At 35.1% G+C, this 121,896-nt stretch overlaps 2 protein-coding genes across 10 annotated transcripts; one reads left to right on the top strand and one right to left on the bottom strand.

The window, feature by feature from the left end:
- Positions 1-284: 284 nt before the first annotated feature.
- Ndc80 (NDC80 kinetochore complex component) lies at positions 285-39,451 on the bottom strand. The gene is made up of 17 exons (XM_005337121.4): positions 38,992-39,451; positions 37,655-37,764; positions 35,859-35,936; positions 34,267-34,390; positions 33,994-34,166; positions 32,725-32,827; positions 26,992-27,081; positions 25,155-25,248; positions 23,708-23,814; positions 22,816-22,960; positions 19,727-19,932; positions 15,333-15,485; positions 12,958-13,047; positions 5,956-6,048; positions 4,554-4,684; positions 2,573-2,675; positions 285-570 (listed from the first exon to the last, which is right to left on the bottom strand). The coding sequence occupies exons 2-17, from the start codon at positions 37,753-37,755 to the stop codon at positions 433-435; spliced, it is 1,929 nt and encodes a 642-aa protein (XP_005337178.1). The 5' UTR covers positions 37,756-37,764; positions 38,992-39,451; the 3' UTR covers positions 285-432.
- Positions 39,181-68,275, top strand: Mettl4 (methyltransferase 4, N6-adenosine). 9 transcript variants are annotated; one of them, XR_013429665.1, is made up of 11 exons: positions 39,183-39,287; positions 39,429-39,640; positions 40,682-41,477; positions 43,184-43,246; positions 44,242-44,611; positions 47,305-47,374; positions 50,634-50,808; positions 62,263-62,369; positions 62,862-62,953; positions 65,589-65,726; positions 68,097-68,275. XR_013429665.1 is itself a non-coding variant. In XM_078030320.1 (10 exons), exons 3-10 carry the CDS (start codon positions 41,082-41,084, stop codon positions 68,240-68,242), a joined length of 1,419 nt encoding a protein of 472 aa, XP_077886446.1. In that variant the 5' UTR covers positions 39,183-39,287; positions 39,429-39,542; positions 40,682-41,081; the 3' UTR covers positions 68,243-68,275. The 9 variants fall into 9 exon arrangements, 8 of the variants coding, with proteins under 8 accessions (XP_021590125.1, XP_077886446.1, XP_077886444.1 ...); XM_078030320.1 differs by lacking the exon at positions 65,589-65,726 and having other exon boundaries at positions 39,429-39,542; XM_078030318.1 differs by lacking the exon at positions 65,589-65,726.
- The last annotated feature ends 53,621 nt before the right edge of the window (positions 68,276-121,896 follow it).

Genomic DNA, 121,896 nt, shown 5'->3' with positions numbered 1-121,896 from the left:
CAAGTTTCAAAATTAGGCAATACTAACCATGTATATTTTATAAAAGTGGTCAGTAATCTTTTCCTATAAGGGACTTTAGAGTCAACATTTCTGGCTTTGGAGGTCACAAGGTCTCTGTTGTATATATACTCAACTCTGCCATTATAGTGGGAAAACAGTCAGACAACATGTAAATGAATGGCTGTGTCTGATGTGGTTCACACAGTACTTGGCTAATTTCTGATTTAGACCACACTACCTATCTTCTCACCAATTGAAGTTAGGCAAAGAAATGTGAGAAAAAACACTGTACAAATGTAGTTTTATTAACTATAGGTACATATAAAACTCAGCTATTTCATCTAAAAATGATCAACAAATTATCATAATTTCAGGTTTTACATATTTTCAGTTAACAAACTATTTTTATAAAAGATAATCAGCACTTGATCTTCATTCACCAGAAGCCTTAAGTACAGCAGCATTCTTCTTATATTTTTCTGTAATCTCTCTAATATTTTTCAAGAGATCTTCAGACATGCATTCTTCATATTCTCTATCGACTTTAGTAATCTGCTCCTCAAGATGTTTCTAGTAGAAACAATTAGAAATTGTTAATGTAGAAACATTAATTTGTTCAAAGTGTGAAATTTACAAACAAGAGTGAAATAGTTGTTAACAATAGAAATAAAAGGAATATTCTTGTATCTACCATGTTGGCCCTGTGTTCTTTCTTAATGAGATCCCCTCTTTTCTTCCCCAGAGATACTACTTGCCTGAATGTTTTGATTTTCTTTATACTTTTACCACATAGGGAGTTATATATGTATCTCTAATAGGTTGTTATGTACCACATAATGTTTTGGACAATGATGTAGTATACACATAATGGTGGTTCCATAAGATTATAAATTTCCTAATTACATCTTAGTTTGTGTAGGGATTTATATGATGTGCAGAAAAGAACAAAATTGCCTAAAAACATTTCTATGAATGTGTTTCTGTCATTATACAATGCATGACTATCTTGGTTTAGTGGGTGCTGGTTTCAACCTTTGTGCTTATTGAAAATTATTAATTATAATATTCTATGACATGTTTTTCACTCAGTATTTTAAGATCACTTATGTTAGTGCACAGATGTACTAGCTATAGATTATTCATATAGTGCTGCATAGCATTTAAATATGACTGTATCAATATTTTCTTATCTTTCTTTCTATTAGTGAATTTACTATTAGTGAATTTTTGTTCATTTCCAGATATAGCAGGCTGAAAACAATGATCTCCCCAGAGCTGATCATGCCTTAATTCCAGGAACCTGTGGCTATGCTATTGTGTATGGTAAAGGAACTTTACAGATTCAATTAAAATTTTTTAATTTTCTTTCTTAAAGCTAAGAATCTCAAGAAAAGGTGATTATTCTGCATTATCTGGGTAGGCCCAATGTAACCACAAGGTCTTTATAAGAGGGAATTAGTTGTATCAGAGTCAGAAAGAGAAGAAAACAGAAGAGGGTAGAGAGGAGAAATCTACCCTGCTGCTGGCTTTGAAGATAGAAGAAGGAACTACAAGCCAAGGACTGTAAGGGACTCTAGAAGTTGGAAAAGGGAAAGAAATGGATTCTACCCTAAAGCCCTTGAAGGGCTACAGCTCTGTGAACCCACATTAGACTTCTAACCTCCCTAACTATAAGGTAATGAACATGTATTATTTTAAGCTATTAATTAAGTTGGTGATAATTAGTTACAACAAACATAAGAGAGTAGCATACCATGTTATTTGTTTTTTTTTTTTTTGCTATTATGAATGATACCATAAAAAAAAAAATCACCACAAACTAGGTGGCTTAAAATAACAGACATTTATTCTCTCATAAGTCTGAGATCAAGATGTAAGCAGGATGGTGCTCTCTGAAGGATACAGGGGAGAATCCTTTGTTGCTGCTTCTGTTTCTGGCAGTTCCAGGAAATTCTTGGTGCTCTTTAGCTTACAGCTGCATCACTCACTCTAATCTCTACCTCTGTTTCACATGGATTTCATATAAGGATATCAGATAGTGGATTTAAGGCCTGTGCTAATCCAATATGATTTCAACCAATTACCTGTGCAAAGACCCTACTTCCTAATAATGTTATATTCTGAAATCCTGGTAAGACAAGAATTCTGGGAGGCACTATTCAACTCAATACAGTGCCCTAGAGGTAGAGTGCTCACCTATCACATAGGAGGTACTGGGTTCAACCATCAGCACACATACAAAAATAAATAAATAAAATAAAGTTATTAAAAAAAAATAAAACCAGGGTGCATAGTTATGTTCTAATATGTTTTTGTTAAGTTGAACATGGCCCGGTGCAATACCATTATAGATTGTTGATATAAAAATATTATTGTATGTCATTTAAGTGAACAAAACAGATTACTTTATAAAGTGCAGAAACATTCTCTTATATCCCCTGGTCACACATTAGACAGATTTTTTCTGACAAATTTTTACTAAGATATTTTCCATATAAATGAAATTAACTATATTAATTCCTATAAAGACAGAGCAGAAATACATTAAAGTTTTAAAGAATTTCACACTTACCTCAATAGACCCTACATGTGTAGCAATCATTTCTAAAAGACGCTGCAAGTTATTTCTGACTTTTCGTCTTTCTTCAGTTGTAGTCTGCACAACTAGTTGGTACCTGAAGAATAAAAACATTTTTTAAAGTTGTCTAGAAAATAACTAATATATCAGGTCTAGTTGGCTCACCTCCTATTTTCATAGTCAATAAAACCAAGCTGTGATTAGTCTGTAATGCTTACTATACATGTAATTCATTTAGTTCTAGCTATCAACCATTAAAACAGAAGTAATATTTTTCAAAGATGCTTTGTAAGCTAACAAAACCAAAAAGCACCAAAACTGCATGCTTTATCAAAGAAAGCTGTGGAGTAAGAGGTGGTTATTATTATCTTGTGGCTTTGGGGATGGAATGCAGGGAATTGTGCATGTTAGGCAAGTGCTCTACCACTGAGCTTCATCCCCAGCCCTAAATGAGCTTACCTAAGTCTCCAAAGGGATTATAACACAATACTTTTAAGACAGAAAATTGCAAAGAAGGGAGTAGAAATCTTACCTTTAGGAATTCAAATTCAAAACAAAATAGAGATCAAATAAACCTCTGCTGTGTATTTTATCCCTAGACTACAAATAAAGAAATGAAGATGTGTCACTTTCTCAAGTATTGTCCTTACAACCTCAATGTGAGATGTCTTTTAGTTATTTGAGGGCCATATAAGACTTGAAAAATGTATATATTCATACCAATGTACACAGAATATTATGGATTAATTATTTAGTATGTTGATTTTTATATAGGTTGTACAATATAATCACAAAAAAGCAGAATATTCTTCAAAGAAAGAATGCAACATTTTTATAGTTAATACATAGTTTGGCTAAAATTCTTCCTATGTAACTTTCAATTAATTTCAAAAATCTGGTAGTGATATGAGAATAATGCAAATTTGTGCTGGCTAATGCCAATTTTCTCCTTGAGAAACATTGGTTGAATGTAGAAAACTGCACCCAGCTGTATCCAGACATGAAGGTACACACAAAATATACACAAGCACATACCTCAGATGTGTACTCTCTCAGTTCAAATGTGATCATGACATGCATCCACAACCAGTGTTATAAAATTTTCCATTCCATATCAGATAAATCTCCTTCTACCTCCTCATAACAACTCAAGAGGCTACAACCCTCTGAATGCCCATTTCTCAAAGCAAATTGCATGTCTTTTTAAGGTGAAAGATCCCATGTTTATTGTGCATTTGCATATTTCTTGAGTATTTAACATGTGTATAGTTATGCTAAAAGTTTTTATTAGATCGCCATTATTTGCTCATCTGATGTAGTTTTTGAGTCTTGTGCCTAATACCAATTTTCCTAAAGGTCCTATAATTTTTACTGCATTATTTTGCACAGCATGGCAATTATTAGCAAAGTATAAGTTGTATTACAACACAATGACTCTGTAATTTATAATATAATCACATTTTACTATATAATCCATATAATTTCTAGGAAATTTAAAAAAAGAAGTTTAGTGGGGCTTATTAAAATTCACTATCAAGTAGTCAAATTTATTTGAATTGATTTAAAATGTTATTTTGTGGAGGTGGGATTGGGCTCAGTGGTAGAGCACTTGCCTAGCATGTGTAGGGGACCTAGGTTCGATCCTCAGCACCACATAAAAATAAATGAATGCAATAAAAGTATTGTGTCTAACTACAACTAAAAAAAAAATAAATATTTTAAAAAAATGTTATTTTGTTTTCAGGGATTAAAATTCACTAATCAATTAAATTTAAAATGAATCATTTCTTTCAGGCAATAACTATAACAGTAGAAGAATGTATCTAACGTTTTAAGTTGTTCTGCTTAAGTTCTATTCACCACTCTCTCCACCACAAATAACTTTATAATAGGAATTAAAGGAAAAAATTAGATATAGATTTATAGAAATTACAAGCAACTAATAAACAAATAAATCTTGGCGAGATGAACGTACTCCCGCTGAACAGCATCTAACTCATTCATAGCTTCACTGAGGCCCTCATTAACAGCACTTTCCAGCTGGTGCTTGTGTTTCTCCAAGGACTCAAGCTCATTGGCCAATTTTTCATCCTCTTCCTCAGCTTCCTATTAGGATAAAGTCATGGTTACATGTTTTTGATATTCATATTCCATATATTCAAGGTAGATTTAAAAAAGTACACAAAGCATTTTAAAACAATCCAGATTGCATCATTTATATTCTCAGGATGCTTACCACTTTCATTCCCATTGGGAATTTTGTATTATAAATATAACACAGATGTGACTTTTTCAAGAGGTCTATATAGCTTTAATTCGGAATTTTCAAGTCTGACTATTTTATTTTGACACTTTTTTTCTACAAACCTGAATTTTTTAGGTCATTATTTCACAATGGCATTAACTGTGCACAAAGAAGCCCAAATACAATTTCTAGGTTTTTGAAGATAAAGTATGTATCCTAAAGTCTTTCATTTAAGTGCTTCAGAGAATAAACTTAAGCACTGTCATGGAGAATACATGATAAAACAAAACTTATTATTAAATATCTCACATATAGATCATATTTTGTGGTAAATTTTCTAAAATTTTGATACTACTTAAAAAAAACCCCAAAACAACAACAATAAAAAACAAACAAACAAACAAAACGCATGGGTTCCAAATATACAGAATAAGAAAAAAGTTTTCAATTCCTGATACTTGGCTAGCATTAGTAATGGTATAGATCAAAATTTCACGTAAATTGTCTAAGTGGTAATGAACAGGGTCATTTGAATACTTCTCTAAGTAAAATGCTGGTCAGGGGGTGACATATAAAGTAATTAAGAATTAATCTTAATATTTTATCTGCCTTCTAGATTTCATGAAAATAGTTTTCATCCTCAATCCTTTTTATTTTGAAACAGGGTCGGGTTAAGTTGCTGAGGCTGGCTTTAAAGTTGCCATTCTTCAACCTTAGCTTCTGAAGCAGTTGGGATTATGGGCATGCAATGACTAGTTTTTGTTTTCTAATCCCACCCAGCAACACAATGACTCTTGATAGGCAATTATACATACAATAAGACTTTACTGGTGCTCAAGTTTACGAGTATATAACACTGAATCTCTATAAAGAGGTAGAAGACATATGTTTAAAATATGTTTTTGTCTTGTAAGAATACTGAATCACATATGCAAGTATAAAATACCAGATACGTTCTATGCTGAAATAACCTGAATCCAGAAAAAAGTCCTTTAAAGGACAGAATAAATGATTTACAACAAATTTTAAGAAGACAATCAAACATAAAGATTTCAGTTTTAATGTTAGACTATATGGTAAGTCAATCATGACACAGTTTTGGCTAACTTGAACAAATCGGCCAAGTTCTTACCTTAACTTTTTGTTGGTAAAGATCATCCAGCTTTTGAACTTCCTCTTTCAGAGTTCTCACACTTCTCTTGCTTTCTGTTATCATTGTATTCAACTTGGGGAATAAAACTTTGGTTGAGAATCATAACTATACATCAAAGAAACTTAACAAATCATATAATTTTATATTCTCTTTCTGTTATCATTTGTTTAGGCTGGGGATTGAATCCAGGGCCCTACAGGCAAGAATTCTACTACTGAGCAACACTCACTGCCCTTTTTTCATTTTTTGAGACAAGTTGCCTAGGCTGGCCTTGAACTTGTGATCTTCCTACCTCAGGCTCCTGAGGAGGTGATATTACAAGCATGAGCCACTTCGTCTGGCTAACTTTTATATTCTCAATCAACTAACTATACCAATGTTATTTCTTCTAGTCTTTTTGACCTCCAATTTATTGTTTGTCCAAACATTTTATTATTCTCCAAAGAGGAACTGATTCCAAAGAAACTTTAAAATAAGATTACTAGGGCTGGTAATGTAGCTCAGTAGTAGAGTGCTTACCTAGCACGTATGAGGCCCTGGGTTTGATACCTAGCAACTCAAACAAAACACAAAAACAAAAAGCAAAATATAAAAACAACAACCAAAAAAAACCAAACCAAAACCAAATAAAAACAAAAACCCAAAGTACTAATATGTATTTCTATTGGTAGCTGTGGGAGTGCTTTATAAATACTCACATATATTATATAAATATTATACACATCACATTATTACATATTATTAATATTGTTATACCAACATATTCATAAGTATAAATTATTTTTGCTGTCTAGATTTTTTATATTTTATATACTTTATATTTATATACTTCATATATATGTAGCTTCCCATTTGTGTGTTCACTTTCTGAGATGTCAAAAGAGAATTTTTTAATATTAATTTTATTGCATAATACTTGTTACTTGGTTATAGTTATACATTCTTTTGAAAGAGTAATAAGGTAATCATATTTAATCTTTTTGAAGCTTGACCTTGGAAATAAGTTGAAACCCAAACTGAAGAACTCTGTCTAAAGTTCATTTCCTGTTGATAACTGCTGATACCAGTTGATGGCTGTGATTAAAAGTTTTCTTCAGGCAGATCAAGAAAATATTTCCCACAGGAAACAGAAAAAAGAAAAATGTATAAAGAGCTGACAGTTTTTTTTTTTTGACATGATGACTCTACACATACAAGAATGAAATTTTAAAAAATATGTTTTTTGGAAAAGCTTAGTTTATTTGGCAAAAGATAAGGTAATGAAATAATTATACTTATTAAAGACAATCCCATCTACAGAATGTTCTTATTTTACATGAGAGGAGTGGATTGGAAAGAATGCTTTTTGCTTGGATTCACACAGTTAGCATAGGGTCAGAAATCAAAACCAGACATTCAAACTCAAAAGATGTTTTCTAAATGTACACATTATTTTCGAAGGGACTAACAAGTTAATAAGTGGTTTCCTTAAATTTACCTGCAATAAGACGAAAGGACATCCTAATAGTTTCTCATGGCTGGTCAAAACCATGTTTACCAGTTTCTACTTTCCATATCAACTCTACCAAAGATATGTAAATTAAGCATTTTTCCCCTGATTATAAAAATAAATATATTCATTGAGGCAAAAAGAGAAAAAATTAAAGAAAAAAATATTTGGCATACTTTTTTAGTATTTTCCTTATTCATTTAATAAAGAGCTCAAGTTGTTGATAATCCAAGATACCATAATTACTTCAATTAGATGAGCTTCTCTTTTTAATCACTAACAGAAACCACCAATGTGGAATTCCATTACTTCCTGCCTCTAATCAACATAATTGTGTGAGAGTTTTCCTTCTTTAAAAAATTTTTTTAATATTTTGGTACTGGTGATTGAACCCAGGAGTGCTTTACCACTGAGCTACATCCACAGACCTTTTTATGTTTTATTTTGAGACTGAGTTTTGCTAAGTTGCTTAGGGCCTTGCTAAATTGCTGAGGCTGGCCTCAAACTTACAATCTTCCTGCTTCAGCCTGCCAAGTCATTGAAATAACAGGTGTACACTGTTACACCCAGCTTTTCTATCTTTCTTTGAATACTTTAAATGGGCATTCTTTTATTCCTAATACTTAAACTTTATTCTCATTCCCTTCAACTCCCTCTCACATCATTAAAACCAAACAATTCCCTTATCTGGCAAAACCAAACAAAACCACAAAAACCAAAAACCTTTTCTACACATCTCTTTTCTTACTACTGTTCCAAATCCTTTGTTCAGATTCAAATATTGGTAGTATTGTAATGTAGAGTAATCCACAAAGGCAAATCTATTCATAATACTATATCTCCTTTTCTACTATCCACACCTCAACTCATAGTAATATGGTTTTTGGCTTGTTGGCTGCATGAAGCCATTTCTGCAAATGTCACTAGTAACTTCTTTCCTCCCCTCAACCCCTTCAATCCCGGCTGGTGGGTTGGTTGGGGATCAAACCCAGGTCCTGAAATGCTAAGCATGTCCTCTATTACTAAGCACACCCCTGGCTCTTCAGTAACATCTTAAATTCTAAAGCCAATGGATACCTTTCAGATATTTAATGCTATTTGTCATTTTAGTACTAATTGTGGTTACTAATAGCTTCTTTTTAAAAAGCCCTTCCTTGGTTTCTAAGACCATGGAATCTCCTGATTTCATCTCTGTCTTGGAAGGTCCCTCTTCACATTCCTTTATGTTTCTTTTTCTATTCATAATTTGGATATAGATATTCTTCTAGGATTCTGATCCTGGCTGTAGTGTCACTTGCTCACTTGGGAGAGTGCTCTCTCACATCACATCTGGGAGATCTTTTGACAACCTGCCTGTTAAAATATACATATATACACATACTGATTTTATACTTTGATGTCCCAGAGACCTGAAACTCAGCATATCCCAGACTGCAACTCTGTTCTGTACCTCTCTCTCATTAAATATCAAGGTAAAGAACAACATCACATGCCCATTTGCCAGATACAATGTACCTAGACATTCTTTATTTCACTTTTCTAGCCTTCACATCCAACTGTTCACTTCAGTACTGAATTCTGTTGTCTCCGCCTTCCAATTTCTTTTCTCCATCCTCACTGTAGTAACCTTGGTATGGGTCCTTACCATTTATTGCACAGGATATAGTTTAGTCTCCTAAGTCTATGTTTCTGGCTCATGCACCTCATCTATTTTTTCAAAATGCCAAATGCATAGGTGATTAGTACTCTTACTTAAAAATCTTCAATGGCCCCCATTGCCTATAGAATAAAAATCCTACCAGTAAGTAAGAACAAGTTAATAATAATTAGATTATTGTTTCCCCAGGCTTTTCTTTTATCACACTTAACACTCTTGTAATTTGTTAACAAGCTGTGTACTTTGGTTTCTGGGCCTTTAGTTAGGGCACACATGTAAATTTCTGTGTATCCACTGGTGAAGTCCTAGCTTAATTCAGTTACTGCATCTTTCAGAAAGACTCCTGTAATATTAGAATACACAGCTTATTTACATTTCAAAAATGTTATGATAGAAGAAATTGTTTTCATGCCTGTCTTTTCAATCAAAAAGGCAAGAGCTGTATTATAATAGTACTTACTACCAACACTAATTATAGTACCAGCCACAGAGACACTCAAGAAAATATTTGCTAATTAAATTTCAGTGGCAAATATTTAAGTTTACCTGTACATTTATATTTGTAAGAATATAGGGGCTGGGGATGTGGCTCAAGCAGTAGCGTGCTCGCCTGGCATGCGTGCAGCCAGGGTTCGATCCTCAGCACCACATACCAACAAAGATGTTGTGTCCGCCGAGAACTAAAAAATAAATATTAAAAAAATTCTAAAAAAAAAAAAAAAAAAAAAAAAGAATATAAAACATAAAGAGAATCTTTTCCTTTTCTGATCCCTTAAATATCGTTGTTGCTTAGTATTCAATCTTCTGCTATTTAATTTATACATTCTAAGAAATATCACCTACATCCATGGCTTGTAAGTGTGATTGGTTTGACTTTCTTTTGTGATGTTTTTGTTGTGGTATACACTAGCCTTTAAGAATGAATTAGGTCTCTTTGTGCTTTTTAACAATTTACATGTCATGAAATCATCTGACCTTCAATAATTGAAAACAATGAACTTTTGTAAAAATCACCTGTTATTGAAATTTTTTGGAGAGTTAATTCTTTCTGTACTTTTGTTTCTGGTTACTTAACTATTTTGACGTTTTATTTTGAGTCAATTTTGAGATTTGTATTATTCACGCTGTAATTCAATTTGATAAAAAACAATTTTAAAGATAAGATTTTTATAGAATCCTTTTTATTTTATTTTATTTTGCAATGCTGGGGATACAACCTAGGGCCTTGTGCATGCTAGGCAAGTGCTCTACCACTAAGCCACATCCTCAGCCCTTCCAGTAAGATTTTTGTTTACATGAATTACTCTGTAATTCAAATGAATTCCCACCATCTCTCTATAAACTGTCTACTTCTTACTTCACATTTTCCTTCTTTTACCTGAATAGTTTTGGCAATTATATGTAAATACTTTTCAGATTGATTAGCTTCATTATTCCAATTTATTAATTTCTGTATGATCTTTACTATTTCCAATTGCTATTTTATCCTATGCCATCTTATCTTGATTAGACTATTGTCAAACTGAAAAAAGGTTTAAATCTTTAGTCTCATTAGCATCAGGTATTACTGATTACTTCCTTCTTAAAGTCTCCCATATTTTGGCTTCTACTACATATTCTCTTCTTCAAAATAACTCTCTAGCTATTTTGTCCACTTTTTCTAAGTATTTTTTTCCAGAATCTTTTGTTTTCTTTCTCGATCCCTTAAATGTCATTGTTTCTCAGGATTCAATGTTCTGCTATTTTATTTTTACATTCCAAGAAATATCACCCACATCCATGGATTCAGCTATCATATGTGTGCTAAAGACTATCAAAACTACACTATAGTCCATTCAGTTGCCCATACCAGAAATCTGGAAGTCATTATAGAACTTCTTTTTCTCCAAGCGTGGTCATGAAATCCTTGGAATTTATTTACCTTAACACTTCCTAAACATGTCTCCTTCCCTCTGTTTCTACTATGAATAGTTTGGTTTAATCTCTTAACATTTTCAGTTGCATCCTTTCTAAGCCACATTTTCCCATAACTTAAAGGGTTTTGCAAAAATGCAAATCTGATTAGCATAACTGCAGAAATGTCAGGCTTTTTCTCCAAGTGGGAGCCCTTGAAGGGTAGGTTTATTTTTAGAACACTAACATGAGGCCTAGCCTATAGTAGGCATTTTATACTTTTCCCCCCCAAGATTTCCTGCTCAAAGTCTTTCAAGTTTCAAGTCATTCTGAAAGCTGTTTTAGTCATGAGTCCCCTATTGCTTGGAATTCATCTTTTGGAGGTTCTTCAGATTTAATGTCCATTCCAACAAAAAAAAAATCAAACTGAAGCAGATCAAAGAAAGACCTTGTCTCAAATAATCAGCACACCTTATATATAGTCTAAACCTTCTTCCCATAGTCTAATATTTCATAAATCCCAAATTACTCAATAATGTTTCAAACCTGTTTTATTGAGGAGTTTCAATCTTGCTTTAACTTTCTAATACAAAGTAATTATTTTTATTTTTTGGGTACCAGGCATTGAACTCAGGGCACTCAACCACTGAGCCACATTCCCAGTCCTATTTTTTTTTTTTAATTTAATACTTATTTTTTTAGTTGTAATTGGACACAATACCTTGATTTTATTTATTTATTTTTATGTGGTGCTGAGGATTGAACCCAGAGCTCTGCCTGTGCTAGGCAAGTGCTCTACCATTGAACCACAACCCCAGTCCCCACAGTCCTATTTTTTGTATTTTATTTAGAGACAGGGTCTCACTGAGTTGTTTGACGCCTCGCTTTTTTGCTGAGTCTGGCTTTGAATTCCTCCTGTCTCGGTCTCCTGAGTCAATGGGATTACAGGCGTGTGCCACTTGCGCTCAGCCAAAGTGAGTTGTTACAGAATTTTTTAACATTAAAAAATGACTTTCTGTGGCTTATTAGAATAATTACTTGTGAACTATAATAAGTTTTGTTTCTTAGTGAGAAAAAAAAAACATATTTCTATTTAGAGAAAAGATAAGACTTCATTCTTATCCAGGAATCCTAGTCAGGACACAATAGTTCTTTTCTTTTTTGTGGTGCTGGGAATTGAACCCAGGGCATTGTGAATGCAAGGCAAGCAAGCACTCTTAACAACTGAGCTATATCCCCAGCCCACACAATAGTTCTTGAAGAGTTGAATTAATAACTAGGGGCTTCCTTTAATTGTTTGGTGTCATCAAAACACACTCTAGTGTGTTTGGGAAGTAACTTCTTAACTTTTCTCAATCAACTACTACAGCAATGTTTACTTTAAAGGTTACTGAATATAATAGCAGGTCTTTTTCAGGGATATAGGTGGTTGGCTTGGAATTGTTTCATAATTGTTTCAAGGATCTCAGAAGCAGGAACTTTCTGAAAACTAAATGGGCTTCTATTAGCATTTAAGTTCTCCTGAACTTCCATGATCTAGAAAGAAATACTTGGCAAAAAGAAACCTCTAAATCCATCACAGTTGGTTAGCCTCATCATGAATGACTCATACATACTTTAAACATAGACACCTCAAATCCCATTTTAGTTTTAAAAAAGAATATTATTTCAAGTAAAGAGGGAATTCTGTAGTTCTCTACATTCCCAAAGGGAATGAAATCTAGTTTCATATCACTATATCATAGTGATATAAGAAGCCTAGGATATTTAAATTGCTTGATAAGTTACTTCAAATATTTCAGTCAAGTTTGTACCAACTTTCATTTTATAGAATTTTTAAATAAAAATTAATTCCTTGGCAACCAGAAACCACAAATCACATTTAATTTTAGGCTTTAAAAAAAACCCTTATTTTTGCTTTAATCTAAGTTTCATTACTTACTTGTTCTAAAGTATCCTCCAAACCCATTTTTTTATTCAGAGCTTTATTAATTTCTTCTTCATTTTCATTCAGGAGTTCCTTGAGGGGTACCTATACAAAACATGAGAATGTGAGTGAAAGGTAATTACAAAATTTATTTTATGTGGAATATGTAAATTGTGATACAGGGATTGATTTCTATCATGGGGATTGAACCCAGGGCCTTGTGCATGCTGGGCAAACACTCTGCCACTGAACTACATCCTTTAAAAAATAATTTTGTAGACAGTGGCTTGGTAAGTTGTCCAGGATGGTTTGGAACTTGCCATCCTCCTGCCTTGGCCTCTGACTAGCTAGATTATAAAGGTGTGTGCTTGGCAAGCTGTAATATTTTAAATTTAATACAACATTACTAAGAAAATAAAACTAATTTTTAGTGTAATTTCTATACCTGTAGAATATAACCCACTTTTGGTTTTTAATACTTGCAAAGTTCAAGAATTGTTCATCTACTCTGGAAATTCACTTCTATACAATTTGTAGGTACACTAGGTTTACTGTAGTAATCTTTCTTATTTTTTTTGGTACTGGAGATTGAAACCAGGAATGCTTTACCATTTAGCTACATCCTTAGCCCTTTTTATTTTTTGCGACAGTGTCTTGCTAAGTTGCTTAGGGACTCTGTAAATTGCTGAGGTTGGCCTCATACTTATGATTCTCCTGTCTCAGCCTCCTGAGCAGGTAGGATTACTGTGTGCTACATCAGACCCACCTTACTGCAATAATTTTTTGAAAACAAATTATATGTAGGTTGTATTTTTATGCTATGTTCTCCAGATAGATCAATTTCTCTTACTCCTCTTTAGTTTTATCATTCTCAACTTGTTTTTTCTATGTTTATCTTCTGTCCTACAGATTTAATTTCAATACTACTTTGTTGCTTCTCATTGTGTTTTTCTTTTATTGAGGTGAAATTCACATTTTAAGATGGTTAAACTGAAATAGGTTAAATTTAAGTGGGCAATTCAGTGGCATTTAGAAATTCTCAATGCTATGCAAATATATCCCTAGTTCTAAACATTTCATCATTCCAAAAGAAAAACTCATAGGCCATTATGGTGGTTTTTAAAAATTTGGGGTAAATTTTTAAATAGCGGTGCTCTACCACTGAGCTATATTCCCAGGCATGTCAATTTTTTATTTTGAGGAAGGAGCTCACTAAATTGCTGAGGCTGATCTTGAAACTGCCATCTTCCGATCTCAGTCTCTTGAGTAAAAGGAATAATAGGCATGTACTACTATATCTGGCTAAGTCTAACTTAACCCATTTCAGTCCACTAATAAACTAATCTCCAGGAAAGTAAAGATTTTATCTACGTATTTTTACCTCTAGCGTGTAGCTGGTCTGCAACATAATACATATTCAATTAATATTTGTTGAATAATTCTCAAGGGAAAAAGTGCATAGCTTTTGAATTTGACAATCTATTCAAAAAACTAAGTATCAGCAGGGTACAATGGCACACTCATATAATCCCAGCAGCTCAGGAGGCTGGGGCAGGAGGATCACGAATTCAAAGCCAGCCTCAGCAAAAGTGAGGCGCTAAGCAACTCAGTGAGACCCTGTCTCTAAATAAAATATAACACAGGGCTGGGGATATGGCTTAGTGGTTGAGTGCTCCTGAGTTCAATCCCCAATAACTCCCACACCCACAAAACAAAACAAAACAAAACAAAAAAACCCCCAAAATAAAAAAAAGTATCATGAAAGAGGGCATTTTAAGGGGCCAATAAAATATTAAAATTTATGAATATGTAAGATGTTGTGATAGAGCAAACTAAAAATTTTCTTCCCCAAATTATTTCCTTGGTCATATTGCAAAATTAGGCATAGATTTCTCATTGTTGACTGCTGGTATTCCTTAATGCATTATTACATCTTATGCTTTCACGTGTGTCCTTGTGCCTTTCACACACCATCCCATGAATATTTCAGTTTTCAAGATTTCATTCCATGGTCACCATCTCTGTGGAGTTTTATTGCTACCTGGGAAGAACCAATCTTGTTACATCTTGTAAAGACTTCTAATAGAGCACATATTTGTCATTCATTCATTTATATCTTTCTCCCATGAGGGGACTAGGAGCAAAGGTTGTCATGCTTGTCTGTATAGTCTTGGTATTTGTCTTGTATATAAATGAATTACTTACTGGATAGTTAAATAAAGTAGCTAGAGAAGAAGAAAAGGTTTTATACTTTGAAGAGTTAGCTGTAACAAAGACAAGATTTCTACCACCAAGAAGAAAGAAGACCAAGAAGTTCTGTCTCTTTAGTCCTGGGATATGGACATATTTAAGTTCAAATTCTTATAATAACAATCTCATAATTTACTTACATAAACTTGAGCCCTGTATTTGATGAGGCAGTTGGCACCAGCTTCAGGATTAAATTTAATTTCAAAGTCATAACCTTGGGAATTCTCAGCACTTTTAGGAATAAGTTTTAATTTTCTAGCCAGTTTGTGATATTCTGCTAATTGTGTTTCAATCTAAGGAAAGAACACAAAAAGAAATGTGAAAAATAAAGTAGCCCTATTTCATATGGTTTTCAACTGGCATTTCTGTAATTTTATACAAAATGTTGACTATTTTTAGTAGTTTAGTGATTTAGTAACTTTTAGTAATAAGGGTGGCAACTTAAAAATACGTAAAGGATGAAAGGTTTTATTCATACTAAATCTATAAAATAATTTTAAGCCTATAATTGATTGGTAAGTAGTGTATTACTATTCTTCCATTTACCTGATAAACAGTTTAGAATAAGTGTCCATGTTCAGGTTTTAACTAACATTTACTTTTTCAAATGCTAGACAGAGAAATTATGAAACATAAATAAAAACCTTAGTTTTGTCAATGTACAAATTAAAACATTTCATTTATTCAAAATAAGTGAAGTTTAATTATTTAAGGTTCAAAATGCTATCTTAACTATATTGATAAAAATATTTTAGTAACGTATGTCACATTTCCTGTCCTCCCTCTTTCCATTGGGGCTTTGTTTAAATTACGTTATCAGAAAGGTTTCCCTTCTAATGTAGCCCCCGTGGTTTTTCTCAAATCTCACTTTTCTTTTTTTCTATAGCAATCAAACTGACAAAATAAATCGCTCACTTTCACTGCTGGAATGTAATCACCATGAAAACAGCTGTATCTCCTGTATCTACAACAATGCCTGGCATACAGTAGATGCTTACTATTTGATTGAATAAATAAATTTGCAGATTCCAAGCAACTTATTTTTATAGTGCTTTCTCCATTTAATATGTACTTAGTTTCTAATAACTATTATATATTCATAAAGTTTGAGTAAACAAATGCAATGGCAAAGCATTTTTAATGTCAAAAAAAGCATTAGATCTCAAAGCAATACTACTTGTATATTAAGATTTTTCTAATAATCAATTAGGAAATCATTTCTATTACTTTACTAAAATATAGTAGCTCTCTTGGAATCATTAAAGTATGTAGTTCTATTTGTCCTTATGCTAAATAATGCTGGGAATAGTTTCTTCTGTTCTTTTCTTTTAAATCTAATGAAATTAGCTTCCAAAAGCTTATATGCTTTATTGTACCTAACTGCAAGGAGAGCAAATATGTGGCACATGTGTCTCTAGTTTCTCTTTCCCATATCAATTCACACAGCAAAAATTTATCACACTCTTTCCTGATGAATATAGATTTAGTACAATGTTCATCTCCACAAAGAACTCCAGAAGCCTAATACCAGAGCTGAGATGTGGAACAAAAATTAGTCCCGGGGTAGGATGATAAATGAATGAAATGTTTATACTGATCTTTTGTGTGTACTGCCACCATCCTTTAATATCCCTCTTAACTAATTCTGAGGGACCCACTGCTCTAAGTTTTGTTTGCACTGTCCATGGCCTTGCTCTGGCTCATCCCCAGTCCACTGCTTTCCCACTTCCTCAATTTTTTTTCTCCATTCAGCTTGGTCATCCAACTACTAATTATAGTTTATTAAACTTAGATTTCACCTAGTTCAGAAATTCATAACTTCCCTTTATTGTACAGTGCTGGTGAGATAAGGTATAGCGAAGTAATTAATTTCAGATACACTGATTAAGTCTAACCATGTTTAATTTCCTGAAGAAGCAAATGGAGACTATGGGAGGTTAGATGACATGATGGGGTCACATAGGTGGGTAGTGGCAAATCCAGGGCTAAACCCGAGGTTTATGAAATTCTAGGCTAGGTTTGAAGCCTTTGTCTGACCACCAGAGGCCATCTCCCTTTCCTTCCCTTGGTTGGGATTGAACCCACGGCCTCACATATGGTAAGCATTCTACCACTGAGCTACAACTCCAACCCCTATTTCTTATAAATTTCTCTTTTTCTCCTTGATACACAAGCGGAGAGTTTACCTAGCAATGTCAGGAAGATGAAGAAAAACAGATGGCTAAGGAAAGAGCAGAATTATGTAAAACAGGGTAAAGAAAGGAGGTAAAGCTTTGTTAATATTGAACTGTCCATTTCATATTGAGATTCATATATGTTGGTGTGTAAAATTCATACTTTCAACAAATCAGTTAAAATCTGAATGTTCAAGAAATTATCTGCAGGCTGGGGATGTAGCTCAGTGATAAAGCCCTTGAGAGGCACTGGGTTTGAACCTCACCACTGCAAACAATAAAACAAAACAAAACCAAAACCAAAACAAAACCCAAATCTCTTTGATTATGTCTATAATGCAGTTTATAAATGTGATCAGGAATAGAAACTAGTGTTGCCCACTTAGTGAAAACTAAGCTGCTCTGCTTTAACAATTTTTTTTCATGTGATAAATGTGTAATAAATACTGTACTTAATGGGCTGGAGTTGTAGCCCAGTGGTGGAGTGCTTGCTTTGCACATATGAGGCACTGGATTCGATCCTCAGCACCACATATAAATAAATAAACAAAATAAAAATATTGTATTCAACTATAACTAAAAAAATAATTAAAAAACTGTAATAAGGAAAGTACTGGAGATAATAAGATAAAAAAATCATTATTTTGGAACAAAAATCAGACGCTAATCAGATTTTCAAACTACATCTACCAATAAGCAAACATCATAAATGAAAATGAAAGAATAAAAAACTTTAAAGCAAAAATGTAAGTCTTAAACTCTCTACTCTCTATTTTTCTCCATTAAATAAGAAAAACCCTTTAAACCCCCCCCTCTTTTTTTTTTTAAAAAAAAGATAACTGAAACTAATTAATAGGCTACAAGTAAGAGTAAAGAATGCACGGAAATTAAGTATGGCAGGATAATGAAGATTGCCTACAAAAATAAGAGTAACCTTTCATTATCTAGAAATTCATATGGTCAGAAAGTCTACTTTATCGACAATGTTGGCTAAATTAATAAAGTATTATCTATAAAATTAAGCTTAGGCTAAGTAATTTGGTTCTTTTATGCTGAAGTCTAAACCCATATATACAAATAGTTTATTATGTCCTGGATGCCGAGTATAAACAATACGTCTATCTTCATTCCTGATTTATTTCTTATTTCTATTCTATTCCCAAGTAAGTGGTACTACTACTCACCCAACTGTGCAAGCTTAGACACATGGCTGCTCCCCCTCTCTTTCATCTATCTCATTTACTGTACCTCCTAAGTAGCTAGAATCCACCCACTTCTTAGAATCCCTATTAGCATTACCTAAATTTAGCTTGTAATTTCTCCCTAGATTACTGCTTCAGATCCTTATTTAACTGTTTTGCTCCCTTCCAACACATTTTTCACTTTGCCAAAAATAACATCTTTCTGAAGAGGTGATTACACCTGTTTATAATTTTTAAGTTCTGAGTTTTCAGGATAATGAATGAATTTATAAACTACAAAAAAAGCTTGTACATTAGGCTGCTTAGTCTGAACTTTCCCATATATTCCTTTTTTGCTAATTCATGCAAAAAAGAGTTGCCATGTTAACTCTTTCTTAAATTTCCTAATTCAATTTGAAGTGTTATCTCTTAAAGGAAGCCTTTTCTAAAAACCTTCTCGTCCATTTCCCCACATCATGCACAGTAAATCTGGGTTAGGTATACTATATGCTTCCTTAGCACCTTGTGCAAATATCTATTAGAATTTGATCTCACAATAGAAAATATAAGCAGGTTCCTTTCTTCCTTTTTGGCAGTACTGCACTGGGGATTGAGCCCAGGGGAACCCTACCAGTCATCTTTATTTTCTATTTTGGAACATTGTCTTGCCAAGTTGTTGAGGCTGGACTCAAACTTGTGCTATCTCTGCCTCAGCCTTCTGAGAGGCTGGGGTTATGGGCATTTGCCAATATGCTGGGCTAGGTCAGATGTTTCTTGATGGAAGTCTTTGCATTTTTATCTTTATTTCCCCTATGCTCAGCAGAGTAAGTGGCACACAGTGGCTGTTACAGAAATGAAGTGTGAATAGGTAAATGAAGAGGGATTCATTCCCTCCTCTACAGATGGAATTTATGAAAATTATTTCATGGTCTTAAGAGAGATTTTTTTGTTTATTTCTTCGTTCACTGTTATAAAATACAGTATACCTTAAATATGACTGTGAAAAAGTGTTACTGAATTGACATAAAAGTAATGAGTATTTTAGTCATGCTAAATGTCAATGTTAGACAATTTTACCTCTTTAGCCAATTTAGTCTACTCACCAAGTTCTTCTTAATTGGAACAGACCTTTTAAAAGGTCAACTCTGATGAGTTGCCACTGAAATTGGTACGACTTACCGCCTCTTTGCCTCTGGCATACTTTAACTCTTCATTCCATAACTGTTGTTGTTCAGCTTCCAGTTCCTTGGTTAATTTATTAATGGTCTGCTGCAATTCGTTTTTTTCATGATTTATTCTCTCTATGTCTGCAACTGAGTACTTCTGGTTATCAACAATATTCAGTAGACGTGCATTCTCCTGTTTTATTGTTTCACATTCTAGTTCTGAATTGGAAAAAAACAAACTTTTAACTTCTTCAATTCCTACAAAAAAACTGATGCCATTATTTAACAGGACCGATGTCTAACTATCCAAGTTGTATACATACATATTTCTTCTTCTTTTGGCTAATTTAGGTCTCTTGCTAATAACATTCTTAGAAATAATACCGTTAACGTTCTATGTTAGTATCTTATTTCTCTATTGACTTACTATGGTTTTCAGAAAGTAGTATATGAAAAAACTGTAACCTAATACATAATAATTACAATTAAGAATATTTGTACTTAAGAGGGGTAAGAGGGCTAGTCTGTTTCTGTTAATGTTCATTTATTTTTTATTTATTTGTATGCAGTGTTGAGAATCAGACCCAGTACCTCACACATGCTAGGCAAGCGCTCTATCACAGAGCCACAACTCCAGGCACAATAGATGACTCTTCGAATAGCCAGAAAAACCACATCCACAAATATAAAAACTTTATTTCATTAAAATAAAGTTTTTAGGGCTAGGGTTGTGGCTTAGTGGTAGTGCGCTTGCTTAGCCTACCATGTGTGAGACACTGGGTTTGATTCTCAGCACTGCATATAAATAAATAAACAAACAAATAAATAAATAAATAAATAAATGGTCCATGAATATCTAAAATATATTTAAAAAGATAAAGTTTTTATTTAAATAAATCAGTATTTTCCAACATCCTGACTCATGCCTTACACAGATATGATAAACTGGGTAAAGAACATCATCTTGAGTGCTGAGAGGACCAATATGTCAATTTTTTTTTTTTTTTTTTGTACTAGGAATTAAACCCAGAGGTGTTTAACCACTTACTCATATCCCCAGTTCTTTTTCCTTTTTAAGACAGGGTCTTGCTAAGTTCTTGCTAAGTTGCAGGGCTGTGCTAAGTTGCTAAAGCTAGCTTTGAACTTGTGATCTTCCTGCCTCAGCCTCCTGAGCTGTTGGGATTACATAGCCCAAGCCCAATATTTGGGAAGCTCCTCATCTGAACTTAAAATAAATTAATGTTGGTTTAGGTAAAACTTTATGCATTTATCACAAATATCTGTTCAAAAATGTTCAGAATTTAAATATATCTTTTACAGTCTTGGCTGCTAATGGCTTTAAATAATCAAGAAAGTTAAAATACTCCCAAGAACTAAGACATCTTAGGTTAATCGTTACAAAATTAATCTCTCAAACTAAACCACTTTGAAATGACAAATGATAGCTGAAGTATTACTCTCTTATCTATTCAGTTTGCAACTATTGGGAAAAAATTTTCAGAAGTAGGAAATATGACAATTCTCTTAATTATATGCTAATAAGGAACATACTGTATTAATGTTAGAAAGTATTGACTTAATTACATTACAAACATTGTTAGAATAATAAATTAGTCTATGGTTCCTTGTCATGATGGAGAACAAACAAAGGATGGTGACTAGGAGCCAAGTGTAAAATGGTTAGTTTGTTTAGAGCAAATTAAACATACAAAATCACAGTCATTTGGAAAAAAACAAAACTGATTTAGCAAATACTTGGGATAATTACAAGACTTGACTTGACAGATGATCAATACTTCATAGACTGAGTTAAATCAAAATTCCTGAGGATTATCTATATAATTCCTGCATGGTACAGACTCAACTTATAAAGTCCTAAAATAAAATACAAGAAGGCCAATTCCTGAGAAAGTAAACAGGATAATTTGTTCATGTATTTACTTTTGAACTGTAGCCCAACAGTTTTGTGATTTGTAGATATCTTCCTTTGCTCTCCTTCCAGATGCTATCAAATACGTGCGCCACAGTATTTGCCAATTTTACAATTAAGATGGATATGTGTTTATGAAAACAAGGATAGGAAGACTCAGGATACAAACAAGGTTTCTTGAGTTGTGCTTTTGCTTCTTGAGAATTGTAGTACTTGCATCTTTTCATCATATTTTCAGATTTAGCTGCTGAGCTGCTTTTATTTGTACCAATGGAGAGTAAGACAGAGCACACTGAAACAGGCAGAGATCAAAAGTCTGGCTTATTAATTACAAAGCAGAATAGAATATAGAATAACACACACACACACACACACACATTCTCATATCAGGCAGCATGTGTTCTTAGGGTAGGTCCCTGTTGACTTCAGAGAGCTTGTGCTTGAAAAAGTGGAGGAGGTTGAATGATGGCGACACAAATATATGAAGTCCTAATCTCTGGAACTTGTACACATTACTTTATTTGGAAAAGGAGTTTTGCAGATGTGATTAAGAATACTGGGACAAGCAGATAGCCCTGGATTACGCAGGTGGGCTTTAAATATCACAAGCATCCTTCTAAGGTCAAAGCAGAGGGAGACTTCACATAGAAGAAAACTGAACATAGTGGCACAAGCATTTAATCCCAGTTCCTTGAGAGGCTGAGGTAGGAGGATTGCAAGTTTAAGCCCAGCCTAGGTAACCTGGCAAGACTCTATCTCATCATCTTAAAAAAAAAAAAAAAAAAAAAAAAGACACATAGAGAAGGCAATATAAAGATGAAGGACAGGGAAGACAATATAAAGATGAAGGCAGAGAATCAGAGAATGTAGTGATGTAGATACAAGCTCGGGAACACTGTCCAACACCAAAAGCTGGAGGAGGCAAAGAACAGATTTACCCTAAGTCCTTAGGGGGAGTGTAGTGCTATTGGTTTTTGGACATACAACACCTGTAACTACGATAGACTGAGCAAGTTTTTTTTTGTTTTAAACTACCAAGTTTGTAGTAATTTGTTAAAGCAGCTTCAGAAAACAGAAAAGGCATTGGAAACTTGGTAACCAGCTATAAAAATTTACCATAGAAGCAAAATAGATATAGATAACATAGGTCTTTCAGCATTAGCTGTGCTTACCTACTCTAGCAATTTCTTCATCGAGACCACTTAATTTCTGGTCCAGAATGGCTGAATGAGACTCCAAATTGCTCATGTATGCCTGATATTTCTGAACATCTGCTTGTAAGGAAGTTTTCAACTTCCTTAATGACTCTAGACGGTTCTTTAAGAGAAAAGAATATTAAATTAGTTATTCTCATCAATAATCATTCCATACTTCATTTTAAAAGAAAACAATGTTATTAAATTCATCTTAGAGAAAGTTTAATTAGCATTCCCTTTCATTTTAAAAGGAATCAAATGAAAGAGCACTATATTATTATTATCTATAGAAAGACATGGACTTTTCAATAAGTCAGTTTAGAATAGGAAAAATCAAAACAAAAAATCCCCACAAGGGCCAAAGAGAAAAAAAACACAATCATTTAAAATTGTTTATTTTACAGAACAGTTTGGGTACTTCATTAGTAATACACAAAATAAAATTAAGATATCAGTATTTTAATTTAGTCTTTAGAAAACACTTAGGATAATATGTAAGTCAGATATATCACTATTCCTTTTTTTACTAACTATAAAACTCAGGGCTTCTTGTTAATAGTGCTCTTTGGAGATATATACCACGGGGACTTTGTTCAAAAGCTATTTCTGGTCTTATGTAAAAAGGCAGAAATCTTTCATCATATTCTGAACACCATTAGTCAAAGACTGATAGATCCCAAGGGAAAACAAAACTCCATAGATACCAAACATGTTTTCAATGGGAATTTATTCTATGTAATATTTAACTTTTAAGAAGCTTACTTTGTTAGCTCATTCAAAAAATTTTTGATAAAAACAGCCGGTATTCTTTAAGGAGACCAAGAATCTATAAGAGCTCTCAAGGTAGTACATAAACACATTTACTAACCGGCTCTTTTTCTCTCTCTTGTTCCAATCTTGCAATCTGTTCATTCAATGCTTTGTTTTTCGCTGCTAATGATTCCAGCTTGGAAGCATCTACATTATATAAATCCTCTGGAGACAAAACCCAAAAAAACTTCATAAGACTCAGTCCACAATATTTTTTGCCTTCTATCTCTCTGGTCAAATCACAAAGTTTTGCCCAGGCTGGCCTTAAACTTATAATCCTCCTGCTTCAGCCTCTGGGTAGCTCCACTGGACAAGTTGTAGATGAACACAATATCTTTATTTTATTTATTTTAATGTGAGTACTGAGGATCAAACCCAGTACCTCACACATGCTATGCAAGTGCTCTACCACAATCCCAGCCCTGCACTGTAACTTTCTATTCCCCTTACCCTACTTGATTTTTCTCCACAGCACTAATCACTGCTTGATTTATTGTTGTTCATTTATTACTGTCCCTTTCTATTAGAATGTAAGTTTACAGGGGCAAGGATTCTTTTAATCTCATATTTATTACTGTATCCCCTAACACATACTAGATATACAACAAAAATTTGAATAGGTAAATGAATTAATTTGTATGCTTAATTACATACAGAAATATAAAGTAACTCACTAGGTGCTTTCTGTATTAGATTACTAGGAGCTTTCCTCTCTTAAAAAAAAAAAAAAGTGTCATTTACCTTGCTTTCTTTCTCATGTGGTAAAGCTAAAATTGACCTGGTTACTCTTCAGGAATGTCCATTCCCAGCAGAACATAAGGGAATTTTTTTTTACATTTCATGCCATGAGTGGCGAGGTGATATTCTCCTGTTTTGATTGACTCAGTTGTTTTTGAAGAAACAGCTTCACATATCTATTTTACCTTTCTCTGACATTTTATATACAAGGTAATTCAAACTTAAGGAACAATATAAAATAATGTCCCTGGATCATTTTAGAGTTAGCCACTAAATATTGGGATGTCACCAGATTATACTGAATACAAAAATATTTCTTTATTTAGAAATACAATGATCTGTTAACTTTCTGCGAATTTAAAAAGAGACTTTAGGTCTTTTGACTAATTGGTGCTTTAAGTTCTCAAATAATAAAGCAAGGACATAAGAGGGATATTATCTCCTTAGAGAAAATAACATTTATTAATTACTTTCAATGCTGCTGGTCGTGTTTGGTATTATACTGCCATCTAATCCTGCAAAGCTTTGTCAGAGTGATGAAGTTTTTTGTTGAGTTCACAGTCGCTAAGCGACTGTAGGACTGACATCAACACCAGTATTTTGTACTCCACTACTACTTTTCTCCACCAAAGAAAAAAATCTGCAGGCATCTGTATGCATTTAAAGTACAGAGCTCTTACGAACATTAGACATGGCAAAATAAATTACCATACCAAGAGCAGAGGTAAATGACTGAAGGCAGGCATACTGGGTATGAGAACACTTACTCAGCTTTGACTGCAACTCTGCATTCATCTCTTCAAAGCTGTCAGCACCAGTCATGAAACTCTCATAGCATTTTATGGTGTAGTCCAAAAATAACTGGTTGGGTAAAGCAGATTTTAAGTCATGATTCTATTAGTTTGTTCCACATTTCTAAGTGAAAATTTATTTTGAATAAAAAAGAAGTCAGAAACACTAAGTAGTTATATAAATTTGTATGATTAAGAGACAGAAACCTATACGCTGTACATACTCAGCATGCTACTTCTAAATGTAGTATTAGATTACTAGGAACTTTCCTCTTTAAAAAAAAAAATGCGTCATTTATCTTGCTTCCTTTCTCATGTGGTAAAGCTGAAATTGACCTGGTTACTCTTCAGGAACGTACATCCGCAGCAGAACATAAGGGAATGTTTTTTTTTTTTTTTTATATTTCATGTCATGAGTGGCCAGGTATAAATAAGAGGTACAAATATGTACTTCCTATTTTAAAAATATCTTCAGAATTTCAAGTTCAAAAAAACAAGGAAACTTGCTATAATTACATTGCAACTTCCAGTTCAAAAACAGCATGGTAAATAGAGATCTAAACAGTAGAGCATCAAAATTCTGAATATTTATCCAAGAGAAAGTAACACTCTATTTTGCAGTCATTGGGTATTTTGGTTCCTGAGAATGAGTATTTTTATTAGAAGACAAAGCAATTCCCTTTGTGCTAATTCTTTGCTTACAAGCAACTTTCTCATTACTTGGTTGATATGGAAGGAGTACCTTAAATAGGCAGTACAAGTATTCCTATAACTGGACAGACTTATCACTGATGGTAAAACAATATATTTTCATTCTACTTCAAATCAGTCTCGTGATTTTTCATAATAGTGAATCAGTTTCCCTAAGCTTGTTCCAATTTTTATCTTACAGATTAAAAAAAAAAAATGAGTTTACAGACCCACAAAGCTGAGGATCAGAATCTGATGAATTTAATACAGTGAAAACTCTTTATAATTAAAAATAGCACTTTATAGATTCCAAAGTGTTTCTCTATATTTAATCATTTGAAATAATAGCTCTGATGGCAAGAATAACTTTTAATGGTTTAAACCTTTTGGATGAATGTCAAGAAATTTAACAGTTAATAGGTGGTAATTATATTTGGGTGAAACTGAGGTACAACTAAATGTAGTTGAGCACACATGTTGCAATGTGGGAGAACTCTCTCTAGGGTAAGATCAAAGGCTTTCCAGATGCAGTTCCAGCTGGGATCACTGCTGATGTAGTTAAGGGCATGCATATTCTTGCTCAAAAAAGGGAAGTAATAACACATCAGTTAATATATCTCTGAACTACTGACCAGGCAGTAATAGAAGATGAGAATGGAATTATTTCCACTCTCTTTTGGTGATAAAGGCTCCAAAGAGTGAAGGTTAAAATTAGAGATGGAAAGCTTTTCTTCTAGAGGACCCTGTGGTAATTGATCTTTTATGTATGCTGGGAACACAAGTGTATAATCACAACATTTAAAAGTTATTCCTTGGATCTAGTATTTATTCCATTTAGATATATAGATTGGCATATTTTAGGAAATGGGGGAGGGGAGGCTTGTCACACAGCTTAGGTTCCAGTAAAGTATACAGTTCTACAAAAAAAAAGTATATAGTTCTATAAAAAGTGCATGGTAAGTGACAATATGTCTAAACTAAAAAGTCAGAACAAAATAAAGAACCTATGTGTAATATTCTAAGATTCAATTTGTTATCCTTTGTATTAACAAATACATTAAAATATTATTAATATTTTCATTCTATAAGAGGAGGAAAAGATATATAACATAAAACATTTTACCTTATTATGTATAATTCCATCTTCAGTTTCTTCTCCCCACGGCTGTCCATCATCAAATAAAGGTGAGCTTTCTTTCATGGCAGTATATATCTAGTTAGCAAATAAACAATGTAGTAAGTTAATTGTCTAGATGTGAAAAACATGGCTTTCATGTTTGTCAATTTTTAGGGTAGGGTGGTTCTGGGGATTGAACCCAGAAGCTCTTTACCATGAAACTATATTCCTAGTCCTTTTTATTTTTTAAGATAGGATCCCATGAAGTTACTTAGGGCCTCATGGAGTTCCTAAGGCAGGCCTTAAACTTGTGATCCTCCTGCCTGTGCCCCTGAGCTGCTGGAATTACAGGTGTGCTCCAATGTTCCTGGCTCACATTTTTTTTTTTAATAGTTTTTTTTTTTTAGTTGTAGGTGGACATAATACCTTTCATTTTATTTTTATGTGATGCCAGGTATAAAACCAAGTGCCTCACATATACTATGCCAAGCGTTCTACCATTAATTCACCACCCTGGCCCCTCAAATTTGTTTTTTAGTGTCATTTTTAGAAGCTTTTAATTGCATGACTGAAAGTTTGTTTTTCTGGGATATTATATTGAATCTTAAAACATGATCCTTGAAATTTTAGTAAAAAATCCTTAAAATTTTGGAAAGTGCTCCACATTTAGTTCTTCTCCATAGAGAAAAACATGTGATCCTTATACAGCTATTAATCTATTGAGAATATACACATTTTAATGCAACTCTAAGAATCTAAATCAGAACTGCCATAGAAAAGGTGAACTAATAATTATTTCTTTTGAGTTCAATTTTGGTAAATCTCATGTATAAATATGAACCTTAGATTGAATTTTATAATATAAACTTTCAGAAATACTACAATTATTGAAATCTGAAAGTAATTAATAAAGGTGGTTTTTGGTGGGAAATTTTCTTTTCCTGGGACTTATATACAGGATTTTGGGAAGACACTGTTCTTAGCCCAGAGTTGCCTGTCCTTCTACCCTTTCCCTAATCTCAAGGCACTGAAGACTTTCTGTAAGTCTAGGGTGGACGCAGGGAGCTCTATCAATTCATTCTTTGCCTTGTCTTTCATTGACAGGGCCTCAGGTGACAGTCTGGTTTAATGAAGTCTGAGAGACATGTATGACAGAGCCCAAGAAAACAACAGAAGTTTCTACCTTGTCATTAGGATAAAGAAGTTTCTGCTGCCTTGTCAAATGTCCTTGTGAAAACTGTTACTACTCTGCAAGGTTCAAGGAGAGCATACACAGATAGACAGATTCTCCAGGAACTATAGAAGCCTCAACTGCAAAGACTGACAGTTTTAAAATGAGAAGATTTGGTTGAAATAGTTGCAACTTGAAATTGTACAGAGATAAAAAGAAATATAGCTAGGCATGATGGTACACACCTATAATCCCAGCAATTTGGGAGGATAAAGGAAAGAATTATGAATTCAAGGCCAGGATAGGCAACTTAGTGAGACCCTATCTCAAAATAAAAAATAAAACAGCTGGGATATGACTCAGTGCTAATGCATAACATTTTATGGTTTAATAGAAATTTCCTTAAGTTCAAGTTCAGTCTCCAGTACAGCAAATACGCTTGAGGCATTTTTTTCAGCTAAAGATTACATTTTTTTCAAAATACTACCACTTCTCAAGATTGTGAAACTTCAGGCAGAAAGCCTGCAGAGGGATATGAGATAAGCCAGGCTCTGCCCCCTTGATCATTAAACAAAGGCTACCAGGGAACTCTAGGGGCACATACAACCCTCCTATTCATGGTCATCAGTAGAGGAGACAGGGGACTTTCTAAACTACTGCCACTCAAACCGATTATGTGCCAAGCTCTGAAAGGAGGCATAGAGAGAATGAAAGAAGAAACCAAACTTTATGAAATATTAACAAGCAATTTAGGAGTGTAGCAAAAGAATAATAAACAATGAACAAACAGAGGCTATTAGGAAACCAGGTCAAGAGAAAAAGAATACTCTCAATAGATCCTGCAAAAGCATACAACAACCTTTACCCATTCCTGGTTAAAGCAGATGAACTTCAACATGAAAAACATTATCTCTATCTTAATACATTAAAACTAAATAATAAAACTGAAGGAGCAAAAGAGATAGGAAAAAAGAGATTGACTACTTTTCCAAATGATGAGACTGAATATCGTCAAGATAGAAATCCCCTCCCCCCAATATGTCTATGAATTCAATGTGATGTCAATGGGGAGCAAAAGCAAAATGGCTTTAAAAGTGAGGATCTGAGAATAGCTAGATAACTTGTGAAAAGCAATAAAAATCTGCCTCTACTACATAAAATATGTTAGAAAACAAAGCAATTAGAATGCTCATGATGCAGGGATAGGAGGAAAAAAAACAGATCTAAGAATACATTGAGAACAGCTCCAAATTGTTGGGAAACGATAGGTTATTCAGTAAATGTTACTAAGATATGTGAGTGAGTTATTTAAAAAATAATGCTTTCTCTTCCTTAAGCTAAAATAAATTGCAGAGGGATAAAGATTTCAAACAACACAAAGCTGGGTGCGTTGGCATACACCTGTAGTCCAGCTATCTGGGAGGCTGATCACATGAGCCTTGGATTTTGAGACAAGACTGGGCAACACAGTGAGACCTTGTCTCAAAAAAAGAAAACAAAAAACAAAAAAATGAACAATAACACAAAGAAGCCATAAAAGTACTAGGGAAAATAACTGGAAGCATAAAAAAAAGGAACAAACAAACAAACAAAAAAACACCAGGGAATAAAGGAGGCCTTCCCAGGTGTGACTAAAATTTCTAAGATTAAATGGGAAAGACAATTAGAACAAGAAACCTATAGTGTCTCATGGATCTATGTTGCTGCAGTGTTCAATTTTATCACATTGAGAAAAGCAAGATAGGAAAGAAGGGATTCCAACCTAAATAACGGGCTTGGAGGCATCTCAAGAGATCTTTTTTTCTAGCTGTAATCCCAGCAACTCAGGAGGCTGAGGTGGGAGGATCACAAATTGGAGTCCAGCCTGGGCAATTTAACAAGACTGTTTCAAAATAAGTTATAAAAAGGGTTGAGAATGAAGCTCAGTGCTCCAATGCTTGCCTGGAATGTGTGAGGCCCTAGATGGACATCCCAGTACTGTCCAAAAAAGAGGTCTCTCTCTGACCAGTCACAGCAGTTCCTGTACATCTGGAGACGTTATCTCACAACCACATAACAAAATCCTAAGACGCTTAGGCAAATAAGGTTAAAGTATTCCAGTGCTAATAGGGATATCTGATAGTGAGAATGCAGAGGTGGTTACCATGTCCATGGGGTATGTGAGACAAGTTAAATGTATAAATGTTATATATAAAGTCCAATAATTTGTGCTTTATTAATGGGCGCTGGTATTGGATTTCTTTTTTTTTTTGACAACTGCTGATGCTCCATGTACTAGCATGGTTCTTGGGTCAAAATCCATCCACCCACTGCCTACTTACATTTACTTAATGGCTTTTGGTGACCAAGAGAATGTCAGGGGACCATACTGGTTTTAAGAATTCTATTGCTAAGTAGGACAGGAAACTCAGAAGCTACAAAAGGAAGAGACTAGATAAAAATTCATAATTCATAATAGTCAAAACAGAGTACATAAAATCAAAAGGAAAATAAAATAATATAATAATAATATAAAATAATATAGACAGGGGCTAATTTCTTTAACTTATGTTATTATTTTTTTGTAGTGCTAGGGATGGAAGCCAGGGTCTCATGAATACTAGGCAAGAGGTATACCACTGAGTTATATCTTCAGCCCTAAATGAATCATTTTCAACTATACAATGGCAATCTTGGGTTGGATATAGCTCAATGATAGACTGTTTACCTAACAATCACCTGGAATTGATCCCTAACATATTTAAAACAAACTACAACAACAAAAAACAAATAAAATAGCACAAAATGCAAATATGAAAATATTAGTGATCTTTTTTTGCTTGTTATGTTGCCAACTATTAAAAACAATGCAGCTGGGAGTATAGATTAGTTGCAGAGTGCTTGCCTAGAGTGTGTGAGGTTTTGATTTGTTTAATCTTCACAACTGTCTTATGGAGGAACCCTAAAAAGGGAAATCAAAGGAATAGCTGGGTATAGTGGGGAGAACTTGTAGTCCTAGCTTCTTGGGAGGCGGAGGTGGAAGGATCAATTGAGCCTAACAGTTCAAGATCAGCCTGGGAAACACACAAGTTCCCATGTCAAACAAAATAAAATCAACCATCAACAAGTTTGCTATGTAAGGAGTTCAATACAGAAACGTTCAAATTAATAGCAAAATAATGAAATATAAAAAAGGCCATAAAAGTGCATATAGGCAAATCAAAAGGAATATAAATAACAGAACAAACAAAAGTATAAATTTTTTGTTTCAAATACATATACTTGGGGGGGGGGTTGTAGCTCAGTGTCAGAGTGCTTGCCTAGCATGTGAGGCACTAGGTTTGATTCTTAGCACCCCATATAAATAAATAAAAAATAAAGATCCATTAACAACTTAAAAAATTAACAAAAACAACAAAAAATACACATACTAAAACAAGGTATTTTTCAGCTCCCAAATTGGTGGATTTTGATAGTAATGCCTATGATATAGGAAAAGGGAGTATGTTCACACATTGTTGAGTATTTAATGAAACAAGTTTCCTGGAGGGAATTTGTCAATATATAAAAGAAAATACAGTCATGCATCACCTAATGATGGGGACACATTCTGAGAAATGTGTCAATTCTGTCTTTGTGCAAACATCATAGTGTACTTACATACACCTAGATGGTATTGCTCAATCACTTGACATGGCCTCTTGATCCAGTCAAGAAATGTGGTAAACACAAGATGCATGAGGCTGCTGCCTGCATAACATGGCACACTGTTTTATAGTAAACATTTTAAAAAATGAGTAGGTAACTTTAAAGTAACAATAAAAAGTATGGTATAGTAAGTACTTAATTCAGTCACAAAGCATAGTAGCCTTGTTTATACCAGCAACACCATAGAAATGTGAGTAATGCTTAACAACATATAATAAGTAATGCTTAATACAAAAAAAGCTTATATTAATATGGCAAAAATAATATCTCAAAGTGACAGAAATTTTTCAGGTCTATGATAGATTTATGGGGCTATTGTCATAAATGCTATCACTGATTGATATGTCATTATGTGGCACATGACTGTACATACTTTGCAAAGTAATAAAGCATTTTTAAAAATATACCCAGGATGGGGGTACGACTTAGTTATTTAGTATGCTTGAGGTCCAGGCTTCAATCCCCAGCCCCACAAAAACAAATAAAAAATTAAAACCAAAAGAAATGCATTAAGTTGTCTCTAAACTGAGAGATTATGGGTACATCATTCAGTATTTTCTAAAACTTTTTACAATAAATACTGATTTTAGTTTTAAAACAGGAGAAACTGAATTTCATGAGGGAAAATAAAAAAAATCAATTTCCTATTGATTCATTTTAATTTAAACTGTAAAACCTCATGAAAATGAATAACCTCTTTGCCAACATGAACTTTATCTCCCTGACCTCTCATGACATGTTGATAGTCTCAGGAACTTAAATGCACTTTGAAAAATGAAAACTTTAAAGCAGACTTGAGATAAGTGGCAAAAGCAAGACTACCTTTTAGAGAAAAAACCCAAACTTTCCTATGTGTACATTTAAAAGGTGAAACCAAATACCTTGATGCAGTCTATTAGCCAAACCAAGGCTGCTACAATGTGAGGCCAGGTATGTGGGGCTCCCACTGTGTACATGGAACTTTTGGACAATGCAAAAGGATACCTGTGGGGGGTGGGGGGAAAGCTTTTATTAATATGGTAAAAATAATGGGCAAATTAAGCAAGAAGTTACGTTTTTAAAATTCCCCACATTCCATTATTTTAACTTGTTTAGAAAATATTTTATTGCGATTCTGTGCTAGTCATCTAACTATCCAAAATGATTTTGTGTATTTTTGGTTTCTTCTCTGCAGATTAATTTGTATTTATACACCCTTAATATGTGGAATTTGATTTATAATCAGCATGTTGGAGTCCTATCAAAAGATCTTTTGTTTCCCTAAATTCAATAAACCACCTGTAAGAACTACTCATCCCCAAATCCAACACTGTGCTTACTCTATTTAGCCCTTTCCAAATTCATATTCACTCCATCAGACCTCAATGCTGTTGTTTTTGTTTCCATAAAATCTGTGGTAACCAGGGCTGAGGTTATGGCTCAGCAGTAGAGCACTCGCCTAGCATGTGCAAGGTGCTGGGTTCGATCCTCAGCACTACATAAAAATAAATTAAAATAAATGTATTGTGTTCAACTACAACTAAATAAAATATTTATTTAAAAAAAAAAAACACAAAACCTGTGGTAACCAGCATGTACTTTCTACCCCATCACTTCGGAAGTTTAGGGCCTTATGCTCTATCACATGTAGTTCTGTACTAACTTACTGCTATGGTGTGAATGTTCATCTCCCAGAATTCATGGATTGGAAACTTAATCCATAAAGTCAGATGTTAATCATATTCAGAGATGAGAACTTTTGGGAGGTGACCAGCAGAGCCCTCATGAATGGATTAATCCATCTAGAGGAATGTTATTGAGGGAGTGGCTTTATTATAAAAGTCAGATCTCTCTGACACATTTGTATTGTTTTGCCATGTGATACCCTCTTCCATGTCATGATCCAGCCCTCACAAGGTACAGAGCAGATGCTTTTGGGTTTTCTAACCCCCTAGACCATGAGCTAAATAAATGCCTGTTCTTTATAAGTCAAACACAAAACAGACTAATATATCCACAGTATAATTCCTCTTCTATTCATTCTATATGTATTGTTCACAGTAATCATCTTAAAACATGTTATTTTTCTAACTCAAACATTAAACTTATTGAATTTGGTTTTTAGGTTCCAATAATTTCCCCAGACTAAGAAATATTAATAATGTTCATACCCAAGGTCTTTAAAGATTCTTGGAACCTCTTCTTCAAATTTTGTGTCAGGAAGTTCATATGAAGGGCACAGGAAACCATAAAGAAAAGTGAAGATCTTCAGAAAGTCTTTAACAGATGGAGCTTGTAGAGATTTCATGGATACACTATATGCATAACCATTTTCTGTAAGAAACTACAATAACTTTTATGAAACATCAAACATTTTGTCATAATAAAATTATTGGAAAATACCTAAGAGGACATTCACAATTATTATTTGAATTATAAAATACCTCACAGAGTTGTCGAATACACTGCTGAATGAATGCTTTGTCATTAAGTGGTCTTGGGTCCTTGACTTTTTCAGAACTGGAAAATATGCCAATTTGACTATTCCGGGATCCATGTCCACTAGTTCTGGAAACACAGTTTTAAAAGTCAAAGATATTTCTTTCTGTGGTCAAGTCTAAGTTGTTGCTGTTGTTATTATTATTATTCTTATTTTTAACACTGGCACCAAGCATTAAAGTTTAATTTTTTTAATCCTTATCTACTTAAACAGAATTCTATTATTTAAAGTAGAGAGAGCTGGGCGTGATGGTGCATGCCTATAATCTCAGCAGCTCAGGAGGCTGTGGCAAGAGGATCATGAGTTCAAAGCTAGCCTTAGTAAAAGTGACATACTAAGAAATTTGGTGAGACTCTGTCTCTAAATAAAATACAATAGGGCTGGGGATGTGGCTCAGTGGTTGAATGCCCCGGGTTCAATTCCCAGTACTAAATAAATAAATAAGTAAGCAAATAAATAAAGAGAATGTAAAATATGAAGTTATAAACAGTTAAAAGAAAATTTAGATATAAAATAAGGCAGGGATAAAAATATACTGATACTTTTCATTAACAACACATACACTCTCCTCTAATGTGTACTGAGTCCACAAGATCTTCTGCACCAACTATTCTACACGTTTATTCAATAACCCAAGTTCTTGTGCTTTTATTTACCCCTCCATAATTGCTCCCTGCAACTCATCATTTCTCACTATTTCTTGTGGGAAATCTGCCTTTGGAGGTTAAGAGTTAACACAGAAAAGCACTTAATATCTGGGCTTTAGAAATGCTCAACAAATGTTAGATCTTATAAATATTATCATCTCCTTCAATCAATCCTCAAAACTGCCTTGTGAGGATATACTGTTTTTGTCTCCAGCCATCATGTCTGGCCAGACCTTTTTATTTTGAGAGAGGGTCTTGCTAAGTTATTGAGGTTGGCCTAGAACTTGTGATCTATGATCTACCTCAGCTGGGTGCTGGGATTATAGGCATGTACCACTGTGCCTGGCTCATTTTATCCATGAGTGTATAGTGAAGTTTTCCAGAGGCTGGCTATAAGATGCATAATATTCTAATAGACTGCAGAAGCATATATGAGAATCTACCTATCTTCTATAAAGCCACATATTAAAAGGGATTTGCAAAACTGGAAAACAATGTCACTCTTCTCTCTGAAATAGTTTTGTTTTTGGAAACACGTTTTTTAACATTAAAAACACATTAGTTATTTTACTATGTAATAGTCTTATTGCTATTTTAAATTGAATTAATATATATATTTTAAAATCTTCGCAGTGTTAATTTTTAAATGGCTAATATTGATAGATAAAGCCCATACAACAAATGCTCCTTGGAGTTCTCATTAAGAGTATGAAAATGTGGGATTAGTTCCTCATTTTATAATCTATGATTCTATAGTATTTGAGTGCTAGGTATAGAACTTCCAATTATTCACATGTAACAATAAAATAGTGGTCTGAATGGGTTAATTTATCTCTTATTACCATCTAAAGCAGATATAACCTAAAAATTTAATCATTTAAAACATTACCTTTTACCAAATATAGAGACTTTTCTTTCAGATGCAGGTTTATTTATACTCAACTTTCCAAAGGCTGGTTTCTCTTTGCTTTAAGAAAAACAGAAAACAACACTTTAAAATAAATACAAGAAATAATCAGCTCAAGAAACTTTTGGAAATATGTTGGAATAAATACTTCCTCCCTATTACCTATAAAATTATTCAGAATCATGAAAAATTTTAGCAGTAACCACACCTGTTATGATAGGGATAGGCTAAAAGTATAAATTATAGTACTAAAATATTAAGAAGCAGAACAAAAATCTTATCTACATTATGATTTTATCTTAAAATATGTACATTTACAGATAACAACCTTACAGAAAAAGGCAAAATATACAAATAGATATATTCAATCACAGGACGATAGTTACTTTTGAGGCTTTTTTCTGTTAAAGCTCACTGTTAGAATGTAGTTGTGCTTCGTATACAATATTTGAATTACAGACAAAAAACATTGATGATGGTAACCTTTTTTTTTTTTTAATATTTATTTATTTTTTTTAGTTTTCAGCGGGTACAACATCTTTGTATGTGGTGCTGAGGATCAAACCCGGGCCACACGCATGCCAGGCGAGCGTGCTACCGCTTGAGCCACATCCCTAGGCCAATGGTAACCTTTTCACACCAAATACAATTCAATACCTAAAATCTTTTGGTGTAATGTACAACAAAGTATTCTGTTAAAGTATTCAGAAGGAAAATAAATATTTCACATTTCTAAAAGTACAGAAACTCACAGTACGTTAAACCTAAATAATTTAAGAACAGCCCGCAAGTAACTTGTACCTAAGTATTAGAGAAGAATTGATACAGCTCTACAGTGGCTTATAGTGTTCTTCTGTCAACTGCCAGAACATCAATTATAGAGGAAAAAAATACAGTTTATATAGCAAGTTCATTTGGGCACTGTTTTCCCTGTGAGTCTTTGAAAAAGTGTCGTTCTGTAGGTTGCTATTACGTTTTAGCTTATCATCAGAGCAAATAACATTGCTTTGATTTGATGAAGAACTTTGGTAGTTGGAAACATCTCGGTAAATTTAAAGTCACAGCACAGGACCTGCTTAAACAAGAAGCTATATAATAAAAGAAGATCCCACCATTATGTACAACTATAATGTGCTAAGAGCCACAGCCAAGTAAAAATGATGCATGCCATTTTTGATTATAAGGTGACGCCAGCAAGCCACTGAGATGATATGATTATGTTAAGATCTGCATTCAAATGGATATTAGACCCCTGCTGTCCACCTGGGCCTGCTACTTTGGAGCTCTAGTGGGACTCCCAAAGAGTTCCCGTTGGTTGGGAAAGTGCAGTAGGAGGGAATTCCGGAGGAGGGATTTCCCGTTTGGAGTAGTGTGGCCCGAGAGAACGTCCTGTGTGGGTCAGCATATTTCCTGGGAGCATACAGGGCATTGGCGGGAATTTCAAAATAAAGTTTGTTCCTGTTTGAGTGGCTCGTGATTTTGTGCCCAGCAAGACTGCGGCAATAATATACCAATTAAAAATATGAAAACAATTATAAAAGAGGATTTGGGAATTTAAGAAACACCGGTATCAGGCCTAGTGCCTAATATTGTTGATCCCAAATATTGATACAATATCCCAATATTGTATCACTGGGAACAGATAGGATTCACTAACACATTACACAGACTACATCTTTATATTAACCATTTTATAATTTCTTTGCCTAAGACAAAAAAACAAAAAAAAACCAAAAACACAAAAAACACAGATTAGAACCACAGATGGCAGCACTTACGTTTGAGGAGTATGAAGGCCTTGTTTATTCATGTCCTGAGATCTTAACTCTTGCATAGAGAGGCGGCCGGCACCACCGGTGGAAAATGAACTGCGCTTCATGCTTATGAACTACATTCATGAATTCAGTATTAGAAAAATGTTCCAGATTTAGAACAAAAGTAGACTAGGCAATAACTAATATCTTTATCCTCAAATATAAAAGCAACTAGGTTCATCTTCAAGATAATCTTTCCCCTTCTTGTTCCTGTACACTGAGGTCTGCAAAGAATACCTATTTAAATTCATTTTAAAATATTCTACATACAATTTACTAACTACCCTTCCATGCACAAGGGAGTGTGTCAGGTAACATAGGAAATACAAAGAATAATATCTGATCCCTGCCTTCACAAGAATATCCATGGTAGCAAAATTCCTGAAAATTAACCTTGACCACTCATTGTTGTTGGCAAGTCAGAGGCTGTCTACTAAGAACCACCTCAATTTCCCTTCTTCCCCTCAAGACGTTTCCTTACTTTTGTTTCAAAGAATGGAGTTATTGTATTTTCTTTTCCCAAAGTCAATATTTCCTGTTTTTATGCTTATATGGTTTCACAGTTTATAATCAATCACTGTCCTTCTGATTCCTATGTTCCCTTCAAAAAGGATAAGTCATCTATCCACAACATGGTCTATAAGCTGCTTCCATTTTCAAAACACATTAGCATCTCATTGTTTTTACATCTACTTAAAAGATTTTCCCCTTAGATATTCAGGATTGACAATATTGTATCCTATCTGAATTCTGCAGCATTAGACACTACCTCCTTAGCCTTCTCAGATCCTGCCCTGGCATCCAAGAAATTGTACGTTCGTGGTCATCCTATTACTTTTCTGGGCCCATATTCCTCTTTTATACTGATTACACTCTTTCTTTCTTGATTTTGGCTACTTACTTCTTCTCCTTCCACGTACACTTGTTCTATCTATCCCATTTTCCCGCTCTCCTCTATGTCTACTCCAAATCTCCACTTAAAACGTACTCTCAAGATTTAAGATTAAGACTTGGAGACTTCCTCCTTACACAGCCATTAAGATGCTACAATACCCACAACAACAGTTCCTCTCGTGTCCTTCTCTTCCCACCCTCTTCTCTGGCTCCAGTCTCTATTCTCTACAGAGTCCCCTAGTTTCTTCCCTCCTTCCCGGAAAGATCGTTGCTAGTTTAAATTTATTGGACTCAGATTCGGCCCTAGGCCTCTCCCGGCAGCAAACACTTAACAGATTGCCCCTTTCTATCACTTTCTCCCTCCAGAATAGTTTTGCACTAACAAAGAACTGAATGTTATTAGTTACCTTTCTTCCAGTTTCCTGACAAGGCTCAGCGGACGAATGGACGAATCTCTGTATTTTGTGTAATTACTCTTCGCTACATACTAAGAAGCCGCCAAAACAAGAGCTTCTGCCTCCGACCGCCCAGACAGTTTGAATTTTAAAAATCTCCGCCGGGGTTGACGTCATCACGCTTACGTAACGCGTAACGCAATTCGTAGGCGCCGCTCTTGGTCGCGGGAACTCTACGTGTTGATGGCGCCTCTCCGCCTCGCGGGCACTCTGAAGCTTCCTCTACCAGGTCTGGATTGACCTTCAAGGTTAGCTCTAAAGACCCAAGGTCCAGTGCCACCAAGGAATAGGCTGAGTGCTCTGGGGCGCTGTGGAAATGTTTTCCGTACAGCAACATGGCGGCTCCCATTAAGTCTTAGAATTTTTTTTTTTTTCTCTTTCCCCTGAAGGATGTGGCTTTCAGACCGCTATTTAGATGCACGGTGTCTCCATGACAGTCTGGGAAGGCGGCGGGCACTTTTCTGAAAAATGAATGGTGAAGCAGGACGTAGTGGCTGCCGAATGTGGGTGCACTCGGCTCCAGGGATCGTACTGGTGTGGCTGCCTCCAGGATTCTGGCTGGAGATTTGACTGCTCGCCACCGTCTCGCGGTCCTCTAGTGGTGGGTGGCATGTTAGAAGCAGAAGAATCCTGGGAACAGGGGGGTGACCGGTTGAGACGGGTGGATGTGAATCAGAGATGTAGCAGAAGGGCAACAAAAAATACCGTGGATTACCTTGATAAAATAAGACATCCTCGTTTCCCTGAGTTTAAACCCAAAGATTGGTATTGCCCAATAACTGGAAAGTGGTGGGAAATCTCCGAGCGAAACTTTGGATAGCCGGGTCTTGTAGTAATTGTATCGTTAACTAGCATGTGATTTTGGGGCATAGAGCCTGTTTTGTCCGAGTTTCAGTTTTCTCATCTAAATTTCTAGATCTTACTAGCAACGATCTCCTTTCTCACACTTGGTGACTATCAAGGGAGAACCAAGGATCGAAAGGATCCCTATCGCCAATACTATCAGTTAGTATTTATGTAAGCTGTATGTCAGGCTTTGTGCACAGCATTTCATATAGATTATCTCATTTAATTATATAAGCTGAGACATTATAAAAATGATAACTTTGAGGCTCAGTGAGATCAAGTAATTCCCTTTGTTAGAAATTTGAATCTAAATGCTATTGTTGGCTGTACTGTTAACTGCTTATTTCTTATTCCGTGCCCTTTTAAGTTCTCTATTACATTTGATTTATAAAGTTATACCCAGAACTATAAACTCTCTTAAAAAAAAAAAAAAAGGAAGTTCTGTAAAACCTAGTTACTGGAGGGGAGGGGCTCAGGCTGATAACAAATCTGACCTTCAGCCTTGCAGTTTTGCTAGGATTTAGTGCTTTTTTTGTGCTGTTAAAATTGCATTTGTTTTGACTAGATCAATCTTTTAACCCTATTACTCCATTGATACAGTAGTTAAATAGGGCAATGATACTGGGAGAATGGGCTGATTTACTGTGGCAAATGTAGTTTGAACAAAATGGGCTGACCTACTAACAACTCTTTGAAATTCTGTGACCCTCCTCAAGTAGTTATCTCATTAAAAAAGAATGTATTTACTTAGGTAACTAGTATTCTTTCATTTAACAGTGTACTTTCGTCTTTTAAGGAATTCAGTGACTTCCTTACATGTGGACATTTTGGCTAGATTCAAGGACCAAGCAAGAAAATTGTGTAAGGCACAGGAAGAAGGAAGATCAAATTGGAATTCCAGATAACATCAAGTTAAAACCTCTTTGGCCAAGCTGGCTGAAAAATTTGAATGATCAGCTCTGAAATTAAAAGATTTTATTAAACCATTGCATTTTTTCTTAAGAGCTGCTATATGTTTTAACATATCATGAATGCTTAAATTCGTTTTTAATGTACGTGTCCAGTTTGTAGACTTGCATATCAGGTCTGTGTATATGAAGTTTATATTTATTGAAGTATAGGATATTTAAGAAGTTGATCTTCAAAGTTTTATTTTACTTTTAATTACTAATTTCCAAACTTTTTAAAAGAAAAGAATGTCTGTGGTACACCAGTTGTTACCTGGGTGGTTATTGGATCATCTTTCTTTCATTAACAAGATAAATTATCAACTTTACCAGCATCCTAAGCCTTGTTGCAATAAAAATGAGTCTGCTTCTTCAGTTCACTTGGATTGTCTTCAAAAGGATTCTGCATCTTCTTTTGGAGCCTCTGCTACACTTATTGCTCCTGACTCTATCACTAAGCCAGAAAATGAGGATTCAAGAAATTGTGAACTTCCCCCCCAAAAATATGTTTTTAGATCTGAACTATTTAATGTCACCAAACCTTATATAACTCCAGCTGTTCACAATAAATGTCAACAAAGTAATGAAAAAGAAGATCTATTGAATGGTGTTAAAAAGGAAATCTCCAGTTCTATTATTGGAAAGGTAGAGTTTTAAGAAATCTTTATTTTTCTACAGAAAACCCCAATTTTTTATTTTAGTATCTCAAATACCTGTGATTTATTAGGTATAAGGAAGAATCAATAAAGCATAAACAAGGATTTAGCATATCCTAATTTTTAACTTTCCTAACATTCTACCATTCTAGAAGACCAAATTGCACATTTCAAAAGTAACCAAAATTGTCTTGAAAGTGAGTGTTCTATACATGAATGCTCTGTAAACGGTAAGCTATGGGAATACATTCATTACTCACCCAACAAATGTTTGAGCTTTTTCTATGTGCTATTGTATATAGTGTGGTAAAACAAGAAAAACAGTCCATGCCCTCTTATACCTTATAATTTCCTAGAAAAGAATGAAATAGGAAAGCATGATGAAAATTAGAATAAGGGAAGTGATAAATATAACTTATTACATTATTATAGGTACCTGAAGTAGAATTTTTGTTATTATGATTTTTTAAAAACATTCTCTTTCCTTTCAACAAATTTGTATTGATCGTCTGTGTCAGACACAGAAAAGGAAATATATACTATTGTCAGATCTCAGTACAGTAGGAATGTGAGTAATATATCTACTTTTACTAATTCAGACAAATGAACATTTATGAGCTACTTTGCAGTTTAGAATAAAGACATTACTTTGTAATTTTTAGTCTTTTATGTGGGGCATGTTCCTCATTTACTATGGAAGTTATAGATGATCATATGTAATGAATGTTATCAAGACCAGAAATAATGTATGCTAAAGCAAATTATAGAATATGTACATATTATATAATTATGTGAAAATATGTTTATATATTAAAATATATAATAATATAAAAGCAAATTTTATAAAATGTATAATATATAAACTTTTTAAAGTCCATTTATTTATTCAGGTAACAAACATTTGTTTGCCTTCCAGGAGTTTGGCACCATGTAAGCACTAGGGTTTTAGCAGTAAAAGTAGACTTTGCTCTGTGTTGCATGATCTTACGTGTTCTTTTCTACGGAGTGTTAGATATACAATGGTGTAAATATATTTGATTTGTACCTAACTCTCTGATTAATCATAAAGAACTATTAAAAGGTCAGTGGAGAGTAGGGCTTCCTACAGTAACCAGCTACTTGGGATGCTAAGATAGGAGAATCACTTGACCCTAGGAGTTTGAGACCAGCTTGATCAACATTGTGAGACCTTATCTCAAAAAGAAAAAAGTACAGTGAAACAGTATAATTTCCTTTGATGACAGTACATGGATAGTGCCTCTCAGAAATGAAGACAGTTGAGAATAATTATTATGTATTATGTATCATATGTATTAACTGATAGATCATACTGATAATTGTTCATGCTGAATCATACTTCTGTTTCATGGTTGCTGGAATTATGCTCTTATGTGGAACTAGGTCTTATTAATGGCAGATAAGACTGCTGTGACATTTTACACACACACACACACACCCCACCCCCACTCCGTTTTTTTTTTGTTAAACTTTGGGGAAGCTTACCTCCTTAGTTTGTACCCCTTTGCATTGATTTTGACCTCAATAGAATTTATTTCCTCTTGAAGACTGAGATATACAAATATACAATATAGAGCGTGATAAAGAGAAAAGATATTTCTCTTTAAATAAAAAATATTTTAAAATATCAATATTGTAATAGATAGCAAATAACTTTGTAATTTATCTGCTTTTCAGAAGCGTAAAAGATGTGTTGTTTTCAATCAAGGTGAATTGGATGCTATGGAATACCATACAAAGGTAGGTATAAAATGTTCATTGATTACATGGGAAGATTAATATGAAGTAATATAAAATAAATGGGTTACATAAAGAAGGATGTTCTTAAAAATTGTTTTGATCAGAGTTAGAAGTAAATAGTGTTTTATTATTACTTTTTTAGTGTAAAATGGTTTAAATCAGTTTTTATCGATACTTCATATGCTTCTATTACTTTAACCATGTAAACTTATGTAAACTTGTGCTATTTTAGAAATTATAAAGGCATAGGAAAAAAATATACTGATGTAGTGGCAGAAGAAAGCATGAGTAATGTGAAGGGTATATTTCTCGAATTTAAACAATGCTGGGCTGGGGTTGTGGCTCAGTGGTAGAGCACTTGCCTAGCATGTGTGAGGAACTGGATTCGATCCTCTTTACCACATAAAAATAAATAAATAAAATAAAGATATTGTGTTCATCTGCAACTAAAAAAAAAATTTTAAAAAGTGCATAAATATTTTATACTTGACTCGGGAGTGCCTTTAACTGAAATTGAAAAACGGGTTGAAATTCAGCTTGGGAGGGATCATAATTCCAGTTTTGTACATGTTGAATTAATGTTGATGGTAGGACACTGTATTTTTCTCTTTTTGATTGTGAAAGAATATATCAAAAATAAAATTTACAAGTTCAGATCTCCAAAGCACAGTGGGCATTTCATTGTTTAGAAAATTATTTTAGGGCTAGGTTGAGCTGGTGGGTGGTAGAACATTTTCGGCATGCTTGTGTTTGATCTCTAGCACCACACAAACAAAAAATAATAATGTTGGGCTGGGGATGTGGCTCAAGCAATAGTGCACTCACCTGGCATGCATGCTGCCCAGGTTCAATCCTCAGCACCACATACAAACAAAGATGTTGTGTCCGCCGATAACTAAAAAAAAATAAATACTAAAATTCTCTCTCTCTCTCTTAAAAAAAATAATAATAATGTCAGTGTCCTTTTAATGTAATTTAAACAAATTCTCTTACAGATCAGAGAGCTGATTTTGGATGGATCTTTAAAATTAATCCAAGAAGGTCTCAAAAGTGGTTTTCTGTATCCACTATTTGAAAACCAGGACAAATGTAATGAACCCATTACTTTACCACTTGATACCTGCAATTTGTCAGGATTATGTGAAATGGCAAAGCATTTACCTTCTATGAATGAAATGGAACTTCAGACATTACAATTGAGAGAAGATGATATGACTGTTACAGAGCAGGATTTATTTTCACGGGTTGTTGAAAATAACTCTAGTTTTACAAAAATGATTACTTTAATGGGACAGAAATACCTCTTGCCACCAAAGTGCAGTTTTCTTTTATCTGACATTTCTTGTATACAACCACTTCTGAACTGTAAGTAACTATTGTGTTTATTATTAGAAAAAGATAATTTTTCTGTGACCTCAGAAGTTAAAAGCTATCTGAATTTTGAACAAGGGCCTACATTATGATGATAGGGTAAACACCTTTCCCAGTATAATTTTTCTTTGAAATTGAATTTACACAGATGTGGTAGTACATGCCTGTAATCCCATCTACTTGGAAGACTGAGGCAGGATGATTCCAAGTTCAAGTCTAGGCTCAGCAATTTAGTGAGATTCTATTCCAAAATAAAAAACAAAAAATTCTGGGGGTGAGGCTCAGTGGTAGATTGCCCCTGAGTTCTATTCCTAATATCACAAAGTCAATTTTAATGTGCTGATTTTTGCTTTTTCTTTTAAATTTATATTCTTATTATGACCAAAGGGTCAGAAACTATCCCTAAGAGAGCAAATATAATTAGTTTTCAGTACTTAGGAATCCAGAATACAGTTGTATTTAATTATATTACTTTCTTTAATATTTCTTCACAGCTAAATAGAAATGCTTCAGTTATGAATAATTCCCAGATCATTCCTAGTCTTTTAGGCTAAGCTAATGTTCAAGTGTATATCTAAAATTTATTGAGACATTTTCCTGTACAAAGATAAAAAATTTAAATATGGAATTCCATAGTCACAGAGACATGTATTTGAATAGATTCTGAATTTTAGCTGAGTCATTGGGTTATTCACTTCATAAAGCTTAATTTCCTAATCTATAAATTGGGTATAGTACTTACTTATGAGGGTCATTTTGAGTATTAAATGAAATAATCTGTATCATATTCTTAGTTCAATGTTTTTAGTAAGTTGTAACTTTTAATCGGATAAAGGCGGTACATAAGAGGTATATTGATTAAATTGAATTTAATCATGTGTTTATTGTTACGTTGATGTTTTATAGCAGGATTTTAAGTTATCAAGCAACTCCAACATAGTTTATTAATGAAAAGTTTCTTTTAATTGCTCTCCGGCCATCTTACTTGAAAGTGGTTATCTATTAGCAGTGACATAAATTCTTTAAGAGTAAATGACAAGTTAACAAATTAATGAGAAAATCATGCTACTTTGAACATTTTTTCCCATTCTTTTTTAGTCTTTGTTACTCTAATATTTATTGTAAATGTACCCTTTTATTACTTATGAGATTTTAGGTTTACAAAAATATATTTATAAAAGGGGGAAAAGAGAGCGTTCCTCCCTACGGTAAAATTACAGTTAATTAATGTGGATTGAATGCTGGAACTAGAAATTTCTATTTGACAAATACCATAATAATAATTGGATGTCAAGAGAATGGGTGAAAAGATGAAGCACAGGATGTTTTCATGATCTTAAAGTATGTCTCCACAAGATACTTGTCTATTACAAGGGAAAAACTGGAGAAGTCTGGCAATAATACTTTAATCCAGTTATGTAAAGTAATATTGGTAAGCCATTTTCACATCCTATAACACATATTTTTCTGATAAGGTGCTGAGGCATTACTTTGATGGTACTCTTGTTGAATATAAATAACCTAAATTTAATTATGAGGAAATACCAAACCCAAATTGAGGGACATTCTATAAAATTCTATAAAATAACTGGCCTCTATCCTTTAAAAATTTCAAAGTCATAAAAGACTTAAGAAAGAATTTTGCTGGATTGGAGGATATTTAGGAGACATGGTAATTTAATTTTGATTTTGGACAAGGAAAAAAAAATTAGTAGATAAATGGCAAAATTTTACTATGATTAGTATAGCAAATATAAGACTGAAATTTCAAAATAAAAAATTAAAAAATGTAAAGTAAAAAAAAGTCACCTTAATTTGAAAGGAACATATTCATGTGGTTGCTAAAATTTATGGGGAATTTACAAATTATTAGCATCCAGCTTAGTGAGCTGTAGTCATCTGTAGGTAGTGTCTGTAAAAAGTGGAAGTGAGATAGGTGTGGTGTTGCGTGCCTATAATACCAGCAACTTTGGAGGCTGAAGTAAGAGGATCCTAAGTTCAAGGTCAGTCTGAGCAACTTAGTGAGAACCTTGTTTCAAAAATAAGTAAGTATGGGCTGAAGTTGTGGCTCAGCTTTAGAGTGCTCGCCTAGCATGTGCAAGGCCCTGGGTTTGATGCTCAGCACCACATAAAAATAAATAAAATAAAGGTATTGTGTCCAACTACAATTAAAAAAGAAATGTTTAAAAAAATAAGTAAAGGGCTGGGGATGTGGCTCAAGCGGTAGCGCGCTCGCCTGGCGTGCCTGCAGCCTGGGTTTGATCCTCAGCACCACATACAAATAAAGATACTGTGTCTGCCGAAAACTAAAAAATAAATATTAAAAAAAAATAAGTAAAAAAGGGAGGTATAGCTCAGTGGTATAGCACCCATGGGTTTAATCCCCAGTACTGCAAAAACAAAATAGTTAGTAGTGGGAGAAATTATATTAAAATCTGAGATCCTAAATTATAAGGGGAATACTAATTTTTAAAGATAAATTAGTATATTTGAATAAATACTATAAAACTTTTTTTGCATTCCGTCATATTTGTGTTATTAATGAAAGTACATTGTTAGTTTTTATTTTTTTTGGTTATTGGAAATGAACCCAGGGCCTCATATATGCTTAATTATGTCTTCTTTCACTGAGCTGCATCTTTAAAGTACTCATATACAGAGGGTTCTGAAATTGTCTTTGATTTCAGGTAGGAAAACATTCGATGTAATTGTGATAGATCCACCATGGCAGAATAAATCAGTTAAAAGAAGTAATAGGTAAGTGGAAATGAATTATCTACTAGATATGCTTCCTAAAAACTATAGTCCTGGGGTAGAGTTGTGGCTCAGTGGTAGAGCACTCACTTAGCACAAGTGAGGTCCTGGGTTTGATCCTCAGCATCACATAAAATAAATAAACAAATAAAGGTATTGTGACCAACTATAACTAAAAAATAAATATTAAAAAAAAAACTGTATGGGCTGGGTTGTGGCTTAGCGGTAGATCGCTTGCCTCGAATGTGTGAGACCGTGGGTTCTATCCTCAGCACCACATAAAAATAAATGAACAAAATAAAGATATTGTGTCCATGTATAACTAAAAAAAATATTAAAAAACTATAGTCCTTTTTACATTCTAATTTAATATACTATAAACATTATGATTCAGGTTACCTGTAACTACTAAAATGCGTTAAGTAATTTTTAAGTTTTAATTCCTTAATTAGATGATTCTCTTTAACTGCACTGGAATGTTAAGAGTAATGTATTTTGCTGGGTGTGGTGGTGCATACCTGAAATCCCAGTCACTCAGAGACTGAGGGAGGAGGATAGTAAGGTCAAGACCAGCCTCAACAATTTAGCAAGATCCTAAACAACTTAGTGAGACTCTATTTCAAAATAAAAAATAAAAGGGGTTGGGGATGTGGCTCAGTGGCAAAATGCCCCTGGATTCAATCCCTGGTACCAAGAGACAAAACAAACAAAAAATATATATAATTTTTACTTGTTATAAGGCTACTGCCTAAACCATTTCAGGATTATTTCTATAACCCTGGGCAGTATTGTCAAAGGACAAAAACTTTGCCTTCTTTTGTATCTGATTCTAAAATTTAGAAATATGTGCATAATATTTCCAATTTTCCTCAATAACCTGCTATGAATGAATTTTTCTTATTGATTCTTATATTTGTTTATATTTTTAATTTAATTTATGATGTATTTTTAGTTTTTGTTTCTCTTGTGATGGTAAGTTCAGTTAGTTACTAAGACAAGCTTTCCTTTTAGTAGTGTTTTAAAAGCTTTTAAGAATTTTTCCCTTTAGTTCTAGTGAATGTATTCACTTGTGTTTCCTCCTACTCTTCAGTTTCTTGATTAAACAATTCCTAGTTTGACTTAAATTTTATCTGAAATTTCTTATTCTCCATAGTTATCTGCCCTTCCTTATGCTTTTTGTTTATGAACTGTGTGAACAGGATATTTTTCTTTTAAAGGTGCTAGACAAAGGGCTGGAGTTGTGGCTCAGTGCTAGAGCGCTTGCCTTAGCCCTGGATTCAATCCTCAGCACCACATAAAAATAAATAAATAAAATAAAGGTATTGTGTCCATCTACAACTAAAAAAAAAAAAAAAAGATGCAAGGCAAAGAATTTTTGTGACTTTTTATTTTAGAACTATTGATCGATTATTCCTGACATTGTATAGTTGCCTTGCATTAGAGCTAGATTCCAGTGTTCATTGCATTTGCAGTTGGGAGGCCAGTTAGCTTTTTTCAGAGCAGAAAAAGCAGTAGAAGCCTTATTGGAGCTGACTGAGGAGTAAAAGGAGGAAGAGTGGAAAGACTAAGTGAAAATCGGTTTTTAGCTTAAACAGGAGATTGAATTAAGGGAATTTCTTTTTTCTTTACTCCATCCTTCCTTTCCCACTTCCCCCCTTCTCTTTCCTTTGCTTTTCTTCCTCTCTTTGGCTTCCCTCTTCTCTCTGCTTTCTTCTTTTTAAATTGAATAATATAAGCATATTTATAGATTAGTAGTAAAGAACTAGTAGAGAGATTGGAATACAGAAGGAGGGGATATCTGGCCTGACAAGATACTAAAATATGGGAATAAGTGAACCCATCTGGAGGGATAAACTTTCATAAGTCAAGTCATTCTATAGAAATAGATAAATAAAGGCATAAAAAGGAAGGGAGAGAGGATTGGGCAGTTGAAGGAACCTAAAGACTTTTATTATTATTGTTATATGAATTAGCTTCATCTGCCAAGAATAAGTTTTGACAAATCTGAAAAGTGTTGGGGGTCTGGAGTACTTGATGAAGGATAATTAGTAAAATTACGAATAGTTTTGAGAAACTGAGAATTTTAGTGACCCAATTTCTATATTTGTCTTTATATGATTTTCCCTGTATGAAAAAATTGAATTACAAGGATTTAAGATAGAAGGTTTGCAGGAACTTTGAGGTTGAAGGGTAGAGTGGTTGGGGATGGGAGTTGAGGTTACTAGAGAAAAGTTAAGGAAGTGATTGGTAGTCTGTGGAAGATGAAGTATGGCCAGGAAGAAACTGAAAGGGGAGGAATAGGGCACTGGATTCTTTGATTAAGGTCCAAGAATAGGTAAATGATAGGAGGCAAGAGATTAATGTGATTGGTTTCAGAGATGAAGTAAGTGTCATGGTAAAGTCTAGGTTATTGCATCACAGTAGACTACTGAAGTAGGGTGAATACAATTCTGTTTGTTTAGATAAAGTATAGTTGAGGCATGTACATGATATGGGCTATGCTCTGAAATTGTCTAGGATAATGTCTTGGTGAGGCAGAAGGATCTCAGAGCTTAAATCATCACTGAATATGGAGAGTGAGGATGAAATGGATTCAGTAAGGAGCATTAGTGTAGCAGAGCTGGATAGCATGTGTCTCAAAGAGAAGGACATTTTATGCTAAGATGGGTGTGATAGGGGCTAGAGGTAGCCATGAATCAGGATACTTGATTTTTCCCCTCCTGTTGCATGTGTTGGATGTTACAGAAGGGGGCATATTCACTTGATTGGGTATCATACAGCTAATAGTGTTCTGTTAATACAAACTAGACTTTCTACTTTTAATGGCAGTAGGTTCCAAGACAATGGATTACTTTTAAAATGAAAGTCTGAGGGCTTCACAGAGCTCAGTGGAATTGATTGGAAAGGAAGAAAGAAACAGGATGATCAATTGGGGGTTGAAAATATAGTGGAAAGGAGATGAGATTGTGTGAGAAGATAGGTGACTTGAGGGGTCAGCATTTTGTGCAGGGCTTTTGGGTTATATTATGTGACTGGAAATGATTAAAAAACAATACAGTCTGGCAATTTTGTCAAAGAAAAATAAAGTCAGTTTTTACTTTTGGGTAATAATATGCCCACCAGGTGGCACTCTGGCTTCATATTTAGCTACACAAATAAATAGCTAGAATAGGCTTGTAATGGGGCCAATGTTATCTAAGTCTTTCCCTGCTCTTCTTTTTTTGCTGTGAATTTTGGTCATATTTTTTCTGTGTATTTTTAGGTACAGTTATTTATCGCCACTGCAAATAAAGCAAATACCTATTCCGAAACTGGCTGCTCCAAATTGCCTTGTTGTTACTTGGGTGACCAACAGACAGAAGCATGTACGTTTTATTAAGGAAGAACTTTATCCTTCTTGGTCTGTGGAGATAATTGCTGAATGGCATTGGGTAAAAGTAAGTTCAGAAGTTAATTTATTTGTTAATATAGTGTGATGTATAGGTCACATAAAAATAATACCTACTTTTTAATGCTTAACATCTCACTGTTGTGCTCCTTCAACAGGATCTAATGAGAACTTATGCTTTGCAACTTGAAAACACCTACATCTGCCTATTCTCAATGCTTTTACCATGTCTTTTTTTGGTGTGTCTTTTTAAAAACTTAATTAATTAATTTTTATTTGTTCTTTTAGAGTCTGTCTTTTTATAGTAGAGTCCCAAACTGTTGGCCTTGAGAAGTCATCAGGGAGATGGCAGAATGAAGTTTAAAAAAAAAAAAACTATATTGGTAAATTATAATTATACACAATAGTGGGATTCAGTGTTACATATTTTTACATGTGCACAATATAACAATATAATTTGGTCAATTTGCAGAACAAAAAATTTAAAAGCTCTGATATCTCTTGTTTAAAGGACAACAAACAAGAAATTTGGAAGTCTATTACCAAACATAAAGAATGTTACCCTTTTTCTTCTTCCACTTACTTACCCACAATTTTAGTTATGCTTTGTGTCATGTCCCTCTATCCCCTATTCTCTATTGTTTCTGGGTATGAGGGCAGAAAATAGCAAAGATAACCATTATAATGAGAACGAGAGGATCCATAATGAAGAAACTTAAAAGTGAAAACTAAATTTTAACTTAGGTTCTTAGTGTCTTACATACTACTGAGCCTATTTTATTTTGTTTTTTTTAGTACAGGGATTGAATCCAGGAGTGTTTAATCCCTGAGCCACATCCTCAGCCCCTATATGAGTGTGTGTGTATACACGTACATATATATATGTACATATATACATGTATATATAAATATGTATGTATATATATATGTGTATGTGTATATATGTATGTGTATATATATATGTATATATTTGATACTGAGGCTTGAACCCAAGAGTGCCTTTTTTATATTTTAGAGACAGGATCTTGCTCAGTTGCTAAGTGCCTTGCTAATCTGTTGAGGCTGGCTCTGAACTTTGCATTCTTCCTGCCTCAGCCTCCTGAGTTATAGGGATTGTGGGTGTGTACCACTGTGCCTGGCCTGAGTCTATTTTTTAAAAGAAATGGTTCCATCTTATTGGTTGAATGATCCTTAATATTTTGCTGCCTGCTACACGAATACAAATAAAAATTGTAGAAAAAGCAATGTTTTAGTTCAGAGTTCATTGGATATACTTTAAAAAATATATTGACTGTGAATTCCATAAAAGCCCTCCTGACATAAAAAAGATAAGTTATAACCAATTCAATGTTTATTATTAATATAGCTATTATATTATTTTAGACACAGTAGAGTTGCATTTTTAAAAAATATTTTCTTAGTTGTCAGTGGATGCTGAGAATCGAACCCAGTACCTAGCACATGCTAGGCAAGAGCCATAACACCAGTCATAGAGTTGCATTTTTATGGGCTTTCTTAGTCCATTGGAATATCTTCTAAAAGCTGTGTATATTGACTATTTGTACCTACCTATTTTATAAGAATTGGTAAAGCAAATATTTAGTAGTATTTTTGCTCTCATGACATACTCTATTTGTGGTTTTGGTTGAATTGATAAAGAACCATGATGGGAATGTAACATCCCTTTCCACAAAGCACATTTTGATAGTTTTTCTCCTTCTCCTCCTCCTCCTCCTCCTCCTCCTCCTCCTCCTCTTCCTCCTCTCCCTCCTCCTTCTCATCCTTCTTCTACCTCTTCCTCCTCCTCCTTCTATCCCTGCTGCATCTTTCTCCTCCTCATTGCCTTACTCATGCTAAACAAATGCTCTACCACTGAGCTATATCCCTGGCCCTAATACTTTTTAAAAAGTTTTTTATTCTAATTTGTTATATATGACAGAAGAGTGCATTACAATTCATATTACACATACAGAGCACAATTTTTCATATCTCTGGTTGTATACAAAGTATATTTACACCATTCATGTCTTCATACATGTACTTAGGGTAATGATGTCCATCTCATTCCACCATCATTTTTACACCCCTTGCCTCCTTCTTTCTCCTCCTTCCCCTTTGCCCTATCTAGAGTTTGCTAATCTTCCCATGCTCTCCCTTCCAACCCCACTATGACTCAGCTTCCTTATATCAGAGAAAACATTCGGCATTTGGTTTTTTGGGATTGGCTAACTTCACTTAGCATTATCTTTTCCATCTCCATCTATTTACCTGAAAATGCCATGAGTTTATTCTTTCATTGCTGAGTAATATTCCATTGTGTATATATACCACATTTTCTTTATCCATTCATCTACTGAAGGGCATCTAGGTTGATTTCACAGTTCAGCTATTGTGAATTGTGCTGCTATAAACACTGATGTGGCTGTGTCCCTGTAGTATGCTGTTTTTAAGTTCTTTGGGTATAGACCCAGGAGTGGGACAGCTGGGTCAAATGGTGGTTCCATTCCCAGTTTTCCAAGGAATCTCCAGATTGGCTGCACCAATTTGCAGTCTCACCAGCAGTGTATGAATGTGCCTTTTTCCACACATCCCCGCCAACACTTATGGTTTGTGTTCTTAATAGTTTTCATTCTGACTGGAGTGAGGTGAAATCTTAGAGTAGTTTTGATTTGCATTTCTCTAATTGCTAGAGATGTTGAACATGTTTTCATATATTTGTTGATTGATTGTATATCACCTCTGAGAAGTGTCTGTTTAGTTCCTTGGTCTATTTATTGATTGGGTTATTTGGTTTTTTTTTTTTTTGGTATTTGGCTTTTTGAATTCTTTATGTACCCTAGAGATTAGTGCTCTATCTTTCTTTTGCTGAGAAGCAGGTTTTTAGTTTGAATCCATCTTATGTATTAATTCTTGATTTTAATTCTTGCACTCTAGGTGTCTTATTAAGGAAGTAGGGGCCTAAACCAATATGATGGAGATTTGGGCCGACTTTTTCTTCTGTTAGACACAGGGTCTCAGGTTTAATGAGTTTTGTGCATGGTGAGAGATAGGGGTTTAATTTCATTTTGTTGCATATGGATTTCCAGTTTTCCCAGCACCATTTGTTGAAGAGGCTATCCTTTCTCCAATGTAGGTTTTGGGCACCTTTGTCTAACATAAGATAACTGTAATTATATGGGTTAGTTTCTGTGTCCTCTATTCTGTACCATTGGTCTACCAGTCTATTTTGGTGCCAATACCATGCTGTTTTTGTTACTGTTGCTCTATAGAATAGTTTAAGTTCTGGTATAGTGATGCTACCTGCTTCATTCTTCTTGCTAAGGATTGCTTTAGCTATTATGGGTCTCTTATTTTTACAGATTAATTTCATGATAGCTTTTTCTATTTCTATGAGGAATGTCATTGGGATTTTGATTGGAATTGCATTAAATCTGTATAGTGCTTTTGGAAGTATGGTTATTTTGACAATATTAATTCTGCTTATCCAAGAGCAAGGGAGGTCTTCCCATCTTCTAAGATCTTTTTAAATTTATTTCTTTAGTGTTCTGTAGTTTTCGTTGTAAAGTTGTCTTTCACTTCTTTTGTTAAGTTGATTCCAAAGTATTTTATTTTATTTTTTTTGAGGCTATTGTAAATGGGGTAGTTTTCCTTATTTCCCTTTCAGAGTATTTGTCACTGATATACAGAAATGCCTTTGATTTATGGGTGTTGATTTTGTGTCCTGCTACTTTGCTGAATTCATTTACTAGTTCTAGTTTTCTGGTGGAATGTTTTGGGGTTTCTAGGTATAGAATCATATTGTCTGCAAATAGTGCTAATTTGAGTTCTTCTTTTCCTATCTGTATCCCTTTAAGTTCTTTCATCTAATTGCTCTGGCCAGTTTTTCAAGAACTATGTTAAATAGAAGTGGTGAGAGAAGGCATCCCTGTCTTGTTCCAGTTTTTAAAGGGAATGCTTTAAATTTTTCTCCATTTAGAATGATGTTGGCTTGGGGCTTAGCATAGGTAGCTTTTACAATGTTGAGATATATTACTGTGTGTCCCTAATTTTTCTAGTGTTTTGAACATAAAGGGATGCTATATTTTATCAAATGCTTTTTCTGCATCTATTGTGATGATCATGTGGTTCTTATCTTTAAGTCTATTGATGTGATGAATTACATTTATTGATTTCCGTATGTTGATCTAACCTTGCATCCCTGGGATGAACCCCACTTGATCATGGTGCACTCATTTTGATATGTTTTTGTATTCGATTTGCCAGAATTTTATTGAGAATTTTTGCATCTATGTTCATTGGAGATATTGGTCTGAAGTTTTTTTTCTTTGATGTGTCTTTGTCTGGTTTTGGAATCAGGGTGATATTGGCCTCATAGAATGAGTTAGGAAGTGTTCCCTCCTTTTCTATATCCTGAAATAAATTGAAGAGTATTAGTATTAGTTCTTCTTTAAAGGTCTTGTAGAACCCTGCTCTGTATCCCTTTGGTCTTGGGCTTTTCTTGGTTGGTAGGCTTCTGATGACGTCCTCTATTTACTTGCTTGAAATTGATCTGTTTAAATTGTGTATATCATTCTGATTCAATTTGGGCAAAACATATGACTAGAAATTTGTAAATGCCATCGATATTTTCTATTTTTATTGGAGTACAAGCTTTCAAAATAATTTCTGATTATCTTCTTGTATTTCTGTACTGTCTTGTGATATTTCCTTTTTCATCACGTATGTTAGTAATTTCAGTTTTCTCTCTTCTTCTCTTTGTTAGCATGGCTAAGGGGTTGTCAATTTTATTTTTTCAAAGAACCAACTTTTTGTTTTGTCAATTTTTTCAATTGTTTCTTTTGTTTCAATTTCATTGAATTCAGCTTTAATTATTTCCTGTCTTCCGCTGCTTTTGGTGTTGATTTGTTCTTCTTTTTCTAGGGCTTTGAGATGTAATGTTAGGTCATTTATTTGTTGACTTTTTCTTCTTTGAAGGATTGAACTCCATGCAATGAACTTTGCTCTGGGTACTGCCTTCATAGTGTCCCAGAGATTTCGATACATTGAATCTGTGTTCTCATTCACCTCTAAGAATTTTTTAATCTTCTCCTTGATGTCTTTTACAACCCATTGTTCATTCAGTAGCATATTATTTAGTCTCCAAGTGTTGGAGTAGCTTTTTTTTAAAGCTACACCAACATTGATTTCTAATTTCATTCCATTATAATCTGATAGAATACAGGGTAGTATCTCTACTTTTTTTTTATTTGCTAAGAATTGCTCTGTGGCATAATATATGGTCTATTTTAGAGAAGGATCCATGGGCTGCTGAGAAGAAAGTGTATTCTCTCATTGAAGGATGAAATATTCTGTATATGTCAGTTTTAAGTCTAAGTTATTGACTGTATTATTGAGTTCTGCAGTTTCTTTGTTTAGCTTTTGTTTGGACAATTTATCCAGTGGTGAAAGAGGTGGGTTAAAGTCACCCGGAATTATTGTGCTGTGGTCTATTTGACTCTTAAACTTGACAAGAGTTTGTTTGATGAACATAGATGTCCATTGTTTCGGGCATATAAATTTATAATTGTTCATGACTGGTTCCTTTAAGCAGTGTGAAATGTCCTTCTTTATCCCTTTTGATTAACTTTGACTTGAAGTCTACTTTATTTGATATGAGAATGGAAATCCCTGCTTGCTTACACTGTCCATGTGAGTGGTATGATTTTTCCCAACCCTTCACCTTCAGTTTGTGGGTGTCTTTTCTTATGAGATGAGTCTCTTGGAGGTAGCATATTGTTGGATCTTTTTTTTAAAATCCATTCTGACAGACCATGTCTTTTGATTGGTGAATTTAGGTGATTAACATTCAGGGTTATTATTGAGACATGATTTGTATTCCCACCCATTTTTGTTTATTTTTGGTATTTAACTTAACTTGGTTTCTCTTTTGATTAGTTTTTCCTCTAGTGTAATTCCTCCCTTTCCTGATTTTCATTTCCTTTTCATGGCAGACTTTCAAGTTGTACATTCTTATAACTTTTGTTTATCATGGAAGATTTTTATTTCATCATCAAATCTAAAGCTTAATTTTGCTAGATACAAGATTTTTGGTTGACATCCATTTTCTTTCAGAGCTTTGTATTTGTTGATATGTTTCAGGATCTGGGCTGAAAAATTTGCACGTAATCTAATTGGTTTCCCCCTATATGTAATCTGATTCCTTTCTCTTTTGGCTTTTAATATTCTCTCCTTATTCTGCATGTTAGGTATTTCCATTATAATGTCCCTTGGTGTGGATCTGATTTGATTTTGTACATTTGGCATCCTGTAGGCCTCCTGAATTTGGTTTTCCAATTCATTCTTCATGTTTGGAATTTTTTCTTATATTATTTCATTGAATAAGTTGTTAATTTCTTTGGTTTGGAACTCTTTGCTTCCTTTATCCCAATAACTCTTAAATTTGGTCTTTTCATGCCATTCCATATTTTTTGAATGTTCTACTCATGGTTTCTTATCATTTTTACTGTGTGGTCTACATTCTTTCCAAGATGATATATTTTGTCTTCATTGTCTGAGGTCTTGTCTTCCAAGTGGTCTAATCTGTTGGTGATGCTTTCATTTGAACTTTAAATTTGGTTTATTGTTTCTTTCATTTCAAGGATTTCTGTTTTTTTTTTTTTTTTAGGACCTCTATCTCCCTATTGAAGTAATCTTTGCTTGCTGTATTTGTTTTTTTTTAAAATTTTTTAATTGATTAATTAATTTTAATTAGGTATATTGATGACAGCAGAATGTATTTTGATTCATTGTACACAATTGCAGCATAACTTTTCATTTCTCTGTAGCATTGCACTATATGTGCAGACATACATGTACCTAGGGTAATGATGTTCATCACATTCTACCATCTTTCCTGCCCCCATTATCCCCCCACCATTTACCCATCAGAGTTCCTCCATTCTCTCCATTCCCTCCCCCAGTATGAACCATCACCCACTTATCAAAGAGAACATTTGGCCTTTGGTTTTTTGGAATTGGCTTGCTTCGCTTAGCATGATATTCTCCAACTCCATCCATTTACCTGCAAATGCCATATTGCATTCTCTTTTAATGCTGAGTAATATTCCATTGTGTATATATAATATAGTTTTTTTACCCATATATTGAAGGGCAATTTTTGTTTCCACAATTTGGCTATTGCAAATTGAGCTGCTATAAATATTGATGTGGCTGCATTATTATAATATGCTAATTTTAAGTCCTTTGGGTATAGACTGAGGAGTGGGATAGCTGGGTCAAATGATTGTTCCATTCCCAGTATTCCAAGGATTCTCCATACTGCTTTCCATGTTAGTTGAACCAATTTGCACTCCCACCAGCAATGTATAAGTGTAACTCTTCCTCCACAGCTTCGCCAACAATTATTATTATTTGTATTCTATTTTTTATTGATTGTTCAAAATATTACAGAGCTCATGATATATCATCTTTCATACATTTGATTATTTGTATTCTATATAACTGCCTTTCTGACTGGTGTGAGATGCAATCTTAGAGTAGTTTTGATTTGAATTTCTCTAATTACTAGAGATGTTGAACGTTTTCTAATACATTTGTTGATCAATTGTTCTTCTGAGAAGTGTCTGTTCAGTTCCTTGAACCATTTATTGATCGGGTTATTTTTATTTATTTATTTATTTGTGTGTGTGTATGTGTGTGTGTGTGTGTGTGTGTTTAGATTTTTTAGATCTGTATATATCCTGGAAATTAGAGCTCTATCTGATGTGTGTGTGTGTGGCAAAAATGTACTCCCAAATTGTAGGCTGTCTTGTCACCTCATTGATTGTTTCTTTTGTTGAGAAGATGATTTTTAGTTTGAATCCATCCCATTTATTAATTCTTGATTTTATTTCTTTTGCTTTAGGAGTCTTGTTATGGAAGATGGGGCCTACTCTGACATGATGAATATTTGGGTCTACTTTTTCCTCTACTAGGCATAGGGTCTGGTCTAATTCCTAGGTCCTTGATTCACTTTGAGTTTTGTGCATGGTGAGAGAGAGGAGTTTATTTTCATTTTACTGCTATGGATTTCCAGTTCTCCCAGCACCATTTGTTGAAGAGGCTGTCTTTTTGCCAATGTATGTTTTCAGCTCCTTTGTCTAGTATGAGATAACTATATTTATACGGGTTTGTCTCTGTGTCTTCTATTCTGTTCTATTGGTCTGTGTGTCTATTTGGTGCCAATACTATGCCATTTTTGTTACTCTAGCTTTGTAGTTTAGTTTAAGGTCTGATATTATGATCCCACCTGCTTTACTCTTCTTAGTAAGAATTGCTTTGGCTACTGTAGGTCTCTTATTTTTCCCAATGAATTTCCTGATTGCTTTTTCTATTTCTATAAGGAATGACATTGGGGTTTTAATTGAAATTGCATTGAATCTGTGTAGTCTTTGAGTAGTATGGCCATTCTGACAATATTAATTTTGTCTATCTAAGAGCATGCTCTTTCTTTCTCTAGTGTTCTATAGTTTTCATTCTAGAGGTCTTTCACCTCTTCTGTTATATTGATTCCTAAGTATTTTATTATTTTGAATGTGGTAGTTTTCCTAATTTCTCTTTCAGAGGATTCATCACTGATGAATAGAAATGCATTTGAAACTCTAGCCAGAGCAATTAGACAGAAGAAATCAAAGTGATATGAATAGGAAAAGAAGAACTCAAACTATCATTATTTTCTGATGACATGATTCTATACTTAGAGGATCCAAAAAACTTCACCAGAAAACTTCTAGAATTAATTAAATAAATTCAGTGAAGTAGCAGTATATAAAATCAATATCCGTAAATCAAATGCATTTCTGTATTTGTTTATGTAGCTCTTTGTCAAAATGATCTTTTGCTGCCTGTATTTGCTCTCTTATATCATCCTTTAATTTGCAGGACACTTTAGTAATGTACATCCTGAACTTCTTCTCTGTCATTTCTTCTGCTCTGCTTGCCATGGATTCTGATAATGTGGTATCTTGGTTTGTTTGGGACACTTTCTTCCCTTGTCTTTTCATATTGCTTGTGTGTCTTCCCTTCTAGCACTGTGGATGCGAGGCGTTAATGTTTTTAGTCTAGAGGCTTATTGTGCCCCTGTAGGGATCCAATACTTCTCCTTTGAGGTGAAGGATAATGTTAACAGGTCCCAATATAAAAAATATACACCCTAAAAACAAATGTTTGCTATTAAGATGTTTACAGTTTGGTCACAATGTACAAAAATAGTGAATTCAAATATTATCTACAATATACTCAGTAGATTTGTAAGCGGGTTTACATATTCTGATGGTGGACAAAGAAGAGGAATAGGATGATGTGCTGGGGAGGTAGGAGGTGAGGATATACAGTTATTATATCTTAGGAAGTGTGAAAGAGAAATCTAAAGAAGAAGATTAGTAGTAGGAGAAGGGGGAGAAGGTAATTTTGGGTAGATAAGTGGGAAGACAGTTGAGTATATAAAACAAACATACATATATATTAAGAAAAATAAAAAATGTTAAAATAGTAGAAATTGGTGGGAAAAAAGAAAAAAGAAAAAAAATACAATACGACTGTAATATACTCTTCAGATGTCCCAGTCCTCAAAATCCTAATTCATGTAAAGTACTTGTTTTAACATATGTTGGATATGTGAGGGTAGGAGAATAGAGAGGGAGAAGAAAGAAAAAAAAATCTTGAAGGAAGAAAAAGAGATTGTTTTGGTTGGAGATCAGTATCTTTCCTGCCTCCCTTCTCATCCAATAGGTGAGGTTGTCTGTTGTTAGCTGGTATCTTCATCCTCAGGATGGTGAAGGTAACTAGGGTGTCACTGCTGGGTGGGGTAGTGGCTGCTGGGAGAGGAGAGAGTTAGAAACTGGGTACCTGGCCAGCTGGAGTTCCGAACTGGGAGTTGCCTCCACTGAAGATGGTGATGAAGGTGACCCACGATGGAGGCACCTGCTTTCAACAAGCTGGGCGATGGCGTTGGATGATGAGTTTAGAGACAAGCTCTGTGGTGTGCAGTGTATGGCTGTCAGCTGATTTCAGAGACTGTGTGACATTCCAGGTGCAGGCAGGCTACTGCGCTGTAGGGGACTATGTCTGGTACTGCAGAGTCCCAAGATGGCGGTGACAGGGGGAGCCCCATGTTGGTAGATGGGGGTCCACACCTGCCAGGTGTCCTACATGGGATCAGTGTCCGTGATTTCTGATCTGGTGGGTGGCCAAAAGTTCTTTGCGGGTGCTGCGCCACTGATGGTCTTGCTCAGGTATGGCATGGGCAAGTAGTTGGGAGTCTTACTCTGTCACTGAGGCCTGGAGCCCTGCACAGGCATGGTGATTCCTGCATGGGGGCAGGGATATTGCTTGCAGAGAAGCAATATTCTCACTACTTGAGTCCCAGGTCATGGAGCAACATAGAATGCTGCCTCCCTCTGGCCTGCCATCTTGGCCCCCCCACTAATAGTTTTGTTATGGTCAGACACTGGGGTCAAAGTCAGAAAGAGGTCATTTTCTGAACTTGAACTCAATAAAATGTTAATATATAAAACCCAAGACTATTCATTGCTAATAACATTCAACTGAATACTAAGAAATAGTATGACTAGAGTTGAAAACAAAACAATATATTGTAGGAAACATTTATTAAATAATTACACATTTGTTGTATCATAAAGTATAAAGGCTATCTGAAGAATAAGAATTTTCCAGTATTTATACAATACAATGCATGAGAGGTGAAGTATTTGATTGGTCCTAGAGAAAAGATAAAAGGACTTTCTGATTACTGCTGTGGTTGTTCAGGTAAAGTGGTTGCTCAGTATAAAGAATTTCATAGGTAATATATATAAATACTCTGACAGTGAAAATACATATCTTCATTATAAATTAAGAGATGGATTTGTTATTATAAATTATATTTTTAGCTTGATTGGTTGAAATGAATTTTGAGAGTCTGGTCATCCCAGGATGAAATGATAATTGAATTTCTGAACTTGTAATGCTAGAGGCCAGTCCTGTACTGGGTATTGTTTGTCTCATCAACTACCCAGCTTTTTTCCTTATCAATTTTAGTTTTCACAGTATTTAATGACACTGTGCTGGTATAGTGGTATATACCTGTAATTCCAGCTATTCAGGAATCTGAGACAGGAAGATTGGAAGTTCAGGGTCAGCCTGGGCCACTTAGCAAGATCCTTTCTCAAAATAAAATAAAAAGGACTGGGAATGTAGTTCAGCAGTAGAGTGTCCTGCTGCATTTAATCCTCAGAACAAAACCAGAACAATGTTATATAAATGAATTTTTTAAAATCCCTTGTAGTCTTCAGTATGGTAGCCATTACCACACGTGGCTCTTTAGCACTTGAAATGTGGCTAGTTCTGTGAAATGTAAAATATGCATCAGACTTTAAAGACCTAATATGAAAGAAAGAATGTAGCATATCTCAGCCTGTAGTGATGGTAAAAAATAACTCCTTTTTTGTTGACTCCTTTCTACCAGATCACCAGTTCAGGAGAGTTTGTGTTCCCTTTAGATTCTCCACACAAAAAGCCTTATGAAGGTCTTATACTGGGAAGAATTGGAGAACAAACTACTTTACCATTAAGGTAAGAAAGGTGATGTATCAAAATTGTATACATGTGGGGTTGGGGATATAGCTCAATTGGTAGAGTGCTTGCCTTGCATATACAAGGCCATGGGTTCAATCCCCAGCACTACCAAAAAAAAAAAAATTGTATATATGTATTTTTAGGGTTGTAAGAATTATTAACACAATGATCATTGATTTTTTTTTATTTTTACATTTTTGAAAATCTAGAAATCACCTAGAGCAGAAAAGTATGAATTGTATAGTACATGAAATTTTATATTACCTTTTGTTTTATCTAGTGTGTAATTGATTATAAAAAATAGAAAATGAAATTTTAGGAAATATCTCAATTCTTAAATTGTTGATTTCCTTCATTGATTCTATTCTAAAATTTTTTCTAAAATCAGATACTATTTTAAAGGGGAAAAAAGAATCAATGCAACTGTGATATAGAATTTTAAAAATGTTCCTTAAAATATAGTTAACTATCTTGTTCTATTTTAATTAGGAATACAGATACAAAAGTTCTCCCCATTCCAGATCACAAATTAATTGTCAGCGTGCCCTGTATTCTTCATTCTCATAAGCCACCTCTTGCTGGTATGTTTTTATAAAATTGAATTGTGATGATTTTTGAAAAAAAAAACTGAAAAAGAGATTGAACTGAGTAGTTGAATGATTTGGTTTAGAAATTAAATCAGGTAAATATTGTTGTAATATTTTAAAAATTTATAGCAGAATTTATGCAGTAGAGAATAGATTAGACTTAGTTACTACCTTGGCTTTTCCTGTTGTACCATTTTTTTATCTTTATTTTATTTTTATGTGGTGCTGAGGACCGAACCCAGTGCCTCACACGTGGTAGGCGAGCGCTCACCCCCAAAACACCCAGTTTTACCATTTTTCATATTCCCCTTACTATTGGTTGCTCCCCCATCATTGGCCTTGACAGAATGAATGCTTGAGAAGGCATCTGAGGATGTAGTTCATCTGGGGACTTTTATTTTACCACCAGGTTTTAGTATAGGATGCTGGTTTCAGAATACTCAAATCTCTTGCTTGTTCTAAAACCAGGAACTTGGAATAGTGGTAGTAAGAATGATGGTTAGGGGCTGGTATTGTGGCTCAGTGACAGAGTGCTTGCCTCTCATATGTGAGGCACTGGGTTTGATCCTCAGCACCACATAAAAATAAATAAACAAAATAAAGATATTGTGCCCATATATAACTAAGAAAATATTAAAAAAAAAAAGAATAATGGTTAGAATTCCCTTGGTATTTGGTAGAGACTCTCAGTTTTATGTTTTTAAAGAGGACATGTTGCTTGGACATGGCTTAATCCTGGCTGTGATACTTGGGAAAGTTACTTGAATCCTCTACCTTATGGTCCTCATTTAAAGAGAGAGTGATGAGCCAGGTGCTGTGGGGCACACCTGTAATCCCAGTGGTTTGGGAGGCTGAGGCAGGAGGATAGTGAGTTCAAAGCCAGCCTCATCAGTTTAGTGAATCCCTAAGCAAGTTATCGAGACCCTATCTCAAAATAAAATATAAAAAGGACTGGGGATGTGGCTCAGTGGTTAAGTGCCCCTGGGTTCAGTCCTTTCCAAAAAAAGGAGTTGGGGAGACAGACGGAGAAGCAAGGAGAGACAGACAGATACAGAGAAACAAAGAAATGATATTTATTATTTCAGAGCTGTAAGGATTGGTTATAATATATTTAAAATTCTGTAGCACATAGTTCAGTAAATGCTAAATTTGTTGGGTGAGAATTTAAAAATTTAGACATGTAAATCCTTGAGAGATTCTGAATTTGATAATCAAACTTGGGAACACATTTATTTGATGATTTCTACTTAAAACCAAAACCAAAACCAAACCAAGCCAAAACAAAAAATACCTAAAACTGTATACAAACTGCCACTCAGGAAAACTATAGGCAACTTATTTTTTGCAGAATTATGGAGTAATTCCTAAGTTAGCAAACGTAAGAAAGGGAACACAAATTCTCAGGAGAATTATTTTGAAAGCACTCAGGGTTTCTGTTAACTTAAATTACTTCCATAAAGAATCTTTATTGCATTCCTTAACTGGAGAAATATTCAGATGTTTATGTCATGATCTGCTCTTTGACTTGGAGGATTTCTCAGTGAATCATCACATTCAAACTTTGGACTGTATGAATTCTGCATTAAATTTATGATTCAAGTGAAAAATGGGATTGTACTGTTCTTTGAGAAAAAAAATACCTCTGACATTAGTTATACAAGATGGAGGAAATCTAATATGTATCATTCTTATTTGAATTTCTTTATCATTTGGTAAATACCAAACTTTATTTGGTGTTTATTTTAGGGCTTATATCTTACTTTAAAAAAAATCCCCAAACTAAGAACCCAGATCTTTCATTATTCAATTATAGTTAAACTTTTATAAGTTTTTAAAAAATAGAATAAAGTTATATTTAAATATTATTCTTAAGAGAAAAGATTTAAAAATAGTGAAAAATTAGTACTGAAGCATTTTATTGTAGCCTTTTATCTATGAAATGCAATTCTTCCATACTCCCAGTAGAGAGCAGCAGAAACATATTTTTTGGATTGAAAACATTTAAAAACAAAAATATTTTTTGGGAAAAAAATCTAAGTGACTCACTCGTATATTGGTTAAGTAGTGACAGACAAGGAATATTTGTAATACTTTATTTTTTAGTTCATGCTATTATATACATTTTAGTTACAGAAATTTGTAAATTAAGCCATCAGAAAGCAACTTTCAGATTTCTGGGCATATTGTTACTATTTAATTCTGAAGTAATAATTCTGGGGATTTGCATAATACATGTTTTATATATAATGCTTAGAACTTTTACCTAAGCATTCTTAAACCTTTCTGTGCACATTCATAAAATGAAATGTTTCCTCTTTTGCTTCTTAGAAACACCAAGTTTTTGTGAAAAATTTTTTAATTTGTTATTTCTGTTGTAAAATATACCAAAAAAGAGGAAGTCCCACATTGGCAGCATATTCCATTTCAAATAATATATTTATGAAATCTCTTGTTGAAAGATCAACCAATAATAGATGTGGCTTATAACCTATATTAAAAATGTATATTCTTAAATTGAAGGATTTAAGGTAGGAAAATTATGAAATAAATGTATTTGAGTTACAATTTTGATTTTCATATTTTATATCAGAGAAATTTCCACTTCTTTTTCTGTGTCATGTGCTAATAGTTTCTATCTGAAGAGTGAAACATAGCTGATGAGATTGTACGCAATGATGTTTGGGCCATTTCTCCTCTTCTACCTCATCCTAGAGCAAAAGAGTGATGCTTGGATATGCATTGTTTGCTTCCTTTCCATTGGTTGGAAGTATGTTTTAACATTTATAAATGTTATGTAATTGTCTATGTATGTCATACTCCTGGTGAAATTGATTTTTTTAAACATTTTTTTTTTAGTTGTAGATGGACACAATACCTTTATTTTATTTATATGTGGTGCTGAGTGAGGATTAAACACAGTGCCTCACATGTACCATGTACGAGGGCAGTGCTTCACCTCTGAGCCACAACCCCAGCCCCCGAAATTGATTTTTACATTTATTTTAAATGCAAATTTATTTGCATTTATTTTTAAATTGATATTTAAAGTTAGTAGGAATAATATATTTCCATTAATTAGCCTTTCTTTTGCCTTGTTTTGAAATAAAACAAATGTGATTAACAGTAAAACCTCTGATTTTCTATTTTTTTATTCTTTTCCCCAACTAGAAAGAACAATACATGTAAAAATGTATTATATTGAGAAAGGATGGTAATAAATGGTTTACGTTGTATTTTTCCACTCGAAGTACGTAGCCATCTTTTTCTGTTAGATTATTAACTTATAAAACATGGGTATTCTTCTTCCTTTGCACTCATTATAATAGGTGCTCAGAATAATGAACACTTTTGACTGACTGACTTCAGTTTAAAGTTCCAAAATAGGGATACTAACATCTTTGTACCAAAAAACTGAACAATGTAAGCAAAAACAGAATCTTGTTTCATTGTACCTTAGGCCACATTAAATATAAATTGAAGCTGGTAAGACATTAAATTTATGGGTGAGGAAATGAAAAAATGATTTAGGATTATTGTCCTTTAAGACTTGGGAAATCATTCTCTTTCAAGTTTCAAAGCATTTAATTATATGAATGTGAAAGTACTAGAAGTCTTTGTGTCAGCATCTTCTAGAAGCTATCACAGCCCAAATTTGAGTTCAATTGAATTATAGACAATGAAAATTTTTAATTCCTTCTTGATTTTTGATAAACAGAACCAGTACTCTTAGCAAATAAGCAAGTATTTTGCTCTGAGAGCAATTGAAGAACTTTATGAAACTTAAAGTGTTGATATATTGTCTTTTAAATCTTACCTATATCAGTTATTCCTGAGCCTTATCTTTCCTAGAGGGAATTTGATAGGTTTCTTCTAAGCACAACTTTACAAAGCAGTTATGAAATATGTTTTTTACTTGTTTAAATATGTTCCTTTTCTGAATTATTATTTTTATACCCAATTCCGGTTAGGTAGACTAGCTAACTGACAACATGATTAAAATTAAATTGGTTTAAATAACTGTCTTCCAACTGAGCATGTGTTAATAAAAAAACCTTCTGTGGTATTCTTTTCTTTCATTTAGTGTAGATCACAGCTGTTTAACGAACATATATATGAGGTACCTTTCCCCAACAAAATAAGATTTTTAATGTAGTAATTAATGTAGTATAGAACTTTTAATGTAGTATATTAATATGTATTAAATAGGGAATACTTTTTTTATTGGTTGTTCAAAACATTACAAAGCTCATGACATATCATCTTTCATACATTTGATTCAAGTGGGTTATGAACTAAATAGGGAATACTTAACTGTGGAAATCATATGGTGAAATTTTGGTAAAGAATGATCTATAGCTGGGCATGGTGGCGCACACCTGTAATCCTAGCAATTTGGGAGGCTTGAGACAGGAGAATCGAAAGTTCAAAGCCAGACTCAGCAACTTCGAGGTGCTAAGCAACTCAGGGAGACCCTGTCTTTAAATAAAATACAAAATAGGGCTGGAGATGTGGCTCAGTAGTGGAGTACCCCCGAGTTCAATCCCTGGGACAGGAAAAAAAAAAAAAGAAGAATGATCTATAATTTGAACATGAGGGAATGCTTTTAGTACTACCAAGTTATAGCTATAGGGGGCTATAGTTATCTATTTGTTGTGAATGTATCATTTTGTATCCAACTCTTCATTTCACTGAAGTATATGCTATAAAGAGACTTTTATTTTATCTTTATTTTTAAAGTTGGTTGTCTCTTATTGTTTCTGTAGAGCTCTTTCTCATGCATGGATTACATTTATTGAAAAATAAAGTAAGTTCTCAAAGGATATGTCAGCAGTGTCGGAAAACTGAGAAGTCACCTACGTGGGTGTTAAAATCCTCATTTCTGATCTCTAAATGAAAACCAGTAAATCAGGACTACTGAAAGTTCTGTTGGTATTGTTCCCAGTCTCAAGGACGCTTATTTCAAATGATTTTTTGACTATAAATAGTAAGGCCTGTGATGAAATCTTGACATTAATTTGCTTTTATTTTTTTTAAATGAAATATCCTTTCCTCTCTTACTGGCTAAAAGGAAATTGATTTTTTCCTCAATAGTAATTTTTGTGTTTTCTCTCTCTCTCTCTCTTTTATTTTTGGACAGAGGTTCTAAAAGACTACATCAAGCCTGATGGGAAGTGTTTGGAAATGTTTGCTCGAAATTTACAGCCAGGTTGGACTAGTTGGGGAAATGAAGTTCTCAAATTTCAACATGTGGATTATTTTGTTGCTCTTAAGTCTGGGTGCTGACTCTGACCTTAATTAAAATAGAGCTTTTCCTCAGTGTTTCCTCTCTTCATTCAAACTCATTCATTTCTTTTACTACCAACAAGTATGCTTAGACATGTAAGATTTGGGCTTCTAGTAAGTGACCAAAATGACTGTCCATGTAATTTTAAGATGGATTTTATTTTCCTTATTATTACATTCCATATTATTTCACACACTCTGCAATTAAAGAAGTAAGATGTTAGACTGAAGACAAGAGGTGTGTTATTGAATAACTTAAGAAAGCATATATTATGGGCCACATATGCTTATTTGAATGTGATTGATTTGCCCTATATGATGTTATTAAAAAAATGGATCCCTCATTCTAAAAAATTAGAAATTTTACACTGAAGTCGACATTTCTGCTTCTCTTTAATCATCAGAAGCTCTGGGTACGCTAAGGCCTGTGCTCTTTCCTGACATCAACCTGCAGGGCCTGTGCTGCTCACCTATTTACCTGGCCCCTGTCTGACTTGAATGTGTAGCTTCGGGTATAGTCTTACATCTGGGGAAAGCATCCAGTTACTGCCAACTAGTGCATCAGTGGATTGAGTTTATGCAGTGGTTTTGGAAGGTTTTAAATTTAACTCAGGGTTGCTTCTCAAGCACTGTTTAGCTTTGCTTGTTTTATAAGAAGAATATTAAAAGATATTTCTCATAAAAATGTCAAAAAATAAACACTAAGATTGTGAAAAATGTACTTATATTATTTATAGATTTTCTACAAATAAATATTTCTCTACTGAGTAAAAAAGTTTGTTTTTTTTTTTTTTTTTTGTTTATTTTCACGGTGCTGGAGATCAAACCCAGGGTCCTATTTGTGTGAGGCAAGTGCTCTACCTCATAGCTCAGCGGTAGAGTACTTTCCTGGCCCCTACTGAATGAAATATTTTGACCAAAATGGTTTATTGAAAAGCATGCTGATTGATTATGTATTACCCTTTCAAAATTGAGATATAGTTTTTATGTAATAAAATCCCCCAGTTTCCAATATAACTTTAAGTGAGTTTTGAAAACATGCTGTTGTCTGCCTACCACCATGATGTTCTTATGGTACATTGGTACATTCCCTTCACCCCAAACTCCTGTGTCTCTTTACAGTCAATCTCTTCCTCCTAGAAAACAGTGATTTGCTGTCATTTAGTTTTACTTTTTAAAAAAATTTCATGTAAATGGAATCATACAGTGTATTATGTCTGTCATAGCATTTTTAGAGAAGAATCTACTCTCTACAAATTGCACATATTTATTTACTAAGTAAAATATTACACTGAAATGACTTTTTGACAAGCTTGTCAGTTTATCAATTTTTTCAAATAAAAATTTGCTGTTTTTAAAGTTTGTTCATTTTTTGAATATAAGGATGGGACCAGGGGCATAACCTTTTGTTTATGGAAGTGTTCTAACTTGTTATTTGAAAGAAAAAAAGTTAAATATAAACCAAACTTCTCATATCCTCATACAAAATTATTTTCAGCTTATGTTATTTATAGATTTCATAAAGTTGGTGGAAACACTTTATCCTTATCAAGTTTTTGGACTTTAATTATTTTTTTAAAATGTTATTACTTTTTATACATTTATTTATTTTTATGTGGTGCTGAGGATCGAACCCAGTACCTCACACATGCTAGGCAAATGCTCTATCACTGAGCTATAACCGCAGCCCCTAGACTTTAATTTTTGCATCGTGAGTACTAATACTGAAAGAAAAAAAGAATTTTTATTCAATGATTTTAGTGTTCAAGTGGCAAGTGTTCCAAACTTAGCTCTGTTCCTAGGTTGTATAATCTTTGTAACACCTTTTTAATTATTAGTCTCTTATTGAACAAAGGATGATTCTACAAAGTTTAACATTTACCTCTGAGAACAAAAGTCAAGGTCTATGAGCTTTGACATTGTTACCATTCAATTTTAGCCAATTGATCTGCTAAATTTACATATTAATAAGGTGTTTTTATTCAGAGCTTTTTACATTATCTTTAAACCATAAAATTTTTGTGTTTTTTTCCCCACTATCATCTTCCTTTTACTGGTTTCAGTCTTTTAAGACTCTCTGTAATACAGCTTGGACAAAGGAATGGAACTAACATTTGTTGAGAAGTGTGTGTTACTCTGTGCCATGCTTTTTACAAATTTTGTTGCACGTGATATTTGTACAACCTGATAGATACTATCTTCATTTAAGTTGAAAAAACTAAAGCCCAGAAGTTGTGGTGAACACATAGTTAAGTATTGAAACTATGATTAGCATGCACAGTTCCCTGACTCTAAAGCCCTAGCTGTATTCTATATAAGAACATGGAAAACTAAGCAGATGACTAAGTGATATAATTTCTAAAATGATACCACTGTACTCTAGCCTGTCCATTCTAGCTCTAGTTTGGGTTGATTTGTACTTAGAGGCCATGGATTTACAGTGGACATCCGGGGCAACCCATACGGAAAAGTCTCCTACCCATTTTGCTTCCACATGATTAACTAACATCCCTCAAAAAACTTTGGGGGAAATCTTGCTCTTAACATCATATCCTAGGAATTCTTGGCCTTTCTTTTGATTCTTTCACCCTCTCACACGGAGTCCATTGGAGTAAAATCACAGAACAGTTAACTACTGGGTAGCATTAGAGGATCTTAATCCTGATTATCACTCACCTGTCATATCTTCATTTCTTGTTCTTCTTTTGTACCCTCTAGTCAAAGTCTGACCTAGTTTATTTTAGTTCTTTTGACTACCATAGGCAGTCTTTTTTTTTTGTATCTAGGGTAGTTAGTAGTGTAGACTGTAGTGTGCTACAGTCAGCTCAGTGTAAAGCTGAGCTGACTGTAGCAAGTCAGCTAAAACTATAGGTTTTAACCCCACTTAGCAAGTCTTGGGCATGTCTCTAGGCCTTGGTTTCTCCATCCATAAATACAAGCAATAATAATAATACCTAATAGAGTTGTTTGAATATTAAATGAATTAACACAAGTAAGGCAAACCAGGTTCAGTGGCATGCTGCACTGCTCAGGCAGGAGGATTACTTGAGCCCAGCAGTTCAAGCCAGCCTGGGAAGTAGTGATCCTGTCTCAGACCAGACCAGACCAGACCAGACCAGACCAGACTAGACCAGACCAGACCACAATGAAAAGCCCTTAGAGTAGTACTTAGAATGTTTTAAGCACTCAGTAAATGTAAGGATCCCTTACATATTTTTCAATTTCAGGTTGAGAAGTTTGTTTTTAACACTCTGGACCCTAAGTCAGGGAACTCATTGGAAGTTAAATGTTAGTTCCATCCCTTTACTAAATTGCCCATTCACTTTTCCTGTCTAAATAGCCTTTTCAAAAAATCCCTTGGGATAAGATTTTCTAACCTGCATCTGATTTTATACAGTTATGTTTAGAATATTCCTTTGTTTCTATTATGGTCCTGCATAAAAATTAAAAACAAAACAAAGGCCATGTGTGGCTTTGGGACTGCCTTATTTACTCTCTTTGTTCTGTCTTTGCTGTAGGCTTTATCTATTACGTCCTGTTCTAGTCTTCTAAATAATTTGATTCAAAACTCATTCTTACAAAAAATCTTAGGCCCCCATCTCTTACCTTTTCAGCTTACTACCCTAGAGGCATATATCTTGAGAGAATTTTTATATAATCAGCTTCAGGCAGACATTGGGTTTTCTACTGATGTGATTCAAAGGAGGATTGCAACCACTTCAAGGGACCTTCCTTCCTTTGATGCTGCCTGATTCACCTCATTTGTCATATCATGTATCCTTGGCCTGCACACCTTGGGAAGCACGACTGCACTGTTTGCATAGTTCTCTGGGTACCAGAGTTCTTTTACTTAAGTTTTCTCACTTTATCCTCAGAGCACTCTTATGAAGATTTAGTGAGATTTACAGACTAGAGGATACTGCTCATAACCAGGACGTATTCTCATATGTTATACTATTTGCTAATGAACCTGTGATCTGAATAATAGGTCTGTCAGCTACTAATCAGAGGGTGAATTTTGTGATCTGGAGCAAATTGCAAATTTAGAATGGTGCTTATACAATCACCCATTCAGTATCCAATGTCATCACAATATCAATCTTGAGGGGTTTTTTTTCTTTTTTTCTTTTTTTTTCTCCTCTTCTTTCTGTGCTGGGAATTGAATCCTAGGCCTTGAACATGTTAGGCAAGTACTCTACAATTGAGCTATGCCCGCCAGCCCTTTCTAAAAAAAAAAAAAGAATCATTTTTAGAAGGTCTTACTACGTTGTTCAGGTTGACCTAGAATTTGTAATCAACCTGCTTCAGCCTCCCAAGTAGCTGAGATTGCAGGGTATGCATCACCACACCTGGCTTAGTCTTGAGTTCTTTTTTTTGGTACAAGCGATTGAACTCAGGGGAACTCAACCACTGAGCCACATCCCCAGCCCTATTTCGTGTTATTTAGAGACAGGGCCTCACTGAGTTGTTTAGTGCTTCACTTTTGCTGAGTCTGGCTTTGAATCACAATCATCTTCTTTAACCTCTAGAGCTGCTGGGATCACAGGCATACGCCCCCAGCCACCCCACCTCCGCCAGTTTTGAGTTTTTTTTTTTAACATTTTTTTAACTTTATTTATTTTTTTAATGTGGTGCTGAGGATCGAACCCAGTCCCTCCCTAGCCCTAGTCTTGATTTTTTAACATAATATTTTTTGAGATTTTAATGACAATAGTTGGACTAAGAATGTGCAACTCGACATTACTCACAATCTAATGAGCAGTTCAACCCTTTGATATAAACCATTAGTTTTTTTTCCCTATGTAATTACATTTTAATTAGTCAACCAGAAGACCCATTTTAAGTTCACATTTTAAAGAAGCTCTTCTAAAAAATATTCACTTGAACATGGTATTGTTTAGGTGATTAAAGGGGGAATTCCGTAAAGTAAGTGCAGGCGCAAAGGACTTAGGGTTTCCATTACTAGTGGTGGGTCCATGTGAACCAACCTAAAACTCCATAGAGGGACTTAAGGAAATTCATGGTTGTGTTGACTTGTTTTCTGCAGTCCCACCAGCAATGTATGAGTGTACCTTCCCCCCTACATCCTCGCCAATACTTGCTTTCTGCTCCAGCTTGAAAACAAGTCAGAATGACCATGAAAACTATCTCCACTATTAATGGCTAACCATTAATGTGGAGATTTGGACCAAATGTACATGGCTCCTGGGGAGTCTATGAACTTGTGTAAACCTCTTGGACTTTTCCAGATCCCTGGAACTATATAAGAACAATTTGATTTCTAGAAATGGAGAATACGAGGAAACTTTACAGGCTTAATTACTAGTGTGTCAATGAGATGCTATTGGATATTGGATAGCTATGGACATAGCTAAAGCAAATGAATGGTCATGTATAGTATTAAAATTACTTTTAGGTTTGGGGTTTATCTCAGTATCTACTTAGCATATACAATCCCCAGCATCCTGTCTCCCAAAATTGTCTTTTTTTTTTTTTTTCCACCTTTGGTACTAGGAATTGAACCCAGGGGCTCTTGGCCACTGAGCTACATCCCAGGCCTATTTTGTATTTTATTTAGAGACAGAGTCTCACTGAATTGTTTAGCACCTAGCAAAGTTGCTGAGGCTGGCTTTGAACTTATGATCCTCCTGCCTCAGCCTCCTGAATCTCTGGGATTACAGGCATGCACTACCATGCTCAGCCAAAAACTGTTTTTAATCAATATCCGTAAAGAAAATCATGGTGCCTAGACTGCTTTTTAACTGCTTCCTCCAACATTGCTACATGTACCTTGGATGTTAATCAATCTGGACAGTTTGTTGTTAACCTGATTGAGGCCCCTCTTTTGCTCATGGTACTGCCTCTGCTAGGGAAAAACTAGATAGACTTTGGCATCCGCTGGGTCTACGTGTTGAGACTTGGTATTTAGCTTCTGAGTGGCTTTGAACAATTCAACTATGTTATTTTAAGTTTCTTTTCTGAGGAATAAGAAACCTTGTAGGATTATTATGAAGATGACGTGAAATGACATAAATGAAGGGGTCTAGCATAGGGTCTGATACCTAGAAGTTATTCAGTATAGGCTTTTTGTTTCCTGGAAACACTTTTTACTTCTTGACCCTCTTTTAATTTTTTTTTTTTTTTGCATTTTTTTGTATTTTTTTTTATTGGTGCATTATAGTTGTTCATAATGGTGGGATTCATTGTTGCATATTTGTACATGCATATAATCTAATAATATAACTTGGCCAATGTCATTCCCCAGTATTTTCCCTTTCCCTTCCCTCCTCCCTCACCGTGATCCCTTTTCTATACTGATTTTACTAAGATCCCACCTCCTTCCTTTTCCTTTTTTCTCTCTAGCTTCCACATGTGAGAAAAAACATATGACTCTTGACTTTTGAGTTTGACTTATTTTGCTTAACACAATGTTCTCAAGTTCCATCTGTTTTCCTGCAAATGATATAATTTAATTTTGCTTTATGGTGGAATAAAACTCCATTGTGTATATGTACCATATATTTTTTTATCCATTTCTTTATACCATTGATGTACAACTAGGCTGATTCTATAGTTGGACTGTTATGAATTGTGCTGCTATAAACATGGGTAATGCATGTATCATTTAATTTTTTAGGACAAATACTGAAATCTTGACACTTTTATTTTTTAATATTTTTTTTTAGTTGTCAATGGACTTCATTTATTTATATGTGATATTGAGAATTGAACCCAGTGCCTCACATATGCTAGGCAAGCACTCTATCATTGAGCTACAACCCCAGCCCTTGACACTCTTTAAGAAAAACAAACAACCAAACTTATTATGGACTAATTTTAAACTTACAGAAAAGTTGCAGAAACAGTATGGAAAGTTTTATAACCTCTATAAATCCTACTACTTTATGGTTAGAGAATCATTTCCAGAGTGAGCATTCTGCATGCTTCTTGTAGAACACTTATTAAATTTATATTTTTGATTTACTTTTTTTAAAGAAAGGGGTGGAATTTAATTTTCATTTATAGGATACTCATGTCTATGAAATTGCACAAGACATTTCACAAGAAACAAGAAATACTTCAGTGGACAAACTTCATACATTAAATAAAACAACAGTTTGAAACTGTTTTAGTTTCATTGTAAAAAATGCAATAATAACAAAAAACATTTTAAAAGATTTCTTAAAGGGTTAGGGATATAATTCAGTGGTAGAGTGCTTGCTTAGAATGCATAGGCCCTGGGTTTGATCCCTGGTACTACAAAAACAAATAACATATAAAGGTAGTTCTTAGTAGAGAAACCATAAGAAGAACTTATATGGAGCATAGTACACACTAACTGTACACATAGCTTCTGTAAGGAAAGTGGAATTGGTCAGGTTCCCTTACTGGATTGTTCAGGAAACATTGATCAAGTAGTCTTATGTAAGTCAGAAACAACAGTGCATGTGAATTCTTATATAACCACATGATATCATATTTGTCATGATCCAGAAGTTTTAGCAGATAGCTAGCTGCTGGGCTATTTCCTACCTTATGGATGGTCCAAATGAACACATTGAAATGGTTGAGAAGAAGGAGTTGTGACGCAACTCGTGAAACTTCTAAGAGCTTCTAAATTCATGCCAATTAGAACTTCTGAACTAAGAGCCCCAGGGAATATGTCATTGAAACAGATAAGCAGACCAGATTATGATAGACACAATAGCATTTGCCATTTTTCACAGCCTACTAACTAAACCCATGTATATATGAGACACACATGTTAATAAACTTCCATTTGCTTTTCTATTGTTAATCTCTTTTGTCACAGAGACCCACGTCAAGATCTTAGAAAGATAAATGGAATGTCTTTGTCAGTTTCTTTGTTGCTATTATTAGAATAAGTGATAGAAAAATTTAGATATTAAATTATAGTAAAATTTCTATTAATACAATAAAGTATTTTTATTACTAAAACATGAATTGAATGGATATGCATTATATCATTTTTAAAAATTTTAATTTGTTATACATGACAATAATGCATTACAATTCATATTACACATATAGAGCATAATTTTTCATACCTGGTGAAGAGTAAAGGAAGGATAATGGAGTTGGGGAGGAGTACTAGGGAATGTATTAGAGCAAATGATGTAATGTGCATTTATGAATATGTCAAAATGAACCCCATTGGTATGTATAATTACAATACACTAATAAAATTCATTTTTAAAAAGAGGGGAAAAAAGAAAAAAGAAAGATAAATGGAAAATTATCGTTTACTCCCTCACATTAACATACTTGGAACTGCTGATATTTAATGAATGAATGAACTGATTTTTGGCTTCCAATTATTTGGATTTAATTGAATAGACATGATTCCTGCAAGAAATTATTAGAACATGACAAAACAGAATATGTTCAAAAACTTAGAGCTGTGGAACAGTTGGAAAATAATGCAGAAGTTTAGAGATCATTAAACAGGATGAGAAATGGAGAGCAGGAACTGTGTCCTGATTAAATTTTGGTTTATTTCTATCTCTACTGCTGTAATGTAGTTTACCAGACAGTAGTAGGCAGCTGAAATGTGCTGGTTTAGAAAAGTTACAAAGGAATAGTTTTGTTTTCTAGATTGCAAACTTCACGAAATTATTTTCTTAGAAATTTAGAAGATATTAATGCACTCATTTTTTTTTTCAATTTTACAGCACTAGAAGTTAAATTTACTGATTACTTTTTAAAAATGTATTTCTTCACATTCTCTATATTTTAAGTCACATTTACTTATTTATTTTTGGCACTGGGGATTGAAACCAGGAGCATGGTACCATTGAGTTACATCCCCAATTTTTTTTAAAAGTTTTTTTTGGGGGCAGGGGTGGGGGAGGGTACCGGCAATTGAACTCAGGGGCACTCAACCACTGAGCCACATCCCCAGCCCTATTTTGTATTTTATTTAGAGACACGGTTTCACTTAGTTGCTTAACACCTTGCTTTTGCTGAGGCCGTCTTTGAACTAGTGATTCTCCTGCCTCAGCCTCTAGAGCTGCTGGGATTACAGGCGTGTGCCACTGTGCCCAGCAAAAAATAATTTTTTAAAAAATTTTGAGACAGGATCTCACTAAGTTGCTGAGGTTGGCCTTAAACTTCTGAACCTCCTACCTCTGCCTCTCAAGTTGCTGGGATACCAGATGTGCACTACTGCACGTAGCAAAATTACATATATGTATATTTAAAAAAACATTTTTTAAAAGTTGTAAATGGAAACAATACCTTTATTTTATTTGTTTTTATGCTGTGCTGAGGATTGAACCCAGTGCTTCACACTTGTTAGGCAAGTGCTCTACCACTGAGCCACAACCCCAGCCCCCAAATTATATATATGTAAAATGTGCAATTTAATGAGTTTTAACTTACTCATGAAATCACATCACAAACAAGGCAAGCACAATTATCATTACTCCTAATTTTCTCATGATCCTTTTCTTTTTTTGGTATTGGCAACTGAACTCGGGGGCACTTGACCACTGAGCCACACCCCCAGCCCTATTTTGTATTTTATTTAGAGACAGGGTCTCACTGAGTTGCTTAGGGCCTCACTAAGTTGCTGAGGCTAGCTTTGAACTCAATCCTCCCGCCTCAGCCTCCTGAGCCGCTGGGTTACAGGCATGCGCCACTACACCGGGCTCTCATGACCCTTTATGCTCTATCTCTTCCCTAATTACCACCCCCATCCTTACCCCAGTCACTCTTCTGCTTTCTGTACTAGACAGTTGTTTGCATTTTCTAGAATTTTACATAGATAAAATCATACAGCACATTTTTGGGGGGATTGGGAGGGTAACTCTTACCTACGGTACCACCTATTTGACCTAGTTCTACCCACATTAATCTTATTTATCTTTGAGGATAGGAGGCCTTAAATTTTTCTGCATAGTAATCAGATAAAACCGACCAGACTCCAAATGGATACCCAAATGACCTCAAGAAAACCTCAAACTTCTTTTAATCAAGTTTTCATACTGATGGACACACCTACCAACCATCATGATAGGAAGCATCAGCTCATAAAAGGAATGAAGAGTTCCAGGAAATCTCTGCCTGAACCAAGAAAAGACATGAATATCCCTCCCCTTTATTAACCTATCCCTCCCCATCATTTCTTTCACACTATATGTGCTACTTCCCCATACCTGGTGAATTGAGAAGTTGTTTTGCAAGCTACACTCTCACTTCTCCATTCTTTGGCCACTGAATAAACTTGCACTGTTGACATTCAACTTCAGTTTTGGTTTTGACACCTAATGGAAAAGGATCCTAATGGGCACCAAATTGTTGGTAACATAACTTTTTTCATCTAGCAAAATTATTTTTAGATTTTTTTTCCAATTTGTTGTATCACTAATACATTCCTTTTTACGGCTGGGTAGTATCCAATTGTATGGCTATAATGTATTATCATAACAAGTTACCTTAATCATGATGATTTAAAATAGCAACCATTATTAGCTCAGTGCTTTAGGTCAGAAGTTTCAGGCAGTGTGGGCTGGGTTTATTGCTTAGTATCTTACAAAGTCTAAGGCAAGGTTTGTACCTTTTCCTTCACATCCTTGCCAACATTTATTGTTACTTGTATTCTTGATAATTGCCCATTCTAAGTGAGATGGGATCTCAGTGTAGTTTTAATTTGAATTTCTTTAATTGCTAGGGATATTGAACATTTTTACATAGATTTTTTTTGACTATTTGTATTTCTTCTGTACAGGGCCTGTTAAGTTCCTTTTTCCATTTATTGACTGGGTTATTATTTTTTTTATGTTAAGTTTTTTGAGCTCTTTGTATATCCTGGAGATTAATGCTCCCTCTGAGGTGAAAAAGACTTTCCCCCATTCTGTAGACTCTCTCTTCACATTATTGATTGTTTCTTTTGCTGTAAAGAAGCTTTTTAGTTTGATATCATTCCATTTATTGATTCTTGATTTTACTTCTTGCTCTTTAGGAGTTTTATTGAGGAATTCAGTTCCTAAGCTAACATGATGGAGAGCTGGGCCTACTTTTTCTTCTAGTAGGCCAAAGGTCTCTGGGCTATTGCCTGGGTCCTTGATCCACTTTGAGTTGAGTTTTGTGTAGAGTGATAGATAGAGGTTTAATTTCATCTTGCTACATATGGATTTCCAATTTTCCCAGCACCATTTGTTGAAAAGGCTATCTTTTCTACAATGTATGTTTATGGCACCTTTGTCTAGTATGAGATAACTGTATTTATGTGGGTTTGTCTCTGTGTCTTCTATTCTGTTCCATTGATCTCCATGTCTCTTTTGGTGCCAATACCATGCCATTTTGTTACTGTAGCTCTGTAGTAGAATTTAAGATCTGGTATTTTGATGCCTCCTGCTTCACTTTTCTCGATGAGGATTGCTTTGGTTATTACACTGGTGGGACTGCAAATCGGTGCAACCACTCTGGAAAGCAGTATGCATATTCCTCAGAAAACTTGATTGGAACCACCATTTAAGTTATCCCACTCCTCAGAATATACCCAAAGGGCTTATAATCAGCATACTACAGCAACACAGCCACATCAATGTTTATGGTAGCTCATTTCACAATAGCTAAGTTATGAAACCATCCTAAGTGCCCTTCAACAGATGAACGGATAAAGAAAATGTGGTATGTATATACAGTGGAATATTACTCATCCATAAATAAAGAAGAATGAATGAAATTATGGCATTTGCCAATAAATGGAACTGGAAAATATCAAGCTAAGTGAAATAAACCAATCCCCCCAAATCCAAAGGCTGAATGTTCTTTCTGTGTGTGGATGCTAACACACAATAAGTGGGGGAGGGAAGAATAGAAGTTCATTGGAATAGAGAAAGGGAAATGAAGGGAAGGGGTGGGAGATGATAATAGGAAAGACAGTAGAATTAGTTGTTCATAACTTTCCTATGTTCATATATGACTACATTACCAGTGTCATTCCACATCATGTACAACCAAAAGGATGGGATCCTAATTAGAATAAATTATACTTCATGTATGTATAATATGTATATTTACTGTCATGTGTATCTAAAAAGAACAAATTTTTTTAAAAAGGCACAGAAATTGTGCATAGGACAATTACCTCCATCACATATAACCCCGAGAATGAAATGAATAGAATTCTCGGTAGCAAATAGCTGCAACTTGGTTCTTAATTCTTTAGAACATTGACTGTTACGTAGCATAAAGGAAATGGTGTGGGATTTTTCCTCACTTTGACAAATTCAGGATTGAATTTTATAAAAGAAAACATGGTTAAGTTGGTTAAATGGATATGGTAGTGGCTTTTCCTAGACTCTGCATAGCTTAAGGAACTCATGCATGCCCCTCCCTCCTGGAGAAAAGGAAACCAATTTACAATGGAGTCCTGAGGTACACACAACTGGACTGTAGGAACGTCCTTGGCATAAAGGGGAAGGTTTCAAAAGGAAATATAAGGAGGTTAAAAGTGCTTTTATACCATGTATTTTTTTTGGGGGGGGTTGGTAATTTATTTATTTATTTTGGTACCTGGGATTGAACCCAGGGGCACTTAACCACTGAGCCACATCCCCAGCCCTTTTTATATTTTATTTTGAGATAGGGTCATACTAAGTTGCTTAGGGCCTTTCTAAGTTGTTGAGGCTGGCTTTGGACTTGTGATCCTCAGGCCTCCACTTCCTGAACTGCTGGAATTACAGATGTGTACCACAGTATGCAGTTTGGTCATCTGTTTTGGATCTCTCCCTCTTCCATTCATTTTCCTTTTCTTCTTTTCCTTGCCCCCTCTTTGCTCGTCTGCAGTATAAGAAGGACCTAGGGCTACCTCTCTTTTCACTTGGAGGATGACCTTGGAAACTTCATTTTGTGAGTGTGTGTGTGTGTGTGTGTGTGTGTGTGTGTGTGTGTGTATGTATAGTACATTTTCTTGATCCATTCATCCTAGCAGGCACTAGGGTGGGATCCCTAGGATGCCTGCAGTCTAACTCCAGACTAGGCAAAGTGCTGGGTGTGGTAGTGCACACCTGTAATCCCAGTGACTTGAGAGGCTAAGGCAGGAAGATCCCAAGTGTGGGCCAGCCTCAGCAAGTTTAGGACCTAAGCAACTTAGTGAGACCCTGTTTCAAAATAAAAAAAATATATAGTGCTGGAAATGTACCCCAGTGGCAAAGTGTCCCTGGGTTCCTGGTGTCTAGGTACAATTACCAGTACCAGAAAAAAAAAAGGTCTTTGCATTTATACCCAATCTCACCTCAATAGGGAGTTCCTAGGGGCTTTGGATCAGCAACATGCTCTTATGGATCTGTGATGGAGTTAGGCAGTTAATGGAGGAATCATGACCTCATTCTGTTTACTTTTTCATTTGTAAAAATTAAGAAGTATGTAATTATATCCCATTATGACTTTAAACACATTGATGGGAAGGATGGTTTATTATCTTAGGATGAACTAATCTATAGAGAGTTCAGTGCTCTGAAAACCTTTTAATTAAAGAAAATACATGTTTACTCTCTTGGGATTCTTGAAATTTAGTAAGTAAAAGAACACAAAGAGAGAAAAATGAGGGGGGAAAAAGCTTAGGTGAAAAGAATGTCAAGCGTTTTGATTGTGCTTGTATACAGCATGTCTCAAGGCTGTTCTATTCTGATGTATACAATAGGACAGCTGAGCACATGCCTTCCTCCCTGACTATTCTCTCCTGGATCTTTATCTCCTAGCACAGTTTTGCAGCATAATAGGAACTCAATAAGTGCAGGTTAGTGCTGGATTGGAGAAATTTGCATTAAAGTTGAAGGTTAATGTGGGGAGGGCAGATCTTTGACAGAATGAGCAGAAATTTTAGCTGTCAAATATAATATTTTAAAGTGTCTATAAAACTTTACAGTTTAAAAAGGACAGTCACATACAATGTATTATCTTTTCCTCACCATTCTATGGGGCAGATACTATTACTTCTTTTTAATAATGAGGCCCAGAGAGGTTAAATGATCTTTGTCCACTATCTTATCTATAATAACAGGTTTCAAATCCAGTTCTCCTTTCTCCGCAAATGGAAGAAAAGTTTCCCAGAAGGGGGGATTAACAGAGGATTCAGAGCTGCTGAAATATTAAGGAAGAAGATTGCAATAACATTCAAAGCTTTCCTAAGGGCCCGAACAGTGGAGTAGAAAGATTGGAAGATGGTTAAAGGTGGAAAGGTTCCTGAAAGTATTAGGACGCTCATACTTTCTTCAAGGGGGGAAATCTGTTCTTAGATAATATGATTTTGTTCCACACTTATAAACCAAAGCAAGTTAGTGATTTTCTTATTGGAGCACTATAATTACACATCGTATTTGGGTTCATTTTGACAGAATTATTCATGCAAGGAGTTTGATTTCAATCTCCATTCCCCCCACTTTCCTCCCCTCCCCCTCCCCCTTCTGCCTTCTCTAGTAAACTTATTCTCTTCTTACATAAAGGTGAAATTCTCTTTGGTACCTTTCTATATGGGTATATGGATATAACATGGTTTTGCTAAATTCATTCCTTTTATCTTCCCTTTTCTCTTCCTCCCTCTCTCTCATCCTTCTTCTACTCCACTGAACTTCCCTACATCTGTATGGTATCCCAGCCCCTCCCCAACTGCCTTCTTTCTCTTATTTTGCTCTAACTTCCACATGTGAGAGAAAATATTTGACCCTTGATTTACTGAGTCTGGCTTATTTCACGTGGCATGATTTTCTCCATTTCCATTGATTTACCAGCAAATTCCATTATTTCATTCTTTTTTTTTTTTATGGCTGAGTAAAACTCCATTTTGTGTGTGTTGTGTATGTGTGTGTGTGTGTGTGTATGTATGTGTAGTACATTTTCTTGATCCATTCATCTATGATGGGCATCTGGGTTGATTCCATAATTTGCCTATTGTGAACTGTGCTATCAACACTGACGGGGCTGTATTGCTATAGTATGCTGATTTTAGATCTTTTGGATAAATATAAGTTAGTGATTTTTAAAAAATTTAAAATTTGTTCATTTTAGATATACATGAAAGTAGAGTATTCTCTGGCATACTATACATACATGGTAAGTGAGTGATTTTTAATAACCTTACAAGCTATTCTACAATAGGTATTCTATAATAACTTGTAAAACATATAGTCTCCAAATAAAGTTGATAAAGTGCAGGAATTTATAATATAAATAGAAGATTTCGAGGTTTGGTGGCTCACAATTGTAGTCTCAGTGACTCAGGAGGCTGAGTCAGGAGGATTGCAAGTGCAAGGCCAGCTTCAACAACTTAGTGAGACCTCTCTCAAAATAAAAAATAAAAAGGGCTGGGCTATAGCTCAGCAATAAAGCAATTTTCTGTAACAAAACAAAATAAAACTAGGAGAAAATTAGTTAATTCTTTTATGTGTAAAAATGATTATTTCCAAAAACGTTTAGGCGCTACAAATCTTTATAAGTATTTATTTTAAGCTATTCACAAATATTTGCTAAAAGGCATGTATTAATAAGAACTGTTTTATAAAGTGTACTTTAATTCAAGTTTTCATGTTATTTTTTTTTTCAGTCTGCAGTTTAATGATGGGGTATCTGTGGAAATGAGTAATTTAGAAAACTTTGTTCTGTGAATATAAAGACCTTTCTGTTCAAGACTGTATAACTTCTAATGTTCTGATGGTCATCTATAATCCCTTGCCCCTGCCCAAATATAGCACAGAGTGCATTTACATGGTAAACATATAGAGCCCTCAGGGATGAAATGAGTATCTGGAGCATGTCCCCACCTCACTGAAATCTAAGGGACTTCATGTACTGATGTGCTTTATTTTTATCATGTTATTAGTATTCTACCTGTAATTCTGTTTGAGTTCCCTCTAGGTCCTAAATGTATGATGTAATTGTTTTGCCCATACCCAAGAAAAATGACCTGAGAATGTGGAAGTTTTCTCTTAACTTTCCTGCACATCTTGATAAAATGGTAGAAATGATGATAAAGTGCTTGGCCCTTGGGGCAAAGATCTAATTCATTCCTTAGTTCAATAAATATTGTTTGTATGTCTACTTCCAGGCACTGTGCTATGTGCTGGAGTTATAGGGTAGAACAGGATAGACACAGTCCTTGGCCTTCTGGGCTTACCATTCATAACTGCCAGATTGCAGAGACTAGAATAGAAGCAAGCTGATCGAAAACTTAGGTGTAAAGATAAAAGTAGAACAGGAGTCATGTGAGTTTGAGTGTAAGGATGGGTAGCAATATGACACTTAGGTATTTTGCTCTGCTTCATTAAAAGGTCATCAGAATGTTGATTATTTATTCTGATATGGACTTCACCCTCACCTCGCAACCCCAGTCCACTGGAAGGTATCTTTTTGCTGACGCAGAAAACATTTTCACCCGATGCTCTATTCTGTCTGTACTACAGTGCAGTGACTGTGATGCTTTCTAGTCAGAACTCTAGCTAGCTGCCTCTCAGCTCTGTCATCATCCACACCCTTGAAATGTAGGTCCCTCAGGCCTGTGCGCTTTACAGTGTGGCTGCTGCAGCACAGCTCTGTGCCTACAAGCCTGCCTTCTCACACCATCCTCTCACTTTTCTTTTTGCCACTGTGCCTTCTGGACTTCCTACATGAAGGCATGATTATCAAGGATTATCCAGATTATCAAGGATGCCCATCATCATGAAGGATTCCACAGTTTAAAAATGGAACTTGCTGGTCATGATGGCAAACACTTGTAGTCTGAGTTACTTGGGAGGCTGAGGCAGGAGGATTGTAAGTTTAAGGCATGCCTGGGTAACTTAGCAAGATCCTGTCTCAAAATAAAAAAATAAAAATAAAAATAAAAAAGGGCTGAGTATGTAGCTCAGTGGTAGAGTGCCCCTGGATTCAATCCTCAGTAGTAAACAAACAAGGAACAACCAAACACCGAGCTCATTGGAGTTTGATGTATCAATGATCACAATCAGACATATGTAAGTTGCTGCTGGAAATAAAGCTGAGTTCAATATGTGAGGAACAAGATGCAGGGACAAAAATGATTTTATACAGATAGGGAGAGCCTGGGAAAGCAGATAGGATGACTCTGACCAAGACTGTAACCATGACTTGCTCGGCTGAAGTGAGTAACCATGGCCTTTGGGTCCCTTCTCAGAGGTAGACGATGTAATTGACATGAAAAGACATGGAAAGTCTACTTCTCTCCTGCTAAACATGATAGCATTTTGTAATCATGGCTGCTGGCTCTATATGCTGTTTTCAATAGCCCATGTCATTAAGCTATGATAAAATCATAACTATTAGAATTGTCATTTCTTGTAAAAAATAAGGGATGGAAACATTATGCTGCATTTACCCTTACCTCAACTCCCTGTCATATTCATAGAGCAGTAATTCTGTTAAGGTCAAGCACCATCCCTCTGTTTCCCTTCCAAGAAACCCATGGCTCAGGGGGGTTCACCACCTCTCAAGCCCAGGAGTATTTAGGTGGTTTTAGAATCTTACCTTCAGGCAGAGGGTACAAAATGTGCAGGCAGTGCTTTTGGCCCTGAATTTGATAAGAAATGGAGAGTAAAATTTTTGGCAAAAATATGTTTATTTTGTTATCGAAGATTGAACCCAGCGGCACTTTACTATTGAGCTTCGTCCCCAGCCCATTTTATTTATAATTTTGAAACAAGGTCTCATTACGTTGTTGAGACTGGCCTTGAACTTGTGATCCTCCTGCCTTAGCCTCCCGAGTCATGGGAATTACAGGCATGTACCACGACGCCCAGCGTTGACAGATTTTATCTTGTATATTTTCTGTCTCATTGAAATCAAAACAACAATCACATAGTCTTGACTAGAGAAAGAAGATATTCTAATTTTAAAAAGCTCTGGGACACCTTGACATTTTCTTAGATACTCTTTCAGTATGCATTTCAATTTTAATTATTGTGTATTCTAGTATACAAATATTTAAATTTTTATTTCATCAGGTCACTTTTCTCCTTTGGACTTTCAATTTATGTTTAGAAACTCTGTGGAACTCCTATTACTCCAGTTTAGGAGACTTAAAAGAACCCTAACATACAGCACCCTTCCTTTCTCCCCTGAAAGTACTTTCACCTGCAACTAACAGAGTTAGTAGTTGCAAACAACAGAAATCAACTTTAATTAACTTAAACAGGAGACATATTTATCATAAAACATGCTATAATGGGAAGGCTTGAGAACCAGGGTCATGAAATGGGCAGGAACTGAGGCAGGACAGGCATTTGTAGCTGGAGTCTCAGTCCACATCTGGCACAAGGTCAGTTTGCTTTGGGGTCTGCCACTGGATCACCATCTCTTGTCATTGCCATCATTGGACTCTCAGCTATCTGTGTTTTCTACTTTTTTTTTTTAAATATTTTTTAGTTGTCAATGGATCTTTATTTTATTTATTTATATGTGGTGCTGAGGATTGAACCCAGTGCCTCACACACGCTAGGCAAGTGCTCTACCACTGAGCTACAGCCCCGGCTCTTTGTTTTCTAATTTAATAATCAAATATATGTGGAGATTTATACTTTAGAGTTAAAAACATCATGATGTTGTACTGTTTAAAATTATACCAACTAATAGGGGTGGGAGGGAAAAGGAGGGAGAAGGGGAATAGCATGGATGGTGAAAGGAGACCCTCATCATTATACAAAATACATGCATGTAGATGTGAATTTGGTGTCAACATACCTTATATATAATCAGAGATATGATAAATTATGGTATAATGGTGTATTAAGAATTGTAATGCAAAAATAAAGAAATTTAAAAAAATAAAAAAATAAAATTATACCAACTGATGTTTTCATTTTGTCACCCTCCTTTTCTACCCCCACCCCGCCCCGAAATTGTCAAATTAGAGCAGACAGGAAGACTCTATTAAATCGACAGGAAATTATGCCTTTAGGGATTGTGTGTTGGGACTCCTTCCTACCCTGTTGATGGTTAGATGATATCAGAGGGGATACTTAATATTACTTGTGCCATGAAGAATCTTTCCACTTTGCTGCATCCTTATATCACTGCCTCTGGGTCCAGAGTGGGACAGGGAGTTGGCTGAACCTGGACCACCTGTTAGTGCTTTCTTTGCAAGCGATGGGGGAGGAGAGTCTGCTCCTTCTTTGGCTTCCATAGGCTCCCAAGGGTTAACCCCAGCTGGGCCCCATTTATACTATGATTTCCCCAACACTAGAGAGGATGCTGGAGCGTCAAAATGGAAGAAAATGTCAGTAGAGCTCTAGCTTTACTGATACCTGTGCCCCAGCTGTTACCTGGCTTTCTGTCAAAGTCCCCACCTGCTTCTCATCCTGGTCAAGTGACTAATGCTCCTCCTTCAGTTGCTGCAAATCAGATATGCGAAGGTGTGAAGTCAGCATTCAGTTTGTTTTCACCACCACCTCAAAACTTTTGTCCTCCCTCTATGTTAAGCCTCTCTGGGGCTCATGCCATCTGGGAGAATACCCATGACACCGTTTTCCTTGGGGTTATTTACAAACCTGCCTATCCTTCACATGTGTGGGAAATGCCATCTAGCTCACCATCCCACTTCTACTTTGTCCCAAGTAGTGTATCTGTTAACGAGTCATCTAACAATGTGATTTTACTATTAAGTTGATCTTAGTGTTGGCTTTACAGTGTGAACTGGTCTCCATTTTCATCCTACAGATAACTCTAATTTAATACGTTAAACCGGATTTATAATCTGTCCCTTCCAAACCTGCCTCTATTTCCAAATTCTCCCAGTTAACAGCATCATATCCTCCAAGCTTCCCATCTGGAAATTAGCCATCTGTCCTAAAATGTTTCCCTTTATGGGCATTCCATACCTAGTCCAGTTACAGTACATAAAAGGCTTCTTAAATTCCCTTGGATCCAGTTCATGTCTCTATTTGTCTTACCATTGCCTTAGTATAAGTTTCGATTTCTTTTTATCTGGATAACTGAAATCTCCTTCTAACTGGTTTCTACTTTTTAAGTATATCCTCTTCAATCTCCCCACATGCTAAAGTAATCTTCTTTGTTTTCTTTTTCTTTTTGTACTGGAGTTTGAACTCAGGAGTGCTTCACCCCTGAACTACACTCCCAGCCCTTTTTATTTTTAATTTTATTACATAGTCTCACTAAGTTGCTTAGGGCCTTGCTAAGTTGCTAAGGCTGGCCTTAAACGTGTGATCCTCCTGATTCAGCCTTCTGGGTTGCTAGAATTATAGGTGTGCACCACTGTGTCCGGCCTAAAGTAATCTTCCTAAACAAATTTAATCATCTTGTTCCTGTGCTGATATCCTTTTGTGTCCCTGTCAATTCTCAGATTACAAATCAAACTCTTACCTTTAAGCAAAAGTTTGTCCTTGGTATGGCTTTTGATTATCTGGAACTTATAATTTAATTGGATTCTGTTCATTGAATCACTGTATCTGCTATCAGGTAAAATTTTTCTCCAGACAGAGTTTTTCAAATTGTTCTTCTATTCTCTCTTCTTCCCCGTGTTCATTCCTGTTAATGTTTTAAAACTCAATTTGATTGTTGAGTGATTTATTTATAGATAGGTGATATTTTGAGATTTTGTTTTTGGAAGCAGCTCATGATCCAATTAGAGTGGTTATCTTGGACTTTTCTAATGAGGTGATAGAAAAGACCAATTGTTGCCTTTCAGGTCAGGATGATCTGAAGTGATAAAAGCTGAATCAATCTAAGATCAAAAGAGTCTGGAACTCTTTTGAACTAAGAATTTAGCATAGATGTGGTTTTACAATTCTAATTGTATGCATAGTATAATTTTTTAAAAAATTTATTTTTTAGTTGTAGGTGGACATAGTATCTTTATTTCATTTTTATGTGGTGCTAAGGATCGAACCCAGTGCCTCACATGTGCTAGACAAGCACTCTAACACTGAGCCACAACCCCATCTTTATAATTTTGACAGGTGTTTTTAATGGGAAATCTACAGGCTATAGGTATGTGTGTTAACATTTGTTTAAGTTTACATAAAAGTGGGTTGAACTTAAGGATAGTTTACATTTTGCTTGAATTTGCATGGAATTTTAGCAGAAAGTGTTTAAGCGTCTTTTTAGAAAGTTTATTGAAAATTTATCAATAATCTTACGTCATTTAATTGAATGGTTATCAACTCTGGCTGTACAGCAACCATCTGAGGAACTTATAAAATTGCAGATAACAGGGACCTTCCCAGACAGAGCAAATCAAAATCTCTAGAGCTGAAAGTCAAGTATTGGTACTTTTTAAAAGGCTTCCAGGTTTTTGCTTTTGTAGGGGATTGACAGGTACTGATCTAACCTAATATTTTTTTCTGTTCCTTGAAGAATTCTGATTATCTGAACATTGCATTGTGTTTACCTCTTTTTCCTAATATAATTTCCCCTGCAGTGAGCATAACAGTGGAAATCATGTTGCTGAGCTGAGCATAGGGGCACACAGCTGAAATCCCAGTGACTTGGGAGGCCAAGGTAGATAGAGTGTAAGTTTGAGACAGGCCTCGGTAATTTAGTAAGACCCTGTCTCAAAATAATAAATAAAAAGGGCTGGGGATGAAGCTCAGTGGTAGAGAACCCCTGGGTTAAATCATCAGTACCAATTAATTAATTAAAGTTGCTGGCTTTTGTGGGATTAATTTTTGAAAATTAGCCAAGAACATATGCTTGAACACTGCCTACCTTTAATTCTTAAAGTAATCATAAGGCTATAAATGTTAATCTCTGGAATTAAGTTACTCTAAATTGTCTTGCCTAGATTAATATTTTCTCAGACTTATCTTGATAAGAGCTTTCTTTAAGGCAGTAACATCAAAAGTAAGAAGATAACTTTCAATGGTAAAATAGATGCAGAGGAAAACCACTAGAATAATGCATTAGAACAAATGCAATTTATGTCATTTGGAGTTTAATCTATAAAACAAGATTTCTTGGGTCTGGTGCTGTGGCTCAGTGGTAGAGCGTTCACCTAGCACATTTGAGGCCCTGGGTTCAACCTTCAGCCCCACATAAAAATAAATAAATAAAATAAAGGTATTGTGTCAACTACAACTAAAAAAAAATTTATTTAATAAAAGATTCTTAGATGTAGATATAAATTCTAGTTTATTTTCCCCAAGGGCTCACCAATATTACTATACTAAAAGCAGTTTCTTTCCAAAGTTAAAAGTATATTTAGTTTTTGATGACATATCTGATTAAAGGCAGTCATATTTTTCTTAATTCTCATTTTATGATATCTGCAAGTTGCCCTTAGATATTTACACACATGCACAAGCATGCATGTACACACACACACACACACACACACACACACACAGAGACACATTTGTTTTGCTTAAATTTAATTATAATAAAATATAAATAAATCCACAAAATAATAACTAGAAAGAAAACAATGAGTTGGAGAAATGTAGAAATTAATTAAATTTTCTTAATTAATTAATCATACAAGAATTTAACAGTATGATTTCTTTGTGCCTAGCATCATCCTAAGGCTGAGAGGGGTACAATCCTGATCATCTGGAACTTATGATTTAATTGGAGAGATAAGACCTAGAAAAATTATGCCAATACCACACACACAAAAAAATTTACTAAATAAACTTGCAGGAAGTATGTGACTAAATGTCTATTTGCTAATAACTATAATTCTGTATCTCAGAAAAGAGAACTATACAAAATAAGCTTCCTAAAAGATGTGAGATGGGAAAAACATTTTGGTCTTTCTCTGTATGCTTCAATTTCCTGTGGTTGGATTTTAGTTTTACATTTTTTGAGAAGACTCAAATGAGAAGCAAGTTCCCTAGGTGGTCAACTTTTTGATTTTGTAATTTATCCTTTATAGAACATTGTTCAGAAAATTATTTATTGAGGGGTGAATTGATATTGTTTCAAAAGATTTCCAAGATTTAAAATGTACAGGTTTGTTGGGGGCAGGCCCCAAATGGTTATAGTTAGGCTCCCTAGCCAAGGCTTCTGGTGGGCTATGTTATGATTTTAGTATGTAGCCAAGGCCATAAATCGGCTCTTATGGTGAGTGTGTAGTCAAGGTCAGAAATACTCTGATTCAGCATATGTACTCAAGGTCATGAACATTTGCTTGTGAGCAAGTGCCTGCTGATGAAACCTGTTGGCAGTAGACACTCCGCATGCTGTGTGTTGCTAATCCTGCACAACTCTATAACTTAGAAGTGCTAGAAGCTGGCAGAGGCCAACAGACCTCAAGTGTAGTAGGAGCCAGGAGCCCAGAGAGACCAAGTGTGCCAAGAGCCAGCAGTGACCAAGAGAGCCCAAGTGTGCTAGCAGTTGGTAGGGCCCAAGAGAACCCAGATGTGCTAGAAGCTGGCAGGGGCCAAGAAAAAGAGAGCCCAAGTGTATTAGGAAGCAGCAGGGGCCAAGAGAGAACCCTGATGTGTGAGTCTACAGGGGCCATGAAAAAACCTAGGTATGCTAAGGGCTGGATAAGGGCTATTCCCTGCTCCAAATATAGGATGACCAATGTTTCTACTGTGGCTTGTGTCTTCTTTCAACTGCTGGATTCTGGAACCTTGTTTCTCAGGCCTGAGCCTTGCCTTCCCCTGGACAGGTTGTATTTTTTTTTTCTTAATTGGGATTGGATTTTGTTTATCCTGATTTCCTCCCTCAAAATAGAATTTCTCTTTCAGTAGAGAAATCTAGGCTCTTGGTCTGGAAGAATAATAATGAGTGACAAAGCTCAGATCCCCAAAGTCTTTGGGGACTACTTAATTCTTTTAACCTGTGGGCTTTCAGAAGCGTACTGACAAGTAGTCAGACACTTTGACCTTCTCTAGGCATTTCCAGTTGCCTTTTCTAATTCGGCTTACCTCTGCTAGGGTATGATAACAATCTGAGCTGTCTAAATCATTTGTGAGGTACAGTCCATATAATGAATGATTAGCGGCCTTCATCTTCTCCCACATTAGAGTATTTGTCTGACAAAGATGGTGCAGTTGTTCTTTATAATTCTAGGGTGGAAAAGAAAGGGATGAAATGTGGTAAAAATTGCATATATCCAATATTCTGGGTCTATATATGCTTGTACAACACATGTTGCAAATGGAAATATTGTTTGCTATATATGTCTTGGTGGGAAAAAAATGGTTCAAGACATTGCTCAAGTAGAAGGAAAGGACTATTTCTGTCTGTTCTCATCTTCCAGTTTGAGAAAGACAAGTCTTTTTTTTTTTTTTTTTTTTTTGTCTAGGTCTCAAATCTACGTTTTTGGTGTCAGGTCAAAATAGCTTTCCTTTTAGTCACTTGAAGGCCAATTCAATTAGACCTTTTCTCCTCAGGGCACTTAACCCATATATATCTATATCTATATCTATATCTATATCTATATCTATATCTATATCTATATATATATATATATATATATATCACCAAAATTGCTCCTGATGCTTAACACCACCACTCAATTCTAATAATTTCTTCTTCTTCTTTTTTGTCCTACAAAGTTCTCCAGCTTTCTTTACTAGTTTGCCTCTTTCTTCTCACCCTCTTTGGCAATTTTATGTGGCTCCTCATTTGAGAATCAACTTCTGGTCCACTGTCTCCAATACATAATTGTCTATCTACTGAGTAATTACATTTCGATCCCTCCAGCCTCAGATACTTTGGGATTTCTCAAATTGCTTTTGATTTGGGGAAAGGATTTTTTAAAAAAAGTTTCCACTGTAAATTATTGAATGATTCAACATCTATAGAAACTGAAACTTCAGAGGAGTAAATAGCTTCAACAGAAGTCTAATAAAACTTCATATTACCCTAGCAAAGTTGGGAGAATAAGTATGTAGGTAGGTTGCAATTATTTCCTCCAAAGCCCTATTAAAAATAAAGTTTTAAAGTGTTCCACCAGTGCTAATATGCATGACTGCGTGGGTTTCATTTGAGAAAGAATCATGGCTGCTAATATTATCACTAAAATATGTGAATCTATTTTCATAATCAGAGCCCTATGGGATGAAGCATAGATTTCCTGCAGCCTTGTGCCCACGTGTTTTCCAGTGCACTGATTAATACTATTCTCTCAAGTGGAACTCAATCAGGGGCAACCTGCCAGAGGACTACTTTCTATAAATTTCAACTGGACTAATATCTGTGGAAATCTTAAGCCTAAGGAAGAGTTGATGAATATTGTACAATTAAACACGCCTGTGAATTGAAGGAGGAAGGGAAGGATAATGAACATATTGAAATGATTCCACATGTTTTATGCATGACACATTCATAATTAAAACAGCTCCTGAAGGTAAGTTTGTGTAGACTAATATAATGATTGCAAAAAAGCAGAGTGTTATTAAATATCTACAGGGCATATTTCCCAAGTGGTGAGTGTGAAAATTTGGCTCATTTCACTTCCTCCACTGTTGTCTATCACAAACTAGAGATTGGGTGCACTAAAAGACCACACTCATTAGGAAATTTGTTTACATTGATCAAATATATTCATATCATATTGAGCTATCAATAAATCCCCAATACATTAATTTCTAAGCAATATTTTATAAATAACTTATATTTCGATTACTTGACTCAGTCATATTTGTCAAATTTCCCCAGGCTCCTTTGAGATCTTCCAAAATTCAGTAATTATAGAATGGTAGCTCAAAGTTGCATGACAATTGCAACCAGGGCCCTATCAGGATTTAATGATAGTAATTTATATTTGCAAAATATATAGGCTCTATTGCAACTTATAAAATTTTATTACACCCAGTTTTATCATTTGATTCTTAAAATGATCCTGTGAGATTGGAATAAATGTCATTATCTTGTAATGAAGAAAACAGAAGCACGTAACATTCTGTAGACTTTCGATTTCAGATTATAACTGAAGACTAGTTACCAGTAATCTTTTAAATGAGTTGTTAAAGTTGATGAAAAGTTGGATTTCATAAATGAATATTAGCATATGCCTGTAATCCCAGCGACTCTGGAGGCTTAGACAGGAGGATTGTAAGTTCTAAGCCAGCCTCTGCAATTTATTGAGGCCCTAAGCAACTTAATGACACCCTGTCTCAAAAAGGGCTGGGGATGTGGCTCAGTGGTTAAGCAACCCTGGATTCAATTCCAGTACTACAACAACAATAACAACAACAGCAGCACCAACAAACAAAACAAAACAAAAAACTCCAGGTAACTAAGGGATTCTAATCAGTATATTTGTAGCTAATGAGTCTGGCCACCATGTGCAGTTTTTGACAGGTTTGCAAAGCTCTTATTGTACTGTTCACATGTGGATAGTTCCAATTCCCACAAAATCAAGGAGAAATAGTTATCTCTGCTTTATTGAGTATGATTTTAGTTTTAGTTGCTGCTCTTTTGTTTGGGTAAATTTACAGTGTAGAGTGTTGTATACTTGTAACAACTGTATTCTTGGTCCTTTTCATCATAAGCAGACTGTGTGTATGTCAGCTTCTAAACCACCAAGTTGTATATGGACCACTAAATGGTCTATGCACAGATAGAAACCATCACACTTCTATACAGAATGAAGCAGATTTTCCTTAGAGTGAGAATGGGTGGAATAGGTAGACCTTGGGATCTTCAACATTCCTTGAGTGAACTGTGGTAAGCAGGGAGAACCATTTGTCTTTAGGTGTCTTGAGTTGGAGAATCACAGGCATATATTTGCTTAGTATGTGGTTACAGGAGCTCTACACGCACATCTCCAATTTTCACAAAGACCTTGTTGATGTCACATGATTATAAGAAGGGAGCGAAACTGCATAGAACTAAAGTTTTTGCTAAGTGACTCTGAGGATATGGAATCACAATTATATGGGACAGAGGTACCCGTGAGCTTCATGTATGAAATGCATAAAATTCTATTTTTTCCCCCTAAAGACTTGATTTCTTATACCAAGCTTAAATCCCTAAATTAGAGAAGATGTTTGAGATTTGTCTTATTTTCTTATTTTTTGAGGGGAAAATGAGAAACAGAGAACTTTAGTAATTAATAAATACCACAGAGGCTGAGATGGAATCAGTGATCAGAGCTCTTGATGCTCAGCCAAGGGTATTTTCTTTTTAATCTTAAGTTTTACTTATTTTTTTTAAATAGGGAACATATTTACATGGTTTAAAAATGCAAAAGGGCTTTTAATAAAAAAATCTCCTTTCCATTATGTTCCTCAACCATCCAGCCCTTCTCTGTGGAAGCAAACAGTGATATCAGTTTTGTAAATATACTTCCATAATGTTTCATGCATATGTAAACAAATATGTACGTAGATATTCCCTTTATCTCTTTTTATATTAACAATTACATGTTCTTCAAATGATCTTTTTGCAGCTTGTGTTTTTAAAATTTTAACACATTTGGATTGAGGTTTTGGTTCAGAGGTAGAATACTTGAATAGCAAGCATGAGGCACTGGGTTCAACCCGCAGCATCACATAAAAATAAAATAAAAGCATTGTGTTCACTTATAACTAAAAAATAAATATTTTTTTAAAGTTTAACATTTCAATTCAGTTCACATTGTTACAAAAAGAGTATTCACATTAATTTTTATGGCTACAGGATAATTCAATGAATACATATATCAAAATGTACTTAACCATTCACCTATTACTAGACATGTGGATTGTTTCCAGTTTTTTGCTGTGTCAAACTATGCTGCAGTTAATATGTTGTACATGTGTTATTTTGTACTTGTTTGAATATATGTAAAGGATAAATTAATAGAAAAGAAAAATTCTGTTAAAGAATAGATTATCTGATATATACTGCAAATCTTCAATTTAGAGATGTTGAATTCATTTATATTCCTGTTGGAAATATATAATATTGCTATTTCTCCATAAAACCAATACAAGGTGTTTGTAAATGTTTTGGTCATTGCCTATATAACAGTTGAAAACTGGTGGCTGAGTATTGTTTTAATTTGTACATCTCTTTTAAAAAATATTTTTAGTTGTAGATGGACACAATCTCTTTATTTATTTTTATGTGGTGTTAAGAATCAGACCCAGTCCCTTACACATATTAGGCAAGCGCTCTACTGCTGGGCCACAATCCCAACCCATGTACATCTCTTACTTTGAGTATTTTTGTACCTTATTTCATATGCTTTTGAAAACTACAAGCCAAAGTGAAACTTTTTTCTTTGTTACTTGATTATCTCAGGTATTTTATTATTGTGATGGAAAGTTCATTAACAATTGGAGTGGAGGCAAGATTCTTGTGAATGGATTAATGACTTATCAACTAACCACTGGGTTAGCTATGGGGGAGTTTGGCCCCCTTTTCCCTTTTGCATGCTCCTGTTTACTCTTCTACTTTCTGTAATAAGTTGAAGCAGGATGAGACTCTTGCTGCTTTCATCCTCTTAAACTTTACAGAATTCAGAACCGTGAGCCAATAAACCTCTAAAAACTTACCCAGTTGTTTCTACAGGCAGAGCCTGCCTGCCCCATGCCACTGTGGCCTGGAGTTCCTGGGGAGAGACACCCCACGCCTGCCCACACTGGAGTTCCTTATTCACCAAAGCGTGGCTCCACAGCCCAACATTAGGATACATATAGGTTTGAGGCTGCCACCACTACAAAACTGGGATATTGCCACTTCTATTAAGGAACAACAGTAAGGACCTGGTAGGATGTCACCAAGATCCCTGTGGTCTGGCTGCACCAGAGGTTTCTCTACTAGGAGTGCTAACAGTTATCTTGTTGCTGAGATAACAGGGAGTCTTGCATGGGGGTGCCTATCTCTTGTTTCTCTTACTAATAGCTAACTTCTTATGATTACCCTCTCACTATTCATATAATCTAATATGTCCATATTCTCACATCCTATCTTATAAACACCTCAGCCAATCCTCCAGACCCCCTGCCACCATCTGAAACTGTAAACCATTACTCAAACCTATTGACTATATGGTTGAAGATAACCAAAATCATCATTTCTGATTATAGTGACAAAATTATAAATGTAAAAATAGAAGATAACTGATATATGGCTATACGTTGGGTACATTGAGTGCTGTGATATTGATCTCTCCCTTAAAGGTGAGGTATTGGTAACTTGTAGGCACACTATGAGACAATAGGGAAGAAGTTGTAATACCTCAGATCTACCTCAGACAGGAAGACACATAGACATCATGAAAAACAAGGGAGGAAAGTGCCCCAAACAAACCAAGACACTACAACAATAGAATCCATAGGTAGTGAAGTAGGTGAAATGTCAGGGAAGGAGTTCAGAATATACCTAACTAGAATGATTTGGGAATCAAAGAATGACGTAAGTGAGCAGATACAGGCAAAATCCATCACTCCAACAAAGAGAGAAGAGAACAAATTCAGGCAATCATCAATCACACCAAAAAAAGAGAGATAAGAGAGCAAATATAGGTTGCAAGAGATTACTTCAAGAAAGAGAAATACTGAAAAAAAAACCCAAAACCCCAAAACAAATGGAAATCCTAGAAAGAAACAATAAGCCAATTAAAAAACTGAATAGAAAGCATCACCAACAGACTAGACCACTTGTAAAACAGAACCTCAGACAATGAAGACAATAAAAAAGTTGACCTCACAGTGAAGATAGTAAGAAACCATGAACAAAACATCCAAGAATTATGAGATACCATCAAAAGACCAAATTTAAGATTTATTGGGATAGAGGAAGTTTCAGAGATTCAAACCAAGGAGTGTACAATCTCTTCAATGAAATAATATAAGAAAATTTCCCAAGCATGAAGAATGAATTAGAAAATCAAATACAAGAGGCTTAAAGGACACCAAATGTACAAAATTATAACAGATCTACACTAAGGCACATTATATTGAAAATGCCTAGTATACAGAATAAGGATAGGATTTTACTTCAAGAGAGAAAAATCAGATTACCTATAAGGGAAGACCAATTGGGATCTCAGCAGATTTTTCAACCCAGACTCTCAAAGCCAGGAGATCCTGGAACAACAAATACCAACCTCTTAAAGATAATGGATGCCAACCAAGAATCTTATATCCAGCAAAATTAAGCTTCAAATTTGATGATGAAATAAAAACCTTCCATGATAAACAAAAGCTAAAAAAACTTATAGCAAGAAAGACTTCACTACAGAACATTGTTGGCAAAATATTCCACGAGGGAGAAATGAAAAACAACAATGAAAATCTGCAAAGTGAAGAACTACAATAAAAGAAAAGCCAACCAAAGGAGAAACCAAGTCAAGTTAAATATCAAAAATAAACAAAGGGCTGGGGTCACGGCTCAGTGGTAGAGTACTTGCCTAGCATGTGTGAGGCACAGAGTTTGATTCTCAGCACCACATACAAATAAATTAAAAAAAAAAAAAGGCCCATTGACAACTAAAAAGTTAAAAAAATAAAAATAAACAAAAATGACAGGTAATACAAATCTCAATAATAACCCTAAGTGTTAATGACCTAAACTCATCAATCAAAAGACATAGGCTGGTAGATTGGATTTAAAAAAGACCCCAAAATATGCTGCCTTCAAGAGACTCATCTCATAGGAAAAGATGCCCACATACTGAAGGTGAAAGGTTGGGATAAAATATACCATTCACATGGTCTACATAAGCAAGCAAGGTTTCCATCCTCATATCAAATAAAGTAGACTTCAAGCAATGTTAATTAAAATGGATAAAGATGGACATTTCATACTGCTTAAGAGAACCATACATCACAAGACATAACAGTTATAAATCTATATGCCCCAAACAATGGAGCATCTACATTCATCAACCAAAGTCTTTTCAAGTTCAAGAGTCATACAGATCACAACACAATAAACCTGGCTGACTTTAACCCACCTCTTTCACCACTAGATAGATCTTCCAAACAAAAGCTAAACAAAGAAATCATAGAACTCAATAATACAATCAATAACTTAGACTTAACTGACATATATAGAATATATTATCCATTGATGAGAGAATACACTTTCTTCTAAGCAGCAGATGGATCCTTCTCTAAAATATGTGATACCACAAAGCAAATCTTAGTAAGTACAAAAAAGTATAGATAATACCCTGCATTCTATCAGGCCACAATGGAATAAAATTAGAAATCAATGATAAAATAAAAAATAAAAGCTACTCCAACACCCAGAGACTAAATAATATGTTACTGAGTGAACAATGGGTTGCAAAAGACATCAAGGAGAAGATTAAAAAATTCTTAGAGGTAAACAAGAACACCAATACAACGTATCAAAATCTCTGGGACACTATGAAGGCAGTACCCAGAGCAAAGTTCATTGCATGGAGTTCACTCCTTCAAAGAAGAAGAAGTCAACAAATAAATGACCTAACATTACATCTCAAAGCTCTAGAAAAAGAAGAACAAATCAATACCAAAAGCAGTAGAAGACAGGAAATAATTAAAATCAGAGCTGAAATCAATGAAATTGAAACAAAAGAAATAACTGAAAAAATTGACAAGCCGAAAAGTTGGTTCTTTGAAAAAATAAAACTGACAAACCCTTAGCCATGCTAACAAAGAGAAGGACAGAGAAAACTGAAATTACTAACATATGTGATTAAAAAGGAAATATCACAACAGACACTATGGAAATACAGAAGATAATTAGAAATTATTTTGAAAACGTGTACTCCAATAAAGTAGAAAATATCGAAGGCACTGAGTCATATGATTTGCCCAAATTGAATCAGGATAATATACACAATTTAAACAGATCAATTTCAAGTGATGAAATAGAATTTACCATCAGAGTCCTAACAACCAAGAAAAGCCCAGGACCTGAGGGATACAGAGCTGGGTTCTACAAGACCTTTAAAGAATAACTAACACCAATACTTCTCAAACTATTTCATGAAATACAAAAAGAGGGAACACTTCCAAACATATTCTATGAGGCCAATATCACCCTGATTCCAGAACCAAAGACACATCAAAGAAAAAAAACTTCAGACCAATATCTCTAATGAATATAGATGCAAAAATTCTCAATAAAATTCTGGCAAATCGAATACAAAAACATATCAAAAAGATAGTGCTTCATAATCAAGTAGGATTCATCCTAGGAAAGCAAGTTTGATTCAACATACAGAAATCAATAAATGTAATTCATCACATCAAGAGACTCAAAGATAAAAATCATATGATCATCTCAATAGGAGCTGAGAAAGCATTTGATAAAATACAGCGTCCTTCATGTTCAAAATGCTAGAAAAACTAGGGATAACGGAAACATACCTCATCATTGTAAAGGCTATCTATGCTAAACCCCAGGCCAACATCATTCTAAATGGAGAAAAATTGAAATCATTCCCTCTAAAAACTGGAACAAGAAAGGGATGCCCTCTTTCACCACTTCTATATAACATGGTTCTTGAAACTTTAGCCAGAGCAATCAGATAGACAAAAGAAATGAAAGGGATACAGTTAGGAAAAGAAGAACTCAAATTATCACCATTTGCAGATGATATGATTCTATGCCTAGAACATCCAAAACATTCCACCAGAAATCTCCTAGAACTAATAAATGGACTTAGCAAAGTAGCTGGTTTAAAAATCAACATCTATAAATCAAAGGCATTTCTGTACATCAGTGACAAATCCTCTGAAAGAGAAACTAGGAAAATCACCCCATTTACAATAGCCTCAAAACAAACAAACAAAAACTTGGGAATAAACTTAATGAAAGAGGTGAAAGACCGCTATAATGAAAACTACATCACGCTAATGAAAAAAATTAAAGAAGACCTTAGAAGATGGAAAGATCTCACTTTTCTTCGATAGGCAGTATTAATATTGTCAAAATGACCATACTACCAAAAGCACTATACAGATTCAATGCAATCCTAATCAAAATCCCAGTGACATTCCTTATAGAAATAGAAAAGGCAATCATGAAATCCATTTGGCAAAATAAGAGACCCAGAATGGCTAAAGCAATCATTAGCAAGAAGAATGAAGAATGGTGCTGGGAAAACTGGAAATCCACATGTTACAAAATGAAATTTAACCTCTCACCATGCACAAAACTGAACTCAAAGTGGATCAAGGACCTAGGAATTAAACCAGAGACCCAAAGTAGGCCCAAATCTCCAACATATCGGTTTAGGCCCCAACTTTCTTAATAAGACTCCTATAGTGCAAGAATTAAAACTAAGAATCAATAAATGGGATGGATTCAAACTAAAAAGCTTCCTGTCAGCAAAAGAAACAATCAGTGAGATGAATAGAGTCTACAAAATGGGATCAAATCTTTACCACAAGTATACCAGATAGAGCACTAAACTCTAGGATATATAAAAAACTCAAAAACCTTAACCCCAAAACAAAAACAAAAACAAAAAAAGCAAACAAACAAACCCAAATAACCCAATCAATAAATGGGCCAAGGAGTTGAACAGACACTTCTCAGAAGAGGATAGATATACAATCAATCAACAAATATGAAAAATGTTCAACATCTCTAGCAATTAGAGAAATGCAAATCAAAACTACTCTTAAGATTTCATCTCACTCCAGTCAGAATGGCAGCTATAAAGAATGCAAAGAACAATATTTATTGGTGAGGATGTGGAGAAAAAGTCACATCATACATTGCTGGTGGGACTGCAAATTAGTGCAGCCTATCTGGAAAGCAGTATGGAGATTCCTTGGAAAACTGGGAATGGAACCACCATTTGATCCAGCTGTCTCACCCCTCAGTTTATATCCAGAGGACTTACAAACAGCATACTACAGGGACACAGCCATATTAATGTTTATAGCAACGCAATTCACAATAACTAAATTATGGAACCAACCTAGATGCCCTTCAGTAGATGAATGGATAAAGAAACTTTGGTATACATACACAATGGAATATTAGTCAGCATTAAAAGAGAATAAAATAATGGCGTTTGCAGGTTAAATGGATGAAGTTGGAGAATATAATGCTAAGTGAAGAAAGCCAATCTCAAGTAAACAAAGTCTGAGGATGTTGACTCATAATGGCGATAGGGGGTGGAGCATGGGAGGAATGGAGGAACTTTAGATAGGGCAAAGGGGAGGAGGGGAAAGGAGGGGGTAAGGGAGTAGGAATGATAGTGGATTGAGTTAGACATCATTACCCTAAGTACATGTATGAAGACATGAATGTTGTGAAAATACTTTGTGTACAATTAGTGACTTGAAAAATTGTGCTCTATATATGTAATATGAAATGAATTACATTCTGCCATTATGTATAAGAAATTAGAATAAATAAATAATTTAATAATAAAAGTCAGTAAATATAATTCAGCAAGACATGAATAAACTAATGTTATACATATAAGTGCATTAGTAAAAATATATGAATACAATGGTATTTTAGTATTAGAAACTCTATTAATATATTTATTATGTTAATAGGTCAAGAAAAAACAGTTATATGTGCGAGTCATTTGGCAAAATTTAACATGCAATCCCCTAAAAATTTGTTATAACAAAATTGAAGCTTCTGTAATGTGACAAAATATGTCACGGAGCCTAAATATATTCTCATTAAAGTCAAGGAGAAGAGAAAAAATAAATTACCCAGTCTCAAGTATTTTGTTATAATGACAGACAATGAACTAAGATCATTTGTGATTCTTTTTCTTAGCACTGGACTAGGAGATGCTACTCTTGAGGATGATGGCTAAAAACTTGGTTTTGAATATTTATATGCATTGAGGTGAGGAATCTTTCTTTCCTTGGCTACATCTGAAATATTTGAGGACTCATGAGAAGAAAGTCTGTATAACAACAAACTGCAGTGTGTAGTTCTGATCAGCTAGCTCTGCCATGGATACATTCAGAAGTCGTCTTTGGTTGTATTACAATGAATGGAAACAAAGAGGTGCTGAAGAATTTAAAACTAACTACTTGAAAAAATAAATTCCTCTCTCCTAGGAAGCAGCTGCTTTCTTAAAGACCCACTTAGTTTTGGAAATTCTTATTGCTTAATTAAAATTGTCTAGTTAATTATGATTTGGCTTGGGCTTTGTTCTCTGTCACATCCTTAGCTATGCAAATAGGGAGTTCCCATTTATCAACATTAAGCCCTTTTCATTTATTAGGAATGTAAAGCAGGCATTACTCTTCCCCACCGACAAGGGAGGAAGCCAACCAAGGCTTGGAGAAGTTGAATAAGATAAAAATGAAAACATGGCATTGTGTTGTGTAGAGATCTGAGTGGTTTAACTTTAGCAAAAATAGTACTTTATTTGAAAATAATCCGAATGTTCATCTTTTCAACTACATCATTGAGCCTTCTGTGGTCATGGATTTCAGGGATAAATTGACAAAATGAGAATAATAATAAGATTTTTCTGATAATACCTCAGAAACTGAAAATAATGAAAGTATACACAAGAAGGAAGTTAAATTTGTCATGACAGTATTACCTATTATATAATGAGGCCAATTATTGCCATTTTCTAAGGGGTATAGATTAAGATTAAAAAATACTGGGGCTAGGGTTATGGCTCAGTGGTAGAGTGCTTGTCTAGCATGCTTGAGGCTCTGAGTTCAATCCTCAGCACCACATAAATGTAAAATAAAGATATTGTGTCCACTTAAAACTAAAAAATAAATACTTAAAAAAAGATTAGAAAGTATTATTCAAACTGTTATCCACAAACGCTACAAAATGTGATTGTGGAAGTAAATAAATTTGGCATTAAATAAATGATTCTACAATTTGATGCATTATTTCACTGAAGTAATAAATCTGCCTATGATTAATAAGGAATATTAGTTGTAGTTAAATAGTTTATATAAGAAAAAGAACTTCTTCTCAAAGGACTAAAATCAGCATACTATGGTAACAGCCACACCAATGTTTATAGCAGCTCTTTTCACAATAGCTAAACTGTGGAAGTAACCTAGGTGCCCTTCAATAGATGAATGGATAAAGAAACTGTGGAGTTGGAGAATATCATGCTAAGCGAAGTAAATCAATCCCCCTAAATCAAAGGCCAAATGTTCTCTCTGATAAATGGATCCTTGTCCACAATGTTGGGTTAGAGAATGGGAAAAAGAGAGGAACTTTTATTGGGCAATAGGAAGGGAGAGAGAGGAGGGAATGGGAGCAGGAAAGATGGTGGAATGAGATGGACATTATTACCCTAGGTACCTGTATGACTGCACGTATGGTGTGACACTAGATCTTGTACAATCAGAGACATGAAAAGTTGTGCTGCAATTGTGTACAGTGAATCAAAATGCATTCTGCTGTCATACATACCTCATGAAGATAATTAAATAAATCCAAAAAGAGAAAAAGAACTTCTTTAAATAATAATCAATTGGATATCTTATATAATAAAATATAAAAATATAGTCCTTCAGGTTTGATGATGAAAACTGAGTTATATTTTGGTATCTGTGGTATTAATAGCATAATTCCCAATAATATAAAAAAATCAATAATTTGGTAGAATATCAGACTGGAATTTGTTGGATTATTGGACTTTTAATGACATTTGTTGCATCTAGCATGTGGTTAAACCCAGATTGGCAGATGAGTTTGATGAAGTTTTTCTGTTCCAATATTGCTCTTTAGAGTGGTTATTGAATAGAACTGTGTTGGTGAATAACATAAACAAGACAAAGAGTATTATTTTGACAGAGAAAAGTACAATACTATAGCAAGTAAGATATATAAATTTTTTATAGTTATCAGAATGTTGTTCTTAGCTAGCCAAGAATCCAATTATCCTTTATCCTTTTAAAGTGATGCCTTGAGAGTACTTTACTTCCTTTAACTTAGTTTATTGTGTTATTATTGGTAAAATCATGAATTTTGCTCTCTTACCTCATTCAGGATCTGAGTCATGATCATGTTTTCTCTTCCAGTGAGATTGTTCCAGGATCAAGGACAAATGAATGTCAGGGAAAACAAGACTTCAATAAATGGAAATTTTAGAATGTTTCAGCAGGTAATAGCCAGATTGGTTTTTTAAAAGGAAATATGAGTACATGGTGTGGAGGCAAAGAAGGGTGGATGAGTAAAGAGCGGTGAATTGAGAGGGAGAACTGAGAAGATGGATGGTGGAATTAATGTAAAGTTCTCCTTTTGTATTTTTCTTCTGGACTGTGGTTAGAATTTGATCCTCAGTTCTCTTTTCCAGTCATTGACTCTTGCAACGCAGAAGGGGAGAGGGAGTTGTGGATGAGTCAGGTCTATGCAAGGTGCTTTGTCAAAAGTATGTCTTTTTGTAAGCCTAAGAGCACAGTCTGAGACCAGAATTTGTATACGGGCAAAAGAGGAAGAGAACACTGTTTCATAGGATCATCATCAGGCCATCTGCCACTGTAGACAGTTAAAGATTGATCCCATAGGACTCTGAGCAGTGTTGAGAATGCACCTCTGAATTGCCCACCTGAACAACAGAGGAGGGCAGCATTTATTAATGGCTTCCACCCTCCATTGCTCCAGGGTTGCCCTGTGGATTGTAATAATGCACTCATGCTTCCAGATTGTACATGAATGAATGCCATAGCATCAGAGAAGCCCTGAGGCAGAAAGGGAGAGGTGATTAGCACAGCTGCTTAGAAGGTATGCCATTTGTGCCACCACCCAAAGCCCCATGTCTTGAATTCTAAATAATTTTATAAAATGGAACTTTGTGTTTTCATTTTGCACTGGGCCCTCCAAATTTTATAGCCCTCCTTGGCTGTCAGATAATAGAATGTGAGATAAGGCACAGAGGATGTCTGATGTATAGTTTAATGCTTATATTACCTATGAGTCAGATGTTATTATTCCATTTTAAAGATGAAGACACATATTCAGGTGAGGTAATTAATGTGTTGGTTAGGGCTGGTGGTGAGTGATAGAACTAGGGTTCAAATCACAGTTTGAATCGAAAGTCCTAATTCTTTCTACCACATAAATGTGGTAGAATATATGTTAGAGAATAAGAAAGCAGAGATCATGATAATCAATGATGTGATTTTTTTTTCCTTCTGGATTGTGAAACTTGGACATGTTGACAGTGAGCCCCAAGGTATGTTCTTGCCCTGTTCTAACACACTGGAAACTCTGTGGACACATGGGTAGACCCGGGTCTGGCATCACCTCCAGGTTTTTTTTCTTCCTTTATAGAGGAGTGAAAGGAGAAGCTATAGAAGTTAGCCAGTGATTTCGTAGGAAAAGAAGAATCTGGTACGTGTTTTGAAATTAGAATTTTTAGTTTTCTGGGTGAGAGTACATTCAGCTCTTATCTGATGAATGGGAGAAATGAAGTACAACAAAGGTAAAACTTGGTGTCACCAATTTGATGGCCACTGTTTGCCGATCCCAAATCTAGTTCAGTGAGAGCTGCATTCCCCCGGCCAGTTTTTCTCCTAGTTATCATGGCCAGTTTTAGGTTTTCTTCCTGCTGAGTTGGTGCAATGAATGGAGGGCAGCAATCACGGCACAGTTGTTCCTATTTAGCACTCACCATCAAAAACCTGGAGCAATTTTCCAGTCTCTTTTCTTTTTATTTACCTTTTCTCTTTCTCTCTTTCATTCATTCAAATATTTCCCTTTGGAACAAGATTGATCAAATTATGCTATGTTCATGTTCAAATACGACATTGACATCATGAATTCCACTAATATGTATAATGACAATGCACCAATAAAAAATAAATAGCAAATATTTCCCTCTGAAAACCTCATCTAAGTCATCTGGGTATGGCCAACTTTACTGAATATGACAATAATGACAATAAAGATGTTTAAGGGGACCATGTGCTTGATTTTCTCTGGGCATTTCTGGTGTAAATGTTGTGTTTTTACTAATAGCAACTTTTTTTTTTTTAAACTTTCAAGAGTGGAGGTTTGGGTTCCCAAATTATATGGTTTTCCTAGTTATATTTCATCTCCATTTAGCACATATTATTTGGCTTTCTGCATAAAAAGTGGAAAACATTAGTCTGGACTCCTTTGTTCTAAGTTTCAGAAGGCAAACTTGCATAAACTTTAATGAAAATGGAGAATTAATTGATTCATGTAACCAATGCATGAAAGGGGTAGAGGGGAGGAATATCAGATGACTGGATCATGATAATCAGGTTTTCAAACTATCTTGCCATCTTTCAGTTTTGATTCCTTCTAGTTTTGCTTCATTTTCTCCTACTTTATGTGAACCTTTTCATCTATCAAGGCACACAGGCAATTCTGGCTTGGATCCTTAATATCACAATTCAAGAGGAAAGAGAATCAGATTTATTTGGAAAATTCCAGGTGAGAATGGTGTCCTGGTTTACGTTGTATGCTCATTCCCTCATACCAATCACTTAGGCTGGTTGACCCAGCTTAAGTCAATGCACGTGCTGGGGTGAGTGGGGGCAGATTTCCTAACACAGTAGCAGTGCCACACAGGCCTGTGGAGCCTATTTTGATGACTAGCCAGGGGACCCAAGGAGGACTGGCTTTTTGTAAGGCAAAACTAGATAGTGAGCCAAAGGCCTCTCTGCCCATGTTCCTGATTTGGAAAGACTTTTTTTTTTTTTTTTTTTCAATGCTGAGGATCTAACCCAGTGCCCTGGCATTCTTACACTGAGCTACACTCCAACCCCCCTTGAAATACTTTTTAAAGGAAGACATTCAGCTTCATTTCTTCCTGTGCTTTGGGATATGTTCTAGTCTGCCACAGTCTGGCTGGGCACAATTCACCAGCCACTTGTCACACAGGCTGCACCAGAGGAGCTCTTCAGGAATTCCCTCAGAGCCCAACTGCCACCACTGGTTTCCCATGAGCCTCTCAACCCCCATTCCTCCTCTCTTGAGGCCTATTGGCTGGGTCGTGTGGGCAGAGCCAAAAGAGTTCCCCAATGAGCAGCACCGTGGTCTGAAAGGGCGGGGAAACAGCCCAATGAGCATCAACACAGAGGAGCCAATCAGCTGGCAGCTGGAAGTTTGCTGGGGCCATGGTGAGCCAATCAGCTGGAAGTTTGCTGGAGCCCCTTCGGCTGTGGCTCTCAACACTAGTCATCTCTTTTATTTTATTTTATTTTTTTAACATTTGATCTCAGAATTTATTTGTGAGGGAGGGATGTGTATTTGCCACAAACTGGACAGTACATAGGCTGTTGAAAGGGAAGGTGCCAGATGATCCTGGAATGTATCACAAAAGAAAAAAAGCAAATACTCAATGAGGGAGAAGTAGCAAAAGAACACAGAAGCCAGCTTGGATAGCTTCCCACCCACCAAATCTGGGACAATTTGAGCATTACCAAAAAAAAAAAAAAAAAAAAAAGAAAAAAGGAATAAAATAGGAAAACTTAAATCTTCAAATAAGTTTCAAAGTTTGATAAGAAATGAGATATTAAATAGTTTCAAAATATTCTCCTATGAAATACTTATTTAATAGAAATGGGAAAGGAGTGATTTTATAGGGAAGAATCCTGGCAGGCACCACCTTAATCAAATCAAAGTGAATATCATCAGTAATTGGACAAATTAAAATTCTGCACCACCTAGTAAGATGCAACAAGAACACAGCATCAACTTCAGTGATATTCCTATTGATTTCTGTTGAATCTAATATGTTCTAGTTATTATTATTATTATTTTTTGGTACTAGGGATTGAACCCAGGGCGCTTAACCACTGAGCCACATCCCCAGCCCTTTTTTATATTTTATTTAGAGACAGGGTCTTGCCGAGTTGCTAAGTGCCTCGTTAATCCAATGAGGTTGCCTTTGAACTCACAATCCTCCTGCCTCAGCCTCCTGAGTTGTTGAGATTACAGGCATGTGCCACCACACTTGGCTGTGTTTTAGTCATCTTAATACCTACAAATTTACCTTCTTATAAGGGACAGGGTTTGGCCCTAAATGATTCTTTTACTATTTTAAATTTACATATTCCAATGTACTTTTTATTGCCATGTCCCCCTTTAAATTGAGTAACAACAAGCAGTAGGATAAAGACAAGAGATTCCAGTAGAATGCAAATTGTCTTCTTTTCTTGTTAGACACTGCAAAATATTAGGCTTAAGTGCAGTAGCACTAGAGCTAAAGGATGGTCTCTGGGAAAATCTGGTAACTGTTGAGGGTATTGCTCTTGAAATGACTGACTACAGATTCTTCAGCATTCTTTGGAGGAAAGATTCTGGTAAGAGGGGCCAGGACATCAGAGATTCCTGCCCATGTTTGTGAGGTTTGGTCCTTTCCTTAGTATTTCTCACAGAGATCCAATCCTGATGTCATAGTTGAAGGAAATTCAGTAGAATAATGGACTCATATTTCCCTTTAAGAAGCAGAAAGTTAGCCTTAAACACCATACAGAAGAATTGAAAGCAGAATTGATGATGAATAAAATTTTATTCATGAGTAAAAATTTGTGTTCATCAATTATAAACATTTTTTTTTTGCACTTCAAGATTGTCCTATTGAGAAAGAAGGTACTAGATCATATTTAGTGAGCGTGTTCTGTTACTGCACTTCTAACAGACTTTAGACAAAAATTGAGTGGAATTAAAAAGTGACATTTCCTATATTGTCATTCTAATCAGAGGTGAATTAAATTAAACTCAATTTCTGGATTTTTAGTGTAATATGGTTAACATAAGTGACTACATCTGGATGTCCTGGTGTATTTTTAGTAACAAGTATGGATGAAGAAGTTAGTAAAAATAAAAAAAGGAAGAAAGACTCAAAGGAAAGTAAACAAATCTTTTCATGAACTGTATAAAGCTTGAGATGAAAACTTTGCCCTTAGCACAGAGTGGACGTATTTCTTTTTTGAAAAGGAGAGTCCGACAGCTTTTTCAAAATGTAATTTTTTATTTAGAAAAAGAAACCAGAAGTTTTTATATTTTCCTCCGATACTAAAAGGGATTTACAGTTGGAGCATTGCTTCCAAATGTGTTTTCTTTTAAAGGTGTTCTCTTTTATTTTGAATCTAGGCCCTGAAAGCTTTTCTGGCTTAACTGTTCTTGGAAATAATGGGTGTAATGCGCAGCTGTGGTTTCCCACTAGGTGAATCAATTCAAGTCTTGATAGATGGGAAGATTGGGCTCCTACTTCTCCCCTTTGGGGGCTTGATGAGTGAATATGCTGCTTAACCACTATGTTAACTCTATAGAGATAGATATTAGGTTCATTAAGGGAAGTTTTTAACATACGGCCCAAAGTAAAATAAATGAATGAACAGTACTGATTATAATTTGTTTATTGTAATCCTTTAGTATTTTTATTATTTAAAACACAGAGGAATTAGAAAGCTAATTTTCCTGAGTTTTCTTAGAGCTTTGAAATTGAGGGTTGAACAGAGCTGTGTATTTCTCAGAGACAGCATGCCAATTTAGTCACACCCCACCTTACTTGCTAGGCATCTCCCCAAAAAAGGGTGTCTAAGTCAAATCACACAAAATGTGTTAAATTCAGTTGATTATAGGGATTCGGTACATAATTTTTAAAAAATATTATGCCCAGTACTTTTCTGAAGTTTTAACCATTTCAAAGTAAAAGAGAGAAAATTGCTCCAAAGGGAATTCATTATCTAATAAAATATTTTTGTTAAGCAAATAATTATTCTCTAATTTATAATGAATAGGAATGTTAGTTCAGGCCCTCCAAAAAGCAGTCACTAAGATGAGATTAATTGTGCAAGGATATCATAGGAGAGTGCCTGGGAGAGAGTACAGGGGGAGCAGACGGTTGGAAGAGCTGTCTGGCCACAATACACATCTGACCTGAGCAACTTTGTGGTAAGAAGAGCTGGACTGGTCATGAGAAAGGTCATGTGGAAGAGATCCAGCTGAGCCTGCAAGAAATCTCCAGACCTGTGGGTGTAGTGTTCTTGGATGTTCTGCTCTGGCCGTTGCCTCTGACTTCAGCTGCTGGAGTGAGCTGAGTTAGACAGCAAAACACCACCCAGTGAGAAATTCTGAGAAGCAAGAAATCTTTGTTGCCTTAAGCCATGTAGTTTTGGATGGTGGTTAAGCAGCTGAAGATGACTGATATGCAGAGTCTGGGTGAGAGGGACAAGAGTTTTGTTTTCTTTGTTGTAAGTAGGCATCTTCCTAGGGCACCTCTCATTGAGGGTACTGCTCTTCTGAGATTTCCACTCTCAGTTTCAACCTCTTGGCTTGTCTGAGCCCAAGGCCTTATTTTCTGTCTCTACATGGTCATTAAAATTCATGACCTTCGTTTATTGAAACGGATACATCCCCACTTCATGGTAGCTAACACTTCAGTGCCCTTAAACTGACTTTATTCATTTTTGTAGCCTTGCAAAAATTGTTTTCCTTGCCTTCTTACTCTCTCAGGAATTTAAGTGGATGTGATTATACTGAAGTCAACATTTGATAGAGCTTTTCAGGTTGCCTAGTCTGCCACATTATTAGGTATAGAGTCTCCATCTAATGCTTTTGGATGTTCCCTAGAGATATTATTTGTGTTTTTTTTTCATAAGTCACTTATATATCCTGCCTGGGGTTTGAAGGAGGAAACTTTAAACTTTACCTTGTAAAGGAGTAGATCATAGTGTTGAGCATCATGGCTGCGTTCAAACTTTTGTGGTATTAGAACTCTATAGGAAGACATATTTGTACATGGTTCTATGTTGACAAAGCATGCTTGTAAATAAGTGAAATTTTGTATTTTGTATTTTGGAGGGGTCCAAACCAATTTTTCTTAGTTCAAAAACTAACATGAAGAGTAGAAGTTTGACAGAGTAAAAAAAAAAAAAATAAAGTGATTTTTCTTTTGACTAAAGAAGAAAGAGTTCTCAAGGTAGCACTTAGCCTAGGAATTGTTTCTTCCCTGCTGGGTGTAGGAGTGGTGGTCCTTCAGATCAGCTGCACTGAGGACAGAGTGGGAGAAAGCCAGGTTGTTAGAGGCAGTTGAGAAAAGGCTGTAATAGTGGGAAAGCTTATTAATATGAACTGTGGACAATTTCACATAGAAAAAATTCATCAGCTTTTGTGAGAGGAAGGGACCAGTAGGTCATTAAAGTGGGTTAGTAAATGATACATGGGATGATGAAAGAGGAAAACCCATACGGAATCAGAATAGGAATGCTTCCCTTAGCTGCTCCTGACTAAGACCTCATTAGCTTCGTGGGAGGAAGGTATCAGCGGTAAAAAACCAGGATGTCTTCATAGTTATATTTGTGTTGTGTGGTCTGTGCATGTTTTGTGTGTTTGTATGTGGATATATATATATATATATATATATATATATAAAACAAGAAATGAATATATATATATTCATTTCTTGTTAGGTGTTTGTCTGTGAGAATAACAAAGGGGACCAAAGAGGAAATAAAAAATTATATACATAGTATATAAGTATATGTATATATATGTTATATATACATGTGTATAACATATATATCCCTATAGTCTTTGTAATATACTCTACTAGGTGTGATCTGTCCCCCCTCAACATTACTCTTATATATATTTTTGGAAAATACTTTTTAGTTGTCAATAGGCCTTTATTTTAGTTATCTATATATGGTGCAAAGAATCGAACCCAGTGCCTCACATATGCTAGACAAGCACACTACCACTGAGCTACAACCCCAGCCCTATATTTTTAAAGTACTGAACCAACCCATTTGCAGACAAGCAGTTAAATACTCTAAAGCTTCCTGATATTTTAAAAGAGCTATATCTGAATTAGATCAACTCATCTAACTCACATTTTTGGTTCTCAAGGTGGACAGGGCAGGTATGCGCTCTCTAAGGACAGATTCTAGATTAATCTTCTTTCTTTCCTGGGGGTATCATGATATTTTTAACTGGATCAGCAATTTGAGTGGTTCTATAACAAGTACAAGTGACAGGTGTACAAAGCTCCTTTGCTGATGGGACCCTGTTTTGGACAGCACACATTCTGTTTGAAGTCTCTGGAGAACTACCACTTAAATGTCTGGTAAGGAAGAGTGGCAGGCTTATCCGAAGTAATCGTCCCCTTGAAAGGGAGAAGAGATGAGCCTGGGTGTTATTACCGCTGTGTAAAATGTATCCAGTCTTCTTTTTCCTTGTAGTAAAGTTTTTATTTTCTCTTCGATCCCCTCATGGACAAACACCTAACAAGGAATGGGGAAAAAACAACTTTTTTTCCCCCATAGGAAGAGCATAACAGAAGGTAGCTTCATGGACTCTGTCCTTCCTGGTAATTTATCAGCAATGAACCTTCGGGAGTAGCCATGGAGATTCCGATGTTAAACAATAAGATCTTCTGGGCCAGAAGGCTCAGCTAATTCTTCCCCTCCTAAACTGTATGTTTGGTGGTGAAGTTGCTTTCTAATAGACATGAAGACCTTGGGATATGGCACATATAGCTATCAGCTGTTGCCTTTATGGCAGTCCTTTACATATAATTCTTATTTTTTTATAATTAAAAAAAATTTCTGTGGTACTGGTGATTGAACACAGGTGAGCATTACCACTGTGTTACATCCTCATTCCCCAAACTTGAGACCCTCCTGACTCAGCTTCCTGAATAGCTGGGCCTTCAGTAGCTAGGACTACAGCTACTGCACACGGCTGTAGTTCTTATCATTTAAAGATGGTATTGATTGGTTTCTTTTCTTTCTTTAATATTTATCTGCCTCTAATTCTCACCGCTTTCTATTTTAAGATCCAAATAAGCAAGAAAGACTTTCGGTGATTAGATAAACTTAGATAAATCCTGAAGGGTTTGATTTCATGCCATGGTAGGAGAGAAATTTTCTAATGGGCAAAACAGCCAATTTCAGTCCACATTTGCTTTGATTGCATAAAAGATAAAAAAGAGTCCTGCCCTTTTGTGTTTTGTGTATCTGTGATTAAAATTTTCCTTTATATTTTCTTTAAGAATTTGTGTATATTAATAATATTACAAAAATGTGTGTATGCATTTATATAATTAAGGTCTGATGGGACTCAAAGAAAATTAATGTAAAAATTAAGTGTTTTTCAATTTACTGTTTAATATCTGCTCTCATAGACTCCTAATCTATTCCTGCCTGCTGAGGACCTCTTCTCAAAAAAAAAAAATGTTTGGGGTGGGGGTGGGGGATGGTGGATGACATAATCTTCTACACGATGACCAAAGAGAAAAATGATAATCGTGTAATCATGTGGCTTAAATTGTTTCTTGAATTACAGGTGATTGAATTTGGATCTTTGGTTTTGTATCCTTGAATGTTGGTTGACTAGTTCTCATTCTCACACTTGCTGATCAGCAGACCTAGACTCTTCTGTATTTCCCATGTGAAACCTGGAGTGCATGTTGTCTGAGTCCATTCTGGCTGCTATAGCAAACTACCTGGGTAATTTATAAACAACAGAAATTTATTGCTTTCTTTTATGAAGGCTGAGAAGTCCAAGATCAGAGTGCCAGAGGTTCTGAGTCTCGTCGATGTCATCTTGTCCTCACAGGGTTGGTAGAAAGGGAGAAAAGAGATAAATAGACTTTCTCAAGTCCTTTTATAAAGGGCATTAAGCCCATTCATGAAGACTCAGTCTAACCACCTCTGAAAGACCCTCCTTCTTAATACTATATTACATGTAGTATTATGTTTCCATAAGCATTTTGGAGGGACATGAATATTCCAACTAGAGTCGACATTTATTATTTGTACATACAATTTCTTCCTGTTTATTATTTTGACTAGCATCTCCACTGACATGCAGAAGAAACTGCCACTTTAAAAATAACTTTATTTATTTTTTTTTAATGTGGTGCTGAGGATCAAACCCAGTAGTAGAGGCCCTACTACTAGAGGCTCTACTACTGTGGCTCTACTACTGAGCCACAACCCCAGCCGCAAACTGTCATTTTTTTGGCCACAGTGATTGGTCAAATGGTGGCCACCTGGCTCATGCCAGGTCAGTGACAGGATCCCCTTTGGCCTCAGTGGGGTGGTAGAGCTATGGGCTCTAAGGCCTGGGCCTGCTGGACACCATGTTGCCTGTCACTGGCAAGGCCAGGTGGTGAGGCTGGCATGTAGGCACAAACAGAGATGAGAGAGAGAGACATTAACGATGTTCCAGTTCCTGGTTCCAGCCCCAGTCTACACTTTTAGAGACCATTTTAAATGAACTCCTTCCATCTTTTATCTCCCTTCTTTTTGTCTAATCTAGTTAGTATTAATTCTCCCCTCCCCCATATGCAACCTGAAGAGTTTATAAAGGAAGTAAATTTATTATCTGCAGCGTTGTTTCTCCTGAACATTGGTGGACTCCTCCCCACCCTGCCTGGTGCTGGAAATTGAACCTAGGGCTTCACATACACTAGGCAAACTTTATACCACTGACACCCCTAGTCCAACTTCAATTTTATTTTATTTTTTTGCAGTACTGGGGATCAAAACCAGGGTCTCATGCATACTAGGCAAGTGCCTACATCCCCAGGGTTTTTTTTTTTTTTTTTTTTTTTTTTTTAGTGAGGGGTCGATTACATTCAGCATTCCCCTTAAAATCTTTTTTTAGGCTTTTGTTGCACCAAGTTTCTCCTCTTTTTTGAGCCCAGTGTCTGCCTTTAGACATATCTCATCTCCTTTTCAGTACTGGGCAATTTGGGTTTCTTCTCTTCTGCTCACTCAAGCAAAACATTTCTCAAAAAAACAAAACAGAACAAAAATTGGTACTTTCCCTCTACTTCAAAAAAACTCCAAAGCCCAGCCAATCTGTTTCTGTTGCAAAAGGGCTAAGTACAGCATCTTAATAAAGGTGATGCTTTCCCTGCCGAGAAACTTTTGTACTGACTGCTAAGAGAATAAAATTTTCTCCGTATTAGAACTCCTGCAGTGTTTGGGGATCATTTTCCTCATTAATTAAGCAGCCTATTGTCATTTTCAAGGCCCCATTTCAGCACATTTTATTCTAAAATAGCCAATTAATATCTACCACTTTTGTTTTCTGCCCAATTTTCTGTGCAATCTGGAAAACACCTCTCATAAGATGCTCTCACTCACTTTCCAAGCTGACTAATGTCATCTAAATATGTTTTTCATTGAAGATTTTTGAAATTCTACCACTTCCTCATATTTTATGATTTGAGTGAAATGTTTGAAATAGCCTGTTGATTTTTGCTGAAAATAAATGTATAGATTGCTTTAGAAAATTTGCTCTTCCTCTCACCTCTCCCCTGTTCCCCCAGCTGTTCTTTGGCAAATATTTTGCTGTTAGAATGACTTGGGGTTGGGTGGGGGAAAACTGGAGAGGAAGAAAGAAGAATTCCTTTAATTTTTTTTTCAATGTTACTGAGAAGGGGAACTATAGAAGTGCTGGGGCACAGTTTTCCCTCTGAAAGTTCAATAAGACATGAAGACATAGGGATAGTGTTTAAGGAGGCTTCTTTGTGCTTTGTGTTGCTATTTCCTCAATTATTCTGACTGTGAGGGACAAAAATTGACTACATGAGATGATAAATATATTATTTTTTTTACTACTGTAACTATTTTATTATATATGTATCTTCTCATGCCATATAACTTAAATATAAACAATAATATTTATTTTAAAAAGTGAGCTATAAATTTTTTGCAGCTTCTCTCAACAAGAGGAGGAATATCTTTTTCTCCTTTTTTTTTTTTTTTTTTTAAATCCAAGCTGGCTTTATATCCTGCTTTGACCAAGAGAATGCAGTGGAAGTGATGGATGACTTCTCAGCAAACTCTCAAGAGATCTTGTAGTTGCTTCTCATTCCATGTACTAGAAATTGGAGACATCCTGCCAGAAAGGCTGTGTGGAAGAGAACTGAGACACCCCAGCCAACGACTCTAGCTCATGACAAGGAATTTGAGTGAGGTCAGTTGAACTACTGTATGATGGTAGACACTTAAGTGACTTCATGTGGGAACATCCAAGGACTGGCCCACCAAACCCAGCATAAACAGAAGAATCATGAACAGTGTTCCTCTTCTACTTATATCAAGTCGAAGGAGAAAACAGATGATACAGAGCAGAGAAAGAGAGAGAGGCAATTACAGGAACCATTTTACACTTAATTGAGACCTGTCAACTGTGTGCTTTTCTCCAACCATCTTCAGATGTTTGGGTAGAGGTGTGGCATACATAAACCTGGATTTAATCATGATGGGGACTTGGGAGTATGACAGCACTAGGAAGGGTCAAGATAATATATGCAAGGGAGTCGTTACAATCATGGCCCATGAATTCAAATCTCCAAAATGGGGATATGATGACAGGAGGAGATAGGGATTTGGAGAAAAGAGTTTGGGAGAAAGTGGACCAAATACAACCTTGTGAGGAAAGGTACCAACGGAGTACTTGTTATCTTGTAATAATCATAAACAATGTGATATTGGGGAAATCACTTAAATTTATTGATTTGTATAATCAAGAATTGGACTAGAATAAGTTCTAAAAGATTTAACAATCTGTCATTCTGATTCCACAGTTGATTGTTTTACGATTCCATTTAAGAGTGGTCTATAACATAGACCATATTAAGGAATACATTCAGTTTATTAAACAACACTGGAAATTCTCTGGTAAGGTTTCTCACAATATCTTAAGCTTAATTAACCAATAATTATTGTCCTGCTTGTTTGTTGCGTTCCTTTTGGATGACACTGCACAGGGTTCTACTTTTAGAGTAAGTATTAAGAGATACAATGGAGCATATCTGGAATCACGAGTAAGTAGGCAGATCCATCCACACGGCAGGATAGAGGGAGGGAGGTGTGGGGTTTCCTGCTCTGGCTCTAACTCTAATTATATTTACTGCTTTTGTTGTGATTTACTAAAAGATCTGAGAAACTTTAAAATTCGTGCTTCATTTGAATATCTGAGCAAACCAGAGCAGGACCCAGAAGTTGTGAAACAGAGGAGGTATGATTGTGTTCTATGCCCTTGTTCATCAGAATCCAGACCAGATGACAGCAGCTGTGATGGCCTTTTGGAGAGATATGAAAGCAAACAAAACTTTCTAACATCCTAGTCAAAGGCATTTTGCTTTAAAGAAGAAGCTCCCAGTATCTATGTGATTGCTTTTGCTGGTAATTATGACCTCCGCTGTATTATTGCAATATCTTCAAACTTGATTATTGCAATATCTTCAAACTTGTTTCTTTTTCCTCTTCCTCTCGCTTCAGTTTATTCACCTTACAACAGCCAGCAGTGATGTTTTAAAAAATAAATCAGGTCATTTTACTCATTGATTTCCCATTAGATTGAGAATAAAATCCAGACTCCTTATTTTTGTCTTCAAGATCTTACCTGAACTGTCCCAGATCTTACCTGAACTGTCTCATACTTCCCCCTCTGACCTTGTCCTGAACCAGTTTCCACCTCATTCAGTGTGTTTCAGACAGCTTGACCTTTTATTGTTTCAAGAACATGTAAAATTCTTCACTATCTCAGGATTTGGTTTCAGTGGGTTCCTATACTTGGAGAAGTCTTTCAAATCCTGTGGGGGCTGATCATTATGAGACATTATATTTTCTGCTTACTTTTTGGTTCTCGGAGTACCCTTGAACTAGACAGAGTGCATGATATGCACTTTAAATCACTGGCTGGTGTGATCTCTGTGCTGAGGAGAACCTCTGGTAGGTGCTCAGCAAATGCTACGTGATGGAGAAGAAGGAGACCTCAAAAGTGGGTGGAGTAGAAGGCAGTTTGTCTAAGGTCAGTTGAGGGGGTTTGGGGCTGGGATCTCTCTTCTAAAATACTGACTGTATTAAAGTTTTCACTTGTTCAAGTCTTGAAAAATGTGTAGCCTTCATGATTCTCCACTTAAAATGCAAACTTTGTGAGTTTATTTCTAAAGTTTATACCAACTAAAGTTTTGGTTCTTAGTGACCACCTAACAAATAATAATACATAGGATGTGTAAGTGGCAGAGCGTCATGAGTGAGGGAGTAAAAGAAGAGTGTCAAAGGGCAAAGGGCAAAGGGCCACCAGGGTGGAAAAATGTCAGGAAATGGTCTAAGTGAGGGGAAAGGTCATGGGAGGAGAATTATACCAGAGCTAGAGTGGGAACATTTTTGTTTCCCAAGGTATACACAAGTGGCACTGTTGACAACTGGTAGTGTGTATTTTAAAGTATCAGAACATTTTTTATTTTTAAAAGCAGACTCTTTTTTCCCTTTTCTTCATATTTATTTTTTATTTGTAGTTGGACACATTACCTTTATTTTATTTATTTATTTTTATGTGGTGCTGAGGATTGAACCCAATCCTCAGTGGTAGAGCCTTGCACGCTCTATCACTAAGCCACAACTCCAGCCTTAGAAAGCAGACTATTGATAGTTCTTCTGGGTTACAAATAAATTGGGAAAGAAGAGAAAGTGATGTGTGTACTCAAAAAAAAAAAAAAAAAAGGCGCAGCACCCATTACATAAGATAATGTAACTGCTCAGCATGAGCATTTCAGGGAAATATCTGGTATCTTGTAATGTTGCAGTTACTATGGTAACAATGCATTTTTAATGACATCATTAAATGGTAGTGTAACTACTTGTAACTAAGGAGCACTGAGTAGTCACAGCTGTGTTATTTGGCATTTACATTTCTTTCCTCCAGGATAGTTCTTAATGACTTCAAAATAAAAGTTTTTGTGTATCAGAATATCAATTTGGTATATAATTTATGTATATTTTAGAAATAGAAAGGACTTTAGGGAATGCTAATTCTTCCCTTTAACCACACACATGTGCACAAATGGATGTGAGTAAAAGCATATATACATATCTACTTTACAGATGAAGATCTATAGACAAATATCAAGTCGCTGTACAAGGTCATTAAGCTAGTTGCAGGCTTAGGACAGATCATAGATTTTCCGACCTCTAAGACAGTTTTTTCTACCATTGCATACTGCCCCCTTTTAATACAACATGACACAGAACTCCCTCTATACAAGGATTGAACCTAGAATTGGTTTGCCACTGAGCTCCATCACCTGCTCTTTTTATTTTGAGACAGGATCTCACTAAGTTGCTTAGGGTCTCACTAAGTTTCTGAGATTGGCTTTGAACTTGCGATCCCCCTGCCTCAGTCTCCTGAGCTGCTAGGATTACAGATGTGTGCTACTGTGCCTGGCTTTACATTCTTTTTATACATCAAAATTGGTAAGAAGATAGAATTAATTTTTAACCACCTTGTGGGGTTGTGTTGTGTTTAGGGCCCAGAATAAGATAAGTAATTAATAAGAGTTCATAGAGGGAATTCAAGTGATCCACAAACCCTTTAAAATTGATTGCAGTGTGTGTGTGTGCGCGCATGTGTGTATATTTTTCTAGTGAAAAACAATCTTACTGTCAATGAATTTATTAACTCTTCCCAAATAAGTGATAAATTTTGGCTCTTTCCCATTGGTGATATCAAAATATTATCAAAGTAGGAAGCAAAATGGTATATTGAGAAAAATATTTATGATCTGATAAAGACCAATTTTTTAATACCCTTTTTTTAGATGTTAATGGGTCTTTATTTATTTTTTTTATTTAATTAATTAATTAATTTATTTAGTTGTTGGCGGACACAACATCTTTGTTGGTATGTGGTGCTGAGGATCGAACCCGGGCCGCACGCATGCCAGGCAAGTGTGCTACCACTTGAGCCACATCCCCAGCCCTATGGGTCTTTATTTTATTCATTTATTTATATATGATGCTGAGAATCGAACCCAGTGCCTCATACATGCTAGGCAAGCGCTATACCACAGAGCCACAACCCCAGCCCAAAGACCAATATTCGTAATTTACAAAGAGCACATATACATCAAGAAAACCATCAGGATCTAGTTGGAATTTGAGTGAAGTAAATGAATGGAAAAAAATACAGACCAGAAAGTACAAATGGTTACTAGAAATTAAAATTATTCACATTCATCATCAATGAAATGAAAATTGAAACAGTTTAAATTCTCAATTTTCACTCAACAAATTAGCACAGATTGGAAAAACCATGACAGTATTCTTTGTGTGTGTGTGGTAGTAAGGTATGCTACCATAAGCTATACCTCCAGCTCTTTTATTTTTTTATTTTTATTTTGAGCCCTTTTTAAAAAATTTTGAGATAGGATCTTGTGAGATTGCTGAGGTTGTACTCAAATTTTTGATCTTTCTGCTTCAGCCTCTCAAAGCACTGGGACGGACTACAGGTGTGTACCACCTCACTTGGCCTGTACAAGTAATCTGTGTGGTGAAGGGAACAATGGGATAAGCAAATTTCCATATTTTACGAAGAGTATATTGGAGCAAAGATTTTGGAAGTCAAATTAATAATTTGGATTAATAGCCTTGAAAATGTTCATAACCTGTAATCCAAATCCTAAGAAAAGGGTGCCTTTCTAAGACAGCCATTAGATGTGTTTGCCAGGGCTTGTATGCAAAAGTATTTCTCCCAGCATTATTTAAAATAGTAAAATATATGAAAAGTGCAAACATAAGGAAAGTTAAAATGACATACTGCACTTCTACAAATCCAATTAAGTTGGCTTGAAATTTTTGTTAAAGATATGTGTGATGGTTAATTTGGACTGTCAACTTAATTGGATTGAGAGATGCCTAGGATTAAGAGATTTCTGGGTGTGTCTATGAGGTTGTTTGCAGAGACGATTGGCAGATAGGGCTGCAAACTGAAATAGATATTCACCCTGAATTTGGGTCATTGTCTGATAGTGTGGGAGCCTGGATGAAAAACGAGGTGGAAGAAAGCACAGGGGTGCATCCTAGATTTTTTTTGAG

Source organism: Ictidomys tridecemlineatus, chromosome 13 (assembly GCF_052094955.1).
Source record: "Ictidomys tridecemlineatus isolate mIctTri1 chromosome 13, mIctTri1.hap1, whole genome shotgun sequence".
In the NCBI taxonomy this organism is placed as follows: Eukaryota; Metazoa; Chordata; class Mammalia; order Rodentia; family Sciuridae; genus Ictidomys; species Ictidomys tridecemlineatus.
This window is presented reverse-complemented; position numbering and strand designations above follow the sequence as displayed.

Coding starts and splice junctions, on each gene's coding strand:
- Ndc80 (XM_005337121.4), bottom strand. CDS start 37,755: ATGAAGCGCAGTTCATTTTCCACCGGTGGTGCCGGCCGCCTCTCTATG. Junction 35,937..37,654: donor GGCCTTCATACTCCTCAAAC/GTAAGTGCTGCC, acceptor TTTTTCTTAAAG/CAAAGAGAAACCAGCCTTTG. Junction 23,815..25,154: donor AGAGTTGCAGTCAAAGCTGA/GTAAGTGTTCTC, acceptor TTTTGTCTCCAG/AGGATTTATATAATGTAGAT.
- Mettl4 (XM_021734450.3), top strand. CDS start 41,082: ATGTCTGTGGTACACCAGTTGTTACCTGGGTGGTTATTGGATCATCTT. Junction 41,478..43,183: donor CCAGTTCTATTATTGGAAAG/GTAGAGTTTTAA, acceptor TCTGCTTTTCAG/AAGCGTAAAAGATGTGTTGT. Junction 62,954..68,096: donor TCATAAGCCACCTCTTGCTG/GTATGTTTTTAT, acceptor ATTTTTGGACAG/AGGTTCTAAAAGACTACATC.